Source organism: Ixodes scapularis, unplaced genomic scaffold, assembly GCF_016920785.2.
Source record: "Ixodes scapularis isolate PalLabHiFi unplaced genomic scaffold, ASM1692078v2 PGA_scaffold0__279_contigs__length_252992795, whole genome shotgun sequence".
NCBI classification, from domain to species: domain Eukaryota; kingdom Metazoa; phylum Arthropoda; class Arachnida; order Ixodida; family Ixodidae; genus Ixodes; species Ixodes scapularis.
In genome coordinates, this window is record NW_024609835.1 from 238630627 (window position 1) to 238774805 (window position 144179).

Below are 144179 nucleotides of genomic sequence, written 5' to 3' on the forward strand. Positions count from 1 at the left end.
TGGCGGCGTCCATGCGCAGCTGCTGCAAAGCGTCTATATGCGCTCGTCAACAATTCATCCGTCGACGAATATCTGAATTCGCGTTCGTGTCGAATGAGTGCCTTGACGGCACTTATCATTTGAGAATGACAAGCTCCATGGAGTGCTTAAAAAGAACGATGAAAGCTAGGAGTCATCGCCTCAGGTGGCCAAGCTTGTCATGACCACGTGATTGCTCACTTGGCTTTTGAGTTGAGGAATAAAGCTAAGGAGGAAAAATTTAAAAAAGTGATTTCATAGTTCCTCTCATATCGCCATTTTGAGAACGTTGAGTCGCAAGTGCACGGGAGTGACCCGATTATCCGAAAATTTGGATAACTCCCGGGCACTTGCGACTGAACTTTCTCAAAATGAGTAGAGTATTAAGAACTTACTAGCAATATACGCGCGGTCTGTGAACTAAGTTTGTGTTTTATGGAAGCCGCTGCTATCACTATTAAACCACATTTTACAAAGGCCGCAGAAAAAGAGTTTACTTAAAAACAACCAGACACGGAGTAGTAGGGTAATTCTTCAGCCAGGAAGCTTTGAAACCGGCCCGATGGCCGCCATATTCTTGTCTGTGTTTTTAAGAGCAGTTCTTCCTTATTTGATTGAAATAGATATCCCTAAGGCGAACGGAAGAATTTTTTTTTTTCTGAAACCCCAAAAGAACTTGCAGCTAGTAGTTTGGGTAGTGCTTAGATCATGTGCCAAACCTTGTGCTGTTTTTTTCTCTTGAGGTGACATCGCAAGAAGCATTGAGTCATTCGAGCATACTGCTGATATTTGTTTCACTGAGTGTTGTACACGTTCCACAAATAAAGGAACGAAAGTGCGTTCCTCGTTCCTTCTGATTTTTGGAACGCGTTCCCGTTACAAGTTTCATCTTTGAAAAAGGAACTCGTTCCCGTTACAGTTGAAGAAATTGAACGTATCGTTACATATACTTTACATTTGTATTTTGTTGATTACCACATTTAATTAGATTAACAATTTTTTTTATCAATCTCATCAAATGGGAAGATACAAATTTTTGTGTCGTGATGGAACGGCACCAAGAGAAGAAAGCAAGCGGAATCAAGGTTTGATTTGTTGATATATTCAAGTTTAAAAATCTCAGCTTTTAACCATATTTATGTTTGTGGTGAGCAATTCAGACGAGCAAAATGTACTGTTACTACACATTGCAGGAGCGTTTTACAACAACCTCACACGTTTCAATCTAACAAAGTCCCTTGTTCGAACTTCACAACAGTTTAACAGCAGTTGCTCCTCGATGTTGCTATCCGCAAGACGAACAAGTGAAGGAGGGGATAGGGCTTTTGGAAGGTTAGTCTTGTAAACTACAAGTACGTCTTTGTGAAGGTTGTTTTCGTTGTTCAGTCAGAAGGTGGGGGACAAGGGGAGAAGGAATAAAAGTTAATTGTTATGTATCTTTTGAGTGACCAATGTTCGGGATACAAGGGTGCTTTCGATGTCTGGTAGCCTGTGATTTTGTTATAACTGTAGGTGTCTTTATGGAAGTTCAGAAATGGCTTTAGTCAGCCTTAGGTTTCTGGGAGTATGAGGATTAGTGAAATGGGGGGGGGGGGGGGCATAGAAAGGAGCAGAGTTTGAAACGTCCATCTTTCAGTCTCTTTTCCTGCGACTATAAGTTTTGCTTTCGCACCTCAATCTCGGGCACTCAAGAAAAAAAAAATCACTGTCCACCAGTTCTTCTGCACCCGACTGTTACCAGGCGAGGAACACACAAAATAAACCCTAAGATAAGTAGCCAGAAAGTTAACAAGTTAAAAACAATATGTCCGTAAAGATATAGTTCTTATATTTTTTTTAAATTTCCCTCTTAAGAAATTAAATAGAAAATTACTCCGCTGAACAAAAGAAAGGAACGCCGTTACTCTTTCCGTTCCAGTAAAAAAAGTAACGAGTTCCCGTTCCAGTTCCACCGATGAAAAATGGAACGGTGGCGTTCCTTCGTTCCTCCTAAAAGGAACGCGTTCCAGGAACGCCGTTCCTTGGAACGCCGTTCCGTACAACACTGGCTTTCACTTTAGCTTTGTCTCGCTCAGCGCGTTGAACACTGCATATGTAACTGAAGCTGACTGGGATAATTTACCTTCTTCCTAAACTTTATATTCTGAATTTGAAAGCGAGATTTATTTTATGCGTTTTAACACAGAATCTGTTTTATCAGCCAAACTTTATGAGAAAACCATCACGAAAAACTATCACGATAGGCAGTTACCAAAAACTGTGACATCACCAAGGATCGGACCTCAAGTAACATGACGTTGCGTGACGACACGTAAAATGTTCACGTAACGGGGTCATTTGATGTTATGACGTTGCACAACGTCGCGGTGGCACATGACCCTAGTGTGTCGCGTCACGTCAGGCTCTCTGGGGTATTGTAATGTCACGTGACACTGTGACGTTATAGAGTTCAATCACGTGACATCGTGACGTCAGAGTATCGTGTGACATCGTTACGTCCGTGACCGAGTGCTATGACATCTTATTGAGTCGTGAGGTCATGATGTCTCACTGCCAAGTGACCTCCGGTTTCAAGCGACGTCATAACACCCGTGACTCGATGATTTAACGTCACACCGTGAGGTCGCGTGATGGCGTTACGTGACACGCTGATGTTAGGCGGCGCTGATACGTCATAAAGCTCACTCACGGGACATGATGACGCCAAGTGATTATATGACGCAACGTTATATCACTTGAAACTCTGACTCAGGGTCACGTGACGTCACGTGCATCTTTGATCACATGATCCTCGACTTCACTATGTCAAATGACGCCATAATGTCACTCAAAAGTATTGCGTCGAGTGACATTATGAAGTCACGTGACACCTGAAGTTTATGTGGCATTATATCATGGGACACCGTGACTCCATGTTAGACCAAGAAAGCGCGTGACGCCTAGTTATATTAATTACCTTAATGCGTTACACGAGACCGCACACACATACCATGTGGCTAGCCCATTCACAACACAGTCTGTACTTCCAAGTTTTAGTCGACATGATCAAGGCAGCCATCTGTTGTTTTGTTTATAAGTTCACGGTCAGCTGAAATGTAAGGATCTTTCAATGAGACTATAGTCTCGTGACCTCTTTCTGATCTGACAAAGCTGTTTCAGACGTTTCGCGATTCCAATTGGTGGCCACATGGGGCCAGGAGCTCGCGTCCTTTTGTTCTTTTTAAGTCATTGGAAGTTTCTCAAAACAAATATTTAAGGAGTGTTTTCCATAATTAATTATCTAGGAACCGTGTTTTCTGAAACTTCAACAAAAGTCAGCTCCCTTAACTCTGTGTAGAAAATAAAGATGCGCTTCAATACTCTTACATTAGGCTCCTGTCTAGTACTTTATTTACATGTGGAGCACGTTGGTTTAGTGAATGCCCGTTTTATTCCGTGCTGCTAAGGGCTCCCTACCTCGTGTGCCTGCAGTGTTAGTGGCCGGCATCGGGAGCCGGACGCCACTCTTGCTGGTGTTCCCGTTCTTCCTGCGGCGAGCGTGTGGGGCGACGTGCGGGGTTATGGAGCAAACAACCGAGGACCTACCACCCACTAATCCTATTAAGAGCTCGCCGTCGGCCTCGCCGAGAAGGACGTGCAGCTGCAGCAATGGGCGGAAGTGCCTCGCCGATAGACTGAGACTCATATTTGCCGTTTCTGCTTCCAGCACTGGCCTGCAAATAAAACGGGGACGTTAAAAAGACTTCCTAAACACGTGAAGAGTTTTACTTGTTTGCAGTTATTTTTCGTCGACTCTGCCTTCAAAACATATAAAATCGCGTAAATGTATGCGTTTATAGATATTTGTGCTTTGTGGAGGATGTTCCTACATTTGTGTTATGTGAAGGAGGTTTGCGAACTGCCGTATGCCGATCAGTCGAGAGCAGTGACTTATGCAATAACAAAATGCACAAAAAGAAAACAAAAAAACACAACACCTCACGTATTTATTTAAACAGTGCTTTCAGCGAAAATGATGGTGCTTGATATTTATTGATGTGACTCTCTTTTTTTACTCACCCTTAAAAGTGAGCGTTCTCCCTAAAAGTTTAAATATATTAATTTATATTTGGGCTGGGCACTTGATTGATAAGCCTACCGATTACCCAAAAAAGTATAAATTTGACGCTTTTACAATAGAGACGTGGACGAGTGACGAGTCCGAAGGAAAATTTTAGGTGAAATTTCGACCTAATGCAAACCGTAGGGGCGAGATTTGTAGCTTTAAACAAGTAGAAAAGCGACCTTTTTTTTTTTTTTTGTTTTTTCGTGTTTTAGCTACATTAGCTTAGTTCGAGTTCCAGTTTAGTCCAGTAGAATCTAAATTGACCAATGAGAGGAGTTCGCTTTGAAGAATATCTACGAGCCTCTATGCCTCTGCAGATGATGTAATACTTTGAGAATGTGGGTGTATTTTGACAGGTTTAACTTCATATTAAGGTTGATTTAAAAACCGAAAATTTACCCCGCGCCGTTCATCAGATATTCATCGAAGGCAAACCATCTAATTGTGACTTTTCTAAAACCTACTTTGCATCGCAATGAAAGAAGCCGATTAATCGATTAATTATCTTATTAAAGGGTGGCACTCATTCGGGTTAAAATCGTTATTCGACAATCAGCCCTAAATTATAAGTTGAACACTAAAAATAAAAAAAAGTACAAGATGAAAGAGTATCTCACCTTTGTTTAAATAATGATGTTATAATCATTATCAGAAACAAATTATTAGATCCCATTCAAATTAGTCAAAGCTGCCATTCCGTGACAACGGTTATTCAGATGCTGCGATAAGGTACGATTGCGCGGTAACAGCGCGAGGGGTGACCGTGGCGAGAGAGGCAATGAACAAATCTAACTGAAACATTGGATATCGATGAACGCTAAAATCATGACTCGGGTTCTCCGCCCGGAGTAGTGGTGAGTGAGAGCACCACACTTGCCGCATCCACGTGGTGTTTGCCTCCCATTTTTGAGTTATTCAATCAGTGTCACGATGGACATTCGGAGGGCATTGGGCAATGAAACAAGATGGACAATCACATCCTCGAAGGAAATGAAAGGCGCTTTGGGTCGGCGAGAACCAGCTAAAAAAAAAAGACTTCAGGGAGACTCATTCGACAAACTGCATGACAAGAGACCGTTATTCTTAATGGGAAAGCTGAAGCAGACCGCGTCTGCCAATCGAGTCCTAACTTTTAGAGAGACCTAGACCGCCAAGCAGGACACCGGGGGCAGCTGGTTCTAAAATGAGGTATCCAGACGTTGAATAACGTAGGAGTTTGGGCTAGTTGGTATTTCATTATTAAAAATTAAAACATCGCAGGGACTCGGACAAGAACAAGAAGGTAGACGAACAAGGCGCTGACTTACAACTAAAGTTTATTCGTGCTTACATCAAGTATAAATACTATAAGGTCATGAAACACAAATAAAAATAAAATATATGTAATGGATGACACGTGTTCCTTAGCCACCGTTATGCGCTGTCACTGTGTGTCAAAGGAGGCACATTAATTTTCGGATAAACATATTGAAAAGGTGCTGACACAGTTTTCCCCCAATTTCCCTATTTCACGCGCCTCAATGATTTCTTGAATGAGTTTGTCTTTATTTTCTCTAATCACTTCACACTTGTCGAAGACGGGAGTGCAGCAGTAGTCACCTGACACAACTGTAAAAACGTTATACTTATGTTCTCGCAAGCGATCATCGAGGCAGCACCCCGTTTGCCCGACGTATCTCCTGCCGCACGAGAGGGGAATAGAGTACACCACTCGCTCCACACAGTTCACGAGTCGGTCGTGGTGTCTTTTGGTGCAACCCTGCTTTCCTCTAGAAGAGGAGTTCACTTTTCTGCGCAGCCAAGACAGCTTTTCCGGAGCCGAAAAAACCACATCAACACCAACCCTTCACCCAACTTTCTTTAGGTTGTCCGAGATCTTGTGCAGGTATGGTAAAACGGTTACTTTTTTGTTAACCCTATGAGCCTGCTGGGTCGTTACCTCCCGAGCTTTCTTAAGCAGGCTCTCCAGAAACAGTCGTCAACACGTATAACGGATATCCCGTATATCTGAGCCTTGATGCCTATGTGTTGAAGCTCTCTTTCACCCGGTGGGGGCACGACTTGAACAGGGGAAAAATAAAGAAAAACTCAGTCGAGAAATCATTGAGGCGCGGGAAATTGGAAAATTGGGGAAAACTGTGGTCAGCAGTCCTTCAATATGTTTATCTGAAAAGGAATGTGGCTTTCTAGACACACAGTGACAGCGCATAACGGTGGCTAAGTAGCATGTGGCGTCAATTACATGTACTTTATCTTTATTTGTGTGTCACGACGTTACAGTATTTATACTTCATGTTAACACGAATAAACTTTAGTTGTAAGTCAGCGTCTTGTTCGTCTACCTTCTTGTTCTGGCCCGTGTCCCAGCGTTGTTTTAATTTTTAAACTCCAGACGTTTTTGCTAAGGGGGCGAATGTCGTTATCTCGAGCGCCGAAAACTTGGTAAGACAAAATAAATGAGCAAATACCGAATATTTAAGCCTAAATAAGCCCTTAAATACATAAATATAAACTATAGCGAAAATGAACAAAACAAAATAAGGTGGATTCATAAGTATAGTGTATTCTCAAAAGCAATAAATTTCTCATTATGCCATTCTAATATAATTGTGACCCAGATAAATCACCAAGCATACATCAAAGTGCACACAACCATTCACACTATTGCCGCGGGCGCAGCTGACCAAGTGGGCAGCGCGCCCGCGGCCTCACGGTTATCGCGCTTGCCTTCTACGCGGAAGGCCAGTGTTCGATTGCTGGCCGCGTCTACACATTTCTGATGATGCTGTAATGTGATCTTCTGGCAAATTCAAGAACCGTCTTGCTGATTCGAGGTTATAATGTTCTACACATCGAACCTTCTACGCCGCATGTTTCAGAAGCCACGCGGGTACGAAAAGGGGCTCCGCGTGGCAAGCCGAGGTCAGTTTCGCCCTAGCGTTCGACTCTGCTCTTTCGCCGACTGCGACGCCCGCGACGGCCTGTTCCTATCTTCGATTCAGTTCTTATTTTTGGGCACAAGTTTGCCCTCATTAAACGTTTCAGTTTTCCCAGTTCTTCTTTGTTTCCTTGCCTGTTCAGTCGTGACACACGTCAGATCACTAATTGTCCGGGAAGAAGTTCCTCAGGCGCTGCAGCCAGAAGTTCTCGTCGGCACCACTCCCGAACGGCTCACGCTGAGTTACGCTGCAGCTACCCGACGACCGCCGCCACCAGCTCACCAGTATACGGCGCCACCCCGACGTGAGCCTCCAGCGCCGCAGCATTCCCGACGCCAAGAAGATCGGGCGCACGTCCGCTCACAACAAGATGCGCCGCGAATGACCGACGTGTGGAGGACGGCCAATCGACGCCCGTTGTGCTATCACTGCGGAAAAGCCGACCACGTTTACTGACGATGCCCCTACCGCTAGCTGGGCCTACGAGGGTTTGCGCCCAACGACACTCGACCACTTCTCGGAGAGCGACCTTGGGACATTGAGGGCTACCTCCGCCACTTTTGATCTCCTAAGTTGTCTCCCCGCCGAGAATTATGTTCACCGCCTCCCCGACGTTCGCCATCGCCCTTCCGCCGGTTTCGCCGAGACAGCCTGTCACCCATCGCTTCCCGTCGGGAAAAGTAGGCGCGGCAATGCCGGGAGGTTTTGTTGCCGAAGACGAACGATGCAAAGATCCTCCAGGATCGTCGGAGCACTCCCACTCTAACCCCGCAACGCAAGACGTTTCTACATCGGTGTCGAATAACCACAACGATAATATTGACAGCCATGACGCGACGGCACTCGTCGACACCGGAGCAGACTACTCCGTTTTGAGTGGGAGACTCTCTCGTCGCCTTCGGAAAGCTACGACGTCTTGGGACGGACCGCAGATACGAACCGCCGGCGGACGTCTGATTACATTTGTCGGCAGGTGCACTGCTGGCGTTGAGATCCACGGTGAAACCTGCCCTGTGAAGTTCGTCGTTCTGCAAGACTGTTCGAAAGACGTTATCTCGGAATGGACTTCTTTTGTGAATATGGCGCCATCATCGACCTTGCGAAGAACAAGCTGACGCTTCGGAAACCTGTCCCACCAGCAGAAGATCCCAAGGCGACGTTAGCTGCAGTGCGAGTCCTCACCAGCCACGTCAACCTGCCGCCGCTGTCGAGTGTCTTTGTGCCCGTCGGGACCGAAGAAGCCACCTGCGGTTTAGCACTGCTGGAAGGAAGCGTCCAACTTTTCCTCGGACGAGGGATTGCCATTGCAAGAGGCGTGACCAAACTCCAGGACGGGCGTACAGTAGCTCTTGTTACCAACTTCCGGCAAGAGTCGCAGCACTTTACAAAAGGTACAGCTGTGGGCTTCGTCGAGGAAATTCAGGACTCAGCCGCTATCACCGTGATCTCAGAAGACGCCTCTCCGACGCAGCATAAGAGAACCACGCCGTCAGAAATCGACATCCACCCAACCCTCCCCCTTCCCCACCGACGACAGCTGGCTGACCTCCTCGCCGAGCTCAATGAGTGCTTTGACACGTAATCAAAGGTGCGCCAGACGACGGTTGCGAAGCATCGAATAGTTACTGATGACGACGCACCTCCTGTGCATCGCCCACCGTACCGAGTCTCTGTGAAAGATAGGGAAGCCATCCAGATACAAGTTCAGGAAATGCTTGATGACGAAATCGTCCAGCTCTCAAACAGTCCGTGAGCTTCCCCAGTAGTCCTGGTGAAGAAGAAAGAAAAACCCCGAGGTTCTGCGTGAACTATCGCCGGCTTAACACAGTAACAAAAAAGGACGTCTATCCGCTGCCCCGCATCGACGACACCCTGGACCGGCTGCGCCACACCCGATACTTTTCGTCGGCGGACTTGAAGACCGGTTACTGGCAGATCGAGGTCGACGAACGAGATCGTGAGAAGACGGCCTTCTTCACACAGGACGAACAGTATGAATTTAAAGTAATGCCGTTCGGGCTGTGCAAAGCGCCGGCCACCTTCCAGCGCGTTATGGACACTGTCCTTTCTGGCTTAAAATGGCAGAGCTGTCTCGTCTAGCTTGACGACGTTGTGGTATTCGCAAAAGAATTCGACGAGCACCTGAGACGACTGCGAGCCAAGCTACGGGCCTTCAAGGCTGCCGGGTTGACCCTCAAGCCTTACAAGTGTCGGTTCGTTTATGGTCAGCTGAAATTCTTTGGCCACGTCGCGAGTGCTCAGGGAGTAAGCCCTGATCCTGCAAAGACGTCGGCTGTCGCCGAATTCCCCAAACCATCAGACAAAAAGGCCGTCCGAATATTCCTTGGCCTGTGCGCGCCTACTGCAGACGTTTTGCTCGTGACTTTGCACAGATTTCTGCATCGCTGACGCATCTGACGAAGGACGACGTGCAGTGCCAGTGGGGAGAGGAGCAACAAGAAGCGTTAGACAAACTCAAGCGAAGGCTCCAGTCGCCCCTATCGTCGGACATTTTGATCAGTCGGCGGAGACAGAAATCCGCACGGACGCCAGCAATACCGGTCTCGTTGCGGTACTCCTTCAGCGGCAAGAAGGTGCAGAGCGAGTAATCGCTTCGGCAAGCCGGGCGCTGTCTAAGGCAGAAAAAAATTATTCAACGGCCGACACAGAATGCCTTGCTGTCGTCTGGCCGATAACCAAGTTCCGGACATACCTGTACGGGATCCCATTCCGCGTTGTCACGGACCACCACGCTCTCTTTTGGCTCGCCAATCTCAAGGACTCGTCAGGACGCCTTGCTCGCGGGAGCCTTCGACTGCAAGAATTCGACGTGACCGTTGCGCACAAGTCAGGCCGCAAGTATAATGACGCCGATTGTTTGTCTAGGGTCCCAGTCGAATATCCTTCCGACAGAACCGACGACGACGATGACGCGTGTTTTCTCGGAGCGATTACAGGTACCGACATGGGAGCACTTCAACAAGACGACCCCGAACTTCGCGCCGTGATCGACCACCTCGAAGGTCAAGGAAGGAAGTTCCGTTCCGCGATTCTTGGCCCGAGACTTGTCAAGCTTCGTTCCGCGGCGAGGCGTGCTCTTCAAGAAGAACTTCGGAACCAGCAACCCTGCCTGGCTGTTGGTTGTTCCTGCCAGCCTGCGAGAAGACATTTTTCAAGCTTGCCACGACGACCAGACGGCTGGACACCTAGGCTACAGCAGGACGCTCGGCCGGATTCGTGACAAGTACTATTGGCCGAGACTCCCGAAAACTGTCCATTTGTAAACACGGTCATGCCATGAATGCCAACGACGTAAGAAGCCTCCGGCGAAGCCAGCAGGACTCTTGCAGCCGATACCTGCCCCGACTGCGCCCTTCCAGCGGGTCGGAATAGATTTACTTGGGCCATTCCCAGCATCGACGCAAGGAAACCATTGGATTATCGTCGCGACCGATTATCTTCCACGATACGCCGAGATGAAAGTCCTTCCATCGGAAACAACGGTGGAAGTCGCCAAGTTTTTCGCCGAATCTATTCTCCTCCAACATGGCGGCCCAGAAGTCCATTTAACTGACCGAGGGTCATCGTTCTTGGCACAGCTCACGCAAGAGATCCTTCGGCTCAGCGACACCAGTCATGGTCGGACCAGCGCGTACCATCCGCAGACCAACGGGCTAACGGTGAGGCTCAACAAGACAATCGCCGACATGATCTCTATGTACGTCGACGTAGAGCTCAAGACCTGGGACGAGGTATTACCATACGTCACGTTCGCCTACAACACCACAGCTCAAGAAACAACCGGGTTTACACCATTTGAGCTGGTGCATGGCAGAAAGGTGACGACTATGCTGGACGCGATGCTGCCCCATGATCCAGTAGATGATGGATGCGACGATGCCTACGCGGTCAGTCAGAGAGCAGAAGAGGCACGCCAACTAGCCCGCCTTCGAATCCACGATCAACAGTGTGTCGACGCTCGCCGGTACAATCTTCGGCGCCGCGCCGTCCACTTCCAGCCTGGAGACAGTGTGGGTGTGGACGCCGATTCGTCGTCACGGTCTCCGCGAAAAACTGCTGAAGCGCTACTTTGGGAATAACAAGATCATTCGACGCCTCGGAGATCTGAACTCCGAAGTTCTTCCCGACGGAACACGACCATCAACAAGACGTCAGCCGCGACCCGAGGTGGTGCGCGTCGTTCGGCTGAACCCGTGTTACGAACGATAGAACTTTCCACCCTCGTCGGCGAGTGAACTGTGAGCTGTGATTTGTGAGCTGTGAGCTGTGAACTGTGAACTGTGTACTGTGGCTCGCGATTCTGCTGTCCTTTAGTTGTGGATTTGTTTTTCTTGTTTTGTGTTGCATCGGGACGATGCACTTCTTTGTAGGGGAGAATAATGCCGCGGGCGTAGCTGACCAAGTGGGCAGCGCGCCCGTAGCCTAACGGTTATCGCGCTTGCTTTCTACGCAGAAGGCCAGGGTTTGATTCCTGGCCGCGTCTACACATTCTTGACGATGCTGTAATGTGATGTTCTGGTAAATTTGAGAACCGTCTTGCTGATTCCAGGTTGGAATGTTCTACACATCGAACCTTCTACGCCGCACGTTCCAGAAGCCCACGTGGGTACAATAGGGGCTTCGCGTGGCAAGCCGGGGTCAGTTTCTCCCTGGCGTTCGACTCCGCTCTTTCGCCGACTTCGACGCCCGCGACGCTCTGTTGATATATTCGATTCAGTTCTTATTTTTTTGCACAAATTTGCCCCATTAAACGGTTCAGTTTTCCCAGCTCTTCTTTGTTTCCTCGCCTGTTCATTCGTGACACACGTCAGATCTCTAATGAGAATGGTATATGCGATGATGACAATGTGTGAGGACACAAGACAATAAAACTGGAGACATTTGCGCGTAAATCTGTCTGATCCGACGGGCACACTGTCGAAACGACGGTCTCATACGACAGGTTTTGTCGCACCAAAGCGTCAGAAGGGGCTTTGTGCGGCTCCGGCATGCTACAAATACATATCATCGATGAATATAAAAAGTAATTCATGTTCAGCATGATACAATACCAAGCTAATGCGCTTACATAATGAAAAGAAACACCATTTAGAAAGGCTCGCTGTCGGGATCAGCGGGATTACGGGACACATATCACTAAATATATGAGTGTAAATACACTATCAGGTAAATCAAGCGAAGCCTTTTTTGTATACAACTTCCGTCAGTGCTCAAACCAAACCCCAAGACAGCTTGGAAGCCCTAAATTCCAGTAGCCTGAGGCAGCGGTAGACATTATGAATAAGTCAAGTGCTTGTGTCGATAACCAACCAGTGCGCCACCATTCTTAACAAATCATTCTGTTCTATATTTACTAAAGCAAATCTTGACACACTACCCTCCATTATCAACACTTAGTATCCAATGACGGTTCCGATTACTTTGGCTCCCCTTGGTATTGTTAACATAATCTACTCGATAAAACTTTCCACCTCGCCGGGTATAGACGACATTAATTCCAAGCCTCTGAAGAACACTAAAAATATCTGCAGTGCTCCGCTCTCAATGATATTTATTCAGTCTCTCATTGTAGGCCTCACTCCACAAAAATGGAAAGCGGGGAGGGTCGTGCCTACATTTAGGAAAGCGTACCAGTGCCCACCAATTAACTGCAGTCCCACTTCACTAAGTTGCGCATCATCAAAAATTATGAAACTCATTATTTACTCTCATGTTGCGCGTTTCCCTGAAACAAATGATTTTCTCCATTCATCGCAACATGCATTCAGAAAAGGGTTCTCATGCGAAACTGAACTTGACACACTCGCCCATGGCCTTCATATGAATTTCGATAACAACTTCCAAGCCGGCATCATTACCTTAGATTTAGATTTTGCTAAAGCATTTCACAAGGTTCCTCTTCAAAGACTAATGCTCAAACTTTACCAACTTAACTTAGACCCACAGATACTAGCATGAATTGGTCATTCCCAGCAGGATCCGAAACAGTTCGTAAACGTCAATAAACATTCATCTAACTACGCATCCGTAACCCCCGGCTTCCCCAGGGAACTGTTCGTGGTTCCCTTCTTTTCGTTATTTACATTAATGACCTTCTATCTGCTCTTTCCTGCCACATCCGCCTTTTTGCTTACAATTGTGTAGTGTATCGTAATATAACTAATCTAAGTGACCAAGTATCTCATCAAAATGATCTTAATAATGTTAAAACCTGGTACGATTTGTGGAAAATATCATTAAACATTAGTAAGCGTAGATTAGGTTCATTTCATCGGCGCTCTAGCCCACTAACCTACAACTATTCGATCATTGAGACCATAATTTTATCAGCAATAAGTTATAAATATCTAGGCGTGCATTTCTTCAGTAACCTATCTTGGGCACTAAATATTAACCATGTCATCTTTGAGTTATAACCAATCACTCGGATAACTAAAACGTAACGTCAAATTCGCACCCTTAAACATAAATTACTAATCGCCCAAAGCTAGAGTACGCTGCCGCTGTATGGGATCCATTTCAAAATTACCTCAGCCATGAATTAGAGGCAATTCAAAATCGTGCAGTAAGTTTTATTTTTTCGAGCTATTCAAACTAAATAAGTTTCAGCGGCCTAAAGGAACGTGCTCAAGTAGTTAACCTATCACTACACCGAAAATATTTTACATTAACACTCTTTCACAAATTTTATAAAACTTCCAGCCAGATTCACAGTACATCATGCAATCCGCACGAACTTCTTATAGTACCGGTCATCTACTCAACGTGATGCCCACCAAAACTAGAGCAGTGACCTCGTCTGCTTCATTATTTTCCCGCACAGTAAAGGAATCGAATAACTTTCCCCGCAGCATCGTTTCCATATCTTACACTCTTCATTTCAAAGAGAAATTGAGCGAAGTCATTTTCATCGCTGCCTCATAGCTGAAAAAAAGAAGGGAAAGAAAACGAAAGTGCCTCTAAAATGTTTTGTCTTTAAATGATTTCAATTTAACCATATATACTTCTTTGTGTCAGTTTATTCCTATTGTTCTGCTTTTCTTTACTAAGTTTACACACCTGAGTGTTAGTGTTACAACCTTCCGCAACACCCTCCCTGAAGGGGTTTTGAAGGTGAATTGAATTAAATAAATAAATAACTAAAATTGTCAGGTATCTGCCACACGGCGGCAAAAGGCCGCTAGGGGGCCGAAGGGAGCTGGCGCGCATCGTACGGGCTGCGTAAATTTTCGTGTGTGGCAGCCTACATTCCATTACCCTTCGTCTAATTTGTGCAACAATCATAGGAAGGTGTACAGCCATAATGTCACCTAAACATTGGAGCCGAACCATAGCTTTTGAGGCCCTAGGACCACTTTTTCACTGGGGTGGCTACGCCGCCGAGCTCAGTCTATCGCAGCTGTGACCAATCCTTAGTCATTCATGGAGGTGGTAGTCACGGGCGAGGCTACCGCTCCAGAGGAGCGCGGCTCGGGCTGGGTTCCAGTTCATGTGGCCCGTAAGGAGGCTCGACAGCTGAAAACACCTTCGCTGAAACCCGCTATTACATCTGAGCATTCGGGTTATAGCAGCTCGCCCAGGCTCGATCCTCGACTGCGCCTGCAGAAGCTCTCGCAACTTCTAGACGACGACTTCAAGCTTCTTCTTGGCCAACCTCAGCGAGATCACCCGTACCCCAACCAACCTTTGGATATCCATCGGACATCTGATGGATATCCTTTTCTGATATGTCGTACATCCGAGGGACATCCGCGAAAATCCGACGGACGTCCCTTGGACCTCCAACGGATGTACCAAGGTAAGTGGTTTGTACATCTGGAGGACATACGTACAGGGATCCTCAGCGGACATTTTTTTGAATATCACGCCTCAAAATCCCTAGGGATTAGGGCATTAGATCTTATGCCCTACCCTTTACTTGGACAGCTGATGAGTGTTCAAAGTGTAGTACCCCAGCCCGGATGCTGTGCCACTGAAAGACCATGAGCCAAATTTATATTGACATATAAGATGATAATTTTAATAGTATGCATTTTCTCCGGATCTTCTGGTGGCTTCTGGCGCACAGTCGCCTTTTTTGGCGACTGTGCGATACCTTTCTGCCCTGGAAGCTCTTTTACTATATATTTGGCAGCTGTCTTGCTGTTGTCTGGCTCATGTCCAAGTCAGACCTTTCGGTGAGCGTCCGTCTGTAAACAAATGAAAGAAATATGCTTTAATTATATTAATTGGACTATATGAATAGCCCTTGTGCCTAGAAACATTTTCAATATTTTGAACCTATGTAATCTACAATATTGGCTGTGTCGTGGAAAAGCAATCTCATGCATAGCGAGAAAAGCTTAAGATATGAGTGCCAGTAACTATCACAACGTAACTGGACGAGTGACAAAGTGCTAGTCCTCGGTAGAGGAAGGCCGCTGCGGCTCCCCCCCGCCAAGCAAAAAATTGACGAAGGTATGAGTGCAGATTAAAAAAGCATTGAAAGTTACCTGTAGACGAAGGGGAAAAGCTATTCCCATCTACAGGTAAGTTTAAGTGTGTTATGAACATATGATGGAAAATTCAGGCATGGGGAGGTCCCTCTGCATCGTGCAGCTCTAAGAAAACAAGTTGACAAAGGCATGAGTGCGGGCAATAGTCACGTACAACATCAACGTACTTGTAGCTTACAGCGGCGGACTGGATGGTGCCTGAGCGAGGCGTGGGGAAATCCCTCTTAACCGTGCAGCCCCAAGAAAACAAGTTGACAAAGGCATGATTGCGGGACATTTTCATGTACACCGTTAACGTACCTGTAGCTTTCAGTGGCAGACTGGATGGTGCTTCACCCAGACCTGGGAAAGTCCCTCTGCACCGTGCAGCACAAAAAAAAAGTTTTCAGTGCATGCTTTGATGGAACAACGCGGATGAACAGTCACACTCACATGCACAGAAAAGGAGACAGACTCGCAGCGCTATCTGTCGCCTTTTGTGTGCATGTGAGTGCGACTGTTCATCCGCGCTGTTCCATCAAAGCATGAATTACCAACTTGCCCAAGCAACCACATTATCAAGTTTCAAGGCATATGAGTGCAGGCAACTTTCACGTAGACCGTCAACGTACGTGTAACTTTCAGCGGCAGACTGGATGGCTAACTTCCAAGTGGCACTCAGTACATACAAAACCTTCCAGGTCAACATATATGATGAAGATGAAAGTCAATGATCAGCTTTATAATCATGTAACAGCTAAACTTAAACTAATCAGCGTTCAAAATATGAGAGAAACTGCCAACTTGGAGCCACAGGCACCGCAAGTGGATCTTGCTGCTCGCATTTCATTTTTCCCCGACTTTACACAGTATGCAGACATTTATGTCCTCATGAAAAACAAAAATAAAAGTTTTAGTGCTATAGAAACTACTGCTAATAGTTCCATCTGAGGTCTGGCATAGCATTCGAAAGGGTGCGAAAATGTCATAATCACTCTACACTTGTACCGCTTCCAGTCACATGGTGACGGTTCCACTTTGTCTTTGATTGCAGCCGTGATCTTCTTTGTCCTTTCGTACGGCGGCCACATGACTTCATTTCCTCTGACCCACTTAAAAGTAACAACAGATACCTCGCCTCGCTCATGAAAATAAACAATGTTGTACTTCTGGACTCCTGAAAAGACAGGGCAGAAGACAAATAAGGAAACCAAATTAGTAAACCATATATTAGCGGCTATGCTGTGTGAACAATACCACTCTTCCACATGCTACTGTGTGACTGCTAGGATACGCAACCATTTACAATTAATACTCACCACTTCCAGCATTTCGCTTCAGAGAAGAGTGCTACCATTGCACGTGTGTAGAAGTAAAAAAATAGTATAGCAGTTCACTCGATCTGGCAGGCACACGGACTTGTGCTTGGTGTCAATCTATACTCCACACTGTCAAATCTCGGGAAAGATTTTGTGTAGCAAAAAACAACTGCGAGGATGGTGAGGAACGTAAATACAAGCCTGCCATGGTGGTAAAATGGTGCCTACAAATGCTGATTCCTGAAAGTGACTGCAACAGGTTAGTAGTCAACACAGTCTGACCATTCTTCAACTGGACGCAATTATCCAATTTGCCAAGGTTCAGTAATGTGCCCTTCATTTACCACTATAGTGGTAAACACCATCAGTCATTGACACTGGCTCAGTTTGTCTCGGGGTCTTCAACAACGTTCTGGAATCCGTAGGCAACTCAGGGTGGTGTAAACATCTTCAGGAAAAAAGTTATGTGTGAGACCTTGGTGCAGACTGCCCACTTTTGAAGATCGCTCTCTAGAGACAACAGCTCGGCACCGGAAGTAATTCCCTGACTGGAGACACTCGTCCCGTTGTCCCTCGGCACATCGACTCCTCTTCGAATCTCGATTCGGCAGTGTTGTGGCCCGAGGGACCAACACTATTCACAGCACTAACATCTGTGTGCCCGGCTTGAACGGATGAGTCAGCTGAAGATATTGTGTCAAACAACAACGAATGCTGACCATTTCCCTCTTCAGAAACGACCAAGAGGGGAGCAGTGTCTTCTCGCTTCGCGGCCACCACACACGTAACAGCCCTAAGAACGCCTCACGTGACACCATCTACAACCTGAATGAGTATGATACGCCTGATCAGATCATCCGCTACCTGATCAATTACAACCATAACCCGGCTATTCTCCTTACGCACTGCATGGAGAAAGCCACAGCCATGCAGATTGTCTTTCACAGCCCGGAACTGCTCCGTTGAGTGAGTTACCATGGGGCCCCCTGCCGCTGCGTGCTTTTGAAACTCAAGACAAGGCCTATAACGTATTTTGGAAGACGCAACCGCGTAAACGTGTGCCTCATGTAGAAATCTGCCTAGTCGCCACTTTATGGACGGGACACGCGCTAACGGGCCGTGACTGCAACGTGAAATGTATGGTACATCCTGTTCCCATTCTACCGGACCCCCCAAGTGCACACAACGATTCTAAGTACAACATATCATCCGCCGCCGCCAAGCTCAATGCCTGGCTGCTAAACTCATCAAGTACCCGACCCCGCCGACCACCCGCCGCCTGTCCATAGAAAGCAGACCACTCTCCCTTAGGCCCGGATTAAGGTTCCGGTCACGGTCCCGCTCTACCTCCAGGCCACGCCAGCCGCTCCGGGAAGTACCATTCCGGCGGCCCGTGACCTCGAAACAGGCAAGCTTTCCAGGCGTGGCCTCCGGCGCCCGGAGTGGTAACCCACCCTGGTGATGCCAGAAACAGAGAGCTCGCTGCCTACCGTCGCCGCCGCCGCGGATGTCTGGAACGGACCAATTTCCTCCAGGAAGGTGAGCATGGTTTTGAGGGTTCGCCCCTCGGTCTGTTTTGATCCGTGCAGTTTCTTCCTAGGTTCCGCAGGTGAATCCCAGTTCGGCGTTGGCCACGTTCAGCACCGCAGCGCCATCGTGTTCAGCGTATTCAAGAAGATGGTGGCCGGTGTCGGCCTACGCGCCGCAAGCCTGGTAGTCGGGGTCAGCGTCCCACCGCATGTCGTGCCTGCGGACACGGATCATGGCACTCTAAGTCCTGAGACGCTAGATGACGGCCGCTGTTCGGCCTTGTTCTTTGCGCCTCTTCGTCCGTCCTACTTCAGAAGCATCAAGCAAGCGAAAAATACGCCGAAGACGCCGCCGCGACGGCATCATGGACGAAACCGTGACTGTGCTCAGGATTTCTCAACGGCGGTGGGTGCTGCTTGCGAGTTCGTGATTTTCGCTAAACGTGCTTACTGAGACTGTGTATGTGCCCATGAGGTGCACCTGCTCGGTTATATTAGCTGAACTACCGTAAATCAGGAATTTGCCCAGGGGCGTTGTGAGTACTTTGAAATATATTTTTCTTTGGAATAAAGAACTCAGTTGTCCCTGTTTAATATGATCTCTTTCGTCTACAGCTGCTGCTGCAGTTGTACATATACATGTACAACTAAAAGTTTTCAATAACGTTTGGAACTGCATTTTTGTCTCTGGTTCACAGTCATTTGGGTGTCTAAAGGGTTGCATGATGGGCTAAGGTGTTTGGGAAGAAGGGTCTGGCGAGTTGAAGGGCTGTGAGGCTGAAGGGTTTCTCTATGGGTGTCCTTGAAGGGTTTTTGTGTAGGGTATTTCTGAAGGGTTTTGAAGGCCTGTGAGGTCCCATAATCCTTCAAGGGTGATGGGCTCTTTAGACTTATTTTCAATAGGGCTAGGTTGTCCTCTAGGCGTCGTCCTCGAGGTCGTCTTAGAAGTCGTCCTTGAGGTCATCCTAGACGTCGTCCTTAAGCGTCATCTTTGAGGTTGTCCTTGAGGCTGTCTCACCATAGTATAGCTTCGCTGGGCTTTCTTCTTAACCAAAACGGAAAGGCTGAAAGTTTTTTTTTTTTGCACACCTCGAATATTGCATTTTCAAAAAGTGGTATGTTTGCATTGATCAGTATTTAGGAGTGCAGCGACTGGGTTGCCGAGCATAGTAACTGTCACACGCTGCTCAGGGGACTTAGCTGCGGGTTCAGTTCTACGTACAGCGGGGACGATAATTATCGGTATCCCTGGCTCGGGTTTTGCTGCAGTTAGAAGGCGCCGGAAAGGGCCTCTGGGCGATCGGCCATCCACGACAGCCATCTTTGGTGTTGCGAAGACCAGACCATTTTTGGCCCTCGAAGTCCCGCCCCGGCCATGCCTCTTAGTTCATCAACCAGGGCGAATCTCTCAAGGCTCTTGGGAACTCTTCTAGTACAGTCATGTATCGATAATATCAACCCCGTTAAATATGAGTATCTCACTGTATGGATAAATATTGACGGACAAACTGAAAAAAACATGCGTTTTGGTCTTGTGATTGTGGGCACCTCACATTATGAAAGATTTTCTTGCATGAAAGGAAGTGTCCATACTAACGAGACATCAGCGTGCACCTATTTGGGTATATACACATTTATATTGTTGTAAGCCGCATATCTCCAATCATACATGTTCATGGTGGAAGCACACTTGTGCAAAAAAACTCGTAGGCTCGATCTTTCGTAACGAGATTCATTCGAAGTAGCCACCTTTAGTGCCTCATATCTCAACAAGCAGGGTGAATCTCGCAAAGCTTCCGTGAAATCATGTAGTGCACCAATTTGTGTACATATTTTAATTGTTGTAGGCCGAATGTGTGAAATCCTGCTGGTTCCTGACAGAGGCGCACATCCCCCCCCCCCCCCCAAAAAAAAAAAAACAAAAAAACTCGTAGGTTTTGTTTTTTTGGAAAAGGATACCTTCGAAGTTGCCACCTTCAGTGTCTCTATCAACAATCAAGGTGAATCTCACAAAATTCTCGGGAGATCGTGTAGTTACCATACTTGGGTAACTACACGTTACCATACCTACTGAAAAAAGTATGACTTTTTTTCTGATATGTTTATTGGACACCTTTTTCATTTCAAAAATTATTATTTCAAATCAGTTTCATATGCCGCATATCAACTACACTAGGCTAGGTAGCGCTAGGTACCGCCAATTCATGTGCTACAAAAATCTATTTATTTACTCACGCCATCATGTACACACATTACGCATACCACTAGCATCAGTTGAACAAATACATTGAGTGGATACGCATACACGGCACAACAAACATGAATACAACAGCACACCCAATAACTATTTCAGAGCTCTGCGTTTCCGCCTTTTATACAGGCCGTTTTGTAAGTACGGAGTTTTTCGGTGACCACCTACGCAATAAATAATATTTTCAGCGCGTTGGATTTTTTTTGAAGAATGTCGTACCTATGACAGTATTTAGAACGGCTCAGGGGACGAATCTCTTAATAAAAGTAAACGCTCATGCCGTTTTTATTTGAAAGCCAGTAAATCAAGCCGCTCCACTGCGGTTCCAAGCCACGTGTTTGCTTTCCCGCTTGTCACGTCGTATACTGAAAAAAAAATTATCTGAATTTATTTCTGATATGTTTATTGGACACATTCATATAAGTTCGTATATGTCGCATATCAGTTTTTGGATATTTCATATCATTTTTGGGGTATTTCATATCAGTTCTTATATCGCATATCAGTTTTTGGATATTTCATATCAGTTTCCTATGTCGCATATCAGTTTGTGGATATTTCATATCAGTTCTTATATAGATTCATATACTTTTTTTCATAGGGACTAGGTAAGCGTATAGACGTCTCTAGAAAAATGTTATTGTTTTAAGTAAAAAATATTGAGCCACGCAATTATTGCTGTACGGATACATGTTTTACACAGAAATACTTCGACGAAATAGCGAGACACGCAGTGATTGGACGCAGCAAAACAGATCACAGTTAAAAGGCAGGTAGACGTAGTAACAACGCGGACACGGCTAGACAAGTGCCAATTACGATAGTGTAAGCGATATTATCGCGTGCAATGACTGAATTATTGCTTTATACCCCGTTCTCATGGCGAAATTAATGCAATTTCGATCGAATGAATATATGGGGTTCACAAATCAACTTGCGACACTAGTATAATCACTCAAGACCGCGAGCTGATTGAATCTCATAATATTTATTCAAAATATATTAGCTTTTCCGTGTGGCAGGGGTACCAAAGTCACTATTTACAATCAACTAATTTACTTCTCCCTATGGGCTCGAGCTGCCTTAGAAAAGATATAACGTACTGTACATACAATAATACTAATACCTTAATACAATTAAGACACACGTATAAACGCGGTAAAGTCAATAAAATAAAATTAGTATAAATAAACACATACGCACAAACAACGCACTTTCAATAATCACACTGACTTTTTATTCACCTTCCAGTGAAAACTGAAATACTACCACGCATATTTACAAGTGTCGCAGCTGCACACGGATAACGGCGAAGAACGAGATTCCATTTTATTACGAGATTTAAAGTTTAAAAAAAAACTGCACCACTTTACTCGCGTACTACAAGCTTATTATTAAACAGGTATTACTAAACAAAGCTCGACAGGCAAAGCGAGAGAAAAACTGGAATTATGTTTGGGTGTCACAGGGCAAGGTCCTTATGCGAAAAACTGAGAGCTCGCCTGTCTTGCAGCTCACGTCTAGGGGGATTTGATCAGGATGGTGGTAACTGTTCTGAACCTGACGCAAGGAGTTGTGTTACTGCGCTTATTTTGCCTTTCACTTATCAGCATGTTGAGCAACTGATACAGAACGAAGATAAGCTTTCGATTTTCCATTGCAACGTACGTAATTTGCGAAAAAATTTTAATTCTTTAGTCGGGCATGTTTCCGAGGATGTGCCTGGTTTTGATGTAATCGCAGTAAGTGAAACTTGGTTAAAACACAATGAAACCATTGTTATGCGTGGCAACAATTTATCATCTCTTCCACGTGATACGCATACAAGAGGTGGAGGCGTCACATTCTTTGTAAAAGAAAATATTGTTTTCCAGGTTTTATCTCCTGCCACTATTAGTGATGATGTCATCGAAGCACTCTTCATAAAGCTTGATTGTGGCGTGATAGTCGGTGTTGTGTATCGACCTCCAAACTCGTTAGTAAGCTCTTTTCTTGTAAAATTTGAGGCAGTACTTACGGCATTGCCTAATGGACAGAACGATCGTATTGTAGTTGTTGGAGGCTTTAATATTAATCTGGCTAGTGATATGCATAGTAGCTATACACTGCTTTTAGAATCATTCAACTTACGCAACTTCATTACTGAACCTACTCGCATTACTAGCACCTCCAGTACGTTAATTGATCACGCTCTTTGCAATACTGATACGGATGTCCATGCTGGTGTTTACCCAAGCTTAATAGCTGACCACTTGGCCATTTTTTTTGTTTTAGAAAAAGAGATCATTCATAAAAGAAAATCTTGTCGTCCTGAAGAGCACACCAAAATAGATTATACACAGCTTCGCAGGGTATTAGAACGACTAGATATATACTCCACTTATAATCAAAACGTTCACATTGAATACTACAACTTCCTTACTAGTCTCAAAAACGCGATAACGTTGAGTGCTGTAAAAAAGACGTCTAATAAATACGATGTACCGGTTCGCCCTAGGATGACCAGCCAAATTTTAGGGGTATTAAAGGAAAAAGATATATGGTATCATAAATGGACACAGCATAAAAATAATACTTACTTTTTAAGCCAGTTTAAACATTTCAGGAACAGATCAGTTTCCATGTTGAGAAAAAGAAAGAAGGAATATTACTCAACTAAAATTAGGCAAGCGGGTGGAAACATTAAAATAATTTGGGACACTGTCAATGACGCTATTGGCCTTCGTCCAAATAAACATGTATTGTCTGATTTAATCAAACAGAACACGGTAGACACTTTTAATGATTATTTTACTAATATAGGGCCTCTCCTAGCAGCTCAGTTACCGTAAAGTACCTGATCACCAGCAGTCATTGACAGCAATTACAAATAGCTTTGTAATGCAAGAAATTGAAGTTAATGAAATAATATCAGTAGTTGGGAACCTTAGAATAGGTAAAGCCGCAGGCCTAGATACAATTCCTATTAAACTATTCAAATATAATATTGATATTTTAGGTATTTATCTTTTACACCTGTTTAATCACACGTTAAAGAGTGGGATTTATCCTAACGAGCTGAAGATAGCTAAGGTTGTACCTATTTTTAAAGATGGAGATTCTTCGACACCGTCCAGCTATAGACCAATTTCAGTTTTAAGTACAATTAACACAGTTTTTGAAAAAATAATATGCAAACGTATAAAGGACTTTATAACTAAATACTCAATATTTTGCCACAATCAGCACGGATGTAGACCAAATAGATCGACGTCCTCAGCTGCTTTTGTCCTAACTCAACGTCTCAACAAAGCTCTCCATGAAAGTAAAAGTGCCGTTGTTGTATATTTAGATATAAAAAAAGCATTTGACACAGTTAATCATAGTATCTTGCTTTATAAACTCCACCAGTATGGCTTTCGGGGGAAAACGTCGGAGTTGTTTAGTAGGTATCCCTCTAACCGTAAACAGCGCGTAGTAATAAATAATTTTCTCTACCCCTCAAAAGGTGTTAACTGGTGTACCACAGGGCTCAGTTCTTGGGCCCATCCTTTTTTTTTTTTTCTTTATGTAAATGATTTTCCGTCGATTTTAAAATACTCGGAAGCTTTAATGTACGCCGACGATACGGCACTTATTTTTGCTGGGGACACGATAGGCGAAATACAGGATAAAATCAATGAGGAATTGACTAGAGTTCTGCCATGGTTCACGTAAAGAAATCTAAATATACAGTGTTTCATTCTAAGAAAAAGGCGATTAATTACGACGACATAGTTATACAATTAGATAATACAAAATTACAACATGTTACTTGTTATAAATATTTAGGTGTTCTGTTTGATTCTGATATGCACTGGAAAAGCCAAATTAAGCACATGTGTTCGAAAATCGCATATGGCTGTTATACATTATTAAAAGCACGCGAATGTTTTGATTTATTTATTTTGCGCATACTCTATTTTGCATTCCTCCACAGCCAGCTGGTTTATCGTATTGAATCCTGGGGTAATACTTACGCTACATACTTAGATCCGGTAACTCGCTTGCAAAAACTGGCGATACGATTTATAACATTTTCAAGAAACACTAACCCCAGCAGACCTATTTTCCAATCGCTAAACGTGTTACCATTCAGTTGTATTTACAAATTAAAAATAGCCCTAACAGTTCGTAAAATCATAGAGTCTAATGAACCCCTTTCTTTGAATGTATTTCGATCTCCCAGGAGACAAACAAGGGCTGCAGCAAAATATGCGTTTAATTTACCGCCATGCCATAATGCATATGGACAAAGGCTGATAGAATTTTATGGTGCTCTAGTTTGGAATGAAATACCTATTAATATAAAGTTGGAAAACAACTTTCTGCCCTCCTTAAAAAGATTCTTTCGTGATTAGGAAATGCAGTTACGCTAACTGCATTTCATAATTGCGGGATTTTTTTTTTTTTGCTTCTTTTGCGCATTGTACGAGTCTATTGTATTCTGCCGCTTTTTGAACCTATATTGAGATTGGACCCCGGACTAGCCTTATTGGCTATGGGTCCAAACAGTTTTTGTGTATTTTGAGAAAAAAATTGTAAATAAAACATTGATTGATTGATTTAAAAAAAAAAAAGAAACCCCGTAAATAAGTTGTTTCTCACCTGTCGATCGTATCGATGCTTCCGACAATATCCCTCACGAAAACATTTGAACACAAACTCCAAGAAGTCTCTCCCTGCCGAGAGAGGTATATCGATAATCGACCAAGGTCATCGTTGGCTACCTGCCAGACATGTCACTCAAACCGTACTTGTTCCGCGAATCCACGTAAATGCCCTAATAGAAAGCGAACACAAAATAACTACCCCAGACTGCGGTGACAACAGAAAAACGGCGGGAAGACAAATATCAAAAGTACCGCACACAGAAGCGGCAGTACTGGGGAACGAAAGGCGTAACGCTGCCGACCCATCTCTTGCACGTACGCGCTCCCTGCGGTGGAGACTGGATTTTTTTTCGTTTCCCTTCCCTTCTGGAATGTGTCAGCGTTTCTTTTCAGTCAGTAGCTCACACGCAACATATTTTTTTTCAGAATCGGAGCCCGTATAAGGGAAGATGTCGCATCGAAGGCGGTTCATTCAAAAAGTGTGTATGTGTGTGTGTGGGGGGGGGGGGGGGTGCTGGGGGGGGGGGGGGGGACTGTACGTAGTTTTGCGGTTACACGGATAATCATAAATATAAATTTGGTACTTTCAACCTTGGTAACGCGTTGCATATCACCGTATACATTCTATATATAATAAATTGTACAAGACTGCGCTCTTAAAAAAGTAAACTAATGTCACATAAACGCGCACAAACACCACCGCTCCGCTCGACAAAACGTTTTTTTTTTTTTTTTTTTTTTTTACGTCGTTATTAGATGTTGTTTTACGTAGTTGCTGCATGGCCTTCCTTCTCCGACATTGTGACATAACCACTCGGAGCGCTACGGCCGTCTCTTTTATAGTCCGTTGCAACTCAAGAAGGTACGGCGAGGGTAAGACGTGCCGGAAAGGAGGAAGCTGACGGAACGCTGGAGAAGAGAGGCGGAAACTTCCTTCTGTCTTTAGCGTTCCGTCTGCTTCCTCCTCTTGGCACGTCTTACCCTCGCCCTACCTGTTGGAACGGACTACAGGAGGTGTTGCTCCGCCACGCTTGACACGTGACCCAAGACGGAAGAGGGAGGGGCTGCCGAACGCGCACCACGCTCTCTATACTTGACCTTTTTTCGTGGTGAAAAACGCCGGCTGCGCTGCATTAGTTGCCCGTTCATCGCGGCCACAAAAAACGCCAGCGCTCTATAAAACAAGCGATGCTCTCGCATTAAAACAAAAACAAAAAAAAAAGAAAAAACTCGGTGGTTTTCTCTTTTGGAACGGGATTCCTTTGTTCAGGTAAGTGGCCCCCTTCAGCGCCACTTATCTGAACAACCAGAGCCAGCACTCAAAGCTTTCATCTCCCTCGTGCTGTTTTCTTATCTCTTCCTTAGTGCCCAGGCAATCCAACATCGGCTTGAATTGCGAAATTACATATTCATTAAACTGCATGAGATAATCTGATAATGATATATATAAAATAACATTCACAATATGTAACACATGCCCAACAGACCAACTTCACTCAACTTCAGTCACAGGTTTTCTCCAAATGTTGCCGGCACGTAATCCGTCTGGACGCTTGGGCACGCCGTTCTTGATAACAACTGTAATCGCACTTTCACTAGCTTACAATGAACACGCCTGCCGTCCCTTACGGTCTTGGAAGTTTATATCACACGCTTCTTGACGGAAATAGGTTGCTTTATGTACCACTTCTTTAAAGTAGAGTGCAGACATGCTAAGAGGAAGGCTTAATACGTGCCACATTGGGACGTAGCTGCCTGACTTCAGATTTTTTTTCTTTTAGACCAGGTTGACGTTGTGTATGATGAAGTGGGATGTTGTATCCTAGAATTCACTGCTTTAGCTAAATTAACTAATCACTGGATTGGCGCAGGCCATTCAATATTTTCTTGGGAAGTGAACGCATGGACTGTCCTAGCCAAGCGTAATAACACTTTCCTTTTTTACATTCCGAATACCCATAATTATGCTGCTGACTGTATGCTTAGTGTTTCATGAAGGGGCTGTGAAATTTACCGTGCCTCCCGCCTCGAGAAGTTATGAGCCCGAAAAATATTTCAATACTCAAGATTGTACCAGAGTGGCAAGGCAATTAGCTCGCGAAAACGTTTACATAAATGTAATGTGCTCTTGATGTAGTATCTGCTATGCTGCAGTAAATATAGATATGTAGAGTGGGAGATGAAGGTTGAATTCCGTTATTGGTTGGACGCACGAAAAATTCGATAGCGTATAATCCTTACTGTATATCCTCTGAGAAGCGTTTTGAAATACCAAATGGTTGTTTCATAAACTTAATCGAACTAAAATGGAACAGATTTTTATGGGAGTGAGTAGCAGAAATCGTATTTTCTCTACAGGAACCTGCAAAAACAGTCAAAGGGTACTGAAACTTTTTATGGAGTATTATATCTAAATTATTCTAGTATTTCAATAATAACTTTGCGTTAGTTTATTTTGATCGAGTAGATTTTATTGTTATTTGGCTGTTTCAGCGCATCTTTCGAGGAATAAAGCAGGTAGACGATATCCTGGAATCCCCAGGATATGAAGCGAAGTAGGATTGACTGTATTTGCGCTATCATGTTGCTATTTTTTTTTAAATGCGTCCTTTTAATAATCTTAAGATTTCTCGTTGCTTTCATTTTATGTGTTCCTATCTTCGTTTAGTGAAAAACTTAAATCTACTTTGATCCTAAAATTTCGTCAAATTGTCGTCTTCCTTTCTCTTCTCTTGACGAACGTGATAGTCCGTATTCTGCTCCTGTAACCATATTGTCGACGTACTCCGGAGGATTTGCCCATCCAGCTTTCAATAGCCATGCATTCTCAACCCACGTACTCCACTTTTTAAGATCCTCATCCAGTTACAGGCTTTATGGGATTGGGATGGTTGTGGAACTTGCTTTAGGTTCGGAATTTAACGATGGGTCAATCTGTATTAGTACCGTTGTACTCCTGGACACGACACTAAGCGGCATACAACTTGTTAAGTGGATTATGGAAAGCAAAAAGGCTAGCCGCTGATGATGTAAAGTGACATGACGAAAATGACGTAAGGATAAAAATTTTAATTTTATGCTAAATCATTTGCATAAAAAAAAGCCAAAACATTTCAGACTAAAATTAGGGTGGAACTAATTTACCGCGATTAAATTTACTTTCAAATGAAAACACGTGCACCGACAAACGTTCAGACAGTTCGGGTAGCGAGACAAGTACTAGGCGAAAGGAGGCTTTGCTGAACAACGAACTGCTAAAACGGTCGCAGATAATACAAAAAACGGAAGATTTGGGCGTCTTGGTGGCGCGGGAACGCTGATGCCTTTATGGCCGGCATCACTCTCGAATCCTGTGGCGATCCGTCGGCCAGTCGGCGGACAGCGGCGGCATATCGCCGACTTCACCTTGCTCGAAAAACCAGAAAAGCCGAAAGGTATGCCGTGGCGATCGTAACTCGCTATCAATTATTCGGAGCGAGGCGAGATGCGATTTCGCGATGCGAGGCGTCAGTATCGCAAAAAGGACAACCACCGACTGGAAATAAATCTCGCAACCCAAAGATTTATAACTAAGGGGTTGTGAAAAAGGACTCTGGATGGGACGGGGGTTGCAATGATCTTAGGAGGCAACGTAATACCGAGCCCCAGTCGACAGCCGAGATCTTCTGAATTCGGACGAATAAAGAGCATCGACGAAATGCTTCCTCTTGGAAGCCGCTGCTTTATGACGACGTCTTGGGCAGCGTTCTCTAGCACCGAAAGTTTATAACACTTCCTACACTTCATCTTACATGTTCAGTTCACTCCTAGTTACGGCCGAAGCTTTAGAGCTTAGATCTGCAAACCGCTTCTCTCGAGGGGATCGGATACAAGAAACCGCATTTTATACTTTGTTCTCCTTTAAGCGGAAAGGGAAGAAAATGTATCAATTCCGAACTAGCCTACTCTCTTCTTGGTGTGAAAGAAGACCTAACAACGCAAACGCTCAATACGGGACAGTAAAGTTAAAAGCCGCGACCGTGTGCCTCGAATCTTTCTTGCCTTCCCTGCAAGGGTAATATTGAACGGGACGACCGCTCTTTCAGGCGTTTGTGATTTGGAGCTATCCAGTGAGCCTCACGGTAATCCCCTTTTCTGCATCATGCTCTTTGGTCACGTGGTGAATAAAGAGCGAGTTCGTCGAGTGAGGACGTGCATCAAGCGATAGCTCGGAGGGTCGCCCGGGACTTTATTGGCGTTGGACACGATTTCGGAGGTAGAATATTGTCGCAAATAAAAACTTCAACTCACGTGACAACTAAAAGGACACGTTTATTAGAACGAACTTGGGCCTGCTCCTGAATTAGTGGAGAAACGTAGATTTTGCATCGGCGCTGGAAGGACGGTTCACTCGAATTGAAGCAGCTCGCTAGCCCAGCTTTTGCAGACGCAGTAAGTTCAAGAGTGTTCTTAACCAGAATACACTATGACAGCCGAAGATCGTCTGTACCATTTCAGCTGAGCAACAAAAGGAAAAGCCGGACGAGGGGGGTTTGAAACCACTTCCTTTATTTGGAAGCCACGTGAGATCCCAGCTGTTTCGCGCATGCGGCACTTTGTCCGATTTTTTTTTTTTTTTGTATTGCGGCAGTTCCTTCGTGTTAAAAAGACTCATACAGGAAAAAATAGTTAAGCACGCCAGTGGATCTTCAGTCAACATGACCTGAACGCGACCAGCCTGTCCTGCAAAGAGAGCAAACCTGTGACGTCCCCCAGAATATAATATACTGCTCCAATTTTTATCCTCTAAGAAAAGTAGCTGCACACAAGTTGTAGCCAATCTCCACATCGGCATGCGACACTGTCATGTGGTTCATATAATTTCATTTAATATATTTTACCCTCAGGGCACAAGCATTGCAATGAGGAAAGGGGACAAAGGTTAGCAGTCAATGCACATATAGGAAATACATTGAAACAGAAAATAAAACAGGTCAACAAACCATCTAACGCCTTTTTAAAAGGAACGCTGTCAGTAATTGAAGCAATTCTGACTGGAAGGTGGTTTCAGCTGAGGGATACGCATGAAATAAGCGACCGATAAAGAATGTTGGTATTAACGTCACGAATTCAATCTTTATGCTGGTGATCAAGCTGTGATGAGGCATAAAGGGAACTACAATGAGCCTTTTACGTAGTGTAAAATTGGCGTAATGTATTTTATGGAATAAGCATAGACGAGCAATTTTTAGGGGAAATTTATAAATTTGGAAGCGATACATTTGCTTTTTCATCCCGGAAATACTTGATGGTCGAGGATATTTTGAATAAATGAAAAGAACCGCTCTAGTTCGTATGGCTATAAATAATGAAGTTAGTAAACTCTGACCAGGATCCCAAATCGCAACCGTGTATTCTAGTGTAGGTCTACCTAGTGTTTCATAAAGGATACGCTCTAATGTTGTGCGGCCTATGAAACATTTCTCTTCCAGTAGTCCAGCATGCAACTTGCGTTGTTAGTAACGTAATCTATATGCGACTTCCATGTATGGTCGAACGTGATATAAACACCAACGTACATGTACTCCAAACCGATTGGAGCGCAACACTTTAAAGTTTATAATATAGGTTAATTTGTGAAGTCGGGGATATGCACATAGATTTGCCTTTGTTAGCGTTCAGTTCCATAGATCATGTATCACGCCAAAGAGATACATCGTTTATGTCATTCTGAAGTTGGATTGGATAAAAGAAATTGGTTACGTATCGATAAAATATGCAGTCATCCGTAAAACGTGAGACATTTGAGGTTATATTCGATGCCATGTCATTGATTCAAATAAGGAAGAGTGAAGGACCCAACACTAAATCCTCTGGCACTTCTGCGGTAAAAAAAAAATACACGCCGAAGACACTTGAGATTGCTTACATGTAGGAATGCGAAATCATTCTTATGCGCAGCGCATTCCTACAAGCAGCGCGTCACGTCTTCCTTTTTCACACGGCGCTTCGGTGGTGACATCACGCTCCCCGACCTCGCAGGTGCGGCGCCCCCGCCGGCTCCGCGGCTTCCCTGACGAAGCATCTGCGTTGCTGTGCTTTTCTTTGTGTTTAATTTTTTAGGCGCGTCAGCTTTGAAGTTGATCGCCCGGCCGGCTTTTGTGACGAAGTATCTGTGTTGCTGTGCTTTTCTTTCTGTGTTGTTTCTGAAGTGCGCGCTTGATGGTGTATTGGTGTGACCATCTTTCGGGCATAACACCGCTGCTTTATCGCGTCACGGGAGAAGTAAGGCTTTCTCCTGAAAACTAGAGTGGAGCTAAAGGCACTGATAATGACCAGTTGTTGGCGGTTAGTTAGGGAACAGTGTATCCAGAAAAGTAAATTGGAATCAATATTTAATTTAATGAGTGTTAAAGGAGCAATTCTTGAGACAATTTATGAAACGATTTCAATAAGTCCAAAACAATGCAGTCTGCATTCGACTGCTGATCAAGCATAGTGTCAAGGTCATTTGTAAGTGATGCTTGTTGGGTTTGCCACGAAAAAGACTTCTGGAAACCATGCTGAAAGGGACGGAACAAATTGTACGTATCTAAAAAGTTAAATAAACTTGAATAAATTATATGTTGAAGAATCTTGCATGGAATAGGCCAATTAGTGAAATGGCACGAAAGTTATGACGACTATGACTGTGATCTTCCTTGGAAATAAGAACCACCCTGGCGACCTTTCAATCTGGTAAAACACCACTTTGAATAGGTTGAGTAAAAATTACTGCAAGTAAAATTGATGTGCATACCTTGGTGTTTTTAAGAAATTTCGTACTGGTGGCATCAATTCCTGCCAATGAGTAAACTTTGAGAGTATCAATTATCGTAGAAATACCTTCAGGATATACAGCTGTTGGATGCATTGATAAGTGATCGTAAAATAGACGTTCAGGATCAAAAGTGTTTGACAAGACGGAAAAACAGCTAACAAACGCTTCATTGAGAATGTAAGCACAATCCATTCAAGAAATCGGACTACCGTCATCGGCCATTACTGAGAATATTGCTTTACCATTTCCCTTCACAACCTTCGAAAACTGCTGAGGTTTGTTTGTTAACATAGATGGTAGGGTGGCATTGCAAAATAAGCACTTCTTATGAGTTTTGAACGCAGAAGCACGCGTGCCTTTATTCCACTCCCGTGTTTCGTTTGCAGCGTATTCGCGTCGGCCGTCCGAGCGCTCTCCCGGCTCACCTCGCAGCTCTGACCTTGTTACAGGCGCTCTAGCGGCACGGACACGCAGAGCCACGGGGCGGCGGTCGTTGAAACTGGCGCGCGCAGCGGCCAATGGAAGCCTCATCGACGCGCGCCAGCCAATGGAACCGAAGGCAAAATCCATCAGCTTTACTCTACTCCTTTGGGTTCGGGAAAACTAGGTGCCGTTGTCCAGGCGTTTCACGTGGTTTCATAGCTGGGAGCTGGCTTCACTTGGAGAAAGGATTTGAGGTGCCGTTTGGCGCGCTTCAAACTGATGACGTCGGTTTGTTCCATGGGACAATTTATGCTTTCGCATTAAAAACTCATTTGACCTGGCTCACAGCCGCTTTACATCAATCGGCTGCAATACAAGTGGTCCACCGTTAGTCCGTAGGATTACGTTTGCAGCACAAAACAAACGCTGTTTTTTTTTTGTTGTTCTTTTTACCTGGATTACCAAGTGCTCTGGTGTACCACACAGAACCTCAGTTAGAGTATACATTTCTAAGTGGGACATACATGTCAAAAAAGATCTTCAAATTTTTCTTTAAGCAAGTCCCAAGTAGCATTAACAGAATACTTTCAAAGGCATCACAAAGAAAGTGTTACAAATTCTTAGCTGCCGGTTAATTGTGTAGATGTCAGCTCTACCGTAGTTACGGATACATTTTGACAAATTCAATACAGTCGATATCCTTATAATTAGATCAAAATGCAACAAATTACGGTCCCTCAGGCCAGGCAAATTCAATTTGCGCAAGACTAAGTCTGGACATGTTGATATAAGTGTCTAGTATATTAGCTGATGAGGACGTAACGCGAATAGCTTGGGTTACAAATTGCGAGAAATCAGTCAGAACAAAAATTTAAGAAGTCAAAGCACTCAGAATAAAATGGCTGAACAGTTGGAGGGGATGCTTGACCCCAAACTTCCAGGAAAAATAAAGCCTTTCTTAAGAACGTTAGGAGAGTTTGGGAAGGGCAGTATCATTTTATTTACCGAATCATGAAATTCTTCAAATAAAGAGGTGTTCATGCGCGGCGTTCGATAGCATATATATTATATATACTTATAATATTAATCGCTTGGTATTTACACACATAGTGATCAAAATACACTCAAGTTGAGTAGAGATGTCTATGAGGGAATGATGATTTCTTGGCTTACGAACTATGTGGACAAGCCACATAATTAAAATATACGCCACAGATTTGTGTCAAGCGGCAGTTAACGAAGCCAATGTGCAGTTGAAGGAATATATTTTTCAGAGTACGCTACTCTACAGCTTCCAGATGGTTTAAAGATATGGCTCAAATATTGAGCGGCCGGTAGATCAGCGCCTTAGCGCGGCGTGAAGGAGCAGCTCAGCGAGATTACGCGCATGTGGAAGAAGGCCCGCGACTAGCCTCGGTTGTTTGCTCTTTCACGCCACGATAAGGTGCTCATCTACTGGCCGGTCGGCGTTCACGCGATATTGTTAAAATATCTGGATGATATACATCCCAGTTATACACTGCGTCCCAACAATCTAAGAAGGTATTTGGTATAGACCCAGCTTTTTTGATCAGGAAGAAATTCACAGTCCAGGGAACAAAGTTACCTTTCTGGAGCAGTAATGTATTAACCAAAAATGTTCCAGTGTAAAGCAAAAGAAAAAAAAAATGTTTTTTAGGCAACGGAGTACTCCCTGTCCTCGTAATATACTATAAACTTTTCGATACAGTAAAGGTGGGAAAAAACATTTTAATAAAATTATTTGCGACAGGATTTTCTTGGAACAGTAGTCGAATATGCAAAATAGAACCTCGCAGGTAAAATCGGTAAGCACCCACTACTTCTTTTATGTAGGCACCAAGCGACCGATTAGCCTCGTCTCTACCCGAAACAACAATACTGGGAAAACCATTAGATAAAGGAACTTGAAGAACAGTACGTTCTGCTTATTAAAATTGATCTAATCTTCACTGTTCTAGAAGGAGTAGAAGCGCTGTGGGTAAAACCTAAATTAAATGATCGCTTTGTAGTAATTGAAGCCTTCTACAGGCCCCTAATTAATCTCTAAACTATCGTTTTACTCTGCACATCAACGACAAAAATATATGTCGTGACAATAACATTTTGGTTTAGGCTGATTTTGATCTCCCAGTCATTGATTGGCTGACGCTTTCTCCTGGACATGGTGACGTTTCAAGCTCTGAAGAATTCCCTGGAACCTTTATTTTGCTATGGCCTGACTCAGGTTTTAACATATTATGCTGGAATGACTTCCGCAACGTCTACAGTATTGGATGTAATCTTTGTTTCTATACGCATTACTTCACTTATTTCTAGATGTGAGAGTTGTGTAGGGCCTATTCGGCCACAAAATTGTACAAATGGCTTTAAACACGTGTCCTTACATTTATAAAAATCAACTGCTTGGGATGGTTTTAAATTTGAGTCTGCGGACGACGCGAGTAGTTTGGATTCTCTGCAGCGTTCTTTCGATTATTTTAATATTTTTTTTTATAGTGCAAGTGTCGGGACTCAAGCTCTGTGGGACTACTTTGCGGATATGACGGCACTTTGTATTTGACATTTTGTTTCTAAATATACAAGACCAACTAAAACGAACTGTGGATTGCAAGAGAGGTAATTCATGCGAAGAGGAGAATAGGCCGTGCCCAGAAAGTGTGTTCACGAAATCCAGATGATAATAAAGAGACAAGTATTCAACAAAGGAGTAGGAATTTATAACAACGCGTCATCGCATACGCAAGTCGGACGCTATCTAACGCTGAGAGGAATTACTCAACGACTGAAAAGGAGCGCCTTGCGGTCGACTGGGCAATAACAAAGTTCTGCCCATATTTGTATGGAAGTCCTTTTTGTGTGGACACGGACCACCAATCGCTGTGCTGGCTCGCGTATCTTAAAGACGCGTCCAGACGCCTCGCCCTGTGGTGTTTACTACTGCAAGAGTTTGACATGACAGAAGTGTACAAGTCCGGCCGAAAGCACAATGGCGCCGACTGCCTGTCAAGGACCACCGTCGAGGCCGGTCTTCACCGCGCCAAAGACGATGACGGTGACTATTTGTTTTGTGCTCCGGATGTCAGCGACATGGCAGCACTCCAGAGAGACGACCCTGAACTGCGAGCACTCATCGAGCGCCTAGAGGGACAAGCGAGCACGGTTCCTCGTGCTTTCTTGCGAATCCTACCTAGCTTCACTATACGGCAAGGGGTGTTGTACAAGGAGAACTTCGCCAACATTATTATTCCTTTTAGCCTTCGAGAAGAAATCTTCCAAGAATGCCATGACGACCTAACGGCTGGGCACCTTGGCTATTGGGCAGGATATCGAACTATAGACCATTCCATTTAGCGCTCTCTGGGCGGCACTATTTTATTCGACCGCAGCGCCCTCTCCACACATCCGGGAAGTTCATCGGGTTCGGCGGGGTAAAACGAGAGAAAGGGCACGCGCCCGACTCCGCTAGCAGACGACAAACCGGGAGGTTGCCCTTCTCCATCTTTGGGCTGTATCGGCGGGCTCCACCGAACATCGAACTCTCGCTCGTGGCTGCCGTTGTGAAGTGGTTCGCGTTCTTAGAATAGTTGTGGCTACTCCAAAATCAGCCGATAGCTCTCTGTAGTTCTTTTTTGCTAAATGATAAACTAGCACACCTTTTTTCCGTTACTTAAATAGCAGTTGAGTCAGCCGGCAGTACTGCCCTCAGCTACTGCTTGTATTGCGGCAGGAGAGCACGTTTTATTTATTATTTTAGACTTCCACTCATGGTCCCTAAAGGCCTACACCAGTACGAACTTTTGTATAGTAAAAAAGGTACAGCAACCGGATTTACTTTTCACCAAAGAGACCGGCCAATCTGACACAGTTTTCCCTATTTTTGTTTTTTATTTGCACGCAGGTAACAGCGCAATCGGACCCTGTGAGTCTTTTTATCTAGCATAGTAATACACTATAACTCGCATACCAAAATCTACGCATCTGCGCTTGAAAGTTCCATAATGACGCGATTTTAAACAGAGTTTGCACGCCAGCCGGACGCTAGCTACAGCCCTCTCGGCGGAACGGACGACATCCGGTGTGAGAGGGGGAGTGCATTTTTTTCTCTTTTACCCTCTCTGCTATGACCCTAATGGAACGGTGTATAGACCATTCCATTTAGCGCTTTCTGGTCGGCACCATTTTGTTCGACCGCGGCGCCCTCTCCACACATCCGGGAAGTTGAGCGGGTTCGGCGGGGTAAAACGAAAGAGAAGGCACGCGCCCGACTCCGCTAGCAGACGACAAACCGGGAGGTTGCCGTTCTCCGTCTTTGGGCTGTATCGGCGGGCAGTACGGAACGTCGAATTCTCGCTCGTGGCTGCCGTTCTGAAGTGGTTCGCGTTCTTAGAATAGCTGTGGCTACTTCAAAATCAGCCAATAGCTCTCTGTTGTTCTCTTTCGCTAAATGATCAACTAGCATATTTTTTTTCTGTTACTTAAATAGCAGTTGAGTCAGCCGGCAGTACTATTCTAAACTACTGCGCGTATTGCGGTAGGAGAGCACGTTTTATTTATTATTTCAGACTTCCACTCATGGTCGCTAAAGGCCTACACCAGTACGAACTTTGTATAGCAAAAAAGGTACAGCAACCGGATTTACTTTTCGCCAAAGAGACCGGCCAAGCTGACACAGTTTTCCCCATTTTGTTTTTATTTGCACGCAGGTAACAGCGCCATTGGACCCTGTGAGTCTTTTTATCTAGCATAGCATTACGCGACAAGTGGCATACCAAAATCTGCGCATCTGCGCTTGAAAGTTCCAAAATGACGCGATTTTAAACAGAGTTTGCACGCCAGCCGGACGTTAGCTACAGCCCACTCGGCGGAGCAGACGAAATGCGGGGTGAGAGGGGGAGTGCATTTTTTTCTCTTTTACCCTCTCTGCTATGACCCTAATGGAACGCCTTTGTTTTCCCCACCCTCGGTGTTTACTCAACACAAGGCCCGCGCACATGCCAACAGGCCTTATGAGCATGTCTATGTCATCTTCTACAATAGAGGGCGGGGCACACTTTAATGTAAAAAATATAACAATCGATGAAGCGACGTTAAGTGCCGGATCTATCCTCAGAGGATGCGAGCTTGACCCACTTCAGCTTTTGTGCGGAGCTGGGACCGTGCATGCTGCATTGTTCATGTAGGCCAGAGTGGAAACATAAGAGCCCCTCCTCCCCTCACCGGAGAACAGGAACTCCTGCCAAACGCTGACGCCGCTTTCGCTTATGTCGGCCGAGCGCCGAATCATTGTATTTCTAAAGTTCTAAGGTTAACCACTTGGGGCGTTATGGTCGCTCCTCCTCCCCAATATAGCAGGACGCTCGCAAGGATTTGAGAGACGTACTACTGGCCAAGGCTACCAGAGACGATTCACCTCTAAACTCGATCATGCCACGAGTATCAGTGACGCAATAAACCACAGACGCAGCCGTCAGGACCTCTGCATGCGATTGCTCCTCCGTCCACGCCGTTCCAGCAGATCGGAGTAGATTTACTTGGCCTTTTTACGCCGTCAACGTCGGGAAACCGCTGGATTTATTTATTTATTTATTTATTCGAATACCTACATCGCCCAGATCTGGGCATTCTTGTGGGGGGGGGGGGGGGGGGGGGGGGGTAAGGCAATACAAAACAATAGCAAACGATACATATAGAGATACACATTGAACTACTGTGATGCAGAAATAGTGGATATGACATCTTAGGAGAAAAATACAACATACAACACTTTGTACAATGTATGAAAACAAAGTATAGTGACTGGCACTATTAGAAGAGGAAAGTGAAAAATTATTCCAACTGCACGTTTTTTACGGCAGTAGGAAAAGATGAAGGAGCCGCAGAGATAACCTCAGTTGGTAAATTGTTCCATTCGTGTATTGTTCGTGGAAAAAACGAGCGCTTAAAGACGTTAATTCTGCATCTATATTCTCGTACTTTTAAGTGATGATCTGTACGCGGCGAGACATAACTGGGCTCCTTAATATAACGTTCTCTCTCGATGCCGGTCCTACCGTTTAGTATGTTAAAAAATAAAGTGAGCCTAAGGTACCTTCGTCTGTCTTCCAACAGAGGCCATCTCAGGTTGCGGCGTATTTCAGATGATCTTATAGAGAAATCATAATTGCCGGAGACAAACCGAGCTGCCCATTTCTGAATACGTTCGAGTTGTTCCATGGTGTGAGGGGTATGCAAATCCCATGCCGCACATGCATATTCCAAAATGGGACGTACATTCGATATGTACAATGTTCCTTTAAGGTTAGTAGGTGTCTGACTAAAATTGCGTCTCAGAAAGTTTAATGTGCGGCTTGCCTTAGATGACAAATAATCAACATGACCATTCCATGACAAGTTACTAGAAAATAAAACTCCCAGATATTTATATTCAGGTACAACCGTTAAACGTGTGACACCAAGGAAATATTCTGTGGTCAGAATTTGTCTTTTGTTAGAAAATCTGACTACGCTACATTTGTTTAAATTCAAGGCCATATTCCATGTTTGACACCGTGACATCACAGAATCGAGATCGTCTTGCAGTATCTGGGAGTCATCCTCACACGTAATATCACGGTATATACAAGAATCATCAGCATACAGTCGGACGTGACTAGATAGATCACCAGCAAGATCATTTATGAACACTAAAAAAAGAAGGGGGCCCAACACCGATCCTTGAGGAACACCTGATAAAACACTAACATTTGGCGAGCTCACACCGTCTAGGACTACGCATTGCTTCCTTCCAACAAGATAAGCCTCAAGCCAGGTTAAAAGTGAATCCAAAATGTTTACAGCTGCCATCTTTTGTAATAACAAAGAATGAGATACCGAGTCAAAGGCCTTCCGAAAGTCCAAAAAAACACAATCGACTTGGAAACCATTGTTAATTGAAAAAGATAGGTCATGTGTGAATTCTACTACTTGCGTATCACAAGAGAATCCCGCTCTAAAACCATGCTGCATAGGAGAAAAGAATGCATTATTTTGTAGATGATTGGTTAAATTTGAGTAAATGATGTGCTCTAGCATTTTACAAGAAACACTTGTTAAAGAAATAGGCCTATAGTTGCACGTGCTGGTTCTATCCCCACTTTTATGTACTGGAACCACGTTGGCGCTTTTCCAGTCAAGAGGAAGTTCGCTCTGTTCAAAAGATTTTTTAAACAACACGGTTAGATAAGGGGAAACAGAAACAGCACAGTTTTTCAGAATGAAGTTGGAAATACAATCTGGGCCTGGAGCACTGCTTACTTTGATCCTTTGCAATAACGACACTGCCACTTTCCGAGAAGTCGATGTTATCCATTTGTGTAACGACGTTTGATGTCGGTATTCTATCTACCGGGTGGACCGGCTGAGTGAAAACTGATTGAAAATAAAGATTAAAGGTTTCAGCTTTGCTCTTTAGGTTCGTTCCGTTATTGACACCATCTATGACATCGGGGATAGTGGAGTTAGGAGTTTTCTTGTTTTTGACGTATTTCCAGACCTCTTTAGGATTTCTTCTCAGTTTGGCGGGTAGAGTGGCTAGATATTTATTTTGCGCCTTGCGCATTTCTTTTGTTATGATTTCGCCTAACTCCTTCATTTTGGAATATAATCTAGGTTCATGTGAACGACAATACCTACTGAACAAACGATTATTTTGGTTTATCAAAGTTCGAATTTCCCTATTCATCCACGGCCTATCGTTCCTTCTTTTTCCTGATATGATGTGTGATGAAATGTATGTCTGTGTTAAAGACAAAATCTTCGTTTTAAATAAATCCCAGGCAGAATTCATATCCAAGTTTGAGCTATGCGATTGGAATTCAGGAACAAACGAATCCAGTTCACGGGATAGCGTTACGTAGTCGCCTCTTTCATAAAAAAAACACCTTGCGTGGTTGTGCACTGCGCCGTTGAATAGCATTACAGGACATTCTTGTAACGACAACATCATGATCGTTTATTCCCGGTATCACATTGACGGAGGAAACAAGATTGGGGTCATTGCAAAAAAACAAATCTAACAGATTTGCGCTGTTAGGACCCAGTCTTGTTGGAGTTTGAACTAACTGAGATAAGGAGTTGGCAATGACCATTTCACGGAAACCAGAATAAATGACAGATGTAGTCTGAATGATTGGCTGGAGAGAGACCCAGTTTATATTTGGGAGGTTAAAGTCACCGGCAAGGACTGTGTATGTTGCCTCCAGACTTAATATACCACTTAATTGAAACAAGGGTTGGCAAGAGTTTGAGCCAGGTGGCCTATAAAAAGAGCCTATAACGACAGAGGAGCCATTACCAAGCATCACTTTACACCAAATAGTTTCACATGATTCACTGTCAACATTGATAGGGACACTATTCAGACTGTTGTGAACAAGCACAAAAACACCACCACCGTGTGTGTTGTGGTCTTTTCGATATGTAGTGTAATTAGAGTGGAAAATTTCACTATCAGCTAGGGTATTATCCAGCCAAGACTCAGTTCCAAAAACTATATGAGGCTTTGTTGTTTTCAAAAGTGAAGCGAATTCCAGAGTTTTATTTTTTTAGACTTCGACAATTAACCACAATACATATTAAGTCCCTGCAAGCTGACACTCCGCTTTGGGTCGCTGTATTCAGTGGTTGCTAGCTGTCTAATCTAGGGAAGGCATCTGTTTCGCTATTATACATGAAAAGTTGCCCATTCATTCTAAGCTTATTAAAACTTAATTTGAAATTTTATGATTGTCGCCGCAGATTATTTCTCACTCGATACACGCAAACGAAAGCCATTCCTTCAAAGACTGCCGCGGAAGTCGCCAACTTTTTCATCGAGCATCCGGCACGGCGCTCCTAAAGTTCTTATTAAAGATCGCGGGTCATCGTTCATGGCACAGCTGATGCAAGAGATCCTCCGTCTCAGCCACACCAACCACCGGCGAACTACAGCGTACCAACCTCAGACTAATGGACTGACGGAACGCCTAAACAACTAAACAAGAACATCGCCGACATGGTGTCACACTGTACGTCGACGTGTAACACAAGACGAGAGACGAGGTCCTGCCGTATGTCACGTTCGCCTACAACACAACGGTTCAAGAAACCACTGGTGTTACACCATTCCAGCTGGTGCATGGTCTCAATGTGACCACAATGCTTGTCGCTATGCTACCTGACGAGCGAGCTGGCGATGGAAGTGACGACGTCCAGGTTGTTGCGCAATGAGTAGAAATCCACCAGCTCGCCTGGATCCGGATTCAAGACCACCAACGTTTCGACTCTGGCCACTACAACCTTCGTCGGCTGGACGTTCACTTCCAGCCCCGAGACCGGGGGTGTCTGTGGACACCGATACGGCGTCGTGGCCTCAAGGAGAAGCTTTTGACCATAGAAGCTATTTTGACGCCTGGGGGATCTCGACATGAAGTGGTGCCCGACGGAACGCATGCATGAGTGCGACGCCGACCGCGACCCGAGGTAGTTCACGTCGGTCGTTTCGTTTTGTGTTGCATTGGAGCGATGCACTTCTGAAAGGGGGGAGTAATGCCGAGCGCGCAGCTGCCGAATTAGATAGTATCGCGCCCGTGGCCCAACGGTTATGGTGTCTGGCTCCCACGCAAAGAGCCGAGGTTCGATGCCTAGTAGCGGAGGTAGGTTTTTGTTGTTTTTCTAATTATCACGTTCTGGTAAATTTGAAAACCATGTTGGCTTGGTCGAGGTCAAAATTTTCTACGCACCGAATCTTCTACGTCGATTGTTCCAGAAGCCCACGCATGTAGAAAAGAGGCTCCGCGTCGCGAGCCGGAGTCAGTTTCGCTTCAGAGCTCGACCCTGCTGTTTCACCTACATCGACGCCTGCGACACTAGCTTTTTTTTATTTTTTCTTTTGTTTTGTTTTGTTTTGGGCACATCCTCGCCCATTAAACGCTCACTTTCTCCAGTTATTCGCCGCCTCATCATTCGCCATTCGTGAAAATATTTCCTGATATTTTGAAAGAATATAAATGTGCGTTCGGGAATAGATTTTCAAAGGTCGGTGGCAGAGCGGTTGGTTTCGGACAACCAAGACTATACACGTCATGACAAACAAACCCCGAGACTGCACGCTAACGATATTTTAGTCAAAATGTTGTTGACCGTCAATCTTGTTTTTTAATGCTATATTTACATTTGCTCTTTTGGGCCCTTCCGTTTAGTTTACTTATGGCATATGGGAGGTGTTGATAATTCACAAAGGATGTTTTGCAAGGTGAAATAACTTGAATATCAAGGGCATTAGATGCTTGAAACTATCTTTGTTGACAACAGGTGCTCTTATTAAAAAAGGGTAAATGAAAAAGAAAGAATGAAAAGCGAATTATCTGACAAAAGTAGGAGTAAAAAGCGCATACACTGTCCATCCGTTTGAAAAACTTTCTCAGAACAATATAATACACGCAATATGCAACTTTTGTAAGACCTAAGTCGGTTTTAGTTTGTTTTAGCTGGCAGCACAGTAAAAGCCACCCGCATCTTAGACCTATCCAGCATCGATTCTCCGCCACGTGACTTCGCTCTTCGCGGCGGTTGTCTTTGAGTAAGATGGCATGCCGGGAACATTTTTGGCCGCTGTTGCAATATTTATTGTGGCGTCCACTAAACTGCCAACTTGTGAATCAAACGACTGAAAGAAGGTCGAGAATGATCCTCTAGTGAATTTGCAAAGGTCAGATAGTAGCATGCAGACAAGTTTTATCCCACGGGTGTTGTGTGTTCTTTTTTTTTAGACATGATTTACGGTATTAACTGAACTATTGCATTAAAGAACAATCGTCCTTCTATTTATTTGCTTCATATATACTGCGACAGACGTGAGCACGCAACGCGCGATGCACATGACTGTCAACATGCTCCTTCTTGTTGGGGTCAGTATGTAAGTGGTCTGTGGATGACTATCGATATGTAAACCTCGCAAACCAATGAAGTGCATCAAAAATGAAAGTCGCTTACAACCCCGTCTAACACCGAATCGGAGCGCAGCTCTTGAGGAGGAGGAGGGAAGGGTACTGAGCCCTATCGAAAATTCTCGTTTGTATAAGAAATTTCTTTGTCCAATAAACAGATATGAATCATAGAAGATGTATAAGAACATATAAGAACCATATAAGAACCATAAAAGAACTATATGAGATATAGGGGAACATACAAGCGCCATATAAAAAACATGTGAGAATTTTCTTATAAGTTTCTTATATGGTCCTTATATATCGTATATAGTTCTTATATAGTTTTTATATAGTTCTTATATGGTTCTTGTACGTTCTTTATATCTTCTATGATTCATATGTGTTTATTGGACACAAGAAATTTCTCATACAAATGACTTTTTTTCACTAGGGAGGGGAGCGTATGCACCCTCCTCCATCCTCCTCACCTCCTCATCCTGCCTGCTAGTCCTATCTCCGAGCGGCGTCGGCGTCGGCGTAGCCGCCGCCGTCGTCGTAACCGTAAGGTTACGTGACCCCGTGAGCTCACGTGGGTCACCTGACCTGATAACGTCACTGATGACGTCATCGTGAAAACGTCATCACGATGATGACGATGATGATGAGGATGACGTCATCGTGATAACGTCATCATGACGACGTCACGCGTCCCATAATGCACCACGCGGTTACGCCGACGCCGACGGCGACGGCGACGGCGACGCCGCTCAAGCCGGAAACGGGCGCCGAAAGCGCGAGACACATTGACGGCAAAATCGTCCGATCCGACGTCCAATCCGACAGTCCGAACGCCACTCCGAATCGCCGCACGCGACAGTTTGAGACACACGCTTCCGACCTTGCATGCGAACACGACGATCCGTTCGGCTCCCCCCAGGAGATCCAAGCACTCCAGCGGAGGTCCGCGTTCACAGATCTCGGGTCCCAGATTGACGGTTTAGCTCACACGAGCGAAGTTAGAAGCTTGTTCTCGTTAGCGCGTGCATTCTTTGCCGGGGCCATCTTTCTCGAATGGGTCAGCGGGATCCATGCGTCCGGCTTCCCGTCGCTCATCCCGTTTTCTTGTTCGTTCCGAAAGACCCAGTGCGTCATCATGACGTTCGCGCTAGCTGTGCTGTCATTGGCTGGACGCATCCGACAATCCGTCCGCCATGCGAAACTATCTGGCGCGTTGGACGCATGTCGGATTGCCGATCCGGCGTCTGAAGCGACGAAATTTTTCGGATCAGGCAGCTGTACTGCCAGATCGGACGTCGGATCGGATGGATTTTTCCGCGCATGTGTCTCGCGCTTAAGAGCTGCAATCTAAAAACCGACCGTGACAACTTTCTGCTCAGAGTACTGAGCTTCAAACACGGATATTTAAAAACAAACCAGATACGAACTTCTTGCTGAAACTTATGTTCAATTCGAAATGCTTCCTGAAAATATGGTGCGAACTAGCGCCAGAAAGAAAAACCTTTTTACATCGCTTATAGCGCTAGGTAAAACGAAAATGGGCGGCTTCTACGGAGAATAAACATAGCTCATAACTAATGGGAACTGTCAGATATCGAGGATCCTTTCCGCGAAATATTTATGATTGCGTACACGGGGCCTGCTGTAACGCAATGATACGGGGCCCACCTGCACAGGCTTTAAGTATGTGGAAACTACTGGAAAGAGAGCGTCTTCCAACACTTGTGCCAGCATCGAAACAACTACGTGATTGCCACCTCATTCTGCGTTCCTCACTGTGTAGGAATGGTTGGCAGTACTAGCGGCCCGCGGAGCCCAAGGGAGTTTTATTATAGCATAAAGTCGTAGCCTTCCGCGCAGTAAAAAAGTTGTCGGTCCGCACTGAGCGTGCGCCACGCGCACAGCCAGTTTTGCTCGTTAAATACGCATGCTTTTTTGGAAAGTTTGCGTGCGCCGCCCAAAGCGTTTCGTGTACCTTGCTTGTCGTGTGCGCACAGAGTCCTTGCTTGCTTGCATAGATGGCGTTGAAACAGTTCGCACGCGTCTGATGATCGCGATAATTATGGTGTCGTCAGGAAGTAAGTGCTCTGCAGTTTTGAAAAGTAGTGAAAGCGCACAATAAAGACGAAGACCGAGAGGCAAACAGGACGAGCGCTGACTAAAACTGAATTTTTATTGAAAAATAGAAACAGCAAAAGAAATATTAAGAAATGTGACTAGCCAGCAATGACTCGGCCATTACACGTGTCAATAATATGCACTTAGTTTTTGTGAAGGAAAAGTGAGGGGTAACTGATACACTTATTAGGACGTTCCTTCTTTATCATGTATGCTTCCAGTACCTTTTTCACCTCTCTCGCCCGCCTTTTCTTTACCTCTTTAAACGATTATAGTGCCTTGAAAGTTGGGAGTGCAATGGCAATCTCTGCAATGTATGTGTAAATGTGCTCCTGTTGTTGAACGCAGTGATAAATCATGTTCACGCAACCGCTCGTTCGAACACCTTCCGGTCTGGAAAACCTTGCCGCAGCCCACCGCACATTCCACGTATTTGTTTACATGCTTTACTGTACATTGCCGCTTATCCTTGCCTCTTTTTTTAGAGCGCACCTCTTACGCGCCCGTTTCCGGCTTGAGCGGCGTCGGTGTCGCCGTCGGCGTAACCGTAAGGTCACGTGAGCCCCCCGAGGTCACATCAGGTCACGTGACCCCCCTGAGGTCACGTGACCCCTTGAAACCACGTGACCCCCTAAGGCCACGTGACCCCTGAGGTCACGCGATCCTTCGAGGTCACGTGACCCCCTGACATCACACGACCCCCTCCCCTTGAGGTCACGTGACCTCAAGGAGTTACCTATCCCTCAGTACGCTTCCATCCTCCTACTCAAGAGTTGCGCTCTAATCCGGCGTTACAGGGAATTCTAAACGGCTTTCATTTTTTTTTATTATCGGACATAGTTGGAGCCGGTTGAGAAAACAAGAGGTACCTCGAACCTTTCCGCCACTTTTTTTTTAAATTCTGTGACACCCTGTGCAAGTTTGGCATCACGTGTGGTCTTGCTCTCTTTTTTTGCTTGTCCTTTTGGGCTTCTGCTCCTGAACTTCTTCAGGAATTTATCAGTCACTTCGATCATAAGGGAAGTTGGATACCCTGCACTTCCAAGTGTCTGGACCTGACGACAGAAGCTGTCGTGCATTGCATGGTGACCAGACTTTTCAATCGCCGTCTGTAGACAAGACGACGCAGTGTTACGTTTTACCAAGTTCGAATGCGCCAAATCATAGGGGAGGATTCCCTTCTGGGTACGTGGTTTGTTAGTCCAGCACACCTGTTCCCCTGTGAATTGCATCCACAATTGCAAGTCCAGAAACTGTACAAATTGATCATCGTGGCGTTTGAGGATGAACTTCAGGCCTCTAGATCTCTCTTTAAACACACTCATCATATCTTCAACAACTTCATATACAGTAAAGTTTTCACATTTTTGCAAAATCACTAAATAATCGTCTACATACGTAAACAACATGGTCACAGGTCTACCTTCCTAGGCATTTTGAATGGCTCGGTCATACTTGGCCAAGAAAATATCACAAAGCACAAAGCCTCTCTGTCTTCGTATTCGTCTTTAGTGTGCGCTTTCACTAGTTCTCCACATGCATAACCAACTCGCTTGCATCGCTACATTAGCTTTGGAGTGTTCCGCAAAACGTTTGCGCCATGCGCACGCAAGCGGCTTGGTGCTATTGTAAAAGTGTCTAGTGCAGCCTAAAAGTATAAAGCATTGGCTTCATATATTTGTAGCAAGAGAAAACACTGTGGCCCCATAAACTGTTTCCTCTCGTACCCCCTCCTGCAGACCCCTAAAGAGAAAACCTAAATTTAGTGGCGCCACTAGGGTCAGGGGCACCCGAAATGGTGGCCCGCCGCAACAATATCCACCTCCCCCCCACCCGCCTCTTCTGCCCCCTCGTAGCCCCCCCCCCCCCCGCCCCCCATCCCTCCCTTTTACTGCCCAGCTGCGCCGCTGAGCGTGGAGCCCGCGGCCGTTCCGCCCCCCCCCCCCCCATCCCTCCCTTTTACTGCCCAGCTGCGCCGCTGAGCGTGGAGCCCGCGGCCGTTCCGCCCCCCCCCCCCTCCTCGGTGACGCGGCTGCCTAAATTTTGACTAAACCTGAAACCCATTCACACATTTGCAACCGAGTACGACCGAGTAAGACAAGACCGGTTTTTAAGCCTCTTGCGACATCTTAAAGGAACCATGAAGGCACTTTAATTTTTTTTTTTTTTTGAGAAGGTGTTTTCGGGAGCATTGGGGTCCTGGCATGCCACACAATGTTTTCTAGAACTTTGTAAATCATAATTCTGTACCTTCAAATAAATTTGCGAAACCGAAACAAACATTCAGATTTGTTTCCTTTTTCGCCTCTGGAAAAAGAAGTGACGTCAGGGAGCACTGTCCGCATCGGTAGGATTTAGTGCGCACTCAGTGTGGTTCCCGTGGTTCGCTATAGTGCACGGCGGTCTGTGGAAAAACCTGAAAGAAATGGGCGCCAACGCCGCGCTCGCAAACGAGTTTGAGCTCCCGTTCAGGGACCTCACGCCGACTGTACGGGAGGTGCTGCTAAGGACGCAGAACTCTGGATTGGCGCTTTACGAGGGCGCCCCAGACCTACCACCGACTCCTCGGTCGCCGCCTCAGAGCGATTCCCCGCCCCATACGCCGATGCCACCGCAATGCCGCTACGGGAACACGGAATGGTAAGGCTGTAAAAACGTGCCACATATTTCATGGTTGATGTATTGCTTGCTGACTTCCCGGGTGTCCCCTTTGAAGAGCGTATTGTATTCGTTTTTAAGGCACATGATCAGTATAGACGTAGTTGATCGGAGCGCACGAGTACCGCTTCTATTTTGTCAGCTGCCGCTGCTTCATAATTGGCTTTCTTTACGCTGTCACGATTATCAGGCTAATCAAGCCAAGTGCATGTGCCAGCCACTCCCACTTCCGTCTTGCAATGTTGATACCCCACATGGCTTGTGCGTGCTGTCATTCTGCAAGGCAAGTGGTTATTTCTACTTATTGGTAGCTGCGAAATGATAAATTTAATTTCCCTTTCTTGCATTTATTTTGTTGAGGAGAATCGTTATTACAGCAGGAAGGCCTGGCCGGGTGAATCTGTAAAAACCCACACCTAAAATTAAGAGTAAAACTACTATGGTGTAGGCGGCGTTGTTGCGGCACCACAGGCCTCAGGTACAGGCTAATAGCATTTCTGTGGTACCGTAACCCTCATGGGTGGAATAAAGATATTATTGTTATTGAGTCTATACTATTTCCATGCGTCACCAAATCACATAAGCCGAGAAAATTGCGAAGAGCGGTAGAAGCGTTAATTTACGCTACGTTTTTGATGGAGCATGCCCTTTTTCGATTGTAAAAAAGACACAAGTTGCATTATTTGTGAATTGTCTATACGCCGAAGGAATATCCGATTTCCAAAGTTCCTTCCACGGTGCATTAAATTCTTTTGCAACACCTCTGCTTGCTTCTTTCGGTATTATATGCATAGCTTTTTTAAAACACCACTGCTGGCTTGTTTTTGTATTAGTTTCAATTTTATTTCAAAAGACTATAGCTCACTTCTTTTGATGACCGTTGCTTCTTTTGATGTGTGCCTCACATGAGGTTGAAGACCATTGCGATCTCAACCGTCTTGCTGTTATTTTTTAGGTGCAGCTGCAACAACTGCGGTATTCTCGAGAATGGCACAGAGGGGGAGTGCATTTGCTGTCGTGAGATGGGCACAGCGCTGACCCGGGTTCAGCCAGCTGGGTGCATCACGGAGCACCCGGAGTTCAGCAAGCTGTGCCTCAACATCCCTGTTCTCCGTGTGTCCTACTTCGAGCTGGGGGGGGGGGGGGGGGGGGGGCTGGGGTATCCTATGCACGACGATATTCACAAGTAAAAAGGTGCCATGGCTGTCTTCCCACATTGTACCGTCTAATCAAATTTGGGAAAGCCGTGGACTTCTAGAGGATTCGCGTTTATTCTTACGCGGGATGTAATTTATCATTTTGTCCTGCATTTTTGTTCTCGAAAGTGCCTGTTCATTCTCACCCCGGACTCTCTCACTTGCTCTTACGCCGCTGAATCGCCACCTGCTTTTCTGCTATCCCGACACTCATTCTCTATTTTGTTTACTTGCAGAAGTTCAACGATTAAACCTTTATTTTCAGTTTACATTTCCCGAGCCTTTTTCCATCCGTGACAATGTTTGGTCGGTGCAAAACTAATATTCTAAGCCAAGTCAATGTGAAGAGATGCAACAGATTCAATTCCCACATCATTCAGAGTAGGCTTCATATCCTGCAAGCAAATCTCACTCGGTTGGAGATTGGCATGTGCAAAACTTGCATATTGTGCTCTCTGAGAGAGGTCTGCAAGCGGGGGTCACAGTGCTGCTGAGAGCTGAAAGCTTTAGTTGTTGGGGACCAAGTATTCTAAGAATCAGTCGCAGTGCTCAATTAAAACGATAAAAATCTAGGGACACTGCAATTGGAACATTCATTCTGATTATCTGTCATTATAATGTGACTAAAATAACTAAAGCCTTTTTCTGTTTATTTCAAGTGTGTGTTCACTACAACCGCTTCTTTTACTGCAGACGCTATCGCTACACTGCATACCGAGTCTTTGTCCGCTGGTTATGAAGACGACTTGGAAAAGGGAACCGGATGATTCTGCCGGCATGTGTAGTCTGCAGAATAAGAGAGGAATTCCCTTCTGAAATCACTACCGGTTTCAAGTATCCCAGCTACTAACTTGTAAGTATCAGAACATAGTGGTAAATAAGCTTTGTTTGAATGAATAAATTTATTAGCTGAACGAACATTGGAAAAGAGTGCTCATTGCTCCCTGTAGACGATTTTCATGGCTTGGTAGAAAGCTCCACATTTGTCCAAACCGCACTCTACAGAAACACTCAGAGACACGTTCATCCTTGTCTAGCCGTCTCCCTCAAGAGAACGGCTTGGCGAACCTTCTTCTGTGCGCAGATACCAGTTCTTCCTTAGATGGCCTCGGTCCTGGGCTCACAAAGGCCGGGGGGAACTTTTAGAGACTTTTCGCCTCTTTGAAAGTAGGATATGTCTGGCAGCGTTCCAGGACTTCCTCATGTAGCCGGTCCACATACTCTGAAATTCAAGACAAGATAGTACGTAGGCCAGTACTTCTTTTAAAGGTGCTCCTCCTGTCATTCGACCATAAGTGTTCTAAGTCACGACACAAATTTTCAGTCGTTCTGAATATTGCACTTTATCACACAGCCAGTGAGTAGCACTTGATTTTGATAATGCTGTATTTTTTTAGAAACCTTTCATGCCGTTTTGCCATCAGAAACATATAAGGTGGGTTATACTCCATTCATCCCTTCTGTTGAGACTGCGGTGAAAGCTACGTCCTCGTTGGACCAGTCTTACGCCTCTTTCGCCACGTCATTGTGGCCCGGCCATACCTGCGCATAAAGCCGGCTCGGGTGATGAAAAGGAGACCGGCGGTTGATTGGTTTGGCGGGCACGTAGCTCCCACTGCAGTCTTAGCTCAGGGGTGAGCGAAGTATAGTGCATCCATAATTGTTGTGGTGACCTTTTCATACAGCTGAAATTCTAAATGCAGTGTAAATTCTATATTGTAATGAGCTACACTTACCAAACGTCACGGGGGTCATACGGGGGTACACAGTGGTTGCACCTTTTGGGGCTTTTGGAGATTTGATGTGCCAAAGCTCTTGCCCTTCATTCGTGAGAGCTTGCAGGCGGCTACTGTTTTCGTTAAAGTGGAGTATGGCGATCATCGTTCTGGAACATAATTGAGGCTGTTTAATTGGTGCTCATGTCTTAAACCTTCTGTTAAATAAAGTGTACAATACCCTAGTTACACGGGTGCTCTAAACAGCCGTTGAGTCAACGACAGTCAACTCAATCGCGATCGGCCGGAGTTACACGGTAGCGCCAACTGTCATTGAGCCGCTAATGACAGTTGAGTTCAACTGAGCTCCCTTGCCTCAGTTCGACTGAACGGACTTCTCCAACAGAGTTAAATTGGTGCTTGTCCGTGGGACTGCTGCCGCCGACCATTGTTTGCGAGGCACTTACTGTTTCGGAATACAGGAGGAGGCATCTAGAAAGAATCTTAGCAGCAAACTTTCTGGGAGGGAATAGGTTTAGGCGTTAGAGCTGCCGCTAAAACGATCCCTGCAAGTTAGCAAGCCACCAAACGAGCGCGCATGGCGGAGGGACCAGCTGTATAGGTGGACAAATAGTAATGGGTGCACCCATCGTAGCGGGCGATAGCTTACACCACCTAGCGTAAGATATGCGAAACCTAGCCCTGAATCGGCTTTGGTACTCGTGTAAACGCCGCTAAGAAGCAACAAGGTATTGAACAGAATGTATGATATAGTTATAATAAATAAAAGGTGTCTCTCCGAGTAAATTACTTCCAACAATTAGACTGATCACGTGGCACAAGGACTAGCTTCGTTTTAGCTTCAACTGGGTTCTAGGGGGCCGTGTTGCACCATCTCAGTTCAGTTTAGTTCAATCATATTTGGGGCCGATAACTGTGATTGAACTCAACGACAGTTCAAATCGCCCATGTAACTAGGGTGTAAGAATATCTTTTTGCGACTATGTCTAAAAGTTTTTTCTGGTCTCAAAGAAACTTCAACTGAGAGTGCTGTTGTTTGGGCTTGTTATAGTCCCCTACTTACACCTAGCTTCCTTACCGTACAGCCATGCCTTTATACGAGAATGCCGTCGATTTGGGTGCAAATTCATTCAGTACGCTGTGGAATGATTCCAGTCCATGTTTGTGCATTAGGAGACAGCTGCTTCACGTCTTTTGCAAACAAAGGTGCATTTGCGATGGCCTTCAGTTTCGTGTGGGCGGGTGAACCTGGGAAAATTTCAGCATTCATTAATGCAGTGTCGAGTAGAGTGCATTGAAACATTTTTTGGCAAACCACAGTAAAAAAAGTGTACGATCCGCAAAAACGTAACAGTTTTAATTGGTTTTTGGAGGGATATCTATTAGATTCACATAGACGTCTATGGCTCTGCAGAGCTAATATAATTTTACAAATGTCTGTTGACTCGTCTTTCTTTAGACGCTTTCCTTTAAAATTAGTGTTTGGCTTATAGTCATAACCAAACAATGTAGATGTGTGCAATAGTAACAGTTGCAAGTCCATGGAGGCAACCGAGATGCTCCCCATGTCAGCCGGTTCTCCGAGCTAAAAGTGAAAAGCATTGAAGCTCGACTATGGCACAGAGAAACTTTAAGTCAGCAGCGAGGTATAAGTGGTACTGCATGCTTGAGTCAACAGTAATCATATGGTCTATCAGGCTGCGTCTCATCACAACAGCAGCAATCCAAGCAATAGACACTTTACGTATCTGTGAAGTTTATTTTCAATGTTCCCCATATTAAATAACTAAGTTTGATTCCACACTAGTCGGCATCTTGTATATGAGTAATATTTTTTACCTCTTACGATGTAAATCTAGCATAATAAGATGGTACAAACCACGCACAATCAACTGTTTGTCTCCAACGTCCTTGTGTAGGCACCGAGGGTAGAGCGGACTGCGGCCCGCGTGGATATTACAGACGTGGTTCGTGACACTCGACTATGCTGCGGCAAGCAATTCACCATTGCCACCGCTAGCCCTTGCGCACCACCACAAGTGGTTGCACACGGAGCTCACCCAGGGTGCTAGATCCTGGCAACCTGCACATTTGCTGCCTGCAGCACTTCTTCCTGATCCCTGCAGCAATATAAGTTCCAGGACAAAAATGTTTGCTTGATGTTAACACCCCACTTCCGAATGCCCTACTTTGCATGCAGTGCAAGCAAGCTATACCCAGAGAGAATTCTCAGAGAGGATTGCTACAGCAATAGTCGCATTCCATGAGGGGAATAGGGAAGATTTAGCCTCAGACTCCAGCTAGTCGCAGGATAATTTTCGTCAGAGGCTGTGGAGTGGCCAGTTTTATTCGGTTCTCTGTAAAGTGTTTTTTATGAGGTGTGCCGGTATTTCATCCTTCCTCTGCTCACTTGGAGATACCAAATAGAACAGTTGGTAATGGAGATTGCTTTTAAACAATTTATAATACGCACAACAGCAATATCTCAGATGGTTCTAGGGTAGGAAATAGAACACGCAAAAGACAGAGCTGTAGGTTGGTTTTCGTTATGAAAGACAATGTTCGCATTCACCTTTCAAACAGATGCAGGTTTGTGGGCTGGTGTATTCTCATGCAGGCCTTTATACTCGAGTGCCTGTCTGTCGTGAATGAGCGAATCAGGATGTTCCTCGATTTCAGGAAAGCAATTCCTCGTGTGCAGCCTTCCTTTTCCATGTTGCTGCTTGCACTTACTTCGGGACACTAAAAAGAAGGAAGTTCTTTATGGAAGGGGTCAAAAAGTAATGCACACTTTGAATCTTTGTCTTGTTCCTGTGTTTTCTGAGCCAACTGTTTTTCCTATTATTGTGAGGGTTGTTACTTCCTTGACTTGAAACAGTTCAGTGTGGACAATCTTGCCCAATCGATGAGAGTGGAAGCTGTGCGTCATGTAGTTAGCACTGTGTCCCGGAGAATCACATCGTCCATCTCCTGACAGATCCACGGGCTCTCCCGCAAGGCTGTCAAATCCTTGTCTCGTTGCCCCTCCCAAACCTGGAGATATGAAAAAAAGGCTGTGGCAGCTGTAACAGTGCAGTTAAAGGAACCTGTATGATAATGAGGCTACACAAAAGTGCATCAGCAGTTCTGTATGATAAAAAGCATAAATGTGAAACAAGCTACTGATCTCTGCATCTGGGAGAAGGACAAGAGTCACCAAAAATAAGTGCCCAATGCGTCTTGCATGAGAGAACATGTTCCATCACTCATGGTAGGGTATGCGGCCACAGCATATGCCGGCACACTGCAGAAAGTGTTGCTGCAGAGTAAGTTACACTATGTTTGAATGAGACAAGGGATCTACGAGCCGTTTGCCCAGCAGGGTGGAGGTAAGCTTGTTCATAGTCTTGGAATCTTCGTTTCGAGTTGAACCTAATATTCATGAGGCGCATCATTCTGAGAGCTTGTGCAGGGCTAGAGCCGGAAAACAGCAGGACAGGTGCGATATCGACACTTCCAACCGGTTTTCGTCCCACGTATCGTTGGCTGGACCAGGTGTGCGAGTGGTTCTTAGGGCAGAGGGTTGTCACAGTGAGGCAGCTTCCACTCAGATGGAGGGATGGCTTCGACGGTGCATAGCATGTCATGCAGAGCCTGAAGCACTCTACGAGGCAACTTTCATACACAATGTACTTGTTTTCACCCTAAGGATGGCCTTGTTCGGTTTCTTCGTCATCCCTGCAAAAGTAAGCAAAACAAATTTCGAAGAACGACCCCAACCCTGAAAAGGATAGGTAGAACTGGCTGTCTTTATGTTGCCCATTTTTCAGTTTAAACATGCTTTGTTTACATACCGTGGTGCAGGCACGTAGCCAGGGGGGCAGCCCATGGGGCCCGCCCCTCCCCCCCCGAAAAAAAAATAATCTTCGATTTTGCTGGGACCTCCTCTCCTCCCTCCCCCTCATAGAGCATTTTTTCATGGGCGGCCCCCCCCCCCCCTCCCAAAAAAAAAAGAAAATACTGGCTACGTGCCTGCCGTGGTGCATGTGTTCTGACGACAAACAAGTCGAAAACCACTAAGTGCGGCATGCTGACCCGAAGGAGGGGCAAACAAAGAAGCTATTTAGTCATTTCTATTTCGTTAGTCACTACAAATCCTTTGCAAATTAACAAGCAGGTGAGTGGAATTTGGCAACTTCCGGTTTCTTAAAAAGTTCTGTTTTGCTGTTGACAAATGACGACGATCTGCAAGCCTGTCTAAGCAAAGTTCTGAAAACTGCAATCTGGAGGTTTCAGAACCATGCTTGCACAGGCTTGGAGCTCGTTGTCGTCGTTTGTTAATGGTAAAACAAAATTTAAAAGTAACAGGAAGTTGTAAAACGCAGCTCACCTATCGGTGAAACCTCTCAACTTCGGGTCTGGGGCTGTGGGAGGAACTCCCCATGTGAGACGTGTATTCCTGCATTGTTTTGTAAGGGACCAGGCAAAAACCTGCCTTCTCGTCAAAACGCCACCACTGGGGCTGTACCAAAAGAGTCGAGAACGGCGTGAAGGTCAGTTTTCATGTGCTCAGTTCATTTGAGAACGTGTATATGTGGCGTGAAAAGGGAAAAGCAGACGTCGTCGGATCATGACTGCTTGGGCGGGAAGCGCCTTGCGTTGAATTCATGGATACTTGTGGTCATCAGATTTGTTTGTTTTGTTCTAACATGAACGCCGGAAATCGCATATCACCTAGCATTGGCCACTAGGCGAAAGTGGGCCTTTTTCACTCGAAATGCAGCATTCCTTAAATCTTTTTTCCCGGCGACATCTGTGAACTGGAACGGCCTGCTTGAAGCCATCATCTTTGCTCAAGACATCGATTCGTTCCGCCAAATGTTAACCTCGCTATTTTTTTAACCCACTCCCTTATGTAATACCCTGACTCAGGGTTCTTTAGGTATTTAAATAAATAAATAAATAAAACCGGTCAAGTTGCACGGACCACCTGCGGACTACATTCAGTGCGTCTTCAAGTTCAAACGGCCGCCTGATCGTTCGAACTGTCGCCTGCTCTTTCAAACGCTTCTACTTGTCGTCTGCTCTTTTAGACAACACCGGTCCGTAGACCGAATGTTGGCTCGGTACTTGCGCTAAGAATTAAGTGCAGACCTCAAAAGACTTCAGTTTGAAGGTTGGTAGGCAGGCTTGATGTAAACAGTAGATACAAGGAGATGTTGATCATTGTTGCCAGTGGCCATCACCAACTTGTTAGGCCTGATTCACTTGGTCCGATTCTGCTTGCGATTTTCAGTATCGACGTCGACCATCTCAGCTACAGTTCACGCTTTTGCAGCCCGAGCGACGTTGCGACTGAAAATTGCGAGCGGAATCTCCTCATGCGAAACAGGCTTTAGCGTACATTCTACGGCATCCACGCGGAATGAATCGCCGCATGTCGCATTATTCACGCGAAGTTTTACGATGTAACGAGCTTCGTTAATTTCGCTGAGGTTGCTCAAGTAGTCACATTTCCAAAAAGACGTAGAATCAATGATTTGAATGCAAAAAAAGGGCAGGGGGACTCACACTGACGCTGACAACATCGCATTACAATGGTTTGGTTTTGGGCGACGGTGAGCTTTTTGCCCACACCCATCGTGCATGCGCGGTGCCGGTGGCGTCCACTAGGGGCCCTCCGGTTTGCTTGTAAACATGGGTTGGTGTATACTCACATCTCAAAACTGTTGTCGTACGATGGTTCATGGGTTGAGTCATAGATCAGATCATTTTGACACATGCTAGGTGGTTCTGAACTAGGTGGGCTGGTTGGGGAGGCTGGTCAGTCACCACAGTCACCAAATGTGTCGTCGTTTTCGCTCATGCCTGCAGGCTCCGAACACGCAGGTGGTGTTGGACCTTTGGGAGGTTCAGTTCAATTCAATTTTATTGACCAAAAAAGGTATGCAAAGCATTGGAAAAAGCCTATGAACCCATAGCCGCTAGGCTAGTTCAGGCTCATTAACAAAGTATCACAAGAGCAGAGAGCGAAAGGCATATGTCATTAGAAAGCAACAAAAGTACCCCTAATCTTGTTACTAAATTAGAAGCTAGTCTCGGTTACCAATACCAAAGAAACGATGATGAGGATGAAAGGTGATCTAGGTAGACAAGAGCAGATAGTGCTTCAGTGCATTGTTAAAAATATGCGAATTTCGAAGGTCGTTTAGTAGTGCCTTTCAGATTTTTGTTCCACAGAATTGAATTAGCCTTCCCCCTGAACGTTGTGGCATTGTGGAAGGTTAAAGTGCCCAGACAAATTTTCCTTAGTTTGATTGAAACCTTCAAGAACTATAGTTATAGGAAATGGGTGCTTTGTCTTCACTATTTCGTGAAACAGCGTGGCAATTTTACACTTTACTAGTTTATGAAGTGGAAGAATTCTGAGGTGATCAAATAAAATGCTCGATGCAAATATAATTCAAACTGCCCTTTTTTGTAAACCAATGATCGGCGTGAGATATCTGTCATTGGCTTTTACCCTACGTTTCTGTGCAGTATGTTAAATGGGAGTGGAATAACGAGAAGTAAATAATTTTTAAGGTTGAGGAGGGCGAAGCACTGTCGAGCCCTCAGCAGAATGTTGCAAGCATATGACAGCTTTTGACAAATATAGGTGATGTGATGTTCCCAATGTAAGTCCAATGTAAGAGATTATGCTTTTATACACGGTATGAAACCTATTAATTTCCAACTACAACTTTAATAGATTATCCAACGTTCAAATGAACTTTTTTCATCACATCTCACCACCGAAATTCAAACCAAGAGCGCGTCTGTCGTTTGAACCAATCACCAGACGAGGAGCCCGTTGTCGCCACGCTTCGACGGCGCACAGCTCACCTTTCTGCCGCCGCCTAGGTGGTTTCTCAGGCATCGTTCCCGGCGCGATTATTACCGCGCCTGTTTGCTTGATTTGTGCGGCACCCAAACTTCTGTTCGGGCTAGAACTTGGTCAACAGTATCTGAGACGTGCCTTACATCGATTTCAGTCGTCAAATAAAGGTTCGAAGCTGCCTTCATGGTTCCTTTAAGGCCCGCTCACAGTCTTGCGACCGAGTAAGACCGAGAGAGACCAGACCGATTTTTAAGCCTCTTGCGATCTCTTAGGACCGGATGCGCTGCAGTGGATCTGGTCCTAAGACGTTGCAAGAGGCTTAAAAACCGCTCTTGTCTTACTCGGTCGTACTTGGTTGCTAAAGTGTGAAAGGACCTTTAGGACCAACTCCGCAAGTCTTTTTCTTTACAATATGATTTGACATCTTTGATCTACATAACAAGCTCCACGACATCAATTAGTTTAATATTAACTAGAGTGCTTCACTTCTAAAAAATTTTTTTTTTTTTCCTAAACGGCTTAGTAGTGCATTTTTATGGAGAAAGGGGGTTTCGCCTTTACATGTTTTGCTTCAACGTAGGATTTTTATAACTAAAAACTAAGAAACCCTTGCTGTTAAGAATATTTACCGGGCTGTGTAAACAACGTTTTGAAGCCGCAGAACAGTTTTTGAGGCAGTTGGTTTTTAATCAGTAGCTCTCAAAGGAGTCTGATGAGGTAAGTCCCCTTAACAAGCGCCGTTCAGCAAGAGACACGCGATATGGATGGTGGTCTACGCATCTTTTTTTTTTTCCCAGGAGATGTATTTTTAAGATGGGACACTAATGCCAGGAAATGAACTTTCACCGAAAACATTTTTTGAAGACGGCAACTTGATCTAGTTGGATCTGACTCATACCGAGGATTTACACCCAAAAATATACATAAATGAGAGGCGGCACAGGACAAGACGATTCATTATGTGCTGCCTCTCACATTTTGTTTCTGTGCTTTTGTTTTGTTTTCGAAAAATATTAGTATAAACCGTTTTTAACCCATTTTTGTTTTCTGAGAAACGATTCCGATACCCATATTTCGGAAAGTAGACCCAATATAAAAAAAAAACTTCTTGAAATCAGATTCGTGAAATTTGCAAACCATGCAAACAAAAAATGCTGCTCCTTCGAATGTCATTATTTGCAGATAGTCATAACTTAATCACCCCATCTCAGTTCGGTTTCCGCAAGCAACGATCTACTGAACTCGCTCTTCTCACTCAAAAAGAATACACTCTTAAAGGTTTTGAAAATAAAAAAAACTAATTCTCGGCTTATTTATTGACTTCACGAAGGCTTTTGATTTTCTCGATCATAACCTTCTAATTAAAAAACTCGAAATATATGGCTATCGGGGTCAGCTTTCGCTTCTTATTCAATCATACTTGTCTTTCCGCCAGCAGTATGTCGACATCATTGGTCAATTTTCCGATGTAAAGCCAATCAAATCAGGGGTTCCTCAAGAAAGCATTTTGGGTCCTTTTTTATTCAATCTTTATATAAATAATATCGTAAATATAAGCAATTCAACAAAATTTATTATCTACGCAGACGACACGAGCATGCTGCTTAATGGAGATAGCCCCGCAGAGCTTGTTGAGAACGCAAACGTCACGCTAGAAAAGTTAAATACATGGAGTAGGTATAATGGGTTAAAAATAAATGTGAATAAGACAAAGGCTGTTTTGTCTCGTCCGAAGGGTAAAATTGTTACCATAGACGAGGATATAATGTTTGATTCTTCTAAAATAGAAGTGGTACCAGCATTTAAAACTTTAGGTGTCTTTTTTTTCAGAGAACATGTCATTGGATGCTCATGTAAATTATGTTACATCAAAACTGTCTAGCATTGTTGGACTGGCGTATCGTCACAAAGATATTTTGCCTCTTAAAATAAAGTTGCTAATATATAACTCGCTATTTTACTCACAAATCAATTACGGCCATTTAGTTTGGGGAACAACCAATCGTACAAATCTACAAAAGATATTTTTATTACAAAAAATATACTACGAAGCATTTGCAATGTTTCGCCGGAATTTCCGACGGAAAAATTATTTAGCGAGCTAGATGTAGTTAAAATTTTTAACTTGTATCGATATCGCCTATGTGTTAAAATATAAAGCTAAAATGAGTATGAATGTACGGCATCTTGTGAACTTAGCTGATTTAAAAGAAAAAGTGTATGCATATTCAACAAGAATCACAGAACCTTGGGTAGTCCCATTTTTTAGAACTAATTACGGCCTTCAAACCGCGGCGTTTACTCTTCCAACCACCCTCAACTATTTTTGTGCGCAACATATCGAGCTTGAAAATATATCTGCAGATAACCTTAGGAACATAATAATTCTTAGCCAAACAGATCAATTGTGAGTAGCATGTTTATATGTTCATTTTTTTGTTATATATGTAGTACTGCTATTGTGACTTTCCTGTTTTGAACATCTTGTTGATGTATGATGTGATTTTGCTGTTAACTTCTTTTTTTTTCTTTCTTCCGCTGCTGATTTCTGGGGGCTCGGGCCCAGTCAAGCTGTTTCAGCAGCTTTTCTCTCAAGCCCCCACCAACACTGTACCTGATTGTTGGAAATAAAGCTATTATTATTATTATTATTATTAAATATTGCACACACACACACAAAAAAAGCTTCTTTTGGAGTTTAGTATACCTTAAAAAATATACAATTGGGAACAAAAATACTCATGTTATGTTATCTGAGACATAAAATCTATTCAAATTAGGTGTAGTATCTTACTTGTTCTTGAGAAACGCCCTGCTACTCAATTCGAAGATTTATAAAAAAAAACGGGAGCAGTGAGGAGGAGGGGGAGGAGTGGAGGAGGAAGGATCAGGAGGAGAAAAGGAGGGAGGAGGAGGGGAGGAGTTTGAAAGGTGAGGGGAAGAGTAGGTGAAGGGGGAGAAGGAGGAGGAGGGGAGGAGGAGGACGAGGAGGGGAGGACGAGTGGCAGTGAAGATGAGGAGGTAAGCAGGAGGGGTACGTCCTCATCTCAGTACCCTTCCCTCCTCCTCAAGAGCTGCGCTCTAATTTGGCGTTACTGGGTATTCTAAGCGTCTATCATTTATAGAGCGCAGCTCTTAGGCGCCTGTTTCCGGCTTGAGCGGCGTCGCCGTCGGCGTAACCGCACTGCACCTTATGGTTGAATTTCCCCGTTAAATCTAGCAGAAAAGGTTCCCCGCTGAATCTAGGGAAAAAATTTCCCCGCTAAGTTTAGCGGAAAATTTTTCCGCCAATTTTAGCGGGAAGATTCCCCGCTAAATTTAGCAGGAAGATTCCCCGCTAACTCTAGCGAAAATCCCTGCTAAATCTAGCGGAAAAATTTCTAAATCTAGCGGAATAATTTTCCCGCTAAAACTAGCGGAAAAATTTCCCCACTAGATTTAGCCAAAAAATTTCACCGCTAAATCTAGCGGAAAATTTTCGCCGCTAAATCAAGCGGAAAAATTTCTCTGGGGGGTCACGTGACCTGGGAGTCACGGGACCCCCCCCCCCTCCTTGAGGTAACGTGACCCCCAAGTCACACGACACCCCCCAAGTCACGTGACCCTCCCTCCACCCGGAGATCACGTGCCCCCCCCCCGCCACGTGACCTCGGGGAACACGTGACCCCGGGGAAACCTCGTGGGGGGTCAAGTGACCTCCCCGCCCCCGCGGTCACGTGACCCCTTCTCCCCGAGGTCATGTGACCCCCCCCCCCCCCCCCCTCAGTACCCTTCCCTACTCCTCCTCAAGAGCTGCGCTCCAATTCAGCGCTACAGGGAGTTGTAAACGGCTTCCACTTTTTTCTTCTTCTAAGCCTTATTAAGAAAAAAAAGCACGTCTACGTCTACAAAACCAAAGATGAGTGTGTTTTGATTCGTTTCAGGGGAAAAGCAACGGCGGATCATTTACAAATATATATATATGTTTTTACGAGGTAGCATTTGTAGCGTCATCAAATTTTGAAATCGTTTGTACCGGACTCTCCTGGTTTCGTAGCTTACTTTAGCGTAAAAGGATAAACTGTTGTGCACACCAAACTCATGTAGAAAGAATTAACGCAAACACGGCATCGCACTGAGGCAGACCGAAATTTCCGTGCTCGACGGACGCCTGTATAAAGGTCCTAAGTTTGACAATTTGTTTTGCATTACATCTCGCTTTGTGGATGCGAGAGAAAAGACTTAGCTTATTCATCTATTTAAATACTCCCCGGTTTAGGAGGCCTTGCAGAGAAAGGAGGTTCTTTCAGATAGAATGGTTAGCGACCTTCTTGAAGCATGTCGCTTCAGAAATGGCAGCAAAGAAGGTTGGGTGGTTCTGACTGTTTGGTGTTCCCGGTATGTAGGAGTAAGTATATACGTTTGTGCGACATGTTGACGTTCCAGTATTAAACTCATCATCTCTGTGAGATGACACCAGTGGTGTAGCCATGAGAAGCCCTTATGGCGCTTCAGCCCCCCCCCCCCTAAATTCTGCTGGCCTTAAAATATACACATCCACTCAACCCTCCTTTATCCCCGCGCCCCAAATCATGGACATCCCAGCACCTCAGCTCCTCCTCCCACCCCCCCCCCCCCCCTCCCCAAAAGAATTACTGGCTACGCAACCTGCATCACATGTATGACGCGCGGACAAATATTTGCCCTCTGAAGCCCGGGTTACATAATAAATTGCACAAAAAGAGGAATGATGGAACATTAGCATTAAAATAGTGTAATTGCTAGTACGACAAGGCTTTTAATTGATTCTATAATGTTTGATAATATTACGACAAGAAGATTTCAGGACGATTTTATTTCAACGAAACGGTGACGCCATATAAAATGTATCTAGAGTTTAGGCTGGTATTGCGATATGTGAAAGTGACCTCAATAAATAAAAATACCTTCAGCGAGCACACTAATGTTGCGAACCTAACTATAGGGAGAAATCGCTTTTCCAAAATCTCGCTCCAATTTATACTCTTGTTTTCTTTTTCTCTGCATGTGCGGCGTCCCTTGGCAGAAACTGCTCCCGAATAAGATAGGGTTCCGCTGGAGCAAGCTTTTGTTGAACGGCGATACAAACTTGTCCATTAGGGGACGCTAGTGCTTAAACAAAAACAAAAAGCAGGCGGAGGTGGCCGATGCAGGCTTCTGTTCGATGGCGTACTGAACAAGCGGCCAAGCTTAGGCGAGGAAACGGCGCAGGAGGTTGGCCATTAAAAATGCAAGCCAAAGCGGAGCTTGTTCAGTTTACGCGAGAACAACTTCCTTTCGGGTGCTGCAGCTCTTCTCCAAATTGTTCACCCGCCACTTCGCATAGAGGCTCGCCGTTTATTGTACTTAGGCCCGTCGAGGTCTGTAGAGATATACGGTAACTGGCCTTCACGTTGTTTTCGAGTATTCGCGACTCCAACTAACTACAGGTGGCGCCACTCATTTTCCAAAATGGCGGTTATAGTGAGGGTCGGAGATGCGTGCCGCTGTTGAGCCTGGCTAGTGTGCTGGCTTTACTGAGCGACACAAATTATTTCTGGTAATACGAGGAAGCTAGGGTGTTATGGGCGCAGGTCACCTGTTTACCCTGAAAACAAGAACAGTGTTTAGCGCAATATGTACGCAAGCATGCGCGTTTTAATTCTCGAGCGAAACCGAAACTAGCCTGTATTTTGGATTTAATTTCTCGGTATAGGTCTTAATTTCGGATTTTTTTCATACCTCAAGATGTGTCTCACATCGTAATTATTTAGTTAGAGAAGTTGTTCGCGGAAGCTTTATTTTGTGACATACATGTCCGGTCCAGGCTGATATGTGTAGTTGTTGAAAAAATCGGTGCTGATATTTGTGCGTTCTCGCTGCCTTTTCTTGCTCAAATAATTGTCATGGGAAATAATGAACTGAAGTCCTTTTAATGGGTTTTTGGGTCGTTAGTTGATTAATATGTTTAACACTATTCCCAGCACAGGAATAAGAGAATTCCAATTTTTATAAATGTCCACAAAACGTATAAACTAATAAACGCTGTTCTCACTGCAACAACAAAAGACGGAATCCGAGTTAGACAGCTGAAGTGCGTGCGTGTGTTTTATAAGCAACCCGTTACGCATATGACTTTATATTACATGCAGTGTTTGACTGTTTGTCTATCTTGATAACGATGTCAAAGTTTTTCATATGCTAAAATGAAAACCAAATTATACCTTTCTGGATAGACTAATATGGTTAAATGGCATATTTTCGCGATCTTGGCGTTAATTGGGGGTATAAATTGCCGCGATCGGCATTGATAATAAACTTCAAATTCAGCTATTGTATTACGTAATTTTGTAAGCGTTGCTTATGATCTAATTTCAATCGCGCGAACAAATATAACAACCAAAAGTGCGCTAATTATCATCACTTATGCCAATTGCAGCATTTTTAATTACCAAGTAATAAAAAATAGTCTAAAGTCAATGAAAACATTCTAACTATTGTAAGAAATCCATGTAAAATTACATTAACTGTGGTTAAAGTATATTTTTCTATCAAAGTCGCGACTTTTGACAATCAGCAAAATGTAAGTCACCGCCAATATTCTTTCAAACGAAATGCCCAAAAGATAAAGAAATAAATAAATTATTAGTTGTTTTATAACATTTAGTTACTTTCATTTTTACGCTCCGTCGTTTTTTCCCATCTCAGCCTTTCCAGTTCAAAGGAACGCCTACATGCTTGCACGTCTGATAACTGCAGCACGGTTCGTTGGCGTTGGAGGCCGTTGAAACAGTAGTGAGTTTTAGTATTGCGTATACGAGCGAACGCAAGTGCTTCGTGTTTGCGTTAGCTTTGCGTGTTCCTCACTGTGCGTGCGCGGAGCCCAAAATTGCGGTCTTGGATGGCGCATGGCGATGACGCGCACGCACAACGTGGGACTTGCAACTCTAACGGAAACGCACAACGCTTGCGTTTGTTTCTGTGCGCAATACTAATACTCTCCAGTAAGGTACAATACAAAACCGTCTGCAGCACTACGTTGGAATAGTGAATAGCGTCATTTGAATTCGTAAATGACATTTCGCGAGCCATGATCGCGAACAGTTCCGCCGTGCCCGCTGAGCAGGAGAATCAGAGGACCCTCACTAGAGCGCTTCCCGTTTCCGCCAGGGGAAGGCGAGCGTCGAGCTGGAGGCGCGAATAGTGCGGCATGTCGTTCTTAATAGGGGCTTGAATTGTTATATCCTAATTATAAGTGAGCCGAGATTTTTAGGTGCTTGGAAGGGATACCTGCGAATGCAGCTTTGTGCCCTTGTACATATCAGCTTTCACAGCAAAGGGGACGAGTTACTTTGGCTTCCTTTGCAAGATTCAACCGATAACGGCGACCAGTATAGTTTCATAGTCTCCCAGCTCTAAGATGAATGAAACGAGAGCATTGTGACAGCCCGTCGTGAACAACCAACTCTTAAGCCACTATCCCTCAAAGTCAGTGATTCCGTTGATTGGGAACTGGCAGACTGCTTTATTTTAGCTAAGCGTGCGTGCCTGGCAGTCTTGGGTAGTAACGCGTTACTAGTAACGCGTTACTGTAACTTCGTTACTTTTTCGGTAACTTGTAACTGTAACGAGTTACTTTTTAAAAATGTAACTTGTAACTGTAGTTCTATTACTTTTTTCTGAGGTAACGATGAAAGTAACGAAGTTACTTTTGCCGTTACTTTTCAGTTCTTTGTGAATAATATATCATTAAACGAGTATAATCTAGCTATTCCTTGCACTTTCCAAAGTGTCTGTTCCGTCATTTTGAGTGTCAGTTGGCCTTGCACAAACTTGAGAATACGTTCTTTCTCGCGAGTCACTATCCGAATATAGCCACGTGTAGATTTGATGAAGAAAAAAAAGAAGAATGTAGTTATCTTTACGCACTTGCTTGTACTTTGTGACTGAACACTTACATCTCAGTATATTGAAGCACTACCTATGTTGCGGTTTTTTCTTTTCTGCGCACGCATTTTAATCGGGTGAATCAACCGTGAAACAACAATACACGCGGAGGGAACTTCGTATGTTTCGTATTTTGATTAGTGCCACTACTCCGCACTGCGCATGTTTTGTATATTGATTTGCGCCACTACTCCGGCGTGGTTTCAACGGTGGAGGCAAAATTTACTGTTGTTTGCGCAGGGCTTGTTTCGGGTTTGCCGGGTACGAACTGAAATATATCAAAGGAGTCCACGAACACAGCGCAGCCGTCAACGAGCCAGCAATGTGCTAGTGCTACAAGGATAGGGATGTTGATGAGAACAGAACAAAGAACAAGCATGGCCGGCGTACAGAGTATTTTTCTGTGGTGAAGTTGGTTGCTAACTATTTGACCGCAGTATGCAAACTTTGCAACAAGGAGTACTCCGACAATAAGTCTTCGTGTTCAAATCTGAGAAAACACATCCAGTTTAATTTTTGTCTTTATTCTTTTCATAATATTGACTAATTTTGCAGCTAAATTATTAAGTTTGAATTTACCGCTATGGTGAAAGCCCGACTGATTCGTGTATATATGTTTTCTTTCAAACATTAGTTTTTCCTTAATTTTTGTGTTATAGAAAAGTAACTGAAAAGTAACGTCGTTACTTTTTGAAAGTAACTGTAACTGTAACGAGTTACTTTTTTGTTGCGGTAACTGTAACGGTAACTTCGTTACTTTTTGTGAAAGTAACTGTAACTGTAACGAATTACTTTTTAAAAGTAACTTACCCATGACTGGTGCCTGGGGAATGTCTAAAAGTGGGTTTAGACAAATGCAGTCCTTACTTAAGGCATACCTCTAAAGAAATCGGTATGTATCGCGTTTCATTGATTTTTTGCATTCTTGACACTGGCACATGTTTATCTTTTCGTGCTGTATTGTTTTTTTACTGTTGTTTTTTTGCTAAAATTAGGAACACTACAGCATTAGTGTATCTTGCAAACAGCTAGGCAGTAAACGTTACTTGAATTCCGTCACGCTGGTCAACGTTTGCAAAATAGCTTATCGAAATAGCTGAAATGAAAGCTAGAATGTGCCATGATAAATTGTGGCAAAAGACGGCACAATGATGAGTGCTCAGTGTTGCGCGTCCCCTTAAGGAGGCCGGTTGCAAGGCCCTCGGAATTTTTCCCACGGTTACCATCTGTGTAAAACTAGAGTTTACCAAAAAGAATAACTAGTTTTGGAATACCGAGCGGATGACGTCCCTTTAAAGGAGCTGTGCAACATTTTTAGTGCTTTGCTTAAATAATTTGCGATTTGGTGTTTCGACCTTTCTGAAGTAACGAACAAAAAAAAACAGTTTTGCCTGCATTTTTTTTTATTATCAAAACAAAAACTGACGAAGATTGGGGTTTTCGGCACGTTTCAACCTTATCCCCATCTTCCGAGTCACGTGCGCTGTGGCACGAAAGGAGGACGCGCGGGGTTCCGGTAAAGCTCTCTCTCTAGAGCCATCAGTGAGCAGCGAGAACTCACCCGCTCGCGGCCATGTCACCACGTGCTTGCGCAGCGTGATAAACACGGCAAAAGGAGACAAGTCTCATCCCGGTCCGGCCATCCCCGTCCGGCTCCGCCGCCTTCCCCCTCCGGCTTCTGCCGGCTGTTCGCGGTAGCAGATAGAGCTGACGGTTTTGATGGCTTCAGACAGGTGGCGCCACTAAAACTCCGTATAATAAAAGCGTTGTTGATGATAACAGGTTTTTGACGCATTTATATTTACGTTGGAACGACAAAATTTATAGGAAAAATTACCTTTCATCGAGAATCTATTTTCACAACTTGCTATCTTTTTACAAGTCCCCCATTGACGTCGCTCCGCGTGGGTCTCATCGCCGCCGCACACGGCTGCAGGTCGGGAAATATTCAAATTTTTGCCTGGCAATTACGTGGCAGAAACGCGACATTTTGAAGGAAAGAGGTGTGTTTTCAGTCCTTTGTGGGAAGGTAAACAATGTCAAAAGTAGAAGATGCATATTCTTTCAACATTAAAATCGTTGCACAACTTCTTTCAGCGTAACTAAAAAAAAATTAAAAAAAAGACGGCGCGTTTACTTTTGGTTTTGAAAATATACACTCAAACCTCAATGCCATTGACTGTCTTTCACTACCTGGAAAATGGCAGAAATATGCATTAGCTTTTTATGAAGCATACTCCATGAAAATAAGTTTTCGAGGTCCCCGAGAAATATTGGAATTGCTTTTTCAGTGCTCCTAATCAGTGTATAAAGTTGAAAATTTTTGTAATAACAGGACTTTCTTTTTTATATTTGTGAATGGAAAGTTCAGGTAGATGTTATCGATATACAGCAAATTGATGGTATAAATTAGCTTACAAAGGTAGGTGCACCCATAAAAAGCTCGCGTAACCTTCTAATTTTAATCGGAAGAAATTCCGAAGCCTCCCCTGATACTTCACGATGTCCCTATACTAAAGATGCACGCTAACAGTCTAAGATAACCCGTCCAAAACAATTTGAATCGACGCTCAGCACGTACCTTTATATCGTTTAGAGCTGAAAGGATCGTACCACTTAACGGTTAATTCTTAAAACTTAAGCAGTGAAGAAGAATGCTGCCACAGTATAAATAATTAAAACCAGGAACAGAAATTCGAAAACACCACTAAGGACGCTAAATTTTATGCCTGGGCAAAGTTGACTTATAAATAAAAGTTACTGCTATAGTTAGTGTAGGAACACTAATATAGAGCGACTGAAATAACCAGGCCCGATCTGAAATGGGCCGCGAAATTCGGCGCCTGCACGTAGAAATATAATTTTTTTGCGAAAGGTGTATTTCACAGGTCGGTTATGCGTAGTAAAATTACAAAACGTAGCTTTCTTTCTGTAAAGGATGGAATCAAAAACCTTGCCAGGGTCAACGGCGGAAAGCGACGCAGAGAGGCAGGGTGCGTTTGGCGCACGTAATGATTGATGGCGCTACCTCCTTATCAAGACTGCTTGCGACAACCCTGAACTACTAGAACCAACATTATTAGATTGCTCAACTGTGGAACTCCCGCGGAGGGGGGAACTCCCGCGGAGGGGGGAACTCCCGCGGAGGGGGGAACTCCCGCAGAGGGGGGTACCCCCACCCCCCCTCCCCCCCCCCCACTCCCCCCACTCCCCCCCCCCCCCTCCCCCCCCCTCCGCGGGAGTTCCACAGTTGAGCAATCTAATAATGTTGGTTCTAGCAGTTTTAGGCCTCGTATCCATCGGCTGCATACTGCGTTGCCGGCCGCTCGCCGGAGCTTGTATTTTTGTGTCGGCAGGGTGTGTGTCGAGTCTTTGGCTTTTAGAAACGACATCAGGCTGACGCAATGACGTGCAGCTGTGCGGTATGTCGTTCGAATCGTCCAGAAGAAGGAAATAAGCTCTTCCAAATCCCCCTTGGGGTGCGGGACAAAAAGCGAAGGACGATTTGAATGTTACGAATTAAACGAAAGAATTTCACGTGTGCGCCCTCAACCAGACTGTGCGAGGTAAGTTATGGCTCAGGAGTGACCCCTTATTATCCCATCTCGTAACTATCTAGCGTTAAAGTCAAAACAGCAGCGACTAAAGAGCGGCCGTGAAGACGCGAGGTAGCTTGCGATCATTGTGGCGCGAGTGGTCGACCCACGCGGACACAAGATTGTTCCTACGTCGTAAACAACCAACTGGCCTTAAACCGGCCCACTTCCAAGCTTTGTTGGGCTTCAATTCTAAGTTGCGATCGTGTGCTGTGCCCGCGTTCTTCGCTGACGTGCCAACATAAACATGATCGGAGTACACGGTGTTCGAATGAAAGGGTGGGGGCATGATTCGAGTTGCCACGAGTGAACGGCTTGTCCTGGTCCTCATGGTGTCTCCCGCGTTTATTACCGAGATCTGCTGAACGGGCAATCTATGGTGACGATGAAATCTGTCAGCTCACATGCCGGTTTCCCGCAGCGCTTGCGTGAGTTAACGACCATCGACTGCCACGCGTCTTGCTGATCTGATGAACTCGCCTCTTGCCAACGGAGTTGCATGAAAGCGAGTATGATTTTGTGGTTGATTACGCTGTGTGTTATGTCTCATTAGATCAACAACGCGGTACAGGTGTTAAGTTACTTCACAATGCTACTGCCCTCAATTATTTACAGCACACTCGCAATTCCAACGTTGTCTCAATTGCGTGAAAGATAAAGTTCTTCAACCTTACATTATAGGATCACTTCACTATCGATCAGTTTGAAACCCTTATACTCGCGAAGACAGGAAAGGAAAAATTGAAACGAGATGCAATTCCCAGTCTCTTTGCTCAAAATCCTCCACCCAAACCAAGAAGACGGCTGTCTCGGAGAAATCAAGAGATGTGTGGTATGTACTCAAATCCTATATAGTTTCTTTGGGCTCGGATAGGTTGTCTCACAACTCTGCCTTTCAGCTGAAAAACCTGCATCAGCATTAGATCAGCAGATCCAGACATTTCGGGATGGTAAGTCATTTTCTCCGAAGCATGGCACTCTCGCAGCTACAAGTTCTAACAAATAGTGGCCTCACAGCTCGGGACATGACCCCATTGGACAAAGAGCAATACGGCGATTCCCGTGAAGCAAACAGTGCTGCTGGTGAGTCCGTTTCTCTCGTTTTATAACGCTTTTTCATCTGCATGTTCCCACAAATGGTCCTCTCGGCCTGCTTTTAGCTTGAGAAACAACATCACCGACCGATGAAGAATGCAACGTTTCTGGTGAAGCTAGCGCTGCTACTGGTGAGTCCGTTTTCATCGTTTCATCACACTTTTACGCCTGAATTTTTTTTTATAAATGGCGCTCTTGGCCAGTTTTGATCAGAATAGAATCTCTTCTGTTAGTTTTGTTTTATTGTCACGGATGCTTGTTCCAGTCCTATCTTCTATAAATATTTACTATTCTGGAAACTTCCAGGGCCATGCTCGGCTGTCATCGTATGTTTCTGGTGGAGGTTCTGTGTATTTTACCCATAGCCCTTCACTCTGTGTTCACCTTGTCGGCTCTTCAGCCGAGTTACCCAATAACGAGACACGGGTGGTGGACTATCTGGTGTCTTAAACCCCTGGAAAGCCGTGAACTAAGTCATATTTCGAGCCCGGCAGAGAAACCGCAAGACGAGCAAGTGTCACAAGACCGAACCTCGCAAATACACCACGAAGAACCTAAAATCCGAGTCAGCCGCTGCTACTAGCAAGAGCGACCGGAATTTGGTCTCCTGCCACAAAACCCGAAGCTGACTAAGCCAACAATGACAAACCTGCTGCAGCAAACAGTGTCGGTTCCCACCATTGTTTGCATGCCCGTCGCGCCTCACACTCCGACGCCCTTTCATGAAAGGTGTATGAAGACGTCGATGACTGGTTTGAACAATATGACCGTGTCGCCCGCCACAATGGGTGGACGGACGGACAACCACCTCCTGCAGAACCTATACTTCTCGTGGAAGAAACTGCCAGGCACTGGTTTGAGAACCATGAATCCTCCTTAACGTCGTGGGAAGTTTGCAAGATCGAGCTGAGGCGCACGTTCGTCAGCCAACATCGACGAGAGAGAGCCGAATTCCTGATTCTGTCCAGGACACGGCCCCAACGAGAGTGTCACCGCCTTCGTGGAGGATGCTTTGCACCTGATCGAGTGCCCACACCGACCTTGATGCTACAGATGACAAGAAGCTAAGAATCCCATGTCCCTCATGTAAGGGACAACACCTTCAGCAGCCTTGTTCGCAACCCTCTGACAACTTTCGAAGCGTTCAAATTACCGAGATTTCCAACATTGAACGTGCGCTGCATGCTCGAGCCTGTAGTTATCAACAACTTCCCGGCGTCCTGACACTCGAGTTATCCAGCTGTAACTTCGACGCCAGCCTCCCAGGTATCCGCGACATCATCCACAACGTTGTCCGAGAGGAGATCAGGAAGCTACTTCCTGCCATCACTTGCCCGGCTTTTATTTTGATTGCCGAGACTCTTTCGGAGCAAGTTCAACAGGCATTTCAACCGGAAACTCCTGCGAGCGAAGCGGCGTCGGACGAACCGAGGGCTACTCATGCCACAATGGCACGACGACCGCCACCGGCCGCCCCTTAGTATTCAGTTCCAATTTAATAAAACACCCCAACGCCGAAGTAACCCGACATCGGGTGTAGGTCTGCACTGAACGAAGTACATTATGAAAAACGGGGGCATTGTGAATGGCCGACCGAAAACCACTCCGATACCAGCGCATGAGGCCGACCATGTCTGCCGGAGCGGCCCTTACCAATGAATTCGCCTGCGAGGGTTCGTGCCGAGCAACCCTTGACCACGTCTCGAGGAGCGACCGCGGGACATTGGGGATTATCTTCGGCGGCCTTTGTCTCTGGTGCCGACATTACCTCGAAGCTCCTGATCCCCATCACCTCGACGGGGGGTAAGCACAATGAAGCAGGTGAGCGGCAATGCAATGACAGTTGATTTAGCCTCGTCCAAGGACAATACCTAATAATTTGCTGACACCAATTATTTGTGTACAGTCCACGAAGCACACATTTTCCAACTTTGAGGGAGAATGCCGATGAGTGAATTGAAGGGATAGAAATGTTGGTTGTTCTCAAAAGTCAACGCCAATCATCACCCGGCTTCACTTTACCCCACGAGACTTACACATGTTGCAGTGGTCGCGGGATGCAGAAGAAATCGCCATTACAAAATGGATGTGAAATGCTCTCTCTCGCTTTCACTCCCTTGGTCAGCAGACACCGTTTTGAGGACCGTATATCCCCCTTCAATTCCATCTTTTATTTTGATAAAACATTAAAAAATCTAACGAGAAATTGTCAGTAATTCGTTATTCAACAATTAATGACTTTATAACACAACATTACAGCAACAGAGAGGTAGCTTTGGTTATTTTTAACGAATTACATACGAGCATGGCCTAAAGCGACAGTGTGGCACGCCGTGGTCTACAGAGCCATTCAGAGCGAATCAGCTGTTTAATAAGTACATGTGCTGCATGGCGGAGAATGTCCAGACGACGGAGACGTTGAACATGGAAAAAAATTGCAAATACTTTGGCTCATGGATATGCCCAAATATTTGTGTCACCGTATGGTGGCGCCATCTGTTAGCGCGTTCCGGCAGCACTTCCACAGAAGCTCATGTATATAATACACAAATATGCCCATAACTCTGAAACGTTACGCTTCGAGTAATTTGCCATTCTACTAGTCCATCCTTGTGCCGAAATTTTAAGATAATGGCGTTTCAACTGCAAATTCCTCAGTCGATTAAACATTTTGATATATTGCCACTTCGGATAGTATCCAAATTTACCAAATTGTACAGTTTATTAAGGAGCATTAGAAATTCGTTATTAGTGTATAAATCTAATAGAATGCCTCCACGACATTATGCCGAATTGTGTAGTGTCTAAGATGTCTATTACACCCGTAGAAAAAATATTGCGGAGCAAATGTTTGAGAAACCGCGAAGTTTAAACAAGCACAATTTAGCAATAATACAAAAACCATTTGTCCCTTAGTGAAAGTAAATTACCAAGTGTCCCAATTAGTGGCCAGGCTCTTTTAATCGACCGCAAAAATTGGTTTCTTAACCTACCGCGTTACGATTTTGTACAGCGTCGGCCACAGGTGGTGCATTTTTTCTATAAAATTTGCAAAGAGCGAACTTACCTGAGGAAAAAGTAAAAAAAAAGAAAAGTGCATAACTCCTATGGAAACGCAACTAAGCCACCGCTCTTCAAACGACAGGGACCCTTATGGTTTGAAGAGCGGTGCGAACTCTAGTCTCACCTGTGCCCAATGCAGTGCTCAGTTCGCGTGGCTGTCTCGTGCGGAATTCAAGTGTCGTGTCACACCCGTGAATCTGCACGGCACAGAGGAACAACAGGTGAGAACTGTAAAGTCTTGAGGGCCACGATGTCCCTTGTAGGTGTCTTGAAGATGGTTGCCGTACTTCTCGTTCTCATGTCTTGCCCCTTTGGTTGATCTGGGGAATAAAATATAATAATAACAAGGCATTTATTACTAGTGCTGGGCGGCGATTAAAAGTTTTAACCCGATTAATTGCCATTCTTTAATCGATTCATCATTCGATTAATCGGTCTCGTTTATTCTTATTTATAACATTAATATATTCAAAATTTATATATTTTGTTTCCATTAGACGAATATGAGATAAAAGGCGCAAAATAAAACTTGGAGTGCAAATCAGTCTCGATGTGTAGGTAAGAACAGCTCAGTCGCTCCCACTTGCCGATTATTACTTCAGCTGCGTGTGACAAAAAGGTCATTTGATATTCTTTGGCAAGAGCAGCCTTCTTTGATCGTTCAGAAGAGTCTCTGTTGCGCTAAGCTGATACCCGAATGGCGCTGAGGTCTCCGGGAAACGTGTAGCCTCCTACTCCTGTCTGGAGTTACAAGACTGGACCATACAGTTTACTTTATTCTAAAATCTGACCTAAAGCTTCACCTCATAAAGGTGTACTCGATTGTCGACGTAGGCGTGGTGGATGCGTTTAATTTTTACTTTATGCTATTTCGTCAAAAATGTGTCCATTAACCAATTAAAAATTTAATCGCGATTAAAGCATTAACCGATTAATCGGTAGGTTAGTCGATCAGTTACTCAGCCATATTCATTACACATACCTTATACACTATAAGTAACGGTCTGTCGAAGCCAGTTCAGGCTTGAGGGACAGAACCCAATAAGTCTCTATTGAAAAGACCATCAGGAAAAATCCTGATGGTCCATCAGGCTGATGGTCTGACATCTTTTCGGACACTAATGGTCTGATGGTGTGATTGTCTGATGGTTTGTTGGTCGGTATGAATTACTGATCGCGCATATCTACCGGCAGAAGTAAAAAAAAAAAACATTACAGTCAATTGTGAACTTTCTTTTGTGCCCATTATTGTTTCAAAAAGAAACATCCGAAGCGTTAGAGTACCTTTAAAAATCAGCGTAGAAACCTGAAAACGAAGTTTTTATTTAAGCTATGGTATTGTGTTATTTCTATTTCAAAATATATTTATCGTTGAATTATTAAACCTAAAAAATAAACTGGAATATAAAATGCGTTGAATCTAGTCACTACATTCGAGACTCCACGACGCGCAGCGATTTCATCGGTGTCTGTTGAGTGGCTATCTACACTCAGTCCCATCGTCCATTCTGGACATGACGGCGTCGTGCGACAGCGTGCAATACGCTAAGCCTCGTCAGCCTTACAATGCAGTGAGCCTCGTATTGCCGTATTCGCGGCTTTGTAAACGTTTCTTCCACGCAAACATTCAGTTCACAGTACACGTGCACTTAGTGAATAAATTTTCTATCAAGTGAAGTGCATTTTTCGGCACATTCTTTGCCACTTAGATTTTAAACACGATCTACTTGACATACAAAGTGGATCTACAAATTGTTTTACCAAGAGAGAATAAAGCAATTTAAAACAAAACTGTGGTTGCAAAAACACAACTGAGTGTGTGGGAAGGTGCCTTTGTTACCTTTCGACTGTCCTGGGACAATTCTAGACGCGGATTAGTACGGATTGAACACGCTGTTATTAATCCACGTCGCTGCCAGCTTTACACACCGAATGTAATTCACGCACACGCAATGACATGAGATCATTGACGTCTTCTCTCGGCCACTGCTAGAACCTCCTGAATATAGTCGGGTTCTTTCCACCACCGAAAGGTATCATGAGAAGCACCACCTGCCTTTTTGTCCTTTTGATGGTCTATCAGATGTCCTGATGGTCTCACCCGGCAACATCAAAACGTTTCGATGGTTCCTTAGTCGCCGCAACAAACGTTTTTAAGGTTTCTGAGCTACATCAGCAGACTTTAAGGATCCAACAACCACCGCCAGGAAATGTTTGAGGCTCTATCAAGCACCATCAAGTAAGCCTGTCGGACAATCGAAAGCTAATTCTGATGGTAAAAGCGGGATTAAAAATGCTGTGTTAATGTATATATATATATATATATATCAGGGTGTCGAACCGGAACTGAACCGAACCGAAAACTGGAACTGAACCATTATTTTTTCCGGAACTGAACCCGAACCCGAACCGTTATATTGTTATCGCGATGAACCCGAACCGGAACTGAACCGGAAAAAAACTAACGGTTACCGGCTCATGTCAAAACGGTTCGGCCACGCGCTGTTGACAATGAATGTGCTATCAATGCCATTTGTTTTTTTAAGTGCCGTCAACTGACACACACCTGGCTTACATATTTTTCTTCTCCACTCAGTCTTAGGAATATAAACGCTGCATCCATGAATCTTGACATAGGAACCAGTATTGCGCTGGTCGCGGCTTGCACGAAAAAAAGAAAATTGGAAGGCTGTGCAAAAAAAAAAAAAAAAAATCGCGTCACGGGATTTTATTTTTCTACGATCTCGTAAATCCTAAATGCTGCTGTGTGCTCATTTCATAACACGTTTCTAGAACGCGCGAGTTCTTGAAGCTTGCTTCCATCGGAATGACAAAAGAAAAGGCTGTGGGGTTTGATAATAATGCATCCGGTTTCGTATAGGCACTTAGAAGCTAACATATTTGTGAGACAGCACACTCTTCTATTTTAATATTTATCCTATTACGTCCTTCTGGCGTTGCGTTCGGTGAAGTGTTTTTCATATTCCGTATCTTGCTTAATGAAAACTTCTTTAAGGGTCTAATTTGAGTTACCGAAGGCTAGTTCGAATAAAGAAAGCTGTATTTTCTCCCCACTGTTCCTTCAATTGCTTACACGCCGAGGTGGCGGGATAGTTAGCGAGTTCTACTTGTAAGTGGGTTTGTAAGAAGGTCGCGGATTTTACAGCTACTGCGTCGGACCCAATTAGATGAAGTCCGAATGCGATAACGTCGGTGAGGTAACCTTTGAGTGCACATAAAGAACCCATTCCTGGTAGAAATCCCTGAGCCTTACACTACGATGTATCCCGTTTCGTATGTGCTGATTTCAGATGTTTTATTTGTAATTTATTTTGATGTTGCAATTTGTCATTTATAATTTCCGAACGGGTTCGCGAACCGGTTCAGCGCCCCGAACCGGTTCGCGGATCGAATTAATCAAATCGGAACTGAACCGGAACAAAATTAATTTACCTGAACCTGAACCGTAACCGAACCTGTATTTTTTTTCGGTTGGACACATTGGTATCTATATACATATTGTAAGGAAGAAGAAGTGGCACGGACAGACAGGCAGGGGTTTGACCAAGCGCGCGCTCGGCACGGGCGCTTCTTGAATGCTGTACCGCCATTCATACTGGTCGCATTTTCCTCCTATCTTCTATTAAATCTCTTTTATCAACGTCTCAACACTTGGTGGAGGTGCCCTAGCGATCCCCAACCTGATCATCTGGTAATTCCAACCTGGAGCTGCGCAGCGGACGGTCGACTGTCACGACCATGAACGACGATAACGGGAATGTAAGAGACCAGCGCCCCACCAACACTTCAACGGTCAAAACTCGCCAACGTGACCCCCAGGATTTCACCGGTTCAGCCGACGCTGACGTTCTGGACTGGCTCAAAAATTACGACCGGGTGAGCCAACACAACCGTTGGGACGACACCATCAAACTCGCCAACGTCGTATTTTTCCTCAAAGGGACTGCACTCCAATGGTACGACAATCACGAGGAAGAAATTAATTCATGGGATGCGTTCAAAACCGCCTTCGCAGATGTCTTCGGTACACCTGAACGCAGAAGACAACAAGCGCGGGACAAACTCTCCAGGAGGTACCAAGCCCCCTCCGAAACATCGACGTCCTACATCGAGGACGTCCTTCGCCTCTGCGGACGTGTCAACGCAGCTATGCCGGAGGACGAAAAAATCAAGCAGCTCTTCAAAGGATTATCCCAAGAGCTGTTTTCCATCGTCGCAACCAGGTCACCTCAGACCGTGCAGCAGCTCATTGCAGAATGCAAGCATTATGAAGACCTTCAAAGTGGTCCGATCTCCAACACCGGATTTGAACGGCTCCCTGAAGTTTCAACTACAACTGCCGACACTGACCTCCCCAATCTCATCAGGCGAATAATTCGAGACGAACTACGCGACTTCTTGGGATCCCTGCGCCTCTCAGCCAGTTCTTCAATCTCGCAACCCGAGGCGCCTAAGATTGAACAGGTAATCAAAGACGAACTTCGTGCTGCCCTTCGTCCTATTTCTTCGTCGTCTCCCACATGCATGGCACCATCGACTTCCTCACCACCCATCTGCTCTTTACAGCACTCAGCACCACACATTTGCGCTCTGCAAACTTCTCACAACGTCTCAATTCCATCCACACGCTACCTATCGCCCCGGCGGACAGAGGAATGGCGCACTCAAGATCAACGTCCGATATGCTTCTACTGTCACGCCCCAGGTCATATCATCCGCTACTGCCGACGCCGCATGAATGCTGAAGCCTACAGTCGCACCCCACAGAATCAAACTCGACATTCTGACGACCACGACACGCGCCGAAATTTCGACAACCACGGCAGTTCCAGTGACCGCCGCAATTTTGACGACCATCGCAACACACGTCCCTTTCCAGCTGCTGAATTCCGACGTGGTCGATCACCTTCCCCCTATCCTCGACGAAACCGCTCCGTCTCGCCGTTCACTGACGCTACTACCGGACTTCCGTCGTCAAACTAAGCAGCGCAGCCTGTCTTAACAATGGAGGTCAGGCTGCACTACCGTCTCCGGTCCTAAATCCTCCTTACCTTGGCCCTACAACTATTACCGTCTACATTGGAGAAGGAAAACTTTTAGCATTAGTTGACACAGGTGCTGCAAAATCCTGCATTTCTAATCAGCTTCGCCGCCGTTTACACAAAGTGCTCACCCCTCCACCCGCTGGACATTTTCTACGGATGGGGAACAGTGAACTTGTGCAACCTCTTGGCTACTGCACCATCCCTATTTCTATCGGAGGCACTTCCTATATCATTTTGTTTACTGTACTTGCTAATTGTGTCGTCGACGTTATTTTGGGATGGGATTTTTTGTCGGCCACCGAGGCATTCATTGACTGCGCCAGCCGCGAACTTCATTTGAGCACTCGGCAGACTAGTTACGACGTGTACGAAAATTCACCCATTTCGCTTCACACCGACGACGATTACCTCTTGCCCCCCCCCCCCCCCCCCCCCTTTCCGCTATTGCTATCACACTCCTGCCGGACCGTCCATTCGAAAGCACCACTGGTTTCATTGAACCCATTGCCAACTTTGTCGCAAAAAAGCCAGTTATTCTTCCCTACTGCATCGCCACGACAACTCAAGGACAAGTTTCTCTTTTCGTCACCAACACATCTACTGAGTCGCAAATTGTTCCCCGTGGTGCACGTTTGGCTACTCTAACATCTCATTCTTATACCACGCTTGCAACGCTCTCTGAACTTACATCTACGAGGCTACCGTCAGCTGCCCAAAGCACCGCCGCACAAGTTGCTAAAATGGTAGACTCTAGCTTGCCTCCTCACCAGAAGGAAGCCCTAACAAAGCTTCTTGTTTCGTATGAACAACTCTTCGATTTTAATAGCCGCTCTCTAGCTCAAACTTCGGTAGTCTCTCATTACATTGACACCGGCACAGCATTTCCCATTCGAAGCCGCCCTTATAGAGTTTCACCCACCGAACGTAAGGCCGTCGACGATCACGTCAGAGATATGCTCCAAAGAAACATAATCGAGCCTTCATCCAGCCCATGGTCGGCCCCTGTTGTTCTCACCAAGAAAAAAGACGGATCATGGCGATTTTGTGTAGATTACCGTCGACTTAACAAGATCACCACTAAAGACGTCTATCCCTTACCTAGAATCGACGACACCCTCGACACTCTTCAGGGATCATCATTTTTTTCGTCCATCGACCTTAGAAGCGGTTATTGGCAGATACCCATGGCCGACGCCGACAAGCCAAAAACTGCTTTCGTTACACCCTCCGGCCTATACCAGTTTAATGTCATGCCGTTTGGCCTGTCCAATGCGCCTGCCACGTTCGAACGCATGATGGACACTGTGCTACGGGGTCTCACGTGGAGAACCTGCCTTTGTTACCTCGACGACGTAATTGTTTTCTCCGCCTCATTCAACGAGCACTTGCACAGGCTAGAAGAAGTGCTGAATTGCTTTCTCACCGCCAATTTGCAACTGAACACAAAAAAAATGTATCTTTGCAGCTCGCCAAATTCAGGTCCTCGGTCATATCATTAGTGCAGATGGCATTCGCCCTGACCCATCTAAATTACAAGCTGTTTCCGAATTTCCATCTCCGAAAAATTTAAAAGACCTTCGGTCCTTTCTCGGCCTTTGCACATACTTCAGAAAATTTATACCCGGATTCTCCCACATCGCTGAACCTCTCAACACGCTACTCCGTAACAACACCGCTTTCCAATGGAATCGCCCTCAAAGCAATGCTTTTCAAGCCCTGAAAACCGCCCTAACAACTGTCCCAGTGCTCGGCCACTTCGTTCCTGACTCTGACACTGAGATACGTACCGACGCCAGTGGCCATGGCCTCGGCGCCGTACTGGCCCAGAACATTTCCGGTGTCCAGAGAGTAATCGCCTACGCCAGCCGCACATTAACGAAAAGTGAACGTAACTATACCATAACTGAACGCGAGTGTTTGGCCGTTGTGTGGGCGATCTCGAAGTTCCGTCCCTACCTATACGGCACACACTTCACTATTGTAACCGATCATCACGCCCTATGCTGGTTATGCACCCTAAAAGACCCTTCAGGAAGACTCGGACGTTGGTCCCTGAAACTCCAAGACTATAACTACACGATTCATTACAAATCTGGAAAACGACACCTTGATGCTGACAGCCTTTCCAGATGCCCCCTTCCCCATGGGTCGCAATGTTCGAACTCCTCCGCCCACGAAGACACAACTGCTGTCCTGAGCTTCGTCAACATTGCAGAAGAGCAACGGTTCGATTCTTTATTGCACCCCATTATTCAATGCCTTGAAGGTGCTTTGCCGCATCCTTCTGTGCAAATTCAGCGCCGTGCCCGTCTTTTTCAACTCAGAGATGGCATTCTTTATAGGCGAAACTACGACACACAACAAGGACGGCCATGGCTTTTAGTGATTCCCCGCCGACTACAAAAGGATCTTATCCAAGCAAACCATGACGACCCTACAGCTGGCCACCTTGGATTTTCTAAAACTTACTTTCGCATCCGAGGCAGTTACTTTTGGACAGGCATGACCCGCAGCATCAGCAAGTACGTTCGAGCGTGCCACCACTGCCAGACCAAGAAACGTCCTACCACAAAGCCTCCAGGTTGCCTACAACCCCTTCCCCAACCGCACCACCCGTTTGAACGCATCGGAATTGACTTCCTTGGCCCATTTCCCCAATCCACTCGCAACAAGTGGATACTTGTTGCGATTGACCATTTAACACGCTACGTCGAGACGGCCTCCGTTCCCGCCGCTACCGCCCACGAAGTCGCAAACTTTTTTATCCACTCGATACTGCTGCGCCATGGAGCTCCACAATACATAATCACCGATCGAGGCACTCCCTTTCTATCCAACGTGCTCGAAGATGTCCTCCGCCTTTCTTCGACTGTTCACACCGTTACAACAGCCTACCACCCACAAACAAATGGATTAACAGAGCGCTTCAACCATACTATCGCTGACATGGTTTCAATGTACGTAGCCGATCATCACGACAATTGGGACATCATCCTCCCCTACGTAACCTATGCATACAATACTGCACGACAATCTACCACGGGACACTCTCCCTACTACTTGTTCTATGCATCCGAACCCCTAACACCCCTTGACACGATATTACTCTACCAACCTGACAACTTCATGCAACCCTACGCAGAGGAGATTGTCTCCAGAGCAGAAGACGCCCGTCAGCTTGCCCGCATCCGCACCCTTAAATCCCAGCAACAACAAAAACTGCGCTATGACGACCGCCACCTCCCCACTGCCTATAACATAGGTGATGAAGTCCTCTTGTGGTCTCCCCGGCGAGCACCGGGCAAGTGCGAGAAGTTTCTTAAACAGTTTGTTGGCCCTTTTCGTGTCATCCGACAGCTTTCCCCAACCAATTATGAAGTCGAGCCCGTTACGCCGCACCGCGACCTTCGCTCCAAGTCCTCCGACGTGGTACACATCAGCCGCATGAAGCCCTATTACCGCCAAGACTCATAATCTAAACGCGCCGGATGACCGGCGCTTACAACACCGGGGGGATATTGTAAGGAAGAAGAAGTGGCACGGACAGACAGGCAGGGGTTTGACCAAGCGCGCGCTCGGCACGGGCGCTTCTTGAATGCTGTACCGCCATTCATACTGGTCGCATTTTCCTCCTATCTTCTATTAAATCTCTTTTATCAACGTCTCAACAATATATATGCGTTTGGTTTAAGTCTGCATGCGATCGAGTCAAGAAGAATATAGACTCGCTCAGAACCACTGCAACCACGTGCCTCCACGCCTGATCAAATATTGTTGTCACATGTAAGAGCCGCCACAAAATATAATTTGTGGAACTACCAGACTATACCCTGTCAACGTGTTTTGATGGTACAAAGGGCTTTTGATGATCCATCGCCTTGTGGTTTGACGGACCATCGGGTGCCGTTATGAACATCTGGCAGACTGTCAAGCGCTTGTGATGGTCCACCAGGGAGGTTTGATGAACCATTTGTTGCCATTGGAGCCCCTGACGGACCATCAAAACACTTTTGATGGTCCATCAGGGAAGTCTGGCGGACCATGAGGTGCCATTGGAGCTCCTGATGGATCATCAAGACACTTTTGATGGTCCATCAGACGCCATCAAGGAAGTTTGGTCCATTTGGAGGGTCTGATGAACCACCGAAGCCATCAAGGAATCCTGATGGGCCATCGTGGAAGTTTGGACCATCAGATTCCTTTGATGGTCTTTTCAATCGATACGTCAAATGACACAAACTGCAAATATGTCCCAGCAACACACACCCTACTGAAACATCCGGTATAACTTTTCACTATCAGGAAATTTGTTTCTGGAATTCCGAAATCCAGATTGCAGACAAAGAAGTAATTTCTGAGAACGTAAATTCCAGATGGCGTCCAGATATAATCCAGATAGAATTTCGGTTCCATCATCCAGATAGCAAAACTTATACCGAATTTTTCGGTAGAGCAGTAATCAAAGAGGTATCACAGTACTGTCAGTTAAACAATCAGTTAACATTACAGTGAAAAAGGGGAACAAAAACGCGGAGCAGTAATGAATAGAACTGTACAACATAATTACATTTAAGAACTGTTCAGCAGTTTTATTTTTCGTAGTAGTAGTTTAAAAAAAGTAATCAGGGAGTCCCTAAATATATATCGCTCATAGTAGAAACAATCACGCTTACCATATCTCGTATAACAATGGGGGGGGGCTATACAACATACTGAGCTAGGCAAATGTTTGCGAGACACTATGGGATGTTTGAAATCATTACAAGAAAAATGAGAGGTCAGAACCCATTAAAGATGGAGTGAACGAAATTTGGGCAACCGTAAAGTCTCGCAGATGTCTGCTGCTACTGCTAGATCGAAATGATACACCATGTTTTGTTTTTTTAGAAAAATTTAAGAATTTGGTCAATTTCAGTTTTCCAAGCTCCTGTGCAGTTACAAAATAATGTGATACTATATCTGAGTAGGCTCTAAGCAAGAGCATGTGCAATTGATTTTCTTTGAGCAAATGGCATAAATATCTTAATGCTATAAAGTAAGCCCCTTACGCATCTAAGCTTTCCAGATACCTACGATAAATCCGTTGTGCATGATAAATCTGAATCAAAGACTATGCCTAAGTACAAATACCTTGCTAAGGTCAAAGTAGACCACGTCTAGCTAACCTCTGTTGCACACTACCTGGGGTGCAATAGACATAACATTTACAATATTTGTAGGCGTTGATCTGCCGGTAATAAGCCCATGCTGATTTGGAAGGGTTACGTGTCAAAATTTGAAAGACAAGAAATGATTAATGACTATTCAAAGAGTTGGGAAAAAGAAGAGAGAAAATAAATCGGTCTATAGCTGAAACCGTTACCTTTCTTTATCGACTTCTGAACCAGAACAACCACGGCAATCTTCCAAATTTCGGGGAATACTCCTCACTCTTATAAGCTGTTAAATATTGCACATAGTGTAGGTGTGAGTATATCATGAAACGTTTCGAGAATTGCGGATAATATACCCTTGTGCCCCGCGGATAGCATGGCTTTCAATTGTTTAATGGCTAGCTGTACACGTTCCTTGTCAACATTTATGTAACTTTGTAGATCACCGAATTTATTCAAGTCACTCAATGTGGTGGAGGAGCAGACGGTACTGTCTTTGTAGGCTAAACTAAAATGATCTGCAAATAGCTCGGGCACGCACTTCGCATCTCTATCATGGTGATCCAAAACCATTGTCGATCCAATATCCTTCCTGGAACTTGGTCTATTGTAGCTTCAAAATTTCTTAGGGTTTTTGACAAAGCCAGATTTTACTGAGTTATGATACGCCAGGCGGTCAGGGTTTAACATTAACTTACATTTCTTTCTGCATCTCTTGAATTCTACCACCCACTTTCGGAGACCACTTTTTTAAAACTTTCTGTGCAGGAAGTCTTTGCTTTTTAGTAGCATTCTTAGTTCATTAAAAAGCCAATTAGGAAATCGAGGTTTTAAAGATCTTAAAGGGATGTGTCTGTCTATGGCCTCTCGAATTGATCTCGTAAAGAGAGCTACCTTACTCGCTCATTTGCATCAGAGGATGCTAAGACCAGAGATCAGTCAAAACTCTTGAGATGATGGATAATAATAATAATAATAGTGATAATAATAATAATAATAATAATAATAATAATAATAATTTTATTGTCAAAGTTGAGGTACAAATGTGTTTACGGGCCCGTCAAAGCCTATGATGGCTTATGGGACGGGGCCTTGCAAGTCGCCAAGTGCGAGCGAACACAAAAGAGCTGGAAATATGATCAACAAAAGGTAGTATACGCACACACACACCAACTCAACTCAACTGCACTCAAGGCTGATTCAAAGCCTGCCTGGTTATCCCCCCTCCCCCCGAAAAAAAAAGGAAATAAAATAACTGTTTAAAACTGTTTACACTGCGTCCGACATATATGCGCGGAGCCATGTCTTAACTTTCGTCTTAGAATCTAGGGAAAATGCACAATGGGGTAGCTCATTGAAGGTGTCGGGAACGTAGTAGTCTCGGGTTTTCATTTCGTATCTCGTGAAACTGCATGGTTTCTCAAATCTGATCGACTGCCTAAGAATACGAGACGACACATCTGCGATCTTGTAGCTGTACGTCCAAAAAACCGAAGAATTACTGTTCGTTGGTACAAAGAAAAAAAATGTGGGCATCTCTAGATCGGCAAAGAGATTCGTGCTGTTTGAATACCTTAAATTGCGCGCCACAATTCTTAAAATACACTTCAAAACACTGTTTACCTTTTCGTGCCAGAGCCCTGCGGTGTGCGCGAACACTGTAACTCCGTACCTTAGCACATGAATGCTCGTTCAAAGCATGAACGAGCATTTTTCTAACGTGGAAAGGAACAAAAACTTTAATTTTGTACAAAAGACAGGCTACATTCCGTAAGACACGACATATGTAGGCTAACTGCTCGTTCCAGAAGATGCACTACTGCGAGATACGCTATCTACCCCGCGTAAATAGAAAGGCTTATCTATGCAACCATTTTCAGCGGATCGCGAAAACAGATGAACTTGGTTTTTACTGGATTGATTTTAAAAAGATTGGAGGCGTACCAGTCCACCACTCTACTGGCATTACTTTGCAAATTATTACGTGCACTGTCGAAATTCACATGTCTGGAAATCAGCAGAGTGTCGTCGGCATATTGATAACATTTAAAATCCGAAATGACAGAGATAAGGTCGTTGACATAAATATTGAACAGCAGCGGCGATAACACAGAGCCTTGGGGAACCCCCGCTCGTAGATAATACACGGAGCTTCTTCCATTGCCCACATGAACTCGTTGTGATCGATTTAATAAAAAATTTGCCAGCAGTGCAAAAAAAAAGATGCCCACGAAACCCGATCTTAAGCAATTTACGCAGCAAGGTATCATAGTTGACGGTGTCGAAGGCTTTTGCAACATCTAGGAACAGCGCACAGGAAAACATACTGTCATCGAACGCGGGTGATAGTAATAATAATATCTCTCTGTATGTTGTTTCCAATTCAAATGATGAATAAAGATTATTATTATTATTATTATTATTCTTTTTTAAGACCGACAGAAATGTGAACTTGCGCCTTGAGCAAAATATGTTATCGGTGTGTGATTCGTGTTTGTGCGTTTGTGTGTGTGAGTGTGTGTACGTGACAATCTGAACATTTTCAATAAGCTTGCTGCAACTGCTGGGTCTAGTCCCACAAGCTCTTGAGGCTTTGACAACACCTGGAACTTGATCCTGACTCTAAGAATTAGTTATTAAAGATTATTATTATTATTATTATTATTATTATTATTATTATTATTCACGCTCTCAAAATGAGTCACAATGTGAATCTCCGTTGACTGGTGACCACTTTCGATCACTTGAATCTAACCTGGAATGTCTTACCTTACTTAAGTCAAACGTTGAGTCCTTCCTTGATCTACCATCCAAAATTGATCAACTCTTGACCTTAAATCCGGTGGTGGGAAACCTCAAATCCACCGTATCGGAGGTTCAGAAGTTCATTGACTTTTTGTCAGACAGGTATGACTCCCTATTAACGACAGCCACCACCAACACCACCAATTTTAAAATTTTATTGGAACATTTTAAATTGCTTCATTTGAATATTGTAAGAAATATTTAGGATTGTATAAATATGATTGTGTTCCCTGTACATGCAAGGGCACCGGACCCAGTCAAGCTAGCTTCTGTTAGCTTTTTGTACGGTGTCCTCGGCATAATGTTGCTGAAATAAAGTTCAAGTTCAAAGTTCAACTCCGCCTCAATAACAGAACTCCGCAATGAAACAATGTCTTTAAGAACAGTGATAGCGGAGCAGTCTGAAACCATCCAACATCTCCAAGAGGAGCTCAATGACAGCGAACAGTTCAGTCGTCTCTCCAATCTAGAGATTCACGGGCTGCCTCATTCCCCAAACGAAAATCTGACTGTTGTTGTAGGCGAGTTAGCAAGTCAACTTGGCCTTCCTGACTTGCATCCAAGAGACACTCTAACAGCCCACCCTATACCATCTCGACGTGACATCCCTCCGCCTATACTGATTAGACTTTCTTCGATGACAGCCAGGGATCAATGGCTCACCGCAAGAGGAAAGCTGCGGACTCTTGCAGCCAACAGGTCACTGCCAAAACTGTACGTCAACGAAAACCTGACCCGAAAGAACAAGGAACTGTTTTGGAGGCTGCGTGAGAGAGCAAAGGCAAGGCTGTACAAGTTCACATGGGTCAAGAACGATAAGCTATTCACAAAGAAGAAAGAATCCTTTCCAGTTGTCCGCATCCATCGGCTGGACGACCTAGAAAAGATTGTTTAGTCTCCTCTTTGCTAAACGGCTCTGTGAACATGGAATGAAAACCACTTAGAATAATGGAAGTACAGTTTTGTCGGTGCTCAGATTTTTTGTCCCTTCGAGGTTTCTTGTACCCAGTGAGTGAGAATTATTCGATGTTTTTGTACTAACAGAAATCCATGTTAAAGAGGACTTCTGCAATGAATTCCGGAGAACGGGTTATAAGGCATTCTTTTTAGCACGTACAATTGGACGAGGAGGAGGAATTGCTATATTTGTTAAAGATATCTGGTGTGCTGAAAGACTTGATGTAGATTTTCTTAGTTGCGAGTCACTATCACTGGATGTATCGAATTCGAAGTGGTCATTGATGTTGCTAGCTTTTTACAGGCCTCCGTCAGGTAATCTTTCGAGATTTTTGAACGAACTCTGAGATACGCTTCATAGTTTTCGGTCCATCGATGATATTTGTCTAATAGGCGACTTTAACATTGACACGCTTAAACCCTCCAAGTTTGTTGTTTGTGATTATCTTAACCCATTGGCGCTCTTTGGTATTGAAAATTTAATTCTTGCTCCTACCCGAGAAGAACTTTTAGAAGATCATCTTGTGGTGTCATGCCTTGATCATATTAATGTACGCGTACCGGATATAATTGCGAAATCAGCAGTAATAGAGCAAAAACTTTCTGACCACTACTTCGTGGCATGTCAACTTATACCACAACTCAATGTTAAATCACCAAAGGAGACAACAAAAATAATTGAAATAATTGATCGAACGAAGCTTGATAACTTGGTTAGGGCGAACGATTGGAACATTTTGTTATCTACTGACAACATTGACGACAGTTACAGAAGTTTTAAAGATCAATTTTGTGCATTTAGGGTACAAGCAAAAAAGGTAATTCCTGTGAGGAGACGTCGGAAGGAACACGACTGGCTAACTGGTGACATTCTACTAGAAATTAGGTATAAAGATGCCCTTTGGGCAGGATGCCGACGTTCTCCAAATAATTCTCAGTTGAAGACAGAATTTCGCAGTACACGAAATCGTTTAAACGCGCTGATACGTTCGGCAAAAAGAAAATATTTTTGAGATAAATTTTTTAAAGCAAGGTCAAATATAGCACATACTTGGTGTTTGGTTAGTCAGCTACGAGGCAAGGGGATTAATAGGTCAATTGATCGCACACTCGAGAAAACATTCGGTCACGATACAACGCAACTGGTTGAGGATTTTAATAAATTCTTCGCTAAATTCTCCGGAGTAGCCCGAGATGATGCTCTGTTTTCAGCAGGGACTCTAGACTCAAATGTTTCCTCGGCTTTCCTTCCCTCGATGACGGAGCTTGATGTCAAAACTACGCTTTTCAGTTTCAAATCAAACAAGTGTCCTGGTATAGATGGCATCAGTGCAGAAGACCTGCAGAGAAATTATAATGTTATAAAACACGTGCTCCTTTATATGTTAAATGGTTTCATTTCTCGTGGAAAAATCCCAGATGATGTAAAGAGTGCCTTAGTAAAGCCTTTGTTCAAAGGCGGGGAGCGTAAACAAATTAACAATTACCGCCCAATTTCAATCTTACCTTGTATAAAGCAAATTTTGGAAAAGCATATCCTCAATACTATGACGTCGTACCTTGATAGCTTTGATATCCTATCGTCTAGACAGTATGGGTTCGTCAGTGGCCGGGGGACCCAGCCACTTCCGGAAGATTTCGCTGATGAACTCCATCTTGCTTTTGAAAGGCATCAAGTCGCGTGTGCACTTTTTATTGACGTGACGAAAGCGAAAAAAAATGCATAAAATTGGATTCCGCGGCCCATCCCTTTCTCTGCTTCAGAACTTTTTGAGCGGCCGTACACAAGTAGTTTCTATAAACAATAGCCGAAGCTCCAAAGTAAATTTAAAAGCTGGAGTCCCTCAGGGATCTATTTTGTCGCCTCTTTTTTTCAACGTGTTTGTCAATGATATGTCCAACGCTGTCTCCACATGTCAACTATTCCAATACGCTGACGACACGGTACTGCTCTCGCTCCATCTTGATTATGTTCCAGCAATGACGCTACGCCAAAAAGATACGTGCTGCTTACTTGACTGGTTCAAAAGAAATTGTCTTGAGGTAAATATATCCAAAACTAAACTTGTCTGCTTTCATAATCCGCTAAGAAATATAACATTTGATCATCCACTTTACATGCATACTTCTGACTGTACAGACGGCAACTGCTGCCCTGTGTCTTATGCAGATCAGGTTAAGTATTTAGGAATTGAGTTTGACAGTGCTTTGTCATGGAATTTTCATATGTCTTATATCTGTAAAAAACTGAGAAAAGTGTCATGCTTACTCTATAATACAAGATCATTAATTCCTAAATCGACCAAAAAGATGATAGCTCAAGCTTTAGCTTACACTGTTTTAAGGTATGGCATAACAATTTTCGGACATGGGTCTGTAATATGGTGCCAAAAAGTTGATTCAGTTTTGAAAGGAATGTTTAAGAGTATTGCCTATGCTCCATCGGCAGAAAGCGAAGAAGAAAAACTAAAAGCTTTAGGTTTGCCGCTCTTCAATGCTTTATTGGTTAAGACTGTAGTACTGAAATATTTTTGGAACGTTGACTATAAAGAACCCAATATAGCATCTAGATCACTTCGCCGGACCGAACGTTACAAAGTGCCTTCTATCACCACGAATTATGGAAAAAGAGTTCGCAATTACTATGTACCCTCAATCTTCAATGACCTGCTGGAAAACATATATGGTGTGGACTCTAAAAAAACTCAAACAAGTGCTCCAAGATTTCAATGGAACAACATAACTATGCGTGAGTGTGTGCGCGTGTGTGCGTGTTTTTTTACATGATTATTTATTGCATCACAGTGCATTTATTGATACTATGTGCGTGGCATTTTTCATCATATTTATTGCATTACTGTGCAGATGCTGCATGGTGAGCTTGACACTGTTTGTGTTTGGGGGATATTGTGATTATGACCAGTAGGGTGCTGTCCCACAAGCCTTTACTGGCTTTGACAGACCCGTGCCTCAACTTGAGAAATTATCCGCACAAATAAATGTATTATTATTATTATTATTATTATTATTATTATTATTAATAAAAAGAAGTCCAACAAAGAAGAAGTCTTGAAACAGAAGAAGAAGTCCAACAGGGCGGTCGTTCGCTTCAAGAGCTCTTCATATTTTCCCCTGTAATTAATACTTCTAAAGCATCATTACGACGGGCAAGCTATTCATGCTGCTTATCAAGCACCGTGTCACTCCGGGGTCAGTCATTTCCCACGCCAAGGCCCCTATCGTCTTGATCTGACCATCGACTTCACAGGCAAGCTTCCACCACATTCCTTGGCGTCACGCTCTACGGCGGTTCTCTCCGACTGGAGCTCTTCTTGTTGAAGCTTCACGCCCGAGCACCGTGCGCCCGAGTTCGACCTGAGTCACAAGAATATATGGCGGTGAGAAGTACGGCAACAACCGTTCTGATTACGGCTGGCAGGATCTATGAGGACCGCAAGCCCGTTCCTTCAGGTATCACCTATTGATTCTCTGTGTCGTGCAGTTTCACGGGTGAGCAACTGCGCTCGAGCTCAGCACAAAACTGCCACGTGGAGTGTTCGTATACAACCTTGACTCATCTCGGTCTACACTTGTTCGAGAAGTGCGTATTGACTGGTGTCTGTGCTGCCTTACCGCTGTGTACTCGCCTTCCCTAATAATGGATTGTGCCAAATGTGCTCGCGCTCTGCCGGCAGATGGCAGATCCCTGACGTGTGCATCTTGCCGAAGGGGTTACCATCTTGGTAAGTCCTGTTCCGGCGTCGCAGATGGGACGTACGCGGGGATGGGCGCTGTCAGGCGAGAAACTTGGAAGTGTTCCACTTGCCGTACCGGCGCCACCCTTAGACCATCCGATCTTAGCGGTGACATTTCAGTAGATGAATCCTCCCGTACCGACGGCAGCAGGGAGGAGATTGTAGATTATGCACCCTTCACCAGTCAGCTGGCATCAATCAATGCCACTCTTAACCAGCTCCTTTAATTGAGGACAAGTGTGGAGACGCTGTTGCCTCTTCCATCTAAGGTTGATCAGTTGTTGGCCTTAAAACCAGCTGTCGAAGAGCTTCGCAACACGGTCCAAGGATTACAAACGACCGTTGACTCTTTTAGCTTGAAGTACGATTCCGTGCTCGCTCTGGCTACGACAAATGAAGAGGCAGTTAAAGAACTTCAAAAGGAGGTTAGCACGGTTAAGGCAACAATGAGAGAGCAGTCGGAGACCATTGAGAGACTGAAAGACGAGCTTAATGACATGCAACAACAATACAGCCGTCGTTCCAACATGGAACTGCATGGTTTTCCGCTCTCTCATGGTGAGGATCTAATGAAGGTCATAAGTGATCTCGCTAGGCCCCTTAACCTTCCAACACCTCAGTCGTCAGATATCCTGGCAATTCACCGTCTGACCAAAAAGCCGGACTCAGTTCCGGTTATTTTGATTCGCTTCGCCTCTGTCACCCTAAAAGACGCTTGGATGGCGGCACGTGGTAGACTTCACAGGCTGTGCCAATCAGAAAACCAACCAAAGCTATTCTTCAACGACAACCTTACATCTGCGAATAAGGAGCTTTTTTGGCTGACGAGGACGGGGGCTAAAGAAAAAGGATACCATTTTGTGTGGACCAAGAACTCTAAGATTTTTGCTAGGAAAGCCGAAGGCGCACCAGCCATTCGAATCAACACAAAAAACGACCTTCTGCTACTGGTGTAAAACATGACAACTTGTTTTTCTGTTCCAGATATTAGTTCATTTATTCAGCTTTTGGGCCCTCTTTCTAATAACTCTTTAACACTTATTCATGTAAATATTCGAAGTTTGCGTAAACACTGGGATGAGTTTCGTGCAGTAATTAATACCTTTACCGCGTCGATAGATGGTTTCGTTCTAACTGAAATTGGTGTGTCATCTTTGCAATGCAATCAATTTATTCTCGATGGATATAAGGAGTCATTTTACACCCGTGATCATGGTAGAGGTGGTGGGATTGCTATATACGTTAAAGATAAATGGTTACTATCGCCTCTGAGCATATCTCTTGTCCATGCAGAAACACTGGCTGTTGAAATTTCTTTGGCAGGTTTTTCTTTATTTTTGTTAGCGGTTTACAGGCCTCCCTCAGAAAATGTTTCGCTCTTTCTTGCTGAACTAGATGCTGTGCTTAACCAGTTTCGTACGGAAGGACAATTTTGCGTCATTGGCGATTTAAATATCGATACTCTTAAACCTAATAAATCAATAGTTTTTGATTATCTGACACTGCTCTCAAAATATGGCATTGAAAATATTATCACCTTACCCACAAGAGAAGAACTCTTGGTTCAAAAATTAGTAGTTTCTTGTATTGACCATATCAATATCCGTGCTCCGGATATGTCTGTAAAATCCGCCGTAATTACTCAGAAACTATCCGATGATTACTTTGTTGGATGTCGTTTAGACGCTCAGGTACCCGAAGAGCAAGGAACCAGGCGCGATTGTTCGTGGATTTCAATAACGGATACGGTACAATTCGATGCTTTGGTCGCTGCCTTTGACTGGAACGAACTCCTCGTGTCCATAGAACCTTCCAATGTTTATAAAGCTTTCGTCGAAGTATTTCAATCCTTTTATTGTGCCGCCAAGAAAAATGTTAATTTCAAACGACGGTCTTATAAGCCATGGTTTAATTCTGATATTATGACTGCAATCAAAGAAAAAGATACGTTGTGGTCACGTTCCCGTCGTTCACCAAACAATTTGCAGTTAAAAGCAGAGTATCGAAGCGCTCGGAACAAAGCTAATGCAATTATACGGTCTGCCAAACGATGCTACTTTCAGCGAAGATTCTTTGAGGCAAGATCGAATCCACGTGAAACATGGAAGTTGATTAATTCTTTTACAGGGCGCGGAGAAAAGGCTTCGCTTCTTGATTCCCTTCAAAAACACTTCGGCACAGATCTGCAATCAGTAGTAAACGACTTTAACATACTTTTTGCATCGTCATCGGGCTTTGCGCGAGACAGCGATTTCAAACCGCTTGCCTCGAGCGCAAGTATTATTTTATCAAACTCGGCGTTTCTTCCTCTTCTCACAATAGAACAATTACACTCCATTTTGTTTTCTTTAAAACGCAATAAATCTCCTGGTGTTGATACAATTCGTATTAATGATCTCTGCCGAAACTTTGGACATGTTCAGCAGGTACTTCTCACCATAATAAATCAGTTCTTGACCTCTGGCGTCATTCCAATTGAACTCAAAACAGCACTTGTGAAGCCTGTTTTCAAGGGAGGATCGCCTAACAAGCCTGAGTGCTATCGCCCTATTTCTATATTACCTTGCATTGGAGAAATTTTGGAAAAGCATTTGTATCTTGTAATGTCCAGCTTCATTGAAACTCACAACATCCTGTCGCCTAACCAGTATGGTTTTGTTGCTGGAAAGGGCACTCAACCACTGCTGGAAGATTTTTCTGACCTACTACACAGTGCTTTTGATCGAAACTTATGTTCATGTGCAATTTTTCTTGATGTCGCCAAGGCCTTTGACACGGTCAGTCATAAGATGCTTCTTTTTAAACTGCAGAATTACGGTTTCCGTGGACCATTTATTGCATTGCTTAAAAATTTCTTTCTTGACCGCTCCCAAATCGTATCTATAGGAAATTTCAAAAGTGCTCGGCTGATGCTAAAAGCCGGTGTGCCCCAGGGATCGGTTTTGTCTCCATTGTTATTTAATCTTTTTGTTAATGATATCTCAACAAGGCTCACTAGTTGCAAAATTTTTCAGTAGGCGGATGATACTTTACTTGTCTCTAGTCACATTAATTACCGCCAAGCTGTGCAGTTATTGCAACATGATTCTGCACGTCTAATGGACTGGTTTTATGACAATTATATTACTATTAACACATCCAAAACCAGACTTGTTTGCTTCAGGAATCCGCTGAAGAGTGTAGAATTGGACTCATCATTTATGTTACACAGATCCAGCTGCCTTGATTGTACATGTAGCTCCCTCAAATATGTTGACACTGTTAAGTACTTAGGCATATTCTTTGATTCAGATTTGTCGTGGTCAACGCATTTAACCCATGTTTCTGGCAAGCTTCGCAGTGTGTGCTGCTTACTTTACAATAATAGGGTGTTTATGCCATTTGCCGTTAGAAAATCAATTGCTACTGCTCTCGCTTATAGTATACTAAGGTATGGCATCACATTATTTGGTAACTGTGCAGAAATAGGTCAAACTAAAATTGACCGCATCCTTAGGAATTTGTTAAGAAGTGTTGGTTATCATTATGATCTTGCACCAGAAGCTGACATTTTTGAGGCTCTACAACTACCTAACTTCCATTCACTTTTTTTGCAATGTGTTGTTCTTTCTCATTTCTGGTGTAGCGAATTTAAACATCCCTTTGTGCCCCGCAGAGATTTGCGTACCTGTGATCGCTTCATAATCCCCCGGTGTTTCACAAGATATGGTAAGCGAGAGCGCTCTTATTATGTGCCATACATTTTTAACCGACTCCCCGACCACTTCTTTGAAGCTACAAATAGGAGAAAATTGAAAAATCTATTGAACAGTTTTACGCTTTAATTCATTGTACAATTTCAATAGTGTATTGTTGTGTTATATGTTGTATCTAATATGTTTGCTGGGATATTGTGAGTGATTATTTTCTGTTTCTCACATAGTGCGATACATGTTTTAAATGTGTGCTCTACGGACTTCTTCTATGCTATGTGTGACATTCCATTAGCTGGGTTCTGTCCTTCAAGCCTCTACTGGCTTCGACCGACCCGTCACCTTGTAGTGTTATGAAGGTATCTAAATAAATGAAATGAGAAAATGAAAAATTGATTTACGCAGGATGTATTCTGGACTGCACTAGGCAGGTTCGTTGAAGCCAGCAGGGCTTGTAGGACTGAACCTAAGTAGCAGTGGTAAATAAGGGAGTTTCGGAATAATAATAATAATAATAGTGTTTATTTTATGCCCCCAGAAAGCCACGCCGGTCTCCACATTGGCGGACACAGGACAAAAAGAAAAAACACAGCACACGCACAGTATCAAATGTATATACGCACAGTATCAAATGTATAGATGTCTACAAATAGTAGGCGCACTTCAAAGACAAAGTACTACAAAGTTTCAACTTTCAACTAGACTTCTCAAGTCCCGGCGAAAAACTGAGGGATTCGTGAAAATATCCAAGCAAGACGATTCGATTCTATTAAACGAAAGTTTCATACGAGACAGTGGTGAAAGTGTAGACATGAAATGCACGTAAAATACTGTAAAATATCTGGTTACGCGACAAGAAACATAAAAATCGGCAGAACTCAGAAGTAGTTTACGATGAGGGGAGAGGGATATTAAAGACAAACAGGCAAGACCACTGTGTTGTCTGCTTGTCTTCAACGTTCCTCTTTCCTCGTCGTAAATTAAAAACCAACACGCTAAACCATCTACCTCAAAAGTAGGTTAGCATCAATCCAACCATTTGCCGTCTTGTGCACACACACACAAAAAAAAAATGACGCTCGATTTTTTTTTTAGTTGACAAAGGCCTAAGTAAAACAATATTAAGAATAAATTAATAATCATAATAAAAGCACGCTAAAAGAGTTTGTCGCTTAAAATTCGTATCACATTTTTTTTTTTCACATTTAAATATTTTGAGATTGTGAACGCGCTAAAGAATTCGAAACCACTCAAGCTAATTCAAGCTGTGAACGAATTCAAACACAAAATGAACGAATCATCCAAGCAGCGTGTCTATACGTTTATTTATTTTTATTTATTTGTATTTATTTACCCTCAAGGCCCCGAAGGGCATTACAGAGGGGAGTGGGGGGGGGGGGGGATTAGGTGACAGGGTACAGTTGTTGATACATGAAATATGATACAGTAATTAATGCACGCTTGCTTAGACACTTCAAAAATATTTACACAATGTTATAACAGTAATAACAACTAGAAAATGGTTAATGAAAACTAACAAACAAGGCATTTTTAAAATCAATAATATTGGTTATGGAGGCTATGTCAGCGGAAAGGCGATTCCAATCGGAGCTAGTACGAGGAACGAAGGAGTTATAATAAGTGTTAGTTTTGTAATTGGGGATACCGACTTTGTACTGGTGATCTACGCGGGATCAAACATAAGTAGGTGGCGTTAGAAGCTCATGGCGCATGAAAGGGTTATTATGGTAAATCTTGCGAAATAAAGTGAGGCGAAAAATGCGTCTACGGTTCATTAGTGTGGGTAAACCAAGGGTATTTTTCATTGAAGTAACACTGGATGTACGATGGTAATTACAGAGTATGAAACGTGCTGCACGATTTTGAACCGATTCCAATGTTTCAATGATAGTATTATGACCGGGGTCCCAGATAGAACATGCATATTCAAGTTTAGTACGTACTAAAGTAGTATATAAAAGGAGTTTTAGTGACACTGGTGACTGTGAAAAATTTCGTTTGAGATATCCAAGCATGCGATTGGCGTTGTTAGTTACGTAGTTAGTGTGAGTTACCCAGGAAAGATCAGAAGTTATGTAAACACCTAAGTATTTGTAAGAGGACACAGACTGCAGCGGAGTGTCGTCAATGTAGTAATTCGAGCATATGTTAGTATGACGGGAAACTCTCATGGATTTACATTTATTAAGATTGAGTTGCATCAACCACTTGTCGCACCAGTCAGATACAGAGTTAAGATCAGATTGGAGAACAGAGGTGTCAGAGTTATTTGTTATTTCTCTATATAGTACACTATCGTCAGCAAATAAACTAATATTAGAGGAGACACATTCAGAGAGATCATTAATGTAGATGAGGAAAAGTAGCGGTCCTAAAACAGAACCCTGGGGAACTCCAGATCCTACGGGAGTCAGTGAAGAGTTAGTACCATTGGCATGCACAAATTGAGAACGGTTGGTTGAAAACGATTCTATCCAGCGTAGCACGTTCGGATCAATATTGAGGTTGCTAAGTTTTAATAGGAGTAGCCGGTGAGAAACTTTATCGAAGGCCTTAGAGAAATCAAGGAAAACGCAGTCTATCTGGGAGCCACGGTCAAGGACAGAATGAAGCTTATTAGTGAAAAGTAGAAGCTGTGTTTCGCAGGAAAATGATTTGCGGAAGCCGTGTTGAGTAGGGTGAAAAAAAGAATTCGATTCTAGGAAACATGCGAGGTTAGAATATATGATATGTTCGAGTATCTTACAAGGAATGGATGTTAGAGAAATTGGCCGGAAGTTATTCGGTGAGGAGTGGTTGCCACTTTTATGAAGTGGAGTCACCTTTCCAACTTTCCAGTCTTCGGGAAGGCAGCCTTCCTCCAATGATTGCTTAAAGATCATTGATAGTATAGCTGATGAATACGATTTCGTGTTCTTTAAGAATTTAGAGTTAATATTGTCAATACCGGATGAAGAGGAGAGCTTCAGGTTATTAATTATTGCAGCTATACCGTCGTATGATATTAATATTGGATTCATTGGAAAAAAGTCAAGGTAATTAAAATTGGGGTACACAGAAACATCGGTGCAAGAAAAAGATTGAATAAATATATCGTTTAGCAATGATGCACACTCATCATGGCCTACTGGTTCCCCATCTGTGTTTGTAAGCTTCAGGTCACCGTGGTTATCATTAGGTTTGATTAAGTTCCAAAAGTGGCGAACATTTGTAGATAAAATTGTGGGCAACGTGTTAGTAAAAAAATTGCGTTTTACTTCTAATACTGCACGTTTATATTCCTGCTCGGCGTAATGATAGGCGTTAAAGTGACTCTCTTGTTTTGAAAGTTTGGCTACACGAAAGAGGCGTTTCTTTTTATTTGAAAGTCGTTTAAGTCTGGTGTTGTACCAAGGGGAATTACTTTTGGATGATAATGTGCGAACAGGAATATATGTGCTTATTAGATAGTTCACTTTGTTTCGGAACAGACACCAATTTTCATCTACAGACCGTTCAAAAAAATTTTCCACAAAATAACTCAGAAATTCACACAATTCAATATTTATAGCCGTAAAATTAGCGTTTCCGTAATCACGAATCGTTTTAACTATTTTCGGGGAATGACTTGTGGTTATATTTAAGGTGAAATGCAGCAATAAATGATCACTAAAACCAGGCAGATAGGTAATAGGAGAAACAAGGTCGGCGAAGGTTGACAATACAAGATCTAGCACTGAGGCACAGGAGGGCGTAATTCTGGTGGGGCGAGACACTAGCTGAGAGAAATTGTAGTCCGAACATAAATTGAGGAATTTGTCACTGTCAGACGAAAAAGGACTTGAGTAAGCTGTTTCCGCCGACCACACAATATTTGGATAGTTAAAATCACCCAGAAGGATGACGTTTGGTGAGGGAGATCGCAAAGTCACTGTACTGATTACGTCATGAAGTTTGTTCAGAAAGCTATCGTCACTTGAGGGAGGGCGGTAACAGGCACCCAAGATATATTTTTTGTGATTCACGGAAAGGCAAACAAAGACTGTTTCGAGATCACTTGCAACATTCAAATGAAGGGAATCTATATGTTCGGCGACTGCAATCAACACACCTCCGCCTTGGCGAGCTTCCCTATCAGTGCGATAAATTTTGAACCGTTTGTTAGTAGTTAGGATTTCGTTATCATGAATTTTGCTAGAGAGCCACGTTTCTGTCAAAACTACAACATCAGCCCCGGTGGAGTCAATGGCAGAGCATAGATCATCGCGATTTCGCATGACACTTCGGATATTAGTAAACAGAACAGTAATTATTTCGGGCGCGAAAGAAGAACCACTACCCCTCGCACTATGTTAGGGCAAGGCAGATCGGGCAGATGCTGCGCGGGCATTTAAGTTTGGTGCCACGTTATTTTGCAACGATGAGGAAGGTTGATTATTATCGCCTCCAGGGCTTCTTGTATTTGAATTGCTCTTGCCCGGCCTTCTGTCATTTCCAACTTCATACACCCTGTCGTTCGCATTTTCATACATGAAACATTTATTGTTCACGTAAAGCTTATTGTAGCGCAGTTGGAAGACGCTCTTTTGTAATCTTCCAAAATCAAAAAGTTTCTGTCTTGCTAGGCGCGTAGCCGGAGAAAAATCTTCATTAGCCGTTATGCCGCAGGCTTTAAGCTTAGGTCGTGATTGCAAAATTGTTTGTTTTGTTTTGAAAGAAGAGAACTTGACAATCAGTGGCCTGCATCCTCCGACTGCGTACGAGCCAAGCCTGTGAGCACGTTCAACGCATTCGTCAGAAACTTGCAGAATAAGTGAAGTAGATAACCTATCTAATATTTTTACTTTAGACTGTTCCCAAGATTCAGAGGTGGAATCTTCAATACCGTGAAAGATAATATTGCTCCTTCTTGAGCGGTCCTCAATATCGTTCAGGCGCTCGTGCAGTCTTTGGTTGTCCTTAATAACAGACTGCATTAATCCCTCGGCAGCCAAGAGTTCTTCCCGGGTTGCATCGAAAGTTGCTACTTTGCACTCAACGCCTTCGAGCCGATTTTGGATGTCGGTAACCTTTAGTTCGACGGATTCTTGCTTACTTTTTAACTCGTTAATAGACTTAATTAGGCTAGCTTGGCCTTGGTCATTCTTGACCGTACGTTCATTTACATCTTGCAAGAGTTTGAACATGTCGTTAAACTGCTTGGCCTGATCGATAGACATAGGTCCCGGATTCGCCTCGACGTCACCGGAGCGTAACAAGACAAGTTTTAATGTATCAGCGGAATGTAGGACAAGCATCGCATGTGTACACAACCAGTAATACAAAGAGCACAAAGAACAAAAAAAGCGCGATGACCGTGGGCACGGTAACTCGAGAAGCCATAGGTTATTACTTCGTCTAGAGTGTATAGAATACTGATATCTTACCTGTACGTAGAACAAGAAAGGGTTCGTCAGCGACATCGCCGCTAACGAGTCACCGTGCCCACTGGCGTAGGCCACACCATGCGCTGCTTTTGTAGCAATTGACGTGGCTGTCGCAGTCGATGGTCGCGCTAGGTGCGGCTGAATCGACGCAGGATTCTCGATGAGGGCGACGTCCTCCAAGGCCGGTGAAGATGGGCACTTCCATAGGATGACGCTTGATATCCGAGCTCTGTCAGCGCTGGTGCAGGCACGCGTTCCGCGATGTGATGGCGAGACAACGAACGCCGGTATCAAAGGCGCTCTCATTAACGAAGCTTGCGGTACCGTAGATAGGCCCAGAGCCAAGGATCCTTGGGGAAGCAGCGTCGACAGCAAGCATGCCTGTACGTAGAACAAGAAAGGGTTCGTCAGCGACATCGCCGCTAACGAGTCACCGTGCCCACTGGCGTAGGCCACACCATGCGCTGCTTTTGTAGCAATTGACGTGGCTGTCGCAGTCGATGGTCGCGCTAGGTGCGGCTGAATCGACGCAGGATTCTCGATGAGGGCGACGTCCTCCAAGGCCGGTGAAGATGGGCACTTCCATAGGATGACGCTTGATATCCGAGCTCTGTCAGCGCTGGTGCAGGCACGCGTTCCGCGATGTGATGGCGAGACAACGAACGCCGGTATCAAAGGCGCTCTCATTAACGAAGCTTGCGGTACCGTAGATAGGCCCAGAGCCAAGGATCCTTGGGGAAGCAGCGTCGACAGCAAGCATGCCTGTACGTAGAACAAGAAAGGGTTCGTCAGCGACATCGCCGCTAACGAGTCACCGTGAATGTTCGTCAGCGACATCACCGCTAACGAGTCACAATGAAGTTCATTTCATTTCATTTCATTTTATTATACCTCAAAGGCACTTCTACCGAAGTGCATTACATGAGGGGGGATAAGAATACAAACTCACATAAAAACAAACAAAAGCAAAAGTAGATTCACAAACAAATACAAATAGTAATATTTGCCGAAAAATGGCTAGGGTTAAATCGCATCAGGATGCATATCATGGTAAAAAAAAAAAAAAAAACTAATGACTAGCTACCGACATAAACATTTAGACTAACGAAAAACACTTTTGAGGTGTGCCTTGCAAAGATCGCGGAATTTAGCTGGATTATTTTCGAGAGCAATAGCCTCAGGAAGAGAATTCCAGTTATTGATGGCTAGAGAGAGCGGGGAATTTTGAAATCTTGAAACTCTTGGATATAATACCAAGAGTTTTCATTGCACGGCCAGCAACAAAAACCATATGAGCACTGAATCGCAACGCCCTATCAAGGCACCCCCACACCGATATCTATTATTTTCCTAACCAGACAGACTTCTGTGAAAGATGTTTACGTTTGAATCTTTCATTACAATTTACGTTCGATTAGAGTTGCTCCCAAAGAGTAAGTAAAATGCATAGCAGCATATTGTCTGTTTAAAGAGGGAACCTTAGTTTTGGTAGGATTTAAGAGCAAATTGTTCGCTAAAGGCCATTTCTGTACGTTATTTACGTCGTGCTGAAGAGCATTGCAAATAAGAGGAGCAGTAACATGCATAAAAATCTTAATATCATCCGCAAACAGTGAGACCTAAGCTTTCGTGACACATGATGCTATATAGTTTAAGAATATTTGAAACAGAAGATGCCCAAGAAGGGCCCTTAAGGGAGACCTTATCTTGAGCTACTCACTTTAGAATGGACACTAGAAATATGAACTTGATTCAAACGACGAGACCAATAGGTTTGAAATTAGAGAAGTTCAGGACAACAACCTTAAAACAATAATTTGTAGGACAACACCTCATTATCAATTTTATCGAACGCTTTAGACATATCAAATTTAAATAGCATCTACCTGTCCGCTGTTCGTAGAAATTGGTGCAGCAATGTATGAAAAAGAGCACAAGTTGTTTTAAATTGGTCGTCTCGTAATACACCCATATGGCAAAACAGTGAAATTTTGATAAAATAATATGCTATACGTTTAAAAATAACCTTCTCAGACACCTTTAAACTACCGCACATTAAATAAAAAAACAAAGAAAAAACAGGCCGATAAATACTGACAACGGATGAATCACCCCCCTTCAATATTGGCACGACAACCGCTCTCCTCCATCCATAGCGATTGCAACACGCCGGAGCGAAGTGACACGTTGAAAAGGTGATTTAAAACCTGTGCAAACAAGTCACCAGGACCTTAAAATATAAAACTCGGAATTCAATCTACCCCGGTAGATAACTTCGGTATAAGGTTTCTCATACCTTTCTCAATTTCATCCTTATCTACACTAAAACCCTATCAATTGCCCTAGCAGTTTACTTTTATAATAATAGGCTGAGTCATTGGCTGCTTAACTGTGTAGCATCGACTAAAATACTCTGCAAGGCGATCTGCCACCTGTGGTGTGGACGGAAGATGCTTAGTAGTTCCATCACGACTATCCCGTAATGAAAATTTATGTGCATTGGTACGAGTGTACTGTTTTGCAAACTTAAAGAAAGCAGTTACATCAAGATGCAACTGTTTATCGCGCGAGTATAATTGTTTGGCGAGGGCACGATAAATACTGAATGTAGGGTACGAGAAGCAAGAGCCTTTTTTTAAGTCTGCGGAATCTTTTTTTTTTTAAGATACATTTTTAAATCATTGAAAAACCAGTCCGGGCAAGTGGACCGTTGAGGCAACAAAAATGCTAATCGCGTCTTGCATAGCTGAAGTAAAAACTTCTGTTCCCAGTTCGGATGGAAGTACTTCGTTCCAGTCATAATGATGAAGATGTCTGTACATTCCCAGACAATGTCCTTTGGGGTAACAGTAAGTAGACGGTCTGTTCTATACGTGAAACTTTCTTGGAAGCTGTATTTGAACCTTTAGAAGTGGATTTTACCCATCCATTTGTACTGCAGGGATCGAAACAGTACTAATTGATTCGATTGGAATATTTGATAACTCTAGGTAAAAAACGCTACCCTAGAAGTTTTTGAAACTGTCAAGCTAATTCAGCCCCCAAAAATGTGTAAAATAGCAACCTACCTGCCTTCTTTGACGTGATGCAACCACATTTTTAGGAACGCCCATAGACTAATCTATTCCAGAAAGTTTAAGATTACCGAATATTTGAAATTTGTGCCTATCGAAGTTTACTTGTTTTTCCACCGTTTCAAGAGGTTCAATAAAAATTGAATGATTGCATAGCAATATAAAATGGTGGTTTCCCATGTGGTAATCGAAACCGTCAGCAGTCCTAATTTCTACCGATAAGCATTCTGAATATGATCCTGTGTCGAACCTTCGATGTTACTTAATCATAGAGTGAAGCGCAATTTGTACGCCACCACATAGTTTATGCCTCGTGCTAGAATAGTCTGTCGCGGTGGTAGAAGCTGTAGTTAGTTGTAAAGTATTCGAATTCGGAACGCCATCGCAGAACCATGCATTAAAAAAAACATTTTGTATTACATGTAGGATAAGCATAATATAATTTATAACCTTTTTCAGTCGTATATTATTATTTTGTATGTTTATTGGACATAGTTTATAAATTGTTTATCTGGGGAAGTCATCTGACCAAAAACGTTTCGAAACAGAATGGAGATCCGCAGAATGTTCATCCTGGAATGCCTTTCACAGTCCCAAGTTACCTATTACTTTGTAACGTCCAAGCGCAATATTTCTCTCGTCCCTCCCCGAGAACTTTTAAAATAATCAAATTCCTGACTGGCCGTGTGCTCTGCGTGATGAAAACAAGAGAAAATACTTTGTTAACTTGAAAGGTTAGAATATATTCTAAAGTTGGTGCTCCAGGGAATTACAAAAAGAGGGACCGTAAGCTGTTAGCAAACAAAGAGCCTAACTAAAGGAGCTCTCAATAAGAACATTTATTTGAAGGACGGGCTATTATAAGAATCAGCATTTTTACGACGTACTTTTAAAAGTAATATTTAGATGAGGGGAGGGTTGCACGAATATTGGCCTGATACCAGATTATAGGGCAATTCCCTATTCTTTGAAATGTTTGTTTCTAATAAACAATACAAATGTTCACTTGCACTTTCATCGCTAACCAGCTAACTCAGAACGCACCAGACGAGCCCTCGAAAGGAGGAATTCAAACTTTTGTATCAGCACGATCTAGCAGCGCAGGTACACCGTCAGATCCGTAACCGGTGAGCCATGCCTAAAAGAGCAACGAAAATGCTCAAATCTCTCAGTTATCTCTCAAACGCGGCAAACGGGGACGCAAATCTTTGTTCTAGTATACGGTAGGCAAACAAGGTCCGGCTTTGACAAATTTCGTAGCGCTATAGCTACGGATGGCGCCCAACAGATGAGCGAGAATAACAAGAACCCATCAGGCCACAAAGAGTCGGAAAGAAAGATGGAGTCGACGCCCAAGCGCATTTTCCCCGAGCTTATGCAAACGAGGCAACGAAACATTTTCCGCTTCACTCGGCGTTCCGGAAGGGACTTTGGAGTAGCGACGATGCAGCGGCCGGCTCGGGCGCGCGCTGTAAACAAAGGCGGCCCCGAACGGCGCCAAAGAGAAGAAGCGAGCGCGGTCCGCTGTATGCAAATGAGTCATTAATTGAAAGCAATACATACCCGGGACTCGAGTTTGTAGCGGGCTTGTTGTTTTATCGCCGGTCAAAAGAAAGTAAGCCCGCCTCTTCGTGGCTCGGTCCGACGAACATGCTCGGAGAGGCGCATGCGCTAAGCCAACTTGGCGTGAGTGCGGTCAACTATCCGGCGTTGGTTTCGCGTGTTTCGGAAAACACGGAGGAGCCGGCCGGACCGGAATTAATCGGGACTCGATGGCGTACTTTTCTGGGCCCCGAAAACATTCTCCTTCTTTTGTATAGCACTGCGGCTGAAGGGCACTTTGTAAATCCGTCCCGCCGTTCGCTGCGATGGAGAAGCACGCATGGATGATGAAAGCGCAAACTGTGAATGCTTGCGCTTTGTATAGAAACAATCTTGATACCAATTTGACGTTTATCGCGAAGATTGCGTTAGAGTGGCATGTCTTCGTGTTGTCTCGCGCTGGCAGGAACGCTCGTTTCAAATCAGCTCAAAAGCTTTCAAGTATATAAGTCTCGCCAATGTATACGTCGTAACTTTTCCACATAAATGGACTCACGACTTCATTCCTCTACTTCGGAAACTGTGGAGATCGCGGCCAGATAGAGAAAGAACACGGCGAGAATGGCGCAGAGCGTGAAAAAAAGGGCCGGTGAAGGTACAAGACGCTCGGGTCGGGGGAGGCTTGGCAGTCAACCTACGGCCGAACCAAGACCAGATACGGCAGGCAGTACCTCTAGACTCCAGTACAAGCTGTGAGGTAAAACCATCTAATCTCGCATTGCGTGTTGTCACTTTGCTCGGGGACGAGCAGGACATGGCATGATCGGACTCTAAAAGGTAAACGACCCACAGAAACAAGCTAGCGATTTTTTATAACAAAAAAAAAAAAATTCAATGTACTCATTTACGTGCATCAAAAGGAGTCATGAATGTTCAAAATCTCAATGCTCTTCGCTCAAAGAAACCTGTAAATATATTTCGCAAAACATATTGCAAAATATAGTTCGAAACATTTGCAAAAATAAAAAATAAGGTTTGACGATTGATTATTCGATATGTGCTTAGCCACAGTGATCGGTCTTCTGTGGACAGGATTACTCTTGACAATGCGAAAGATACTGAAAGGTAAAATAACCGCGGCATTCAGCGTGTGTTGCAGCTCTCTCTTCAGCCATTGTTTTGTTCTCTAGATTCATATTCTGAGAATTGCGTCTCGCAATGGTGGTGGCCGTCAACTTTAAGTGAACCTCGATGCAAGTGGTTGTGGCTGGATCCTTTCTCACAGGTATTATCCGGGGGTAGTTGATGAGTATACATCTCTTCATCGCACAGATTTTGCCCTTTCCTTGGCACTGGCAAGCTTTACATAAGCCAGTTTGACGCTATCATTTAAGTATATGTTAATGTGCGTCTGCTTTGTGCCTGGTCATGAAGGTAGCAAATGATAGTCAAGTTTACTAAGCATTGGAGCCCCGGTGTATATTTCTTGGGGCTAACATCGGAGGGTCAAGTAAATTTATTTGAAAGCATGAGATGTTTCCGCCCCCCCCCCCCCCCCTTAAAAACATTTATCCGTCAATCCGACCTTCCGTCCCTCTGTGTTTTTCCGCTTAATTTAACAAAAAAAAAAATTGATGTCACGTGACCTGCCGTCAGGGGATCTACATACAAATTCAAGATCCCCGCTAACTTTAGCGGAACAATTTACATCACCTGACTTATGTACCGAATAAGTTTCTCCGCTAAATGTGGTGGGACAATTGACGTCACGTGACCTGACGTCACGGGACCTGCAGACAAATTCATGTTCCCCGCTAAATCTAGCAGAAAAATTGACGTCAAGTGATTTATGCACTGAGTTATTATAATGTACGCTAGAGGTTCAACTGGCGCTAGTGTGCTGCTGCAAATTGAAGCAGACAGCAACCAGTCCGAAATTGACTTCCGGTAATGCATTTCTATGGGGAAAAAACGAGTGCCTTTTCTCTCTGCGCTCAATTATAAGAGCAAATATCACGAATATTTCGTACGTACAAGGCACATTGGAACATTTCTCATTGACGCAGAAGAAATATTCGGTCAGTTACGGCGTTTTTATTTTAAATTTGTGGCATGAAAAACGGTGCTAAAACCGCTTCGTACGTGTATTTAGGTGCACTATCGGACACTGTTAGCACAAAGACGGCGTCAGCGCTTTCGAACGAAGGACATTTGGAAAACTAAGAGAAGCGGCAAGAACTACGCAGTAACACTGGATAAGGGACTCTTTGTGCATGTAGACGATCAAAATAAATTAAAAGCCATGTAATATAGCCAGATTTCCAATAAATAAGTAGTGCGTTATTCTTTCTGCTCATGAATACGTGCGAAGATGCTTGTTCTGGGTTCAAACCATCATTCGCACGCTCCGAATCTTTGCAAATAGGGAGAAGCCGGCGAACATGTGCCCAATAAAAACTGCCCGACATAAAAAATAATAAATAAAACACACCTTTTGTAGCCCACGTTCTTTATTTTTTTACCTTTGAACGTTTTTTTTTTTTTGTTTTTTTTTTCTTATCCGATCGTAAAGATGCGCACCACGGAGTCATTTTTATATAATGACAGGACGGGTATAACAATATATAAGCTCCACCGGAATGCTAGCGAACTTTGAACACAGACTGCGTTCCTTTCGATCGTTATTTTACTTAGAATCGTCGCTCGTTTTTACATACCTACCATGGTACAGAGGTTTGGGACTGAAATATAGCGAAGTTTAACATCGTTCAGTCGTAAAGAAAAATTTTGTAACTAAAACAATTAAGCTTTCACAATATTAATAAAGGTACATACTATCCGATACAACCGAAAAAATAAAAGGTTATTTATGGTATTTTCCAGCGAAGAGACAAAATGCACGCGCGTTTCCGCAAGGGAATGCACAGGAGCACCGCAAAAGTAGACTGGTTGCTGTCTGTTTCAATTTGCCTCCCGGAAGTCGCATAGACACTAGCGCCAGTTGAACCTCTAGCGTACATTATAATAACTCCTATGGATTTATGCAACAATTCAGTTTTCCTACTAGATTTAGCAGAAAAATGGACGTCACGTCAGTGGTTCAACTATTCAGTTCACCCGCAAATTTGGTGGGAAAACTGATGTCACGTGAACTGACGTCGCGGCACTCACCGACAAATCCAAGTGACCAAAAAATTTTAGCAAAAAAAATTAAATCATGTGACCTATACACAAATTAAGCTTCCCCGGTATATTTAGCGGGAAATTCATGTTACGTGACCTTATGTCATATGACCTATTCACACATTAAGCTTAAATAAAATAAGCAAATAAAAAACTATCCCTACTTAAATACTGCATTTCATGCATTACAGCGTATTTCTTCAATCGTAGTCTTGACTCTCGTTCGCACGACCCTCACAATCTTTTAGAGCGCAGCTCTTAGGCGCCCGTTTCCGGGTTCCGCGGCGTCCACGTCGCCGCCGGCGTAACCGCGCTAAATTTAGCGGGAAAATTGACGTCACGCCACCTCAACATCAACTCAGTTTCCCCACTATATTTGGCGGGCAAAAATGACGTTACATGACTTGGTGTCACGTCACCTTTGAAAAAATTCTCTTTCTCCGCTAGATTTAGCAGGAAATTTGACTTCACGTGAACTCAACAGCAATTCAGTTTCTCCGCTAAATTTAGCAGGGGAAATGACATTACAATACCTGGTGTCAAGTCACCCTTGAACAAATCAGTTTCACTACTTGATTTAGAAGGAAAATTAACGTAACGTGCGGAGGAGCAGGAGGGAAGGAGAAGGAAGGGAAAGGAGGAGGAGGAAATAAGGAGGACGAGGAAGGGAAAGGAGGAGCAAAGGAGGAAGAGGGGAGAGGAGGGAAGGAGAAAGGAGGAAAGGACGAGGATCAGTTGATGAGGGGAGGGGCGGGAGGATGGAGAGAGTACGGAGGAGGTGGGGCATACCCTCCCCTCCCCCTCCTCAAGAGCTGCACTCTAATTTCGCGTTAAAGAAATTTTAAACGTCTTTAATTTTTTACTTTCAAAAGCTTTTGGTTAACTATTGTCACCGATGCTTCGAGGCCAACAAGGGCTCTGAAGACTCGTCCATTTGCATTTACATTTATGTAGAAAAGGGGTGATTGTGACCAGCAAACAGTCTCCTTTGCTATCAGAGGGTGGGACTGTACGCACTCATTTATTCGTCTTTTCATATTGCACGAACGTCCGTTAATCCAGCCCCTTCAAAGATTGCCACTTGTCTTTCCGACTGCTGGTGTGGCAATGCTTCTGGATGCCAGGTGGGAAGACTTTAGTCCAAGGCAGCCATATCTCTAGAACTGTCTGGCTCCTTCAACATGCTTTTGTACTGTCCATGGCACGGCATCTAAGGTGAGGTGTTAAAAACCCTCCAGAAGATTATCGCTTGCTTTGCGCTTCCATATATACCTGGTTTTGCGGCTCCTTGGGACGTCCGGGTATTACTAGTAGGACTACACATGAGTCTAGTAACAAGTTGTTTGCCAGATAAGTCAAGCATCGCTTTTTGTAGAAAAAACAACTAAGAACATGTAATTACGTTTTTTTGCTTTGAATTCGTAAAATACTGCTCTATCCCACTTCTCTACGGGGTTCTACTGGAATGCATACCAAAAACTCACTTTCCATCGTTCCCAGGAGTCACCAAGATGGTCAGTTAGGCTGTACACTTCTTCGCCATTCCAGTGACGACAATTACCAAATTTTTAAGGCGAAAGCATTAACTGTCCCATGGAGCGGAGCCGACGGCGTCTATAGCTGCGGAAACAATTCCCAGGAGCCGGAGGCGTCTGTAGCCGCGAAAGAAATTCCCCGGAGCCGGAAGCGTCTGTAACCGCTGCAACCGCGGTGAACGTGAAAGAAATTTCCATCGAAACGAATCCTGTATCTGAAACGCGCGCGCATAGTTCCAAGGAATGCTACCCCACAGGGAATCCCCTCTTCCTGGCGCTCTGCTCCGCACGCCAGGAAAGAGCGCGCTCGGCCGCCGCTCTAGGGTTGGTCATCGCCGAATTGTGGAGGATATGGGGCTGCGGCTGTTCCTGCTGTTCTCGGCGCCGAGAAACATCGCGGCGCCTGAAGCATCTATATCGTGGGCGGCCGCAACCTCGGCAATAGCGAAACGTGGCCGTCCACGCCAGTACACCGCGGACGAACTAAAAGAACGGAGGAACGGCATTCATGCTTTTGCATTCACAACTCATAAGAAGTGCTTAGGTTTAGTCGGGTACGTTGTTGGGCTAGTTGGTTCGTCTTAGTTCAACATATAAAATAGCGCAAAAAGAAAAGGAGAAGTGTACAGGACAAGCGCTTGTCCTGAATACTCCTTGCCCTTGTCTATTTTACGCTATTTTATGTTTAACTGAGTGCTAAGGCGTCCTCAGAATTTTTTTTCTTGGCACTGGAAGTTCAGTTATTCTTCTCGCACGCATATTTATAACATTATATCCAGGCTTCTGAATCCATCGATTGACCAACAAACTAGTTTGTCTTCACCATTCGAACGCGTGGAGATTTTTTTTGTTTTCTTGAAAGCTCAACAATCGCTACACGCGGTTGTTGGTTTTGCGTTATTTGTTTTTGCTCCGCCAATAGTACCTGGTGGAGGAGGTAGTCAGGATCCTTGGAGTTGACAACTGCTGTACGCTAAAGGCTTCCAAGGACCGCGCATTAACATCTGGTATTGGCTTGGCTGGCATCCTTGGTGCCTCTGATCGAGGTCTCAAAGTCTGCATTATACACGCTGACACATTGGTGTATATTGTCGTTTTCTGCAGCATCGCATCTATTTTATTCCTAATTTATTGGAGGTCAGTAGACTCATGTATGGCGTTGTGAGTACTGTGTGTGCTGAAATACCTCTTCATCGTGTGGATCACAAGATGTAAAGAACAGCTCACCTCGGGCGCTATATTTTACGGTAAGGGGAATCCACATGATCATTTCGACTGCGCCGGAATGTACTGTTCCTTAAATACAGTTCAAATACATTACAATATATGATGTTTCAGTATTTTATATTTTCTTTTTACACAACTTTATTCTGCTTTGCATTCTACCCTCGCTCTTTTTTTAGAACACAGATACGTTTGATTTTATGCTTCTTGACCAAACCGAGCGGTAGGGCCCCTCGAGTTAATTCAAAAGAACGTGAAACACGCGACTGTTTTCCAGAGATGGGGTGACACACCAACTAATCGTTTTCACATACCTTTCATTGAAGGTCTCATGGCCTTACTGGAGTCGTATTTATCGCCGTTTTGCCAAGTCATAACGAAAAGGAGCATAATGCGTTCCAATGAGGTAGTCTGCAATCGAACAAAGCAGGCAGTTTGTTCAAACATGCCCCTCACCCCAATAATAAGATTGTTGAGATATATCGTGCTTGTGACATTTAGACATTATTCACGGTGATCACGATTAAATACCATATCCTTCAACTTGACGTCCAAATGTGAAGCATAGACGTCTTGGGATTTTACGTTCTATCTTCGAGCGGTCCCTCCTCGCGTGTGGAAGACGACGGCTTAGGAGTGTGAACTAAGGCCTGAGCACAAAGGTATAAGCTGTGTGCTTTACGCTGAACCTTGCATAGTTTTACGCGTTCAGAATCAATAATTGGTGCAGCATTTAGTTTGTGGCATGGATGTCGATCTCTTTTTTCATCTACCCTCGCCGTCTGCAATTTTATCGGAATAAAGATTCACCGTTTCAAAGTGTATACGCTATATGGGTGATTTCATCTCAAGTCATGCACGCAAAAAGGGTTGAATTTTTAATTTCGCTGAAACCAAATATATTTATGGCGTCGTCTCTAAAAACGTAGTTGCCACAAGCCGCAAGTTCGTTGAATTTTGTTCTTCTCGACTTAAGAATTTTAAAAGAGGCCGGGGCGGAAAGCAGTATTTATCACATCCGTCTTGGGTCGGATGTTTTGCTCGATCTCCCGGCGTGGATTTTACTTAACGTTATGTTAACGTCTTTCAAGCACTCCGTGAGCAAATTTAAAAGGCTCTAATGCCATAAAATAATTTTAGGCGCTTTGCTTTTTTTCTGTAAAAATGTCAAACACGCCCCCCCCCCCCATCCCCCTCTGTTAATTGTTGATGAACTTTGGCAATTAAATACTAGGTATATACTTGGGTTACATCGATATTTTTTATGTCTATAGAGAGCCAAGAACACGTTCTATATATATATATATTATAAAATCACTGAGCTGTATAACATTTCTTTTGTGGTACGTTTACGTTAATATTATGCTAAAACCAGAAAGTATCAATTTTGAAGTCGATTTTCTAAACAAAAACTTTTGTTTTGTTACAGCGTAGATCTTATAGTTCTCTACTTAAAAAACAAGTTGAAAAAGTGTGTATTTTTTGTATGTTTTTTATTTAAGCCCCAATATCGTAAAAAAATGCCTTCGTTTTGCAAGACCTAAGTCAGATATAGGGACCGGTGCGTTTCTATGAATTGTGAAAACGTTTTCTTGCATTTTGTCTGCGCTTTGTAATAAATTATAAACGAAATTTCTGGTATCGAATAGTTATTTTTGTTTTGATAAGGGAGGAAAACCACGAGCAACATATCTAATCAAATCCGCAGGCCTAGTAGACTTTCAATACCTAAGAGGCACAGATGTATTGTTTCGATTTATAAAACTTTCACTGTAAACTAGCATGACTAGCTATTCTGTCATAATACTAAGACATAGAAAGTCACTACATCATTCATATATTATATACAATTCTTTCCGAAACTAGACGCTAGGGTTTGTTCACCGCACAGAGCAGAGATCACCAAGGGATGACCTTTCACTACCGTAACACACCGAGAGATTGTCAATGAGAGCGGAAGGGAATAAAAATAAATTAATAAGAATAAAATTATTCAACTCCCACCTCAACGAGGATTGCGTTAAACGAATAAAAGTTCGACCGCTGGCAATGCGATAGGTCCACGCCCGGTGGAGAGTAAAAAAAGTCGACGACACGGAACGGTAAAAAAAAAAAAAATTCATCAAGACACAAAAATTTAGCCAGGCATGGCAAGAACAAGAACTAATTCCTCCGGGCATTCCCTAAAAGGGACGCAACCAAATGCGTGCGAAAACGCTCTCAACACCACCGTCAGGCCGCTACGCCATGACGAAATAAACCCAACAACTAAACAATGCTAGCAAGCAGTTCGTAAAAAAAGAACATCCGAAAAAAACCTTAAGCGGAACCGCACCCGAGAAACAAAGCTCAGAAAGTATCAATTTTGAAGTCGATTTTCTAAACAAAAACTTTTGTTTTGTTACAGCGTAGATCTTATAGTTCTCTACTTAAAAAACAAGTTGAAAAAGTGTGTATTTTTTGTATGTTTTTTTATTTAAGCCCCAATATCGTAAAAAAATGCCTTCGTTTTGCAAGACCTAAGTCAGATATAGGGACCGGTGCGTTTCTATGAATTGTGAAAACGTTTTCTTGCATTTTGTCTGCGCTTTGTAATAAATTATAAACGAAATTTCTGGTATCGAATAGTTATTTTTGTTTTGATAAGGGAGGAAAACCACGAGCAACATATCTAATCAAATCCGCAGGCCTAGTAGACTTTCAATACCTAAGAGGCACAGATGTATTGTTTCGATTTATAAAACTTTCACTGTAAACTAGCATGACTAGCTATTCTGTCATAATACTAAGACATAGAAAGTCACTACATCATTCATATATTATATACAATTCTTTCCGAAACTAGACGCTAGGGTTTGTTCACCGCACAGAGCAGAGATCACCAAGGGATGACCTTTCACTACCGTAACACACTGAGAGATTGTCAATGAGAGCGGAAGGGAATAAAAATAAATTAATAAGAATAAAATTATTCAACTCCCACCTCAACGAGAATTGCGTTAAACGAATAAAAGTTCGACCGCTGGCAATGCGATAGGTCCACGCCCGGTGGAGAGTAAAAAAAGTCGACGACACGGAACGGTAAAAAAAAAAAAAAATTCATCAAGACACAAAAATTTAGCCAGGCATGGCAAGAACAAGAACTAATTCCTCCGGGCATTCCCTAAAAGGGACGCAACCAAATGCGTGCGAAAACGCTCTCAACACCACCGTCAGGCCGCTACGCCATGACGAAATAAACCCAACAACTAAACAATGCTAGCAAGCAGTTCGTAAAAAAAGAACATCCGAAAAAAACCTTAAGCGGAACCGCACCCGAGAAACAAAGCTCAGCGGGGCGAAGAAACACACACTAAATAAAAAAAAGTCTTAACTGACCGACGCCGAGTCCAGTCCCACGACACTGAAGCCTGGCAGGATGGCGGCGTCCAGATGATGCTCTTACCTATTCGTCACTCTGTTCCGTACCGCCACGACGGCTGTGCGGTAAAGAGTGAAGAATAAAAAAGTGAAAGCCGTTTACAACTCCCTGTAACGCCGATTTGGAGCACAGCTCTTGAGGAGGAGGAGTGAAGGCTACTAGGGGGAGGGTAGACCCCTCCTCCTTCTCCTCCTCCCTTCATTCTTCACTATGCTCCGGGGGGGGGGGGGGGGGGGGTCACGTGACCTCGGAGAGGCGTGACCTGGGGGGTCACGTGACCTTGGGGTGTCACGTGGGGGTCACCTTGGGGGTCAGGTGACCTTGAGGTGACCTTGGGAGGGGTCACGTGACCTTAGGGAGGGGACCACGTGACCAGGGACTCAAACCGAAAAATATAACGTTTCGGTTACGGTTACGGTTACCGCTTCCTGTTGATAACGGTTTCGTTTCGGTTTTTTACGGTTTTAATTTTTACGGTTTCGGTTACCGGTTACACGTTCATAAAAACCGGTTTATTTCGGTTTTTCCAATAATTTGTCTAATTGAAATGCTAGACAGCCATTTTAGAAAAAACTGTTAAAGCAGTCTCAGATATCCAATAACGTGAAATACAAGGAACCTAGAAACGTCTTAATACTTCTAATTGGTCAGAAGTTGCACACGTTCCTAGCTCCAACTCTTGTTCACTACATCTACTTACATTATTTAGTTTGATGCCCGAGCATACATGTTACTTCTAGTACTCGGGGATCATCGCGTTCTATATAATAAAAATTAAAATAAACACCGCTGCTCTGTTGTTTGGCACCATTTATAAACAATTACCCTAAGAAAGTTCCCACTTGATGCTGGAAGAACCATTCGCACTTTCTCGTCGCTACAGTTGATTTCAACCTCATACATGCAGGCGAGTCTCCGCTTCACTGAAGGAAGGAACAGAACTACAGCCATCCACTAGTAAAATACTGCTAAGTGGAATGCAGTAATAAAATTGAGAGCTGGGCTGGGCGGGCCGTGAGGCAAGAAGCCTTTGTGCAGCGAATGGAAAGTCCGCCGTAGTCGGGCGGCCCGTGAAAACTACTTGCCTCACTAAACACTGCCCAGTCGACTTCAGGTGCCTGCTGGGTCGAGTGGACTGGCGGTGTAGGTCCCGTCGCTTTTGACTTGTAGGCAGTGCTACCCAGGTCCGACTAAGAGTCTTCGATGACGCTTTGTTTGTCTGTAGTGTGTTCCTTTGTGTTGGTGTGGTTTTCCTCCTTGCCATCGTACGTGTCGAAGGAGCCGTCATCCGCGTGGGGCTTAATGACTGTCGGTCCTGCTGAGCCACTCCAGGATTCGCTCGGTGGCGGTGGTTGTCGAGTCGGGATCCATTGGGTCGTTTTCTTCGATCCAAGATCAAGCTCGGGCACGGTCGGCCGAGACGCCAGCCTCGCAAAGAGCATGGGCGAGAATGTCCTCGACAGGAAAAACACACAGGAGCGTCGAGGAGACGACTGTGCCGTCGATGACGGCACTGGTGGGTTTCGAAGACTCAGCGTAGCTGCCGGACTCACGATTAGGGGGCCTCTTCGACTTGGTGTCTGGGCGGTAGCTGTTGTGCGCGGGAGCACGAGGCGTGTGGCGTCCGCGTCGAGGCTGGTTGGGTAGCTGGTCGGGGAGCTCTCTGAAAACCTCAGACTCGAATCCTCGACGTCTGGGATAGGACTGCCGTCCTACAGTTCCCTCTCGCGACGACGTGGAAGAGTTCCAGTCTATCGAAAATGAGGTGCTGGTGTTCGGGGAGCATGTCATCCCAGTAGAACCGATGGCGGGGGAGATGCCTGATCTCATGGACATCTCTCGTGGAGAAACTTATGGTGTCCTGGGCGAGGTCGCTCAGAATGTCGTAGGCATGACGGACCCTCGCTCCGGCATGGGTGGTGGGGGCTCTATCAGAGGTAGTTGGATTGCGCTGGTGGCTCTGGTAGAAATGATTCTCGTAGAAGCCATACCTCCGGCGGTGGCAGGGGGAGGCCTCCGGCGATGCTGGAAGCGATCTCTCGGCGCGTCTGTGAATGTTCGAGCTCACCGTGCCGACGTTCGAATAGCTCGCGTTCACAGTTTTGCGAGAGAGACTGTTGAGACTGCTGGCCGTGTGGGGCGAGATTGGCCAGGCCATCGACGATTGGAAGCAGGGCAGCTCCCAAGGTTCAGGCGAAGAAGGCAGAAATTGCATCCCATGTCTGTTGGACGAGGGTGGCGCGTTGGCGCGTTTGACGAGGAGGCATCCTTCTCCTTGGCTTTTTCTTTTGTCATGTTGAGAAGCTGAGAGGCGTGGCAGTGCCGGCGACGGTAAAGCCCCTCTATCCTGGGAAAAGTGGCGCCGTTCATTGTTGTTAAATGCTCGAGGCACGTGCGACGCGCTACTTCTGGGAAATTCATGCCGTCTGAAATAGCTAAGTGTTGCGCTGTGCCGCCATGATCTTCCCAAGGGCTGCACGTTGCACGTGCCTTGTGCATCGACGAACATTGCGCTACTTTTGAAACATGAAGGGGCTTTAGGCGGCGGGTGCCACTCGGTTTGAAGAAGGGTCTCGGCGCGGGAAGGAAAAGAAAAAAACTCGGACACCCTTCTGACGTTTCCTCGCTCCTTCCACCACTCTCAGCCCGAGCATATATATATATATATATATATTGTATATATAATACAAAACGCCAATGTCAAACCCCTGACTTTTTTTTTTCTTTCTGTGTTGTTTCAAAATCGTCACTCGCGACACGTTTCACACTAAATGAACAACATAAACATTATTAATGAACAGCAGGGCCCATTAAAGCCCCTTCATGTTTCAAAAGTAGCGCAAAGTGCGTCGATGCACGAGGCACGTGCAACTTGCATCCCTTGGGAAGGTCATGGCGGCACAGCGCAGCACTGAGCTAGATTTCAGACGCCATGTTCTTTCCAGAAGTGGCGCGCTGAACGTGTCTCGCGCGTTTCCACAACAATGAAGGCGCCACTTTTCCCAGGATACAGGGGCTTTAGGGCCCGTTTGCTCGAAGCGCTAACCGCGGCTAAAGTTAGCCGCAGTACCTAGGAGAGGGATTCTGAGATCATGTGACAGGGATCGGTAGGGATGCGGGAAAACATGGCGGTGCCCCGCAAAGTGAGCGCCGCTCGCTTCGGAACTAATATGTCGTTGTAGCTGCAATATCGCGCGCGTTAGTCAGTAACTAATGGTGCAGGAGGCTTTCGCTTTGCCTTACCTCACTTAAATCGCAAAGCATGAGCAATGACCTCGCCGCATTTTTTAGATAATATTTCGATTCTGGCCATTCTTAAGCCTAAATGAACACGATAATTGTCGGCATGCATGGAAACGTCTTTGGAAAGTGGATTGCCTTGACTCAATCGGCCTTGTATTGATAGCACACAAATTTCCCAAGCACCGAGGTGCATGCTACGAGTGTAGTTGCAGGCATTGCGCGTGCTGGCGTATGCAGTAGTAATATACCCGTTGCTCTGGGCAGGGGGCGCGAGCGCGTCCGGAAGACTTACGCAAGACGCGACCAAGTTTTGCTGGCTGCATCATCCGTGTGGCGCTGTAACGTTCGATTTTGCACGTGCCACGTTCGAATATAAGCCGCTGTCAGCATCTGTAGATGTGCGCTAACAAAACGTCTAAAAAAAGTTTTAAAAAAAAGAACAGAATTATGCTGCTTGCGGCCGCAGCGTTCCATTAAACATTCCTTTCATATTTGCTTTCTTTCACAGCTTCCGCGAGCGCGTATATTTCACTTTACGTGATAGTGAAGCCGAAGCTACTCGGAAAAGCGCGTCATCCTGAACGATGCTCGCACTGCACGAGCGCGCGTGCTTGGCAGGGACGCGGAAAGCTCGCAGCTCGCTCTTGTAGCCTCTGCTACGCTGGAACTTAGAATGGAACTGAGTAGAAAAAACTCTAGTGGGGAAGCGTATTGATGCATGTTCGAAGCGCGAGCCAAATATTCTATTTTGCTCGCCTACAGCGCTGCTCAAAACTTGTGAGCTACGGGCCTATCGTTCTAAAGGAAAAAGTCTAAAACAAATTTTGCCTTGCACGCGCGTTCGTCCAAGTCTTATAATGATTATTTACTTCGAATCTTTTATAAGAGGAAGGACAGCGAGCGCGGATCATAGAATTACACTTCCAGCGTTCTTCTCGATGCTTGGGTAATTTAGAAAAAGGTCTGTCGGGGCACACGCTGGTCTTCTTTTGTGTACTATTAATATCCGGTCGATTGAGTCAAGGCAATCCGCTTTCCAAAGACGTTGCCATGCCGACACTTATCGCGTTCATTTAGGCTTAGAAAGGCGAGAATCGAAAGACTATGCAACAAATGCCGCGAAGTCATTGCTCGTGCTTTGCGATTTAAGCGAGGTAAGGCAAAGCGAAAGCCTCCTGCACCATTCGTTGCTGACTAACGCGCCCGATAGTGCAGCTACAACGACATATTAGTTACAAAGCGAGCGGCGCTCACGCACCGGGGCGCCGCCATGCTTCCCGGCATCCCAGCCGCCAGTCACGTGATTTCAAACTCTCTCTCCTAGGTACTGCTGCTAACTTTAGCCGCGGTTAGCGCTTCGAGCAAACGGGCCCAGGTTTTCTTTTCCGCCAGCTCTGCATGATGGTCAATTTACCTCGTTTCTTTATACTGGCTACTGCATGTCAGGAACATCGGTGGTTTTGATAGAACCGAGTTGGATGGACATCTGAGAATTCGAACTTATTAGTTAATACACTGAAAGCGACACGTACTGAATACGTGTAGCGATGTAGGAGTGTGGCAGATTTAGAAATATAGAATTTTTTTAATTATAAGCTCGACCACTAATTCAATCTGAGTATTCTTAATCCTAAAGTCAGATTGAATGGAAATATGTAACCAGATGCACCACTCGCTGACAGTAACTCTGTCAAATGGCCACAACAATTTAAGATCCCTCCTCCAGGTCATACTTCAGAAAAACTAATAGTTTATTTTTCGGTTAATATTGGTTAAAACCGGTTACCGGTGAATAATTTACGGTTCCGGTTACGGTTACGGTTTTTATAAATATCAAATAACGGTTTTGTTCCGGTTACGGTTACAGAAAAAATTTCGTTCCTAAACGGTTTTCGGTTTCGGTTACGGTTACGGTTTGAGTCCCTGCACGTGACCTCGGGGGTCACGTTGTGGGGGTCAGGAAAGACGTCCGTCGATGCAAATCAACAAACTTATCTTTATCACCCACACAAAACTTGAAAAGAACATAAAAAAAGGCTCCGCTGAGGCCGCCCTGCTACATCGTCGAACGCTGCCAGGCTCGTGCTGTTCTCTTCGAACCCGGAGCTCGGTGCCGTCGGTGCTGCTCGTGCCGCGCGCTTGATACGTCATTAGCTGCTGACGTTGCGTGAGTCACTGCTCTAAGACTCGCGCTTTGGCGCGACCGCTGTAAGTCTCGCGCTTTGGCGCTACAAGGGCTCCCCCCCTAGAGGAGTCGCTAGTGCGATGTTGTGCCCAAGAGACGGAGCGATGATGCTAATGCTCGGTGGCTTGTAAGGATGGTGCCGTCGGCTGGCATGAAGGCGGCCAATGTAGAGGGTGTTGGCTGGATGCGAACGGTAGTTCAATGTGAGCAGGCTTCAGGCGGTCGACGGAGATGGTGTCATGTCGCCCGTTCAAATCCAGAACGAAATACTTGTCGCGCCTTTCGAAAACCTTGAAAGGGCCATCGTAAGGTTGTTGCAGAGGCTTCCGGACTGCATCTCGACGCAAGAAAACGTGTGTGGCCGAGGTTAACTCGTCGCATGCGTACGTCGGATGAGGGCCGTGCTGCCTTGTTGGTGTGGCACGCAGGTTCCGCATAACTTCTCGAAGCTGGGTGGCATAGCTGAAAGGATCGGGCACGGTAGAAGTAGGAGACGTCATGAACATATCTCCTGGGAGGCGAAGTGGCTGCCCGTAGACTAGGTCTGCGGCAGTGCATCCTAAGTCTGGCTTGAGTGTTGTGCGGAGGTCTGGAAGCACGACGGGAAGAAGTGTGCTCCAGTTGTACGGGTCGTTGCGTGCTCTTAGTGCGGCCTTTAGGGTACGATGAAATCTTTCCACAAGGCCGTTAGCAGCGGGATGGTACGCTGTTGTTCGAATTCAGGAGGACCCGATAAGAGTCATGATCTCGTTAAACAAACGAGATTCGAATTGTGCGCCTGTGTCGGTGGAAATAGATGACGGAACTCCAAATCGTGAAATCCAACTACTGACGATTGTCTTCACAGTGGTTTCCGCGCGGATGTCTGCGATAGGGGAAACTTCTGGCTAGCGGGTGAATCTGTTATGCAAGTGAGCATGTAGATGGCTCCGTCGGATGGTGGCCAAGGACCGACGATGTCCACGTGGATGTTGTCGAAGCGAGCGGTGGGTGTCTGTACTGTGGCGAAAGGTGCAAAGGTATGTCGATGAACCTAAGACAGCTGACAATGCAGACACGTGCGAGCCCATTCACGCACATCTTTGTTCATCCCCTGCCCAACGAAGCGCTGGGCGATGAGATGTTGGGTCGCTCGAATGCCGGGATGAGAAAGGTTGTGCAGCGAGTTGAAAATGGATCGCCGAAACGTTGGAGGTACCACCGGTCGGGGTGATCCCGTGGAGATGTCACAAATTATTGTTGTGTCGCAGCCTGGCAGCAACACGTCACGCAGGTCAAGGTTGCTAGATGCGGATCGTAGCTTCGGGATATCTTGGTCGCCTTGCTGTGCTGCTGCTAGGGCGGCGAAATCCACAGCGGTGGGAATGGCGTTGCAGCAAGTTATCCGTGACAACGCATCAGCAGTCGAGTTGCCTGTGCCTTTGATGTGGCGGATGTCACTTGTGAACTCCGCAATAAATGAAAGGTGCCGACTCTCTCGAGGAGAGAGGCGGTTGCTGGTCGTTTGAAGTGCGTAAGTTATCGGCTTATGGTCGGTGAAGATGTGAAATTTCCGACCCTCTAAATAATGCCGAAAATGTTTGATTTTGAGGTATATGCCTAGTAGTTCTCGTCCAAAAGTGCTGTACCGGAACTCGGCTGGCGCCAACTTCTTGGAAAAGAACCCAAGGGGCTGGCAGTTTCTGTCAGTGAACTGCTGCAGTACTCCTCCTACAGCGACGTCCGAGGCATCCGTCATGATCGAGAGAGGTGCACCAGCGAGCGGTGGCGCCAACATTGCGGCTTCTGCGAGCAATGACTTGATAGTTAGGAATGCCTCCACTGCCTCTGGAGGCCATGATAGAGGTGTGGTGTCCCGCTGAGTTCCCTTTAGGAGATCAGTCAGGGGTTGGAGGACATTGGCGCAATGCGGCAGAAAACGGCGATAGAAATTTACGATGCCAAGGAACTCTCGAAGCTTCCTGAGTGATGTAGGCGTTGGGAAGTTCTTGACTGCGTCGACTTTGGATGGAAGAGGGCGAACACCCTTGGAGTCGACCCTGTGGCCGAGAAAATTCAGTTGTGAAACGCAAAACTCGCACTTGGCCTTGTTGATGATGAGCCCGTATTCCGCCATGCGCTGGAAAAGGATCTCCAGGTGTTCGAGATGCTCGGCGTTAGCGCTGGACACCAGGATGTCGTCGACATAGGCAAAACAAAAAGTAAGCCCACGGGTGACGCTTTCGACAAACCGTTGAAATGTCTGGGCCGCGTTACGAAGGCCGAAGGGCATCCTCACATACTCGAAAAGTCCAAAAGGTGTTGTGATGGCTGTTTTCGGTGTGTCACTTGGTTCCACGGGGATCTGATGGTACGCTTTGACCAGGTTAATTTTTGAAGAGATGGTTGCTCCCTCCAGGGACGCCGAGAAATCTGTGATGTAGGCTAGGGGATAGCGGCCTGAAACGGTGGAGTTGTTCAGAGCGCGGTAGTCTCCACAGGGCCGCCAATCACCCGGGTTTTTTTTTTTTTTTTTGCACCATATGGAGGGGTGATGCCTGTTGGATAGCGCTACACTAAGCAGCCGAGCAGATAGAGCTCCGCGGCTCGTGCGCATGAACTCGTGCCTTGCGCCCGTGGCTAGAACGTACCCGGCTCTGAGCCGATCGCCATATTAAACCTCCTGGTCTGCCTTTCTATCGTGTCACCGTTCCCTGGCGCAACTTGCAACACGACTTGCAACATGGTGTCAGAAGTGGGATGCCACCAACGATGAGCCGATTTCAAGAGCTCTTCAGCGGGCACCGCCGCGCCAACCAGGGACCCACACGAAGGTAGGCGACTTTGCTCCGGGGATCTTCGGCTGCAGCCACGCGATAAAGGATGGCGTCCTTTGTCATACAACCACCGGAAGCATTTTGTTTCTCATCACCGACCGAGTGGCCCAAGTGAAAAAAACGTTTCGAACGTCTCCGCACATCCTCCGGACTTATCGCCAAGCCCGAGCCACACCAAATAGATGCGTTGCTCTACATCATAGGGGACCAAGCGAAACATATATATGGCACGTTTCAGCTGTCTGCCGAGGAGGCCAAGAAGTTTACAGTCATCATGGAGCAGTTCGACAAGTATTTCATCCCGCGGCGAAACGTCATCTTCGAACGAGCTCGTTTCAACACGAGAGTTCAACAAGAAGGCGAGTCTGCGGAAGATTTTGTCACGGCGCTCCACGCACTTTCGAAGCACTGCGACTACGGCGAGCTTCAAGAACAGCTCGTCAGAGAGCGTCTAGTAGTTGGAATCAAAGATCAGAAGCTCTCAGCAAGACTTCAACTCGACGCCGACCTCACGCTTCAGAAGGCACTTGAGACGGTCCGACAGGTCGAAAGCGTACGTCAGCAGCAAGCTGAGCTCACTCCCGACAAGTCGACTGTCAACAAAGTTGCCGCGGCGCGTCAACAAGGAGCAAACCAAAGACGTTTCGTCAAGACTTCTGCGAAATTTGCTCACGCGAACGACGAACGACCTCACACACAAGTGAAGCCATCTCCAAGCTCAAGCAAGAGCGGCGTTCAGAGACCGTGTCGCTGGTGCGGAAACGAGCAGCACGGACGCGCCCAATGCCCAGCGCGGTCGGAAGTGTGCCGTAATTGCCACAAGAAAGGACATTATTCGTCTGTTTGCAGGTCTCGACGTGTCGACTTCGTTGAAGGGCCTGAAACCAACAGCGAACAAGGATTCTTAGGAGCAGTCAAGTCCTTCGAAACTTCGGAATGGGAGACTACAATCCTGGTTCAAGGCCAACCCGTAAAATTCAAAATTGACACGGGGGCCGACGAAACCGTCCTTTCACAAGCAACATTCGACATGCTCAAACGTCAGCCTCTGCTTTCAGAAGCACCTCGTCAACTTTACGGGCCTGACGCAAAGCTTCTCGCAACTAAGGGCGTTGCAAGACTCGAACTCGCTTACCGCGACAGGAAAACAGTTCAAGACGTCTACGTGCTTCACGACGTCCACACGTCCTTGCTCGGAAAGCCCGCCATCAACGATCTGCAGATACTTACATTCGTCAATGCCGTCACCCAGAAGGTAATCCCAAAATTCGAATTTCCTTCACTATTCCAAAGTCTCGGCAAGCTGCAGAAAGAACACCGCATTCGCTTGCGCGATGGAGCGGAACCATTTTATATCAACTCTCCACGCCGCATCCCGATACCCCTGTACGAGAAAACAAGGTTGGAGCTGCAGCGAATGCAGACAATCGGTGTCATTTCTCCTGTCGACGAACCAACCGAATGGTGTGCGCCCATGGTAGTCGTCCTCAAGCCAAACGGATTGGTAAGAATTTGCGTCGACTTTACTGGTCTAAACCATCACGTCCTGAGAGAATGGCATCCCATTCGTTCCGTCGAGCACACACTCGGACTGCTGCACGGCGCGAAGATATTTTCAAAATTAGATGCTAATTCGGGATTTTGGCAAATTCCACTGGACGAAGGCAGCAGGAAGCTCACCACCTTCATTACACCCTTCGGGAGGTTGTCCTTCAACAGACTACCTTTTGGCATATCGTCTGCTCCAGAGCACTTTCAAAAACAGATGTCTAGTCTTTTGCATGGCATTAACAGAGTGGTCTGTCACATGGATGACATCCTCATCTGGGGTTCAACCGAAGAAGAACACAACGAGACGCTACGCACCGTACTGCAGCGATTAACCAAAGCTGGATTGACGCTGAACGAAAACAAGTGCCTATATAACGTCCAAAAGCTCACGCTCTTAGGCCATCAACTAGACTACAACGGCATCAGACCCGATGAAAAAAAGGTAGAAGCTATTTTGAAAATGAAACGCCCGACAAACAAAAGTAAGCTGCAAGGAGTACTGGGTATGGCCACGTACCTTGCCCGCTTCGTGCCAAACCTTTCAGAGGTTCTTCAGCCACTTTCATCCTTGTTGTCGAAGAAGCAGGAGTTTCTTTGGGACTCTCCACAGCAACAAGCATTTGACAAATGGAAGACAGTACTATCTTCTCGTCCCGTACTGGGCGTATGCGACCCCGGAAAGGACACAGTCGTCAGCGCAGACGCTTCCTCCTTCGGACTTGGAGCACTGATCCGGCAGCGACAAACAGATGGCAAGTTGGCTGTCATTGCATACGCCTCAAGATTGCTCTCAGACACCGAAAAGCGCTACGCGCAGATTGAGAAAGAGGCTCTTGCTTTAGTCTGGGCATGCGGGAAGTTCGAGAATTACCTGGTTGGAAAAACGTTCAAGCTGGAGACAGACCACAAGCCGCTCGTCCCCATCCTCATGTCGAAAACTCTTGACGACTTGACACTCAGACTCCAGCGGCTGAAGATGAGGATGATGCGCTGCCAGTACAGCGTAGAATATGTACCAGGGAAGGACCTACTAGCTGCTGACACACTTTCCCGAGCACCTCTACAACAGACAGGGGGCACAGACCTTGAAAAAGACGTCGAAACTTTTGTCTGCTCCTTGAACAAAGCTATCCCAGTCAAGGACCATTGCGTACAATGGCTAAAAGAAAGCCAAAAATAGGACACAGTCTGTAACCAGCTACGAAAACTAAGCTCAAAGGAGTGGCCACCCAGAAGAGACTTGCCACAAGACCTGAAACCTTTCTTTGAGCACCGACACCAGCTCACCGTAGAAGACGACTTGCTCCTCTATGCAGCCCGTTCCTGTCTCGTGCAGAAAAGAGATCATGCACCTCCTTCACGAAGGTCACTTCGGCATCACGAAAACACAAGCAAGAGCAAGGGACTGTGTCTGGTGGCCAACAATAGCAGCAGAGATAACTGCCACAGTAAAGCAATGCAACGAATGCATCAAAACCACGTGCAATCGCAAGATGCCGCTTCTAAACACGGAATTTCCTGACCGACCATGACAGCGCGTTGCAATGGATCTTTTCTACTTCAACAGCCACTGGTGGTTGATCATGACAGATTATTTCTCAAGGTACCCCGAGATAGCACGACTTGAGAAACTCACATCGCTTACCGTCATTAACCACTGCAAATCAATCTTCGCTCGCCACGGCATTCCAGAGGCGGTAGTTTCCGACAATGGGCCTCAGTTCTCGTCATCAGATTTCGCTACATTTGCTCGAGAATACGGGTTCAAGCATACCACCTCAAGCCCATATTTTCCCCAAAGTAATTGACTTGCGGAAGCAGCCGTGAAATGCATCAAAAAATCAATGGAAAAAACGAAAGACCCATACTTGACCCTTCTCTCTTACAGGTCGACTCCGCTGAAGAACGGCTACAGCCCCGCTGAACTACTTATGGGTCGACGTTTACGAACCAAGCTCCCTATTGTTCCCGAGATGCTCATACCTCACATGTCAGACATGATAAAACTTCGCGACTTTGAAGAACTATACCGAGAAAACCAGAAGAAAGACTTCAATCGACGGCATGGCGTACGCACACTGCCTGAAGTCCTAAATGGAGATGAAGTTTGGATCACTGACATCAAGCAGAAAGGTACAGTGCAGAGACCAGCAGAGGAATCCAGGTCTTACTTCGTAGACACTGACAACGGGGTTGTGCGACGTAACGGAACTCATCTTGTTCCTTTTCCTGTAAATGTCCGGGAGGCGGAAGTCGTTGACAGCGAAGATGCTCAAGACCCACGTACAGAATGTGAAGGCAATCTTCATTCACACACGAGAAGTGGCCGATGTGTCAAGGCTCCCCAAAGACTTTGATTCTTCTGTATGGGGGAGATGTTGGATAGCGCTACACTGAGCAGCCGAGCAGATAGAGCTCCGCGGCTCGTGCGCATGAACTCGTGCCTTGCGCCCGTGGCTAGAACGTACCCGGCTCTGAGCCGATCGCCATATTAAACCTCTTGGTCTGCCTTTCTATCGTGTCACCGTTCCCTGGCGCAACTTGCAACACGACTTGCAACAATGCCCATGGGCTGGACGATGGTCTGATGATGCCGAGTTCAAGCATGTGCTCAAACTCGGCTTTCGCTATCTTCAACCGTTCGTCCAGAAGGCGTCGTGGACGAGCATGAGTGGGAGGTCCGGACGTGACGATGTGATGTGTCACGTCATGCTTTACTGGTTGCAGAAAGTTGGCGGGACGTGTAAGCGACGGGAACCGTTGGAGTAGGTCTTCAAACTTTGTAGTGATTGGACTGCAATGTTCTGGGAGGGGTGAGATCAATGCTATGCCTTGGACAGCTAGGTGAGTCATGGCATCTACAAGGCGTAACCGTTGCATGTCCACTAGCAGGTTATAGTTGTGGAGACAATCTGCTCCAAGGATCGGGTCTGTCACGTCGGCAACCAGGAAAATCCATCTTAGCGGTCTTCTCAACCCGATGTTGAGGGTGAGAGCTCGTTCACCATACGTCACGATAGCGGACTTGTTTCCGGCCTGCAAGGTGACGTTAGCGCGTTGCGGCTTTGTTGACATGGCCGTCACGTGTAGGACGCTTACTGCGGCGCCGGTGTCGACTAAAAGCCGAAGACCAGTATTCTTGTCTAGTACAAAAAACAGACGGCTGGTTTCGGAACCGGCACCACTCGCCGCCTCTCGTGGTGGGTCTGGGCGTTTTCCGAGGCCGTGCATGATGAAACGCATTTCTTGACTTGCGCGCCGAAAGTGCGGTGGTACCAGCACGTACCTCGAGAGGGCGAGGGATGTCGAGGCCTATGCTGTCGGGGAGATGACCTTGGTCGTTTATTTGCTGGAATGCGATCCGTGAGAGCGGTGATCTGTGCAGAGAGTCGTCCAATCTCCTTGTGGAACTCCTCGCGAAGGTTGTTGACGTCACATGGAGGTGTCCCCGCTTCGGCCGAAGGAGTCGTGGGAAGTGATAGTCCGGACTGGTTTTGGACTTGTGCGATGGTGGGCACTGCGACTTCCATGACAGAGCCCGCGAGCTTTGCCAGATCCTCAAGGCTGAGTCCAGTGGCAGCGGCGAGAACCATGCGGACACCTGTCGGGAGCCGTTGCAGAAAAAGTTCTCACAGCAGCGCTACATCGAATGTCGACGCCTTCTCACCCAACAGTTGTTGAAGGCGACGCAGTAGTTGTGTTGGCTTGCGGTCGCCCAGCTCCTCTGAAGTAAGGAGCTGTTGTAGTCGGCGCTGTTCCGACGACGTGGTCCTCCGTATGAGCTCCGCCTTGAGGGTTTCGTAGGGGGAGTCTGCCGGCGGTGTCAGGACCAGATCCCGAATTTCCGCTGCGATGTTCGGCGGAAGCGCTGCGATGATGTGGTAGAACCTCTGGACTTGTGATGTTATCCGGGCCGTGGCGAACTGGCTCTCCACCTGGGCGAACCAGATCTGAGGGTCCGCTGGCCAGAACTGAGGTAGTCGAAGGTGTAAAGCTGAAAGTCCACCAGTGGCAGGTTCACCAGACTGCGCCATGACGACTGGAAGCGGTTGATGAGCTTGGCGCAGCAGGGAAAGGGCTTCAGAGATGCGGCGGTCCTCGGGTCACCAATTTGTGGGGGTCAGGAAAGACGTCCGTCGATGCAAATCAACAAACTTATCTTTATCACCCACACAAAACTTGAAAAGAACATAAAAGGGGGCTCCGCTGAGACCGCCCTGCTACATCATCGAACGCTGCCAGGCTCGTGCTGTTCTCTTCGAACCCGGAGCTCGGTGCCTTCGGTGCTGCTCGTGCCGCGCGCTTGATACGTCATTAGCTGCTGACGTTGTGTGAGTCACTGCTCTAAGTCTTGCGCTTTGGCGCCACCGCTGTAAGTCTCGCGCTTTGGCGCCACCGCTGTAAGTCTCGCGCTTTGGCGCTACAACGTGACCTCGGAGGGGTCACGTGACCTGGGGATCGAAACGGGCGGGGGGCTGCGGGGATCGAACCCAGGAGGTTCCCTGCGCAAGCGTTCGCTCCACGCTCCGAGCTGAAATGCCTTAGCCCACTCGGCCACTTCCTCCCCCAGAGTGAAGAATAGATTCGTCCAGCGAGTTTTATGCGCGAGACGGCAATGGAGATTTAACATACCTCGAGCTCCATATCGGGAAAGGAGCTTTCGGGGTAGTTACTGTAGTAACTCAAACTTCCTCTTTGCCCTCCCCTTTTTCAGAAGGACACATCAGCCGGTGCTAACTTTTCATTTCAGGAGAAGAGCACTCATCACAAACGGCTATAGTTAACAAAGAGGCTGACTTCGACCCAACTAGTGTCCGGGCTTCGCTGTTTCAAAAGAAGATAACCCTTCGGAGATAGATAGAGCACGGCCTTTTCAAGGATAGGGCGCTCGAAACTTGGCCAATTACGCGGTATCGTTTCACTCGTGCCCGGATAGCTGGTTTGAAGATTTGCTTACATCCCTATTGAAACCGGCGCATCTTCGTGTGTGCCTCTGCGGGATTTTTGTTTTGCGCCGCCGGTTTTAGCGCGCACGCAGCGTTGTTTTGGCCGCCAGAACTGTTGTTGACCGCCGACATTGTAAGGCCGTAGTGCCTTCATCCTCCCGGGCAACACTTCCTTTGATTTCCCTTCTGCAATACTCTGACTGACTGACCCCTCTTGAGTGGCCGTCACTATTCGCCTTGTCAACGTCACATTCATACCATTTCACGTCTCGTGACACAGGATTCGCTGCTCGCTTTACTGTCACGGGCCGTCCTATCTAACACAACGAGCGCGAAAGGTCATGGTCATCCGCCGGTTCCGAAAGGGGGGGAGGGGGAGTTAATATAGGCCAATGAGGGCCCCGAATCAATACGACGCCTGACAATTTCTACATGTTAAAAATTTACGACGCCTGCTGGTCTGTTAAGAAGTGTTTGCTTTTTATTTTGAACTCCTCCAATGTAGGTTGCCCTTCAATAAAATTTTAGAGAAATTAATATAGCAGGGTGGAACTACTTTTCTTTTTTTTTTTTTTTATGTGAGAACGTTGAAAAAAGGCAAGAATATTTCCAAGTTTGTTAAGATGCGCAATCCCCAAGTCCGTTTCGGACCGTAAAAACAAGTTTTTCTACGATATCGATACTTAAATGTAAACATACAAACGATATACACACGTTCTCGGCTTGCTTTTTGAGTAAACAACTATCATACCTACATTGTAACAAAAAACAAAAAAAAGTGATTTATTTTTTTATAAAGTCTACACTTTTTGATTTTAGCATAACATTACCGTAAACATATTGCACAGGACATTTTATACAACTCAGTGATTTTATAATATATATACAGACCGTGTTTTGGGCCTTCCCTAGACATAAAAAATATCGATGTAACCGAAGCAGATCGCCAGTATTTAATTGTCAACGTTCATCAACAATCAACCAAGGGAGCCTTTTTGACATTATTTACAGAACAAGATCAAGGTGCCTAAAAGTCAATTATGGCATTAGAGCTTTTTAACTGTGCTCACAAAGTGTTTGAATACGTTAATATAATGTGAAATGAAAATCCACGCCGGGAGATCGAGCGAAACATCCGATCCACGACGGATGTGAAAAACACTGCTATCCACCAGTCTTAAGTAATAACGCGTTACTAGTAACGCGTTACTGTAACTTTGTTACTTTTTGGTAACTTGTAACTGTAACGAGTTACTTTTTTAAAAATGTAACTTGCAATTGTAGTTCTATTACAACTTCTGAGGTAACGATAAAAGTAACGGCGTTACTTTTGTCGTTACTTTCCAGTTTTTTATGAATAATACATTTCTGAACGAGTACAATTTAGCCATTCTTTCCGCTTTTCAAATTCTCTGTTCCGACATTTCAAGTGTCAAGCTATTTTTTGCAGAAACTTGTGAATACGTTCTTTCTCGCCAGTCACGACCCGAATATAGCCACTTGTCGATTTGGTGAAAAAGAAATGTAGTTATCTTTAGCACGCACTTGTACTTTGTGACGGAACACTTGCATCTTAGTATCATGAGGAACTATCTCTTTTGCGGTTTTTTCATTTTTCTGCACAAACGCGTTTTAATTGGGTGAATCAAACGTGAAAGAACAATACACGCGAAGAACGTTTTGTTGAAAGTCGAAAGCCTGTCTTGTCTGTTTGTCTTAAATGTCCCTCTTTCCTTATCGTAAAGCACAGCGAATGTTTTGTATTTTGATTAGCGCCACCCCTCCGCACTGCACATGTTTCGTATTTTGATTTGCGCCACACGGTCTAGTGTCAACAGTCGAGGCAAAATTTGCTGCTGTTTGCGCGGGGTGTGTTTATGGCTTGCCGGGTACGGACGGAAATATGTCCAGGAACTCTATGAGCCCAGCGCAACCGTCAACGAGCCAGCAATGTGCTGGTGCTACCTAGGATATGAATGTTGATAATAACAAAGAAGAACTGCCATGGCCGTGGTACAGGGAGTATTTTGCTGTGGTGGAGGTGGTTACTAACAACTTGAGCGCAGAAAATGGCACTCTGTTGCCTCAACGCCCACCCAGCAATCAAAAACCTGTTCCGGCGAAACAACACAGCAATCGCTAATAGCGCGTTAGACGAGCCCCTGTTCAGCAAGGGCAGGGATGTGCTCGTTAGCAAAAGAGGGAAACTTTCAGACACTAATTTCGAGAAGCAACTGCTGCTAAGTTACAATATGAAGTAAAAAGCACACTTTTTCCTTTTATGCAATTAAACTTGGTGAAAAGCGTTTTTAGTTCTTCCTATTTTTTTTTTATATTATAGAAAAGTAACTGAAAAGTAACGTCGTTACTTTTTAAAAGTAGCTGTTCCTGTAACGAGTCACTTTTTTGTTGCGGTAACTGTAACGGTAACTTCGCTACTTTTTTCTAGACGTAACCGTAACTGTAACGAATTACTTTTTAAAAGTAACTTACCCAAGACTGCTATCCACCCCAGCCTCTTTTAAAACTCGTAAGTCGAGAACAAACAGTGCAACGAACTTGCGGTTTCTGACCACTGCGTTTTTAGAGGCGACACCATAACATTTTTTTTTTTTCGGCGAAAATAAAAATTCGACTTTTTTTTGTCTGCACGATTTGAGATGAAATCACCCATATTCATTTATATATATATATATATATATATATATATATACGGCTCAGGCCTACAAAAGTATATATATAAATATATATATATGGGTGATTTCATCTCAAATCGGGCAGGCTAAAAGGGTCTAATTTTTAATTTTCACGAAAAAAATATATGTTTTGGGGGTATTTCTCAAATGAAGGAGGGTGCAAACCGCATGTTCTCCCGATTTTTGTTCTCGAGTTACGAGCCGTAGAAGCCGCAGTGGCAGAAACTAGTGTTTTTGCCTGCCGTCGCAGGTCGCGTGTTTGACACCCTCTGCTGACGCTATTGTCTTCTCTACACCCTTTTAACTTTTCCCCCTGATTTAATAGGTATTATAAAGATACCTTGATGTATTCAAATATTTTTAGGAATTTGATTGTTTTCTAAAACACATGTCAAACTCGTCACTCCGGTCGCTTTTCGCTCAAATTTGACAGGTCATTACTTTGTCTGTACTTAGGGTAAATTTTCTTTCTTTGGCTCTACAGTAATCCCAAAGCAAGCCCATTATAGATATAATAATATCATTATGATCTGTTGAATAGCCGCTCCGCTACCTTCACGTAAACATTGTAAGAAATAACAAATGTTGAAAGTTTGAGGTCGATTTTCTCAAACCCCATTTTTGTAAATTTTTATTTTTAAAATTCTTTTAGACTTATTAGTCGACTACAAGAAAAAACAGTCTAGAAATGTACTATTTTGGTTGTATGTCCTCTGTTTGAGTCGCAATCGCGTGAAATGTGTGAACATTTGTTATTTTTTACAACGTTTACGTGAAGGTAGCGGAGCGGCTACTTAGCAGATAATTATGATATTATTATATCTATAATGGGCTTGATTTGGGCTTTCTGTAGAGCCAAAGAAAGAAAATTTACCTTAAGTAGAGACAAAGTAATGACCTGTTAAATTTGACCGAAAAGCGACCGGACTGACGAGTTTGACATGTGTTTTAGAAAACAATCAAATTCCTAAAAATATTTAAATACATCAAGGTACCTTTATAATACCTATTAAATGAGGGGGGAAGGTTAAAAGGGAGTAGAGAAAACAATAGCATCAGCAGGGGGTGTCAAACACGCGACCTGCGACGGTAGGCAAAAACACTGGTTTCTGCCACTGCGGCTTCTACGGCTCGTAACTCGAGAACAGAAAATCGGGAGAACATGCGGTTTGCGCCCTCCTTCATTTGAGAAATACCCCCAAAACATATATTTTTTTCGTGAAAATTAAAAATTAGACCCTTTTAGCCTGCCCGATTTGAGATGAAATCACCCATATATATTATATACCTAATCGGCGTCCGGCAGTTGGACAATGGCCGATGGCAGAACTCTTATTCTTCTCAACTCGCTGGAAATTTGGACCTAACGCAGACTGCAGAGCATCTTGCCACCTCGGCAGCCACATTCACTGCATATGCGAATACACGAGGCGCTACCTCCGCATCGAGCACTCCCGAACCGCCTGTTTGAACATCCTATAGTGCAGCGTTGGCGAAGTTACGAAACGATTCAGGCCTACCATCAACAATTGGGAAGTTTGCTTCTTATTCCCATCCTCAGATGTCTGGTGAGGCAATACAAAAGTATGTCGTGGTCATCCTGGGTTTAAAACGAACTGTCGATTCGGAATTATAAGAAATAAAATTATAACCGATCACCTCGTTAAAAAAAAAAAAATACGATTATTCCGAAAGTTTGAAACTGCTTACTACGAGAGACCCGCATTTCATAAAAATTAGCTCCTGCTGTCACGTCACAGAGTGAGCAACCGATGAAGTAGGGCAATGCCTTCACTGAGGAAGAGGACTAAGTTATCACGTGGTGATACTTAGAACTTAGAATCAACTAGAAGGTTGGCGAACGAGCATCGAGAAAAGGGCGTCACAAGTTGCTGCAAATAAAGTTCTTCATATCACAAGGCACACGACCATAAATACCCGGTAAACATTCATGTTTGTACAAACAACAAGACAGGACACTTTAAACAGCCGGTTACCTGCGAGATACCCTTGTATCTCGCAGGTAACCGGCACAAGAGATACACAAGAGATCTTTGGTCGACAATGGTTCTTCGGTTTTTATTCACCCAGAAGCAATCTACCGAAGACACTTCCAGCGCTACAAGCTTATTTATTTATTTTATTTATTTATTTATTTCGAATACCCTCAAGGCCAGAGGCATTACAGAGGGGGGTAAGGGTTAGTAAGGCGATCAGATATAACGCTCCGAAACAACGTGCCGTCGCTGATGGTGACGATATTCTCCGGAAGGTCGTGCCAGCTCACAATGGCGTCCGAAAGGGCAGGGTAAAGGTAGGCCGTTGAGTTGAATTTGGACCAGGCTGTCTTGGAGGGATGATCAAACCTCGGAAAGGCGTAAGTAGGCGGGTGAAGCAGAGAGTGATGTAAGAATGGGTCGTAATAAATCTTGTTCAAAAGACAAGGACGGGAAATGTTACGACGAACAGAAAGTTTGGGAATGTCAAGCTGGGCTTTCATGGCAGACACACTGGTGAAGCGTGAGTAATCAGACAGGAAGAAACGAATGGGGCGATTCTGGACAGACTCAATTTTGTTTGCTGAAATTAGTTGATGAGGACTGCAAATCGATGATACATGTTCTAATTTAGGGCGGACAAGGGTAGTATAGAGAAGACGTTTAAGGAAAGAAGAGGAAGACTTAAACTTGCGGCGTAAGTATCCTAAACTGCGGTTAGCCGATCCCATAATAGTATTAATATGAGTATGCCAGAAAAGATCAGAAGTAATGTGAACACCTAGATATTCATACTCATTCGTATAAGTAAGGGCTGTGGCGTGGAGAGTGACGTTCTGCTGTGGGCAAGATGGAGAACGGGACAAACACATGCATTTAGATTTATCAATGTTAAGATTCATCTGCCACGTAGCACACCAGCGGGCTAATTTAACAATTATGTCTGTAATATTAGGGAGTCATCGGGGGTGGTTACTTTTCTGTACTCGGCACACTCAACAGTAAAGAGACAAGGAGGGGACCGAATGTGAAGGTGGGAGATCATTTATGTATATTAGAAAAAGAGGAGGCCCAAGGTCAGTTCTTTGAGGGACGCCAAAAGTAACAGGAATGGCAGTGGAAGTTGCGTTAGCATAAACATACTGAGAACGATCAGATAGTGGATGTTGCATCATTCAAGTACAGCAACCACCTACTACTCGACTGAAAAATTTCTAAACTGGAAAAATGAAATTCACCTGCACCGTTTTCACAAAAGCACAATAAATGAGTACTGCATATCGTACAGGCAAGCGAGGCCACGATAACAAAACATTTCACGTGCTTTAAATATCAAACTAGGCTTTTTATTTTTTTTAATGGTGAACAACTGTCTCTGTTTTTGTGAGCAGTCGTCCAAAGCTCGCGGAAGAGTTCCACAGTTTTTTTTTTTTTTTTTCGGAAGCACTAATCAACGCCAACGGGTTTATCCAGAAGGTGAAAACGTAAGCTTCCTTCAGTTCCCTTCACCAATAAATGCGTAGGTTACATTTCCTACTGGACGAGAAGGTTTCCGAAGGGCTAGCAAAGCTGGAACGCTCTTGTGTGATTGAGCACATTTATATCATGTATTGATTGTGAGTCCACACAGCTCGGTACCAGAAGAGAACTGACTCTCGTGCTTTATGTCATGAGCCCGCGCCAGGCTCCGAGCTGCTGCTCGAGCGCCCGCGCAACACCGATACATCTTCCGCTCTTTAAAGAAAAGAAATACAAACAAAATAAGTACGAAAATAACATAAGGTACAAAGAATGCAGATAGCATTAAATAAAAAATAAACACACAAAAGAAACTATGGAAACTGTTCAAATGTTTTGTTGTAGGTTAGTCGACGTGGTGCGTGTCTGCTTCGTGATGATCTTCTCAGTGCTGGAGCCTCATCTGTCAAAGTTTCACCGGATGCTGGGGATGGATGTGTGGAACGATGGTCTGTATCTGGGTTACAGTGCGGTTGTGGAAGCTGTGGAGACTGCGAAGGGTGTGGAGGCAGCGAAGTCTGTGAAGGCTGCGGATTGTCGTGGGCGTCGGAGTGCTGCTGTGGTGAAGCGGCATCTTCATCCAGGCAATCATTGAATGCCTCCGACGTTTTCAACAAATGACGGCGGTTTCTCCTGTAGATCCTGTTCCGCTCGGTTTGGACAGTGTAGGAGCGTGGCCCTGAGCAATTTGTTACCCTAGCTTTCTCGAACCAACCGCCTTTTTCTCGCATGCGGACAACGTCACCGCTCTTCAGGTCCTTCAGCGACGTTCCAGGCTTGTTTTGTTGCCTCTTGCACACAGGTTTCCTCGGGTGTGATGAGGAAGTTGTGCTCGCAGTTTTCGTCCATACAGCAACTCTGCCGGAGACTGTCTTCCTATCAAAGGGGAACACCGATAGTTCAAGAGACCGAGAAAAAAATCATCCCCTGCATCATCACATTTCTTTAAAATTCTTTTGCAATTTGTACCCCTTTTTCAGCAAGACCATTGGATTGCGGAAAGTGGGGGCTTGATGTCACGTGATCGAAGTCATAAACCCTGGAAAACCGTTTAAACTCGGAAGATGAAAATTGTGGCCCATTGTCTGAGCAAACTTCTATTGGAATGCCGTGCCTTGCGAACCAGCCTGACAATGTCTGGATGATGGTTTGCGAACAGGTGTCCTGGAGTCTTTCAACCTCTGGGTAGTTTGAATACGCATCAAACGCAACTAAATAAGTGTAACCTCCATAGGCAAACAAGTCAATGCCAACACGATACCATGCGTAAGGAGGGGGCTCGCGCATCATTAGTGGTTCGCGGGGTTTCTGATATGCAAACTTCTTACATGTCGCGCATTCCGCAACAAAGGTGTGAATGTCCTGCGCCATTTTGGGCCAAAACATGAGTTGGCGTCCCCTTTCTTTACATTTGTTTACACCTAAGTGCCCTTGGTGGACCCGAGCTCACATAACTCGCCGAAGTGACGAAGGGATCACCACCCTCGTTCCTTTAAGAATGATTCCATTGACCACCGACAGTTCAGGGTCTAGTGAGCTGAAGTTGCCTTGCAGTGGGTACCCGTTTTCTAGACAGTGAAGGACGTGTTGTAACTCAGGGTCCCTCTGTGTTTCAGTTCTGAGTCTGTCCTGTGTTGTCTCGCTCACAAGTGCGACAAGCATTCCCACAGCGTGTACTTCAACATCGTCCAAGCCTTGCTTCTGTTGAGGACTAGGCCAGGGACTCAAACCGTAACCGTAACCGAAACCGAAAACCGTTTAGGAACGAAATTTTTTCTGTAACCGTAACCGGAACGAAACCGTTATTTGATATTTATAAAAACCGTAACCGTAACCGGAACCGTAAATTATTCACCGGTAACCGGTTTTAACCAATATTAACCGAAAAATAAACTATTAGTTTTTCTGAAGTATGACCTGGAGGAGGGATCTTAAATTGTTGTGGCCATTTGACAGAGTTACTGTCAGCGAGTGGTGCATCTGGTTACATATTTCCATTCAATCTGACTTTAGGATTAAGAATACTCAGATTGAATTAGTGGTCGAGCTTATAATTAAAAAAATTCTATATTTCTAAATCTGCCACACTCCTACATCGCTACACGTATTCAGTACGTGTCGCTTTCAGTGTATTAACTAATAAGTTCGAATTCTCAGATGTCCATCCAACTCGGTTCTATCAAAACCACCGATGTTCCTGACATGCAGTAGCCAGTATAAAGAAACGAGGTAAATTGACCATCATGCAGAGCTGGCGAAAAAGAAAACCTGGGCCCGTTTGCTCGAAGCGCTAACCGCGGCTAAAGTTAGCAGCAGTACCTAGGAGAGAGAGTTTGAAATCACGTGACTGGCGGCTGGGATGCCGGGAAGCATGGCGGCGCCCCGGTGCGTGAGCGCCGCTCGCTTTGTAACTAATATGTCGTTGTAGCTGCACTATCGGGCGCGTTAGTCAGCAACGAATGGTGCAGGAGGCTTTCGCTTTGCCTTACCTCGCTTAAATCGCAAAGCACGAGCAATGACTTCGCGGCATTTGTTGCATAGTCTTTCGATTCTCGCCTTTCTAAGCCTAAATGAACGCGATAAGTGTCGGCATGGCAACGTCTTTGGAAAGCGGATTGCCTTGACTCAATCGACCGGATATTAATAGTACACAAAAGAAGACCAGCGTCCCGCCCCGACAGACCTTTTTCTAAATTACCCAAGCATCGAGAAGAACGCTGGAAGTGTAATTCTATGATCCGCGCTCGCTGTCCTTCCTCTCATAAAAGATTCGAAGTAAATAATCATTATAAGACTTGGACGAACGCGCGTGCAAGGCAAAATTTGTTTTAGACTTTTTCCTTTAGAACGATAGGCCCGTAGCTCACAAGTTTTGAGCAGCGCTGTAGGCGAGCAAAATAGAATATTTGGCTCGCGCTTCGAACATGCATCAATACGCTTCCCCACTAGAGTTTTTTCTACTCAGTTCCATTCTAAGTTCCAGCGTAGCAGAGGCTACAAGAGCGAGCTGCGAGCTTTCCGCGTCCCTGCCAAGCACGCGCGCTCGTGCAGTGCGAGCATCGTTCAGGATGACGCGCTTTTCCGAGTAGCTTCGGCTTCACTATCACGTAAAGTGAAATATACGCGCTCGCGGAAGCTGTGAAAGAAAGCAAATATGAAAGGAATGTTTAATGGAACGCTGCGGCCGCAAGCAGCATAATTCTGTTCTTTTTTTTAAAACTTTTTTTAGACGTTTTGTTAGCGCACATCTACAGATGCTGACAGCGGCTTGTATTCGAACGTGGCACGTGCAAAATCGAACGTTACAGCGCCACACGGATGATGCAGCCAGCAAAACTTGGTCGCGTCTTGCGTAAGTCTTCCGGACGCGCTCGCGCCCCCTGCCCAGAGCAACGGGTATATTACTACTGCATACGCCAGCACGCGCAATGCCTGCAACTACACTCGTAGCATGCACCTCGGTGCTTGGGAAATTTGTGTGCTATCAATACAAGGCCGATTGAGTCAAGGCAATCCACTTTCCAAAGACGTTTCCATGCATGCCGACAATTATCGTGTTCATTTAGGCTTAAGAATGGCCAGAATCGAAATATTATCTAAAAAATGCGGCGAGGTCATTGCTCATGCTTTGCGATTTAAGTGAGGTAAGGCAAAGCGAAAGCCTCCTGCACCATTAGTTACTGACTAACGCGCGCGATATTGCAGCTACAACGACATATTAGTTCCGAAGCGAGCGGCGCTCACTTTGCGGGGCACCGCCATGTTTTCCCGCATCCCTACCGATCCCTGTCACATGATCTCAGAATCCCTCTCCTAGGTACTGCGGCTAACATTAGCCGCGGTTAGCGCTTCGAGCAAACGGGCCCTAAAGCCCCTGTATCCTGGGAAAAGTGGCGCCTTCATTGTTGTGGAAACGCGCGAGACACGTTCAGCGCGCCACTTCTGGAAAGAACATGGCGTCTGAAATCTAGCTCAGTGCTGCGCTGTGCCGCCATGACCTTCCCAAGGGATGCAAGTTGCACGTGCCTCGTGCATCGACGCACTTTGCGCTACTTTTGAAACATGAAGGGGCTTTAATGGGCCCTGCTGTTCATTAATAATGTTTATGTTGTTCATTTAGTGTGAAACGTGTCGCGAGTGACGATTTTGAAACAACACAGAAAGAAAAAAAAAAGTCAGGGGTTTGACATTGGCGTTTTGTATTATATATACAATATATATATATATATATGCTCGGGCTGAGAGTGGTGGAAGGAGCGAGGAAACGTCAGAAGGGTGTCCGAGTTTTTTTCTTTTCCTTCCCGCGCCGAGACCCTTCTTCAAACCGAGTGGCACCCGCCGCCTAAAGCCCCTTCATGTTTCAAAAGTAGCGCAATGTTCGTCGATGCACAAGGCACGTGCAACGTGCAGCCCTTGGGAAGATCATGGCGGCACAGCGCAACACTTAGCTATTTCAGACGGCATGAATTTCCCAGAAGTAGCGCGTCGCACGTGCCTCGAGCATTTAACAACAATGAACGGCGCCACTTTTCCCAGGATAGAGGGGCTTTACCGTCGCCGGCACTGCCACGCCTCTCAGCTTCTCAACATGACAAAAGAAAAAGCCAAGGAGAAGGATGCCTCCTCGTCAAACGCGCCAACGCGCCACCCTCGTCCAACAGACATGGGATGCAATTTCTGCCTTCTTCGCCTGAACCTTGGGAGCTGCCCTGCTTCCAATCGTCGATGGCCTGGCCAATCTCGCCCCACACGGCCAGCAGTCTCAACAGTCTCTCTCGCAAAACTGTGAACGCGAGCTATTCGAACGTCGGCACGGTGAGCTCGAACATTCACAGACGCGCCGAGAGATCGCTTCCAGCATCGCCGGAGGCCTCCCCCTGCCACCGCCGGAGGTATGGCTTCTACGAGAATCATTTCTACCAGAGCCACCAGCGCAATCCAACTACCTCTGATAGAGCCCCCACCACCCATGCCGGAGCGAGGGTCCGTCATGCCTACGACATTCTGAGCGACCTCGCCCAGGACACCATAAGTTTCTCCACGAGAGATGTCCATGAGATCAGGCATCTCCCCCGCCATCGGTTCTACTGGGATGACATGCTCCCCGAACACCAGCACCTCATTTTCGATAGACTGGAACTCTTCCACGTCGTCGCGAGAGGGAACTGTAGGACGGCAGTCCTATCCCAGACGTCGAGGATTCGAGTCTGAGGTTTTCAGAGAGCTCCCCGACCAGCTACCCAACCAGCCTCGACGCGGACGCCACACGCCTCGTGCTCCCGCGCACACCAGCTACCGCCCAGACACCAAGTCGAAGAGGCCCCCTAATCGTGAGTCCGGCAGCTACGCTGAGTCTTCGAAACCCACCAGTGCCGTCATCGACGGCACAGTCGTCTCCTCGACGCTCCTGTGTGTTTTTCCTGTCGAGGACATTCTCGCCCATGCTCTTTGCGAGGCTGGCGTCTCGGCCGACCGTGCCCGAGCTTGATCTTGGATCGAAGAAAACGACCCAATGGATCCCGACTCGACAACCACCGCCACCGAGCGAATCCTGGAGTGGCTCAGCAGGACCGACAGTCATTAAGCCCCACGCGGATGACGGCTCCTTCGACACGTACGATGGCAAGGAGGAAAACCACACCAACACAAAGGAACACACTACAGACAAACAAAGCGTCGTCGAAGACTCTCAGTCGGACCTGGGTAGCACTGCCTACAAGTCAAAAGCGACGGGACCTACACCGCCAGTCCACTCGACCCAGCAGGCACCTGAAGTCGACTGGGCAGTGTTTAGTGAGGCAAGTAGTTTTCACGGGCCGCCCGACTACGGCGGACTTTCCATTCGCTGCACAAAGGCTTCTTGCCTCACGGCCCGCCCAGCCCAGCTCTCAATTTTATTACTGCATTCCACTTAGCAGTATTTTACTAGTGGATGGCTGTAGTTCTGTTCCTTCCTTCAGTGAAGCGGAGACTCGCCTGCATGTATGAGGTTGAAATCAACTGTAGCGACGAGAAAGTGCGAATGGTTCTTCCAGCATCAAGTGGGAACTTTCTTAGGGTAATTGTTTATAAATGGTGCCAAACAACAGAGTAGCGGTGTTTATTTTAATTTTTATTATATAGAACGCGATGATCCCCGAGTACTAGAAGTAACATGTATGCTCGGGCATCAAACTAAATAATGTAAGTAGATGTAGTGAACAAGAGTTGGAGCTAGGAACGTGTGCAACTTCTGACCAATTAGAAGTATTAAGACGTTTCTAGGTTCCTTGTATTTCACGTTATTGGATATCTGAGACTGCTTTAACAGTTTTTTCTAAAATGGCTGTCTAGCATTTCAATTAGACAAATTATTGGAAAAACCGAAATAAACCGGTTTTTATGAACGTGTAACCGGTAACCGAAACCGTAAAAATTAAAACCGTAAAAAACCGAAACGAAACCGTTATCAACAGGAAGCGGTAACCGTAACCGTAACCGAAACGTTATATTTTTCGGTTTGAGTCCCTGGACTAGGCTGCCCAGCTCTTGACAAAGCGTCAGCTAGCACAAGCTTTCTGCCAGGTAGAAACTGTAGCGTGAAGTCGTACCTCATTAGTCTCAAAAAGAAATGTTGTAGGCGAGGGGAAACATCACCCAGTCTTTTTTTTTTTTTTTTTTTTGATAAAGCGACCAACGGGTTGTGATCAGTCTCGAGAAGGATGTGTCTACCATATGTGAGGTGGTGAAACCTCTCACAGCCAAATACCAGCCCAAGCGCCTCCTTCTCAATCTGAGAGTATCGTGATTCGCTGTCCGAGAGTGATCGGGAGGCATACGCTACAGGGCGCCACGACTTGTCGTACAGCTGCAATAAGGCGGCTCCGAGTCCATCTGTAGGCGCGTCAGCCGACAGTTTTGTGGGTCTACTAGGGTCAAAAAGTGCGAGGACTGGAGCACTGGTCAGCATGAGTTTTAATTGCTTCCACTCACTGTCATGAGCCGCTGTCCACTCAAAAAGTACATCTTCGCGAAGAAGTTGTCTAAGATTTGCTGTACGTTCGGATAATCTCTTTAAGTATTTCCCGAAGTAATTTATAACGCCAAGCATGCGCTGGAGAGCTTTCTTGTTTGTGGGTGCATCCATCTTCACGATATTTTCTAAGAGACTCGGATCAGGCCTGATACCTTCTTTGCTCACTACATCCCCAAGGAAAATTACTTCTGGAATTCCAAACTGGCATTTCTCTGAGTTTAGCGTCAGGCCTGCGCTGTGTGCAGCTTGCAGAGCTGATCGCAGCAGATCATCGTGCTCCTGTTGCGTAGCTCCCCAGACCAGCACGTCATCAATATAAACACGTACCCCCTTCAGTCCTTCAAAAATTTCAGACATCGCACGCTGGAATACCTCTGGCGCAGAAGCCAATCCAAATGGCAACCTCAAAAATCGGTATCGTCCAAAAGGGGTGCCGAATGTGCAAACTCGCGATGTTTCGTCAGTCAACGGGATTTGGTGAAAGCCTGCCCGCGCATCAAGCTTTGAAAACACTGTGGCGCTAGCAAGCTCAGCTTGTATATCTTCCCTTCTCGGCATTTCGAAATGCTCACGTCTCAGACACTCATTAATTCTTTGTGGGTCCATACATACCCTTAAACTGCCGTTCTTTTTTTTCACCAAGACTAGGGGGCTTACCCAGTCTGAGGGCTCCTTCATTCTTGTGATAATTCCTGCCTGCTCCATGCGGTTCAGTTCTTGCTTCAGCGGCTCCATGAGGGCTTGAGGTATCCTACGGGTGGGTTGAACGACAGGCACTGTGTCTTCCTTAAAAGAGATGCTGTATGGACGTTGGATTTTCCCGATGCCTTCATACAGTGCTGGAAATTCTCGCTGAACTTGGGATTGAGTATCCGTGGTGGTGGCGATCTCGTGCACACGGTTCACCAAGCCTAACTCTTCAAAAGTAGGCAATCCTAGAAGTGCACGCCTGTTCTTCTTGACGACAAAAAACTCGGCGGAAACAACTTTTCCTTGGAACTTGAGCATGAGTCTGGCTTTTCCAAGGTGGCCGATAGCGCTGCCGTTGTAGCTTTGTAACACTGCCGGACTTGGTATCAGGTGCTGCCTGGAGTTGGCGCTTCGGAAGAGTGACAGCGGGAGAAGATTGACTTGGGAGCCGGTGTCTACCTTGAACTGTACGGGCACCTTTTCAATCATTACCTTGATCAACCTGTCTTTCTCGGCAATTTTCCTGGACTCGCCGACCTGGAGTATCTCAAAGTTATCTTCTGACGGTATTTCTATTTCCTACACTCGCCGACTGCTTTGCTCATCTTGAGGCTTTGCGTCACAACATATCGCGAAATGGTGTTTCTTTCCGCACGAATTGCATTTCTTGCCGAAAGCTGGGCATCGGCGTGATGCGTGAAATCGGTTGCACTTTCGACATCGCAGACGTGACACACTTTTTCACTCTTTTGCATGGCGTCTACTTGTTCAACTGGTGTCGGGTGCTGATCCATCTACATCCTCGCTTGTTGCGACGAATTATCTGCAGCTTTGCAGATTCTCGTTGCTTTCTCAAGGGTCAGGTCATCCTCCCTCAGCAGACGTTCCCGCAGTTTGTGATCTCTGACGCCATCGACAATCTCATCTCTC

At 45.1% G+C, this 144179-nt stretch overlaps 2 protein-coding genes and 5 pseudogenes across 2 annotated transcripts; 4 read left to right on the forward strand and 3 right to left on the reverse strand.

Annotated features, from left to right (window-relative positions):
* The first annotated feature begins 14505 nt into the window (after nt 1-14505).
* On the forward strand, nt 14506-23315 carry LOC120837422 (annotated as a pseudogene).
* Nucleotides 23316-28326: 5011 nt separating this feature from the next.
* On the forward strand, nt 28327-50316 carry LOC115313680 (annotated as a pseudogene).
* Nucleotides 50317-50608: 292 nt separating this feature from the next.
* LOC115313679 lies at nt 50609-54917 on the reverse strand (annotated as a pseudogene).
* A 2407-nt stretch (nt 54918-57324) lies between these two features.
* On the reverse strand, nt 57325-57871 carry LOC115313708 (annotated as a pseudogene).
* A 902-nt stretch (nt 57872-58773) lies between these two features.
* Nucleotides 58774-87678, forward strand: LOC115313678. Its single transcript, XM_040206745.3, has 4 exons — nt 58774-58778; nt 73842-73980; nt 77489-78611; nt 87476-87678. Exons 1-4 carry the CDS (start codon nt 58774-58776, stop codon nt 87676-87678), a joined length of 1470 nt encoding a protein of 489 aa, XP_040062679.3.
* A 3454-nt stretch (nt 87679-91132) lies between these two features.
* LOC115324347 lies at nt 91133-95651 on the forward strand (annotated as a pseudogene).
* Nucleotides 95652-98798: 3147 nt separating this feature from the next.
* Nucleotides 98799-100484, reverse strand: LOC115316522. The gene has a single exon (XM_029975904.4). The coding sequence runs from the start codon at nt 100482-100484 to the stop codon at nt 99540-99542; it is 945 nt and encodes a 314-aa protein (XP_029831764.4). The 3' UTR covers nt 98799-99539.
* Between the last annotated feature and the right edge of the window lie 43695 nt (nt 100485-144179).

Excerpts from the sequence above, each read along its gene's own strand:
- LOC115313678 (XM_040206745.3), top strand. Across the intron at positions 73,981-77,488 it reads ACGGCACAGAGGAACAACAG|CTGCGCAGCGGACGGTCGAC; the intron begins GTGAGAACTGTA and ends TCCAACCTGGAG. Across the intron at positions 78,612-87,475 it reads CGACAACCACGGCAGTTCCA|CCAACAGGTCACTGCCAAAA; the intron begins GTGACCGCCGCA and ends GGACTCTTGCAG.
- LOC115316522 (XM_029975904.4), bottom strand. The coding sequence starts at position 100,484 with ATGCTTGTCCTACATTCCGCTGATACATTAAAACTTGTCTTGTTACGC.